At 42.2% G+C, this 121,896-nt stretch overlaps 4 protein-coding genes across 12 annotated transcripts in view; 2 read left to right on the top strand and 2 right to left on the bottom strand.

Annotated features, from left to right (window-relative positions):
• The window catches only part of LOC119032612 (E3 ubiquitin-protein ligase TRIM21-like), a 2,690-nt gene extending 1,053 nt beyond the window's left edge, over positions 1 to 1,637 (top strand). Inside the window, exon 2 of the mRNA XM_037122025.1 lies at positions 1 to 1,637. This exon is cut by the window's left edge and continues 678 nt beyond it. Coding sequence (XP_036977920.1) covers positions 1 to 959 — 959 coding nt within the window. The 3' untranslated portion in view covers positions 960 to 1,637.
• A 10,319-nt stretch (positions 1,638 to 11,956) lies between these two features.
• Positions 11,957 to 25,302, bottom strand: adm2a (adrenomedullin 2a). The gene is made up of 3 exons (XM_037122237.1): positions 24,834 to 25,302; positions 24,187 to 24,479; positions 11,957 to 16,101 (listed from the first exon to the last, which is right to left on the bottom strand). The coding sequence occupies exons 2-3, from the start codon at positions 24,282 to 24,284 to the stop codon at positions 15,693 to 15,695; spliced, it is 507 nt and encodes a 168-aa protein (XP_036978132.1). The 5' UTR covers positions 24,285 to 24,479; positions 24,834 to 25,302; the 3' UTR covers positions 11,957 to 15,692.
• Positions 25,303 to 40,022: 14,720 nt separating this feature from the next.
• sbf1 (SET binding factor 1) lies at positions 40,023 to 102,817 on the top strand. 3 transcript variants are annotated; one of them, XM_037122365.1, is made up of 43 exons: positions 40,023 to 40,242; positions 63,106 to 63,191; positions 65,284 to 65,421; positions 65,774 to 65,902; positions 66,258 to 66,368; positions 67,477 to 67,548; positions 71,363 to 71,392; positions 73,718 to 73,823; positions 74,733 to 74,865; positions 75,038 to 75,146; positions 76,656 to 76,769; positions 81,575 to 81,652; positions 82,228 to 82,341; positions 82,484 to 82,612; positions 83,488 to 83,586; positions 83,837 to 84,044; positions 84,339 to 84,451; positions 84,668 to 84,817; positions 85,169 to 85,237; positions 85,837 to 85,998; positions 86,217 to 86,482; positions 87,583 to 87,755; positions 87,853 to 87,926; positions 89,199 to 89,391; positions 89,481 to 89,608; positions 89,704 to 89,879; positions 91,809 to 91,945; positions 92,117 to 92,324; positions 92,427 to 92,623; positions 92,882 to 93,019; positions 93,102 to 93,197; positions 93,454 to 93,528; positions 94,165 to 94,337; positions 94,473 to 94,649; positions 94,751 to 94,852; positions 94,959 to 95,144; positions 96,607 to 96,733; positions 96,858 to 96,988; positions 97,080 to 97,424; positions 97,745 to 97,950; positions 98,115 to 98,202; positions 98,308 to 98,439; positions 99,223 to 102,817. In XM_037122365.1, the coding sequence occupies exons 1-43, from the start codon at positions 40,188 to 40,190 to the stop codon at positions 99,319 to 99,321; spliced, it is 5,832 nt and encodes a 1,943-aa protein (XP_036978260.1). In that variant the 5' UTR covers positions 40,023 to 40,187; the 3' UTR covers positions 99,322 to 102,817. The 3 variants fall into 3 exon arrangements, with proteins under 3 accessions (XP_036978260.1, XP_036978261.1, XP_036978262.1); XM_037122366.1 differs by lacking the exon at positions 93,454 to 93,528 and having other exon boundaries at positions 40,024 to 40,242; XM_037122367.1 differs by lacking the exons at positions 67,477 to 67,548; positions 71,363 to 71,392 and having other exon boundaries at positions 40,025 to 40,242.
• Positions 102,818 to 104,997: 2,180 nt separating this feature from the next.
• On the bottom strand, positions 104,998 to 121,587 carry ppp6r2a (protein phosphatase 6, regulatory subunit 2a). Of its 7 annotated transcripts, none has more exons than XM_037122370.1 (25): positions 121,445 to 121,554; positions 121,108 to 121,150; positions 117,541 to 117,710; positions 116,591 to 116,845; positions 115,353 to 115,539; positions 114,989 to 115,126; positions 114,821 to 114,886; positions 114,596 to 114,708; positions 114,046 to 114,159; positions 113,473 to 113,599; positions 113,124 to 113,276; positions 112,361 to 112,585; positions 112,187 to 112,251; positions 111,757 to 111,872; positions 111,583 to 111,668; positions 110,005 to 110,085; positions 109,753 to 109,850; positions 109,482 to 109,539; positions 109,242 to 109,369; positions 109,007 to 109,131; positions 108,745 to 108,889; positions 107,510 to 107,598; positions 107,177 to 107,360; positions 106,463 to 106,570; positions 104,998 to 106,240 (listed from the first exon to the last, which is right to left on the bottom strand). In XM_037122370.1, exons 4-25 carry the CDS (start codon positions 116,815 to 116,817, stop codon positions 106,192 to 106,194), a joined length of 2,682 nt encoding a protein of 893 aa, XP_036978265.1. In that variant the 5' UTR covers positions 116,818 to 116,845; positions 117,541 to 117,710; positions 121,108 to 121,150; positions 121,445 to 121,554; the 3' UTR covers positions 104,998 to 106,191. The 7 variants fall into 7 exon arrangements, with proteins under 7 accessions (XP_036978265.1, XP_036978266.1, XP_036978267.1 ...); XM_037122371.1 differs by having other exon boundaries at positions 121,449 to 121,547; XM_037122372.1 differs by lacking the exon at positions 121,108 to 121,150 and having other exon boundaries at positions 121,445 to 121,587.
• Positions 121,588 to 121,896: the final 309 nt, after the last annotated feature.

The raw sequence follows: 121,896 nt of genomic DNA on the forward strand, positions 1-121,896 counted from the left end.
TCAGCAGGGAAGATGCGGATAGACGGACAGCGGAGAGTGTTCAGGTCTTCACTGCTCTGATCCAGTCTGTTCAGAGGAGTCTGGCTGAGCGCATTGACACGATTCAAGAGGAGCAGAAAACTACAGAAGCGCAGGCTGAAGGCTTCGTCAGAGAGCTGGAAGAGGAAATCCTGAAGCTGACGAAGAGAAGCGCCGAGCTGCAGCAGCTCTCACGCAGCGGAGACCACCTCCAGTTCCTCCGAAGCTTCCCATCCTTGAACCCTGCTCCACCCACCAAGGACTGGACTGAGGTCAGAGTTCACCCATCACCTGAAAGACCTATAAGGAGAGCACTGGCTCAGCTGGAGGAGACACTCAGTAAAGAGACTGAGAGGCTGTGTGTTCACGCTGAGCTGAAGAGAGCCCAGCAGTACGCCGTGGATGTGACCCTGGATCCAGAAACGGCAAATCCCCATCTCATCCTGTCTGATGATGGGAAGCAAGTCAGTCACGGGGACGTGAGACGGAATCTCCCAGACAGCGAAACGAGATTCTCATGTTTGTCTGTTCTAGGAAAGCAGAGTTTCTCCTCAGGACGGTTTTACTATGAAGTTCAGGTTACAGGGAAGACTAACTGGATTTTAGGAGTGGCCAGGGAGTCTATCAGCAGAGCGGGCAACATCACATGGACCCCTGCCAATGGCTTCTGGTGTGTACGCCTGATGAATGAAACAGGGTATGAAGTTGCTGGATCGTCGGCTCACCTCTCTTTGAAGTCGAAGCCTCAGAAGGTGGGGGTGTTTGTGGATTACGAGGAGGGTCTGGTCTCGTTTTATGAAACAGATGCCTCGGCTCTCATCCACTCCTTCACTGGCTGTAACTTCACCGAGAAACTCTACCCATATTTCAGTCCCTGCCATAACTGCGATGGTAAAAACTCAAGCCCCCTCATCATTTGCTCCCTCGGTAACACCGAATAGGCTTTTTCGTGAAAAGAGTCACCGACATCTGACGTCACGAGGGCACGCAACGCTTTCCCAGCCAATCACGGCTGACCGGAACAGGTCAACGCCTTTCCGAGAAACACACAAGCGCTCACTGGCTGCACCTGATTGGACCCACGGGACATGTGCTCTGGGATTCGAAGAGCGAAATGTGTTTCTGAAGACATTTCAACTTACCGTGTAGGCGTGTGCAGTTAGTTCGAACTTCAACCTCACCGCTAGACACCACTAAAACCCTAAAACACTGGTCGTTTAACTTACGCCATGTCCCATTTTATTCAGATTCCGAAGAAAATCTGCAATAGGCTTCTCCACGTGACTGTTATTTCAGTGGGTTTTCCAACCTGCAAAAAATATAAGACCTGTAAAGGTGTTCTTGAAATGCATTTTGGAATGTAACGCCTTTCGATCCATTTCAGAATAGTGCACTGCTGGGCGTGCTCCACTGGGAGGCGCCAGAGAAGCAGTCAGCATCCTTCAGTGCAGCTTGTGTGGTTTCAGTGGTGCAGCGTTCAGGAGCTGCAGAACAACTGATGCTCTGATGAAACTTGTTTCCACTAAATTGCATGACATTTAAATAGTAGACAGTTTGTGAATGAAAAACACAGAAACCGTGACATAGAATAGAATAGAATTGACTGTAAAAAAAAAAAAGTATTACTGAAATATAATTCTATCAGTCTTACTATAAAGTTATTGACTGATTTTTTTAAAAATGTATTTTGATGAAATATGAGGGGGGCATGGCAAAATGTCATGAATACAGGAAAACAAATTGATTGATAGCTTTCCACAATAAAACTCGATTAACTTAAGTAATTCCATGATTATATATTGATACATTTTTATTATACTCATTTATTATAATTTACATGTTTTATTATTTATGATTATACGTTTTTTGGGTGTTTTTTACGCCACACTGGATTTGGGGAATTCACGTTCTTGAATTTTTTTTAAAAGCAGCCATGTTGCGTTTTACTTTTATATGTTATTTATTTATTTATCTATTTATTTGCTCGAAAAGCTGAATTGTTTTAACTGCTGACTGAATAAAGCCGACCGTTACTACCATTATTGGGGCCTGTTTTATGGTGATGTGACATTTTTCAGCAGGTAGTGTTTTTTCAAAGGTGCCGTTTGTAAGAAAAGTTTATTTTTTTCTCATTACCAACTTGTCAAAAAAGAAAAAAAAAAAAAAAACGGCGCTCTAGGATTGTAAGATGTGTCGGCGGCGGAGGTGTTTCGTGGGTGAGGGCAGCTAGTACAGCTAGCTCCTGCGAACACTGTGGGAGTCTGTACATTGAGCCTGCTACTTTCTTTCAGTTCAAGAAATTCCTTGCCTGTGACGTCACAGATAATGGTCTTAAATCTCAGCCTTGGATTTATTTTAATGTTTTGCTTCTATGCTTGAGAAGACAATCAAGTCACCTATATAAATTCTCTGTGTACGTTCACAAATTGTACATACAGTTTAATAGGGAAATACTGCAGCACTCCTAATCATAAAATGTAATATATTACTGCATTTACATTATAGTAGTCGACACTATCTTTTATGATGATTCCAGTTTCAGAAAAGTTGTTGTTTATAGTGCTGTGTCATACGTAAACTGGTTTAAGCAACCAGCTATCTGGGTTTAAGGTCATAGGTACTTAGCTGTGTGTGTGTGTGTGTGTGTGTGTGTGTGTGTGCACATGCACATGTGCAGAGAGAAAGGGAGTTTCAAGTATTGCTCCTCTTGATGACTCTTTGACGTTGATAAAGGGTTGTTTTTTTTTTTGCCGTGAGGAGCTGGCACTGAATGTATCAGAGCTAGTGGTGTGCGACGATTCACGTCATCACGATGTCAGAGTCCAAGTACAGGCTGTTGTGGAGTCGCTGAAAACTCACACACCACTCTGGCAGTATGTTACAGTCTGAAAGTCATGAAAGTTTCGTAGCAGAGAACTGGCGGGGCACAACATCTGCACTCGGAATGAAGATTGTACATCTAAAAAAAGGGATTTAGGAGAACTTTGACTGCCTCCCAGCACAAAGTGACCGGGCTATTATCTGCCGATGACCTGATCAATACAACTGATTCCATGTTTACTTCACCGGCACCTGACATTTTCAGGGCGGTACCCTATGTGTACTCAGGTCAAGGCAAACTTTAGTACATGGTGGCAATCGAATGACATTCAGCTGGTCCAGCACCATCAGGAAATGATGGATTCATGAATTACGGTGTTTATGTGACCGACTATGGAAATGTCCCAGCAATGCAGCTTTGTATGGGATCTAGAAGCACCATGGATATGAACAAAAATGGTTAAACTGAAGTTTCTTTGCCAAATTTAAAAAGACAAGAAGTCTTATCTTTTCAAATTGGGATTCGGTGACAATGATTGATTTATTCAGGTTAATCTGAGGGAGAATGAGATCACAGCAGAACAGTGTATGCAGGTTAGACACAACATTATCAGTCACATGAAAAACACCTAGAAATAAAGGCCAACATCCAGTAGAGTCAGATCCACTTACAGCTTTAAGATTTTAGTATCTACGATTTTATGGTTTTACTACTATTACCCTCCATGAATGACTTTCTCTTTGTTTTGTTTTTTTTTTTGGGGGGGGGGGGGGTTGTTACGTGCGGCATGCCTTATTGAATTATTTTTTTGATAAGCTTTATGATCTTCACTATATGAGCAGCATGACTCTATCTTGTGACTGTGCTTGGCACCATCAATGGGGGATGTTCGGAAATGTGTGCCACTGCACGTTTAACCACACCTAACAGCAATATCACGCCGTATTGAATGGCACTGTACTTCGCTGCTATGAGTACTGCAGGGTTCGGGTAAAAAAAAATAAATAAAAAGTAAGAAAAGAGAGAAAGAGAGAAATTTGAAAGGAAAGAAAGTAAAGGAGGAAAATATTCTAAATGCAGGGAACGTTGCACTTTGAACTTTTTCATTAATAATAAAGGATCTGATCTGAATTTTTACTTCACCGATGACATGAAATATTAAAACTTTACACGTCGCCATAGAGACATAGCAGTCCAGTCACCCAGGTCTAGTGTTACAGTAATAACTGGTGTGAGAAAAGGGCTGTGCCATGACAGGAGACTATGTGTGAAACTGCACGTATGCTGTGCACAGCTGGCAGACAGTGCAGGAGGAGGAGAGGCTCAGTCTATGTGTGTGTGTGTGTGTGTGTGTGTGTGTGTGTGTGTGTGTGTGTGTGTGTGTGTGTGTGTGTGTGTGGATGGATGGGTGGGCGCGTGTAAAAGAAAGAAAGACTGAGTGAAGGTGATACAACATTGTGTGCTGAAGGTTAGAGATAATTTCTACGTTTTAAGGGATCCTGTCAGAGTCCTAACACAGAAATGTGCAAGTCTGTCTGTCTGCGTGTGTGTGCGCGTTGTAGTGTGAGTGTATGCAGCTCAGGATATGGGTGTGTGTGCGTGTGTGTGGAGCATGGTGGGGAGTCACGTTTACCTTTGCTTTATGGAGACTGCAGATTGCGTGATGTCACTGCCCGCCGGACGGTTTTTCCACAGCCCAGTTGCGTCTGCTCTTTCGTTCAGACGTTTTAAAAGGACACGGTTTTGCTTCCATCAGCAATCCAGATCCAATTAAAAACCCCAAACCCATAATGACTGTGCTCTACTTTCAAGTGTTAAAATTAATTTCCTGCACAGTATTTAAATGCAGTCTGGTGATATTCTGCTTTTTTCTTTTTCACACCCCATGTGTAGATCTGGAGGTATGACGGCGGCCGATGCTTCTGTATCTTTTGCCAGATGGTGACAGGGTGGAAGAAATGTACTATAATTACATTATGTATGCTGTTCAAGTCCAACTAGGGATGAGAGTTGAAACTTAACTTGCAGCACATCGGCTGCATACTCTGTATTGGACCTGTATTAAACGGCATCATTCCTATTAAGTAAAACGTCAAATAAGTCTTCGCAAAACCATCTCGTCCTGCATATTTAATTTCTTCAACAGACTTGGTACGCAGCATATTTGGATGAGCCAAAAACAAAAAACAAAAAAAGTCATTTTTTGACGCAGCATACTGATGACCTGTCGTGAAAGTCTTGTGGGTATGGCCCACTTGACCTTGTATAACTCTTTCTTGCTAGTTAAAATTCAATTATTTATATTCGCACATACATACTTTTGCAGTTTGTTTAAATTTCATCCATCGCTGACACCGCAGTAAAACTCAACATTAAATGGCCATAATGCTTCTTCTTGTTCCCACATCGATTTACCTCAAACATTGCGCAGATCATTCTTGGTCAACACTGTTATCACATCATGTGCGTAGTTTCCAAGAATCATCTGCACTACGTCTGTCAACATTGTATCGTTTTGAATAAATATCTGTTGTGTCGATTCAAAAACGTTGCTAAGTATGATTCATACAAGAGTTTCGAAAATACCAGAATCTCTTTTTCAAAATCTTGTCTTTGTACTTTATTCGGTTGCGTATCGGATGAAAATGCTTTGCGGGTAGTTTCCCAGGGAAACACACTGGCCTCTTCGAAAACCAAAAATGTTTTTTTTAAAAGTATTGTCTCTCATGGTCATGCAATACCATTTCAAGCGGCCGATGTAGTAAATCGCGGCCTCAGCCTATAGTTTTTTCCTCTTTTCTCGGGTAAATGTGTCCAAAGTAATGCACAAGACAGCTGTTACGCAATCGTCACGTTGCTAATCCACTGGAATGCTAAAGTAGGCATAGCTGTGGATAATAATGTCCCCAGTTTGCTTATCAGTGCCAAAACTAATAAACAAAATGAGACTTTATATTCTTGACCCATCTTTTGAGATCTATTGCCTGAGAAGGAACCCGTGGGTGCCACAACCAGGGTTGGAAAGTCAGACAGTGATGCCTTACATACCATAGCTTCCATATTATGTGTTATGTAAAAAGCTATTATGGCGGCCTGTAACACACAAACCTTTAGAACGCTGTGATCCCTCTGACCCTGAAAACCTGTGAACCTGCAGAATGTCTAAATTTACACCATGCTATTACAGTCAATCACAGTACAGCTGCAGGAGACGTGGGGCAAGGCAGTGACCTCCCCCATCCCCGCCGAACATGCTGACTGTGTTTGACAGAACATGCGACTGCAGCGTCCTATCTAGTTTTCTCCAACATGAGCCGTCTCAAGTGTTCCACCAGTGGGGATCTGTGGCCAGCGTCCACCGACGTGTGCAAGTTTAAAACTGCGATCTCTGGAGGTAAACGATGCTTCGCCAACAGCTTGGCGCAGCAAAAATTGCATCTGACAAGCACATTCTGTTCTCCCTCTGTATCCGTTCAGAATAACTGAATCTGACAGCGAAGCGTGTGTGTTGCAGTCACCTTCCTACATTCCTTTTTTTAAATTTTTTTTTTATTTGAAGTTTTGAATCTGACGCACCGCGTAGGTGTGTGAGGGCTTTGCGTGGATCAGTGTAATTGCGCTGTGGTTTCCCGCAGACACTAGCCTCATTCTCTTTTTCAAATCCCTGCCCTGGCTCCTCTGCTTAGACACAGCAACATGCTCTTGCTCAACCTCAGTGAATCACTGCCGTTTTCTCGTTCCAGTAAATCACCAGGTAACTAAACAAGTGAAAGCAGATAGCGTCGTTCCACTTGGCCAGCGGGCAAAACACTCATGATAACTCTTAACTGTTGAACGCTGCTGTTAATGTTAGTTCATTTTTTTTTTTTTTTTTTAAACTTCAAATTCCTGTCATATCTTCCAAGTTGGCTGTTCAATGTAACATAGACTGGAAACAGAGGGAAACGCTTGCCTGGCTTAACATGAAATAGATTTTTTAATTTTTTTTAAATAATCCACTAAACAGCAATTCTAAAGTATATTCATATTACACATTTTACTGTGGGCACCGGCAATGTATCCTTTAGGTCTGTGGACTGATTACTGGGCAGACCAAGAGCCATCACGCTGAAATATTTCCCAAAGTACCGCAATGGTGTCAGATAGCAGAACTTTGTTAATGTAAACAGTCGGAGTTTTGGTCTCACTGGACGCTGACGCTGACACATCCACTGCAGAATACACAGATTGCTACATGCACAGTGGCAGAACTAAAACGGACCAGAATGTGATTACAGCCACAGTTGTTTCACCACCCTTTTTGTTGCTGCTCTTTTCAAAGTCTTACTAACGTGAAACACCGAAGCGTCTAAAAGTCACAAATAACTTTATTTGTAGCTCGGTGCTCCGTGGGGGAATTCTTTATGCGCTGCAGTATAAGCAGTGCTGAGCGGAGGCTCTATATCCAGCTTATTGTACACCCATGAACCCAAAAGCCTTGAAACCGATCTCCAGTTACTTATCTAGTTCTTTGTTATCTTAGTGTTACAGCCCAAACTGTTGTCCGCTGGCAGATAACCACTATGCATGATGTTCTGTGTATCACACCGTCACAAGTCACTGACATTTGGGTCCAGACAACGTATCAAACCATACTGTAGCTGACTGACAAGCTACGGTCTTGTGCATTTGAGCCATTGCAATCACGGTTAAACTGTTCACTGGTGGCTGCGCATTAAACTTCTTATCCAGGCCGGCCTGCTGATATGACGAATGTAGAGGTCACACCCTGTACTGCTGACAGACCATAACAACAGCATGCGCTAATGAATTCGCAAGAGCCCCTCACAGACTTCTCAGAAATAGCCGCTGGTCTCACAACAAAAATGTACAGAAGATCGTACTTGACAAAATAGAATAAAGACTGATGAATGGACTGAAAAATGATTGAAATCGTTATTTGAATATTTCATTAAAAATAACTCACTTTCATTGACAGAACAGTCTCATGTCTAGGTCTGTTTGGTCCAGACCAGGAACTGTGTTGTATGGAGGTACCAGTACTTAAGTGCAGCTTTATTGTCCTTTTACTTACTTATTTTCATTATGTTTTTAACTCTTTTTCCAGACATAGCTGATCGTTCATAGCTTTGTTTTTATCTTCAAAACAAATGATTATCCAATGAGTTCTGAGGCACCTTGTCTCATTCAAAGTCTTGAATCAAACCATGTAGGATTTAAAGAACCTCAAACAACAACAACATAGTACCACTTTTATATCAATGCATAAGTAATAATCATCAAATAATATGACGATAACCAAGACCATCCTGCATAATTCGTGGTTTTGATCATTTCATTGCATTTTATTGGTAATACGTCCGCACTTTCACTTCAGCGACATTTTGAATACTGGACCAGTGAGTAACATTCTGTGCTCGTCCTGGATTATTTCTGCACTGTGGCATAAAGGATATGAATACATAAAGGAAAGTAAGGATCAACAGGTGGTGAATTGCGCAGATTCCTCTAATAATTAATCGCTTATGTCTCAAATTAGAGTCTAATTTGAGACATTTGAGATTTTATTCTCTGTGAAAAAGATCAGTAACCATTGTATCTTTAGCACAGAGATGGAGTTGGTTGCAGAGACTGGAGCCCAGCTTTGGAAAATTCCACGCTTCCTTAGTTGGTCCGTTTGCACATGACAGCTGTGACGTTGGCGCATGCTTGGCGTGGCTGACAAAGCAATCTGCTGTTTCGCTTCACTTCTCGAAAATACGAATATCACCTGCATTCCAGCACCGTCAAGTGTATCTACACGTGCACCCGGGTTTCACAGGTATTTCTGTGCAAAGTGTGTGCCTAGGTGTGTGTTTGAGATGGAGCGTTATCGGAACGTAAGTTACCGAAAGGCGGGCCTGAGCCGTGTCGTGTGCTGGAATGCGAATGTTATGACAGTGAAAAGGGGGTCAGCGTGGATCCGGGGGCCTCTGTGGACAGGTGCGTGAGGTGAGGACAGTCTCTGCCTTCTGTCTGTTTATCAAACTCGTGAGTGGACAGCGTCTCATGTGAAACCTGCGCTGTGATGTTTTTCCTTTCCATCGTTAATAGTGCATTAATAAATTCATAGCCGATTAGCCTTTTTAGGAGACAGAGAAGAAGTAGATCTGCCGTGATGGAATGGAATCCGAACACACTGACATCGTGTGGTTTCCACTGAGTCCTCCAAGCATCAGGATGCATGTACGGCAGAAAGATGACATTTTCATCAACCCTCATTTCCAGTTGCAGTAAACAGCTGTTTCCAGCATAAACTGAAGGCACAGTAGCCTGTGGCCACCTCCAAATGACAAAGCCATCTAAGGAACATTGGCATTTAGTTGTTTTAGACCCAAATATGTTTCTCAGAAGTTGGTGAGTACAGAACCAGAGCTGAGAAGAGCCTGAAATTTGGACTTTTTCCGTCTTCACTCCCCGAATGCATTTTTGCAGCATCCATCTGCCCGAAAAATCTCTTGGAGTTGTCGAGACTGCATGTATCAAGATCCCTATGGAAACTGTCCAGAGCCTTACTGTATCCTTGCTAATGATTCAGACTGCGCTGATGGTTAAAGACCTCCCAGCTTGCATTTAGCAGAGCGTGTACTACATTCCCTCTCTGTACGTTTCTGATTTACACTGAGTATATCCTGTGTACACTGGACTGCATTCCACTGAATGCCGTGGCACATTTTATTGCCTATAAGTTAGTGCAGATCCACCGTGCGTAAAATGTTTCCCTCTTTTTTCCGTTCGGCAGCACGAACCAGACCTGGCTTCCCGCGAGTTTCCACTAAGCTGTGTGTCAACTGTCTCCAGTCACTTGACCTAACCGACACTTCAGTTGTGGTTGTTTTAGAGCAGACAGTCAAGATGATTTATCTGCTACTGTATTCCTGTGTTAGTTACTTTGATGATGTCAGTCTTGACTTGACAGACTTAGGTGACAAAGTCAACCAAGAGCCTGAATTGCAGATGTAGGCAGAGGTCGTCCACTGGAATGTGACACAGTTTCTTTTGGCTGACATAAATCAGCTGGAGGCGGGACAATATGACATAATTCATGCTGGTGGACCTTTTGGTATTTGTTATTTAAATAATGATAAAATGTTAGCGTCAACTGATAGCAGAAAGGCAGTAGGGTGAAATATAAACAGGGAGGTTTTGAGAAGGGCCTTATTAAGCCATCTTGAGGGTGCAAGTGGCAACGTTTACTTTCAGATAAAACTCCAGTGATTTAAATGTTGCACTTCCATAAAGTTGGGGGACTCTGATGACACTGATTTAAAATAAAAGGAATGGTCTATATTGATGCAACATGGAGTTCAGGTTTGGGATTCTAGAAAGGGTCAAGCTCCAAAAATGCTACAGCCTAATGTAACTCAGTGACATCAGTTCTCATGTTAAAATCAGTGGATTGTCCCTTTAAGCTTATTGCATGGGCAAAGGTGTCCTGGTAGTTGTTTAAAAGCTCACCATTCTACTCTCTGAGCTCGCCTCCCTTGGCTCCAGATCAGAGCAGGCCACCTCTCTCCTCCAGAACTGGCTGGCTCTGAGTAGCTTTGCCCACCCACTCCACATGGTCCGCTGTACTCAACACTCAGCAGCCATCTTTTATTTTGTTTTAGCAGTAGTAATATATGGACCATTCTCGGCGATAGAATGTGTCCATGCTGGGATGCATTTCATGCCAGCTTCAAACTATACTGAGCCAAAACATCATGGCAAAGTGAAACCCACAGGGTTTTATTTTCAATTTCAGGCAAGATGTGAGGCTGAATTTTGGGGAAAATGTCTCCAAGCTTATCTAGAATTTATTTCATTTGATGCAATAGACCACATGGAGGCCATTGGGAAGCCTGAATGTCGCACTGCTGTTTATAAGGTAATCTGAAAACTCTGTTAAATTTCACCATTTCCTGATTGAGCAGCAACTACAAAGGCAACGGATTGAGAAAATCCAGAGAGACGTCAAGCCATATTTCAAGGTCAAACAGCTTATTTGCTAAAAGCCAGTTAGCTTCCATTAGACGACAGCTAACATTAGCATTCAACCACTTCCCAGCTAACATAACCGGGCAGTAGTGTTACGTGATAAGAACTGGAAAGTAATGAATTTCGTTTTAAAATATCACCCACATCTTGGACACATATATCTAAACCTGGAAGCGGAAGGCATTAGATTTTAAATGGTAATGTAAGCTAGGACGTGGTTGAATGCTAACGGTAGACGATCAAATGTTGTTTTACGTTGAAATATGACTCAATGTTTTTCACTATTAATCATAATTTCAGTTGCTGATCAACCAGGAAGTGGTGAATTTTGTTGGATTCACTATATTTATATGACTTGAAATTTTAATGTAAAACATGAAACACAAAAGAATAGTGGTCTTCCCCCCACGGTTCAAGAGATGCACTGGAGCTGTTCTGGAAGCTCATGGTGGAACAGCACCTTACTAACAGTTTATTTTGTTTTGTCATTACATCTGATGCTCGTCTGTGGCTAATCAGAAGTCCTGGAACAGGCACATCCTTTATGTATTGACGCAGAGCGGGGAAAAAACGAGTCAGCCACTGTGACGACAGAGCCACCTCGGGTAAACTTAAAGGGGAACGAGTGGAACACTTGGGTTCAAATAATTAACTCAACCTTCCGCTCCCACAGCATCTTTGCCACCAAGACGCATGTTCAAAATTCAGTTTGCTATTGGTTTAGATCCCTCTCCTCTCCTTTACTGGAGGAGAGATTAACCAATAGCTTGCCTGCAGCTGATCGAACCCACTGTCACTCATTAACTCTGTCCAGTCATGAGACCTTACCTCACCGGTAACCGTGGCTGCTGTCATGCCCTCATTATGTTTCTCAATGTTTCATTCACACTGCCCTCCGCCCTCCATTAGATTTGTTAGTTCTGTCATGTAATGATTGACTTCTTCGTGGGATATTTGGGTCAGAACACTTTGCTCAAGGGCACAGTTACATGAAAGACAGTGGAACCAATTAGAAAGCCTCATGCTTCTGTCATGTCTTAATGTCCTTAAGAGGTGTACACACATAAACACTCTCAAATCATACTCCATACTCAATCACACTACAGTATAGTTCTTTATTTTACAGAGGGAATGACATTATCAAACAGTAACATTTAATCTACAGTTAAGACCTCCTTTCTGACCTTGAGGTCATGTTGGAGGAACAGTGGAAAAGATGAGATAAATAGTCTTTGGTGACATACAGAAATTAACATACAAAGATAACTTAAATACATAACTTTCTTTAAATAGTTTGGCTAAATATATATATATTTATTCACAGGTGCACACGACGTTCACAGACATCCTGACGCCACATGGAGTGCACTGACATCTTCAAAGACAATCTCAAATGCAACATTTAAAAGACAAACCTCATCTAATTTTTCACAAGTTCATCATAATGAGTGAAATTCACGAAACTATCAATACGTGTGTTTGTGTTAAAGTGCTTTCCGGTGACCCTAAAGGAGATCATGTGACGTTCAAATGGAAAAAAAAAAAAAATCGGCATAAATAAACCTAATGAGATCTACCTGCATCCACTCTATCGTACACAACTAACAGAAACATTTCATACGTTAAGTCTGCTCTCATTCCTCATTGCAAGAGAATGCCATGAAAGCTCTAGATGTTTCTATGGGGAGGTATTAGCGGTCGTGCGCAGTTTGCTCACAGAACTTGACGTGACGCCACGTCTTGACGTCACAAAAACAAACTGCGCAAAAAAAAACAAAAAAAAAAGAGTGGGAGCACAATGGTCCAGACCACAGATCAAACATAGGAGATAAGTGTCCTGTTAGGCTACGCACAGCGGCTCAAACACATACGCACAAACCTTCTGCGTGTGTGGGTGACTTAGTACATTTTATAAAGCAGAGAGATCCACCCGGGTTTCAGAGCGTTTGAAAAGCCTTTTAATGATCCGTCACGAGACACTGATTAGCTCTATTACAGCGGAGAGAATGGCATGTTTCACCTCAGCAAGCCTTTGAACAGATTAGATTCAAGACTAAAGAACCACTGATTATTATCCTTTGACCTCAAGGCCCCCATGATTACAGACAGAAGAGAGAAGAGAGCCAGGATGGGGCTGAAAGTCTGAATATAAAAAGAAACTGTTGATTAGAAACAATAGAGACACAGAGTAAAATCAACACAACACAGACTGAGATATGAAAGGAAACATTATTATATGATGCAGATCACCCTGTAAAGTCATTTGATTTGTCAAGTATTGCCAGGTATTTGGTGAACATAAACTATCAGGCTCATAGGAATACCAAACTTTCATATTTGTAAAATGAAATGCAATATAAGAAAGGCTACAACACTGCTCTGATTGTACAATTCATCTAAATGACTGTGCACATAAAGCAGAAAACTGTATTCCTACTATCACACACACCCACTCTCTGCAAGCTAAGATCAGGCTACCATATAGTAAAGTCTCGAAATAGAAGTGTTGAAGTATGTAAATAATATGTAGTATAATTGTGTTTTATAGCAACAGTTGCATTTTTTTTAGTTTAAGGCTCGTTGAGCAGGACTTGACCTCAGTTATTCTCAGTCCATCATCCGCCCACCATTTCAGGGACAGACATATTTAGAGAGAAGGAAACATCGGGGCATGTATTTTTGATTTGCCACTAAGGCTTCCAGTACATATTTGAATATGGGCACTCTTACACCAAACATTTTGGTCACTGTGGTCTCTCATTAGAAAACCCGCAATGTAACAGTCGAGCTTTAAGCCGTCATCTCAGGACTAACTTAAACCCATTTTAACATACCACATGCGAACAACAAGGGTGCTGCTGCCGGCAACAGAATCATGTTTATGCTATAATGTGTTGGCAAGCATTGCCTACAGAAAATAGTTGACCTGTATTCATTCATTCTTCCTCAAAATTACCGTTCGTCACTTTATCTCAGGTATTTAATAAGCAGATTTTGATTTTTACCGGTGAATTGAGAGCCCCATAATGACCTTCAAACATGTGAAGTATGGGTAAAAAAAAAAAAAAAAACTTTTATTGTTTCTTAATCGTATAAGATGATGCCCCAAAACAAGGGAGCAAGAACACTCCAAGACAATGCTAATTTCTCTATATAAAAGGGCTTTTTTCGAATAGGGCTGCTATTTCCATTATCGATGTATCTGCTGATTATTTTCACAATAAATTGAAATTAAAATGTATCACTCAACTTTACTAGATTAACCCCTTGCTATAAAGCATCAGCAGTGTGATTATTTTGTTTAAAAAAAAAAAAAAAAAAAAAAAAAGCCGATTTGTTTTGTTTCTGGCACAAAACCATTTAAAGGGTTGGTCAAACAAAATTGCATAAGAACCCACCCCATTTCCTGGCTTACCTGAGCAAAGTTGCTTTTGGTTTTATTTGCCCAAGATATGTGTCTGAGATTTCTACAGGAAGGTGAATGGACGTTTGACTGTGCTCCTCACAGAACAAGAAAACTTTTCTTTTTTTTCCCCAAATATGCCGCAGAAATAAGGGTAGATTGTTGGGTTTTTCTTTGTATTTTTGGTGAACCAACCCCTTAATATCAGCAAGACTCCATCTGTGTATATGTGTAGATGCCACATGCCTTGCACTTTATTAGTGTTGAATGTGCAGATCATGGGAGGCTCAGGGCCCCACTCCCCTGCTGAGGCGGGACATATGACTGAAGTGATTAGGTCAGGTTTATTAAACTGCTGTCACCCAGAGTCCTGACTTGCAAGGGGAACTCATGAATCACGTGAAAGGGCTAATATTTCAGACTTGGCCTCCCGTGGGGAAAATGCCAGCAGCAGTGCGCCGGAGCCCTGATTCATGGCTCTAAGGTTCACTTTGCCACCTACTGTCTTGGCCACTATAATGCAACATTGAAACTGATCCTTTGGGAGGTCAGTTTCTGTGTAGATTCCTTCCAAGTCACTGGATGCTGACCCCTCTTCTTTTTCATTTTCAGCGTAGAGTTTATGTAGTAGAGTCCTGACCCAGAGTGTTCTTAAACTCGGGTGTAACCCAAGATGCTGCGGCTGGGTTCTCATGTAAACTGTGGTCCTGAAACACAAAGTCCCGCTGTGTGATGAATTCCCAGTTCAATGGAAAGCTTGTGGACTGCTCCAGGGATGTTTGTATTGAAATTATATGTGCAGTTGTGGAACGACCTGGGAGTTCCAAACTTGACAAAAGGGGGGCAACAAAAAAGAGGTGAAAGGGTTCATTGGGTCGTTTTTCGCTGTCTTTGGGAATACATTGGTTTTGACAGGATTCCGGCTCTGAGTGCACATTGAAATCCACATTAAGGGCTTAAGTGTTTGATCAATGAGCCACGGGATAACCACCTCTGGAGGAGGTGGGGGGGGGTCAGTTGGCTGACGGGGCCAGGCCATTGAATGGTGTTGAGGACAAGCCTTCATTCTTACATTAACAGGATTAGGACGTCAAACTGAGGCCTCTTGGCTTCTTTTGGCATTCAGGAGGGAGAACCAAAAAGACTTTGACGAGACTTGAACTTCCTTCAAAAATGCGTTCTCAGGATGGAGAACTCAAACGAGGGGTACTGAAGAAGATTCAATCAGTTGAAAAATGATTTGAATCCTCAAATCCATCAGTGAGTATAAAGAGACGCACAACAGTCAATTTAAGAGGAGTATAATTGTCATTTTGAGATCGATAACAAATGGACTACATCAACTCTAATGCAACAGCTACCACTAGCACATAAAGAGATAAATAAAAGAATATATAGATAGACTTGCTGTGGGATTTGGGGGTATAAACCGACTCATCCATAACTATGGGGGCTTCTGGGGTTGATGGGGGATGAGTCTTCTCTGCCACTCTGACCAATGAGCTGATAGAGCCGATGGCTGAGGTTCTGCACTTGGCATGTTCCCAAGACGCAGCCCACTCTCATCAGCTGGGCATGGTGGTGGCCACCTCGTGATCCTGAGTGGGCATGGCGACGAGCTCTCAGTGCCCTCTTCTCGATCTGTGAAGCCTCAGCAGGTCGTGCCCATGCCAGGCTTGCCGAGGCTGTCCTCACTCCTGAAGCCGGCTGGTGTCTCATAAAACCAGGCAGCCATTTTGGGGATTGGCTGGGGACTGGCGATGGGACAGTGATGTGGGTCTGGCTTCCTGACGCTGAGGCTCTATCCCCTCTCTGGTCATCAAGATTGTGGAGGAGGTCCAACCTGAGAAGGAAAGACAAATCAGGTGAAAAGCTGTCCAGAAGTTGTATGAGTATTGATCATTTATTTGGATTTAAAGCACATGAGAAATGCACCACTGGAGATAAAAAATGGAGGAGACTGCTTGAGCCTGGACAAATAAGATCAAATCACAGGAGCAGACTTGGCTTTAATGCAGATAAACAGAGCAAAAAAGGCAGAACTGATTGACAATCTCTCCAATTCAGTATGGACCGAAGGTGTGGACTGACATTGCAACATTGCAATTCTTAGTTGGCATGGCTAATTAAACTGTATATTCAGACAGAAATGTCTATATCTCAGTTATTGCTACAACCATGGGTAAAAAGGATAGAAAAGTTTATTAGAGGAAAAAAAAGAAGCACTTTAGTCACACAAACACCTGCCAGCATCGTTACTATAACAACTAATGTTGTAAGGGTACAAGTAATTCTGCAGAAATCCGATTAGCCGTACAAAGCAGCTTTGATAAACAAATCATTTTTGCCTGCTGTCTGGACACAGCGTGGCTCTCTGCACTGACACCCATCCACGTGGACACCATGCCCATCTCTTAATGCACCACATAAAAAGTTAATGGCCTCTCACATGTTGACTCAAACAACATGTGCCCTGAGTCAGCCTTGCTTATGGCATTACACAATCAAGACCCGCACCTCGCTTCATTTTAATGCCAAGCTGGAATTCACTGGTAGCTATGGGAGATTTAGCCTGGCCAGCCATGTCTGAGTGGTGCTGAGGTGCTCAACAAGGGGGAACATTAAATGTCAGCTGAGAGATAAAAACTGTGAATCGAAAAGAAAACCAGACATAAGTGATGTGGGATCATGTTCAACAAACTCTGCGTGACTCAGACAGATAAGTTCACAGATGAGGTAATGTTTTAAAGTTGTGTTCATGTTAAATTTAGTCACGATCGCCAACTTCGTCCCACTCTCTGACTCTCTCCCAGAAGTCATAGTGACAGGCAACCAAATAGAACATGCCATTACCTTGTGTAAAATAGCAGATTTCTCTGGGTTTCAACATTGTCGGCAACATTTGGGATGATGTGACTTACACCGTCACAACTTACCAAATCTATCAAGGCCTGGTCTGTTTTAGACGTTTCAATGCAGAAATGTTACATATTGTAGCTTTAAAAGCTGGCTGAATTGAAATAACTCACAAAAGGCAGGGCTCTGAGAAAGCACATCAGACAAAATGACCTGTTAAGACGTTCAGGCTCTGCAGTGCAGTGGACCAGTGGGTACAGGCCATTCAACAAACAGTGCCGAACAGCTTGCCATCTGTTCATTGTTTGTCAAAGACAGTCACTTCTCGCAACTGGACCCGCAGCTCCTCGCTCAACTGTCACTGCTGTTTGTAGAGCACAGTGCAACTCAAGTCCCTGAGTGTTGACCCATGACCACCACTGAAGGTCGTAGGGAAGTGGAAAGAGCTGTAACCCCTGGCAGCCAGAGAGAAATCGGATATAAATGTAATGAGGTTTAAAAACAGCATCAGGGCAAATATATCTGCCATTTGCTTTTCTGAGTCAAAGGAAAAAAATCTTCCACCGCATCAGATTTGGTAACATTTTCCCAATGTTTTCAGAGGCAGTGGCCACAGCTGATCTAATTATATAAAATGTATTCCGATGTGAAACGCTGACTTGTGTCATTTCACCGTGGACACTCATGGTGAGGTTGAGATGGGAGATGGTGCTGTAGTGGGTGTGGGAGCTCTCAGTTAAATGTGAAGCTTTTGGTTTCTTCGGCCGGTTCAGCTGCCTGCTCACTGCTGACAAGACTGGTAGCTTGTAGGAGACCTGCTGTCTGACAGTGGCAGTGGCTGAATAAATAGCTGAGTAATGCCAGGCCACAGACAGAGACAAGCACTATTTCCAAGACAGACTTGGTGTGCCGTGGTGCCACATCACCAAGTTACACCCACCTGATCTGCAGATTGAAAGTTGCATTTGACTGCACTGGAAAGCTGTTCACGTGTGGTCACGTGTCAGCAGTGGTGGCCCTGCATTTTGTTGTGTATCTCTGAATGTATTTTTTTTTCTACCTGCATTGTGCTTTCACTGTTTTTTAAAAGGATTAAGGGGTGGATTCAAAGTTTACAAGATTCCTACCTGAGTACCTTTATGTGGTGCACGTCACTAAGCATCTTAAACTAGCAGAGAAGTGACATAGAAAGAGGTCTGCATTTTGTTCTCGACCAGGTCAACCTAACAACTCGCATAAGATCGAACACAAACCTTCCAAACCTCATTGAGGATTGGACTTTGCATGTCTGCATCTAAATCTCGAATTGGCTGGAAACCAAGTGGCTAATCAGGGCATCTGTGTCAGCTTGTAGATGGCCACAAGGACCCCATAACTGTGCTGCAACAACAATCACAGAGAATACTCATTGGAAGTGTTAGGATAAAAAGGGCAGATAATGTTTGCAAAGTAATTTTCTACAGTGAAATTGATGTAAATGTAAAGTATGTGTAATGGAGGGAAAAGCCAAACCCTTAGTCAGCCTGCCTGGAGTCAGCTCCAGTTACATCCTCCTTAAAAAGACTTGCAGTAGAGAACTCTTTTACATTTCATTTCACAAGACAGGCTAATTTGGCTCCTAAGAGCTTAATCCCACTACTCGAAATTAATAGAGATCTCCATGATTGGCAAACGATCAAAGATATCCAAGATACTTTGTCTTTAATTGTTCAGCCTGCTATGGTTTTTAACACCTAGTGTGGTCTTGGTTAAAGGGCTTCGGGCTAAAAATTTCTTTTGACTAAAGATGATTTCAAAGGTTTTACAGTTCAACAAAAGGCCAAGCTGATCTCTTTGTCCTGCCTTGTTTGGCTTTTCTTTTGTATTAACCACACAACATTGCTGCCTTTAAGCCAACCGGAAGTAGAGTCTCCCCATGTGTGAGATGTCATTGTCTGTCACGATGTTTCACTGTGGGCAACGTCATACACCAATTGGGAAGGCATTGACCAACCCTGATACATGTGCCCTTAAAATAAAAAACAACCCTAACTCTGGTACCATGCTGCTGATACACTACAGGCTGAAGCTTACCCAGGGCAGCCTTAATCAGCAGTAAATATGGCACATTCATTGGTAATCTCCCAGTAGGTAACAGTAGGGAGACTGTTGTTAGCAGGAAGCAGGACAAAAATAAAGGAAAGGTGATTTATGTCACATGAAACACTGGTCCAACTTGATCGGGAACAGTTCTGCTTTCGTAACCTCCTCAAAGGGTTGTGTCCAGCAAAACTGGACTTAGTATACCTAGCAAATGACACTGAGAGACCGTATGCCGATTTAAAAAAAATATATAGTTGCTGTTAAAACTGAATTATTGCAATGCGAATAGACAAAACACGTGCAATCACATCATCAGAAAACACCAAGTTTTGTCTCCTCTTAGAAACCGTCTTTGTTTTCCCGTAAGCCTTTTGATCCACTCCCCAACTACAAGCTACCTCTTACATATATATACAGTATACATGTGCATTCATGCCTCCTTAGAGCAGTGGCTTTCTGTTGGAGTGGAAACCTGCTCTTTACGGATATGGAGGGCGGAATTTAGGTCTTAACCATTAATCCACAGTGGAATTCTCTGCCTGCTTGGTTGCAGCTTCTCCTCAAACCTCCTCAACTTCAGTCTGGGTTTGGTCAGGTTGACTCCCATGGAGCCATACAACTGTTTATATCATACATATATATGTCTGAGCAGCACAAGCCAAAATTCCTGTTTAGAACACACAAGCAATTACAGAAGACATATGAGAAGAGGCCTCTCTTAAGATGATTCACAGCGGAGGCAGCCGTGGTTTCAATCATTCTGGGAGCATAAAAGTGCTTCTCCAAGATGTATATTTCTGATCTATACTTCCTAGGTAAGGTGTAAACATTTCAGAACATAGATAGCAAATCAAGAGGATGGATCCAAAGCTGGCTGAATGCACAGAGTGGCTCGACACACATCAACAGGGCAGGAAGCCATCCCATGTGAGATGAATTCAGTCTGTTTCTCAGGTAAATATTATGTTAAGAGTATCTACATTGGACGTCTGAACTCCACGCTGTTCAAATCCACGCCTACAAGAGTGGGTTAATGATTTAACGAGCAGTTTGGGGAAAAACATGACTTTATTTGGCCTTGAAAAAGTTCCAACAAACTTGCATCCACAACATATACACAGACTGACTTGTCATGTCATTGTACCGTGGTCCAGACGAATCACAGGCAGAGTAAAGAAAGCTTGACCGCAAATCAGCTTTACATGTCCTCCGTCTCGAAGCAATGAGCCACTTCCCAGTTCTGGAATCTGTATTGTAAAGCGGCTTCGCCTGCTAAAGCCATATTTAACTTATTGCTTGGCTGCGGCCCCCGGCTATTTTCCTTTACAAAAAAAGCCCACAAGATGTTATGTAAAACGACAATGAAGGGTATGCCTTGCGTGTGATCCCATGAACATGCAATTTTTTTCTTGTTCTGAAAGCAAGCGTCACGCATTGTTTCCTATGCAGAGTCTGGTCGTTTCCTTATCAGGACACATCGGGATGACATGGACACCACAGAGCAGGGATGGAATGAAAGACATCTGAGCTCAGACACACTCTGCATCCAACAGGAGAGAGAAATGTTGAGAAGTTGTGTCTGTTATTATCATGTGGTCAGTATCTGACAGTTACAGAACAGGATGTGCTTTATGTAGTTAAGAGAAAAGAGAGAATTTACTGTCCTAATGAAAGCAAGACAGGACATTTATGAGAGATGTGCAAAGTGAGAACTGTGAAGCAGTAAAAGTGATGGGGGAGGAGACCTCTCGCTGTGTTGTCGAAGACATTTGTATAGACTACGCCCAAACCAGACAGCCTCCGTGAGTAACATGTTCAACCAGAAAGGCAGTCTTAGAGCCCATATCTCTTCATTTTTTTAACCAATTTTTCATCAAAATGCAATATTATATAATATTCCAAAATATTAACGAAAATGTTGAAAAACACCTTATGTCGAAATGTAAAAGAAAAATGACAGATTATTCCTGGATCTGTCCCTTTTTCCGGACCAAACATTGAAAGGTTCTGTTCTTTTCTGAGGCCCATCCTCCATTCAAGTTTGAAGGAGATCTGTTCAGAAGTTTTTGTGAAATTTCCGGCTGACAAACCAACCAACAAACAAACAGACACGGGTAAAAACAAAAACATAACCTTGGCGGTTACAAACCGCGGCTGGTGGTTACAATACTGTAATCATGATTCAATCTCCAGCTACGCTGCTTTTAACTTGGATGAGTGCAATTGTGTTTATGCTGGGAAGCCAGTGAGGGATCATATCTTTAGCACTGTATGAATTACTTCTACTGGTTGCTCAAGGTTTAACTGAAGTAACTCTTGGTGAAGCTGTCCTCAGTCAACATGTCTACACTCTCCTCAGAGTCAACAGTCCGAACATGCAGTAGCAGTGAGCAGGTATATGCTACTCAAAAGGTGTGTAAAAACATTACAAATACACTGATGAAGATAAGGAGGTCAAGGTGTTCCTGTTTCTGTCATTTTGAGCTCTGCCTTTTTCTGGTATAACTTGATAGTTTGTAAGAATAAGGGTAGATGTGCAAAAAATAGTGGCTAAAATATTAGAAACAAACATCAACTGCAGCATCAGTCTCTCTCAGACGGAGGGGAGAAACAAACGAAGCAATGACTTATGCTGGTAATGGCCCTGACACTTTCAAACAATGATGGGAATCATGGGGGATTATAGTAAATGGGCAGGTGTAGTGTAGGAGTAACACAAACAGACGGCGGATACAGGAGCGTCTCCCCAGGTTTTTGCAGCAGGTGTTCACCATCTGAACACACACACTTTGACACACACATGCAAGAGATGGCCACCTGGAGGAAAGTTCCACTCCCAGATCTTCTTACACTGATATAATCAGTATTAGATGTCAAGCGCTTTCTTCAAACCTCCTTTACTCGCGCCTACTGTAGCAACCTGCCCATCACTAATGTGGGACCTTTTTGTCAAATTGATCTGCAAGATTATTATTTTTGATTTTCTTTTTGACTTGATATGATTATATTCCTGCCACGTCATATTAAGTCATTTTACTTTCCTGTCCACGTATGGCTCGCAAGTATGGTGTAGCTTTTGATAAGTCTGTAAAAAAAAAAATTAGAGCAAGAGAAATTATCCCATCTTGCAAATCACAGCTCTCATGTAGCAGAGCGGGGTCTCTCTTTCCTATTTCTTGTCAAACTCTCTGGTTTTCAAAAATGCGAAGGCAAAAATAATCGGCAAGAAGAGAAGAGAAAGGAAAAGAAAACAATGTTAATGTTCTTGCTACAACACTGCAGCTGTCCCCAACACCACCAGTGATATCTCAGCAGTATCACAATCAGATGGGATAAGCTGCAGACTCCTTGTCAGCCAAAATGTTATTTGTTCAGTCACATCGTAAAGGTGAAGCATAGACAGGACTGACTCAGAGCAGGCCTTCAAGCTTGTCTCTGTCCAAGGCCCGCACAACCCGACACTGAGTCTCCCTCCCTCCCAGGGCTGACGCCGAGCCAGCGGCTGTGGACCCGCAATCTGCCAGAAGAGGGCGTTCACACACCAACTCATCCACACTCCTCCCTGCTCTTCAACTGTGCAACTCCTCTCTCATGTTGCATCGCTGGCAGGCCTCCCTCATTCATCATCAGTAAACAGTACAGTATGTGTGTTGAACTGTAAGTAATCTAACTGGTTGTTATGCTGTTGCCTAATGTTTTATGCGGTGCTTAAGGGGTGGAAAACTACAGGTGCCACTCGGCTCCTAACAAGGTCCTTGACAATAGCCGTGCTGGTATTTCTGGCCGGGCTATTCATGGAGACCAAATGGTTTTCCCACCTCCGAAATAACAGTTTTCCGTACAGAATCACGGGGAGATTAAACCAAACTAAACCTCTATAAACAGTTGCTCATGTGACAGCTGCTGGGATTGAGAAGTGGAGGGAGAAGAAGCAGAGAAGGGAGAATCATCATCTTGTGAAATGTTCGAAGTGCTTGAATTGCTCACAGAAAATGGATCAGCGATGCCCATGAGAAGATTTGGCATGTAGATCTGCTGTAAAATGTGGAAAGTTAAAACTTCAATTCCGGCTTCACACTCTGACCTGCATAGCCTCATGATCAGTTACTTTATACTTTACTTTAAAAATTGATATCCTATGACTGAAATTAAAGCTACAATAACGTACTACTGCTACAAACATTGTTGGGCTAAGTCACTCGGAAATAAATTTGAAATAAAATCCGATTTTTGTTTGGTTGGGTTTGGTCTAAATGCCCATAATGGTAATTTGAATAAAGTCTAGCTAGCAAAACCTAACACTGTCAGTTCTTCCACAGCAGACTCGTTCTCCAGCAGGGCTTCTCTCCAGGGGAGATAAAGTGATTTCACTGTATCATGGCCGAGCACTTGACCTTGCAGTCTTTTTTTATCTCCCCCGACACAACAACATGGCAATTTTACTTTTACACACAGAGGACGCCGAAGATAGCTTAGGTTACACGGGCTAAATGATTTGGTCCAGCCACACTGACTAACTTAATAAAGTCAACAAAAAATGAACTCAATGAGTTAGAGCAAACAGTGAAAGCTGTGTGAATGCAAATATATCTTAAAGTGTTTAAACAATGCCACGTTCCACTGGCAAAGACTCAAATGCTAATCAATTTGAAGCTAGGAAAATGTCAGCTAGCTTAAAACAAAAACTTTATAACTAACTGATGTATTTACACATGAAAGACTACTGTTACAAGGAAAAAACATGTTCAACACATCGTTATTATCTAATAACGTTAGAGTATTAAATTCATATGCAAAAATAAATATAATATTGCGCTTTAAGCCCCTACCAAGCAGGTTTTGGTGGCCGTTCAGTGCAGAGTCGCGCGGTAACGTTGATGTGAACGGCGGGACCAGGTGCTTTTATCTGTTAATTTTAGGGATCCGATCCAGCCAATCAGAAGCCAGTAGCGCGTCTTAAAGCTAAAACAAAGTTAGCAGCGCGTCCTACCTGTTCCTGTCGGGACGCTCCTCTGCCGGCAGTGCCAGCAGCTGCTGGAGGGAAACCAGGCTGATGCAATACACAGTAAGCGGGAGAAGGGACCGCATCTCCGGGCCAACTTTTTCACTTCGCACCCTCTCTGGAAAAGAGGGGGGGCGACCACACGGACGGGGCGAAGTTGAAATCCCAAGAGTGGGAGAAAAAAAAAATGATAATAATGATAAAGTGGAAGATGATCCAGAAAAGGGTTGATGCTGGGTTTTTTTTTCTTTTATATCCAAACTTGGCAGTGGAGATGAAAGCTGTGGACAAAGCAGAAGAAACAAATGATCAATCAACCTGTTGTTAACATACCACCGGGACAGATAAGAGCCTTTGAACGTGCGCCTCAGGACTTTACTCCACTTTGCATTCATTAATACCCTTCAATGAATGAGCCACTTCTCACTATAGAGGCTGAACTAAAATGCCCAGTGGATTTTTCCTCTGTTCTCAACACTTGTGCTTATACACCAGATCTTTTTCTTTTTTCTGAAAATGTCCCAAAAATGCAACCTCCTCCCAGTATTCAAATACTTTTTTTTTTTTTTTTTTTTTTTTGGTAAAAACTCTTCCATTCTATGAATGCTCACAGCAGAAGTAAAGAGCAGTCTTACCTCCTTGCTAATTTCCCAGCTCAGGATCTGTCTTTAGTTGTAAGCACGGGTTGTTTTTTTCCCTCCCATGGATCCAAACGTGTTGCTGGTCAAGATCAAGTTTTCCAGTGTGAAGCTGAGCGCCTGCTGACATTGTGGATTTAAATAGTGAGTAAGAGTGGGCGGAGTTCCACGGCTGACTCGTGAAGGTGGGCAACTCCGGAGGCAAAGGTGCTGTCACATCACCAGGCTGGGAAACTTACATGCTGATGTGACTGGAAACCATAAAAAGAAAAAAAAATCCTGCAGGAAACACTCTTGCTTGTACGTGCTTTATGGCAACTGAATGACTATTGATTTGGTATTCTTTAGGATATGAATGAACTATAAATTCACATAACAGCTGCAAGCTCCATATCAGGTTACTGATATAAACCCAAGAGGGTGCCAGGTTTACTATAAAATAAGCCTTGAAAGTCTGAGTATTACAGATATATTGCACTGACATCATACAATGTGCGCGTGAAATATTGATAGGTGATGTAAATTCACTTTTAAGCAGCACAGCAGTGTAGGGCTATTTTGAATATCATCTTAAATAATAAATAATAAACTGTAGTGATACAGTATGAGGCATAAATTGACATAAGATACATGAAAGGTCAGTGTGAGGTCACAACCTGGGCACCACAGAAACAGCAGGCTACAAACTCAGGAGGCGAACAATGCCGTAAATGCACCACTGCTCAGTTATCTTGACGTGCCGCGTTCGTTCTCTGGAAATTAACCCGATTTTGGTGAATTTCTCGGGCAGCCCGTCTTTCAGCCGAAGCCCACCTCCCATCTCTTATCGTCGCCGTCAGCCAAGTGTGTCAGGCAGATATGCTGGAGCCCTCGCAGGATTCCCCAGCACCTTTCGTCAAGTCACACCATCAGTTTTCTTGAGCTGAACGTTTCCTTTCACACATTCTTATCGCCACTTAAAAGGAAGTTGCAGTGTTTATCATTCAGAAATAAAGGTATTACCCAACTGTGACTCAGTGACTTTATGTCTTTGAATCGTGTCTCCTCAGTGGAAATGAGGAGGCACAGGTCTGAACGTGTATATTACAACCGTGTTTAGTGACTCAGATGAATCCTATGCAGCGTATTTAATCCCATTAGTGAGGGTTTTTGTACCATGGCCAAGTTCCCTCCTTCCTTTTGTACTTGATTGACTGAAGTAGCGACACGGTCGTAATGCATACACTTTATCCCGGCTCAAACGTGGTTACACAACATTTATTTTCCAGGAAAGCGCGTTGAGCAGGTTGTCAACAGTCGAGTGAACGCCCTCCACGAAACACTGGAAAGTCGCTGCCCGTCCAGCGAGTCAGACCGCGCTCCACGAGGAATGCAGGGATGTAATGTTTGTTATTTTTTTTTCTTCCTTTTTTGCCGATGCAGAAATCATGTCAGGCGTACACATCAATAGGACCGCCACCGAGAACTGTACATGCAGCAGATGCGAAGGCTTGATTTTCAACTTGGAATAAACAGCCCCAAGGTTGTGCCTCTTGTGTACATATTATTATTCCATTAGAGTCGCAGAGCTAAACATCCAGCGCTCCGAAAAATAAACACCACGTGATCTTTAGAAAAAAAAAAAGAAAGAAAAACAGAGGGTCGTTTTGCACCACTTTCTGCAGAATTTAAAAGAAAAAGAAAAAAAAACATGACTGAAAACCTTTGGATGAAAAATATTTTTCATGCACAATCTGTGGAATACAAACAAAGTTGCACATCACATCAGCTGTGACACCTGTTGACGCACACACCAGTGATTACTGCATTATACAATTATAGCGCGCACACACACACACACAGAGCAGATGGACAGACAAGGTGAGAACAGCACCAGATGCACTGGAGTGGATGAGAATGATTGAAACTGGGTCACATTGATACGGAACTTAAAAGGACATAATGCCGAGGGGGAGAGTTGCCTTTTTCCTACTTTCCTCCTACTTCCTCCACCCCCCTTGTATGGCCCTTGCCCACCTTTGAACCCTGGGAAAAGATTACTTTTGTTTTTATTTTTGTTTTGTTTCTCTCAAAAAGTCTTATGCACACTGAGTCGAATGTAACCGTAATACACTGGAAGCGCAACTGGCTCTAAATCCTGCAGTCCTGAAACTTTGCGCTTGCAGCCGAAGCAAAGAGTCCAGTTTCCACATCCGCAGGTTCACTTTCAAGCTAAGAAGGAAGGGCGTCAGAAGTAATTCAACCCGAGAGCGCTGAAGTGAGAAAATGCTGCACGAATCATGAATTTCTCACAATTATGTGTGTTGTACCGTAGGATTATTGCCAACGGCCCTAATGTGCTCCGGCGACGTGATCCTTTCCTGGCGCGCAACGCCAAGTGTTGCGAGAGGGATATTCACTCAGACAGAATCGTCAGTGAGCGTTGCCAACTTCTCGCCCTTGCTGCTATCATCTTGCAGCTCGCCTCTGCGCGGGCCGCTCTTTGATCGTCCGTTGGAGTTTCTCAGTAGTCGTAATACCATCAGAGTTAGTGCCGCAGCATGACCTGCCATCGACACACTAATCCAGGTTTGGTTGTAATGAAAGAGCCCTGCGAGTCTTCGGTTTCCCCTTTGTTTTCACGAGCCTATTCGTGCCATCAATTCATCACCCTCATTTTTGTATCTGTGGAACTCACACATGATGAAACATGGCAAGCAGTGTTGTCAGGTGATGTGGTTTTGCCCTTTGACTTTAGGGATCAGGGTTTGGGTTGATTCATTCACACTGAATATTGCATCTTGCCCTTTGCCGACAGTCCACAGAGGTACATATTGATTTGCCCCGTGATGACACAATGATTCGTGAAAGCATTTCCCAACACGGACAATTGATAGTCACTCATTTACCGCTTAGACGTGGCTGTGGAAACAGGTCACTTCTTCACTCACCCTGACCCGTTTATGTAAGAGTTCTCTGGCATGTGACGGCAGCCGAATCAGTACCCTCTGGACTCTGAGCACAGGCTTCCCGCCGGGTTTGATCTCTCAATTGTGCGCTGGCTTTACTTTTGTTTTAGGCGGCAATTAGCGAACATGCTTTGTGGGGCCGGCCAGCGCGGCACAGGACGTTTTTAGAAGAGCCTTCATTTGTTTTGCTTTGAACCTCGTCCAGGAAGGAAAGATTTGGGGGACGTAGTCAACCGATCAAAGAGCAGAGGGACCCTTGCTTTATTGTGCGGCGTTCTCTGTCTTTGTCTTTGTTAATGTGAATCTTTGAATGGGGCGAGACTGGAACGTAGCCTGCTTTAAAGGTTGTGTAAACAGTTCAAATGAGCAGCGTTGTCTCATTATGTTAAGGGCAAACCATAGAGAAGCAAAGCTGCCTTAAAGTTCGCTTTCAGGCTGCGCTCCAGCGCAAAATCATGCCCACAAGTATTTGCAATACATGCTGAAGATATCTGTCTGCTGTATCTCACTAAAGTCCTTGTGTGTTGATGACAGTGTGTGACTTTCTGCGCTGCGGCCACCAGCCTCACCTTGGTAGCCTCAATCAGAGACCTCAAGCCACATCTACGACACAGCAGGCACCACAAAAAGCCAGACAGCCACGTGCAAACAGCCGTGCTGGCCATGTTTAAAGGAGAAGTCTGGTGTTATTCCGTGTTTTTCTTACCGGCAACAAACAGGCACACGATATGGCTCTTGAAATAAAGCTCCATTTGCAAAAAAGAGGGGGCGGGGAAAGTACGTTGTCCCGAAGCACGCTGTCCATAATGAACATTACTCAAACAGGAAAAAGCATTACTCAGCAGTGGAATAGTCCTCATTTGATAGTGAGTAGTCGGGTCAAAATAAACTACTGTGTGGGTTCATGGAAATGAAGGAACGAGTCACATGGCGTAGAGTTTTTAATAGTTTTTGGATAAGAATTAAGCTCACTGGCACAGAGGAATAACATATATCCGGCTAATGGATCAGTCCATTGTTGGTTTTGGTCTTCTCATCTCTCACAACAATAAGACTTTCATAATCATCACACTATGTTTGCTCTGAAAACAGTTGCTGCACAATGCATGATGGGAAAAGTTGGCCATTTTTGATGACAACAGTCTCAGCAGACTACACATCAAAACTGAGCAAAGAGGAGCGGTGTCAAGTGGTGTTTTCAAAGCTAAGTTGGAAACTAGTTTGTGAAATGCATTGCTAGAAAGTTGCTGAAGACACATTGTTTTTGTTGTGATAATATCACAGTCTTGTGATATTTTAGATTAGCCCCGTAAATCTGTAATTGTACAGACATTATCATATATTTGAAAAACACGGGATTTTTTTTTTTTTTTTAACTAAACAGGACAACCAGATTTTATTTCCACTTTTCTTTTACAGTGTACCTTACAAAAACAAAGGAAAAAAACCTCTTAACTCAAGGTCCATCTTTTCTAGGGCTGAAATCACAGAGACAGATAAAATAAAATCCTGCCCGTGTACCAAAACTGTTAGTGAGTCTTCCTCGTAAACGGCTTCAGCACGTGCACACGTTTGAACAGTGATTTATGTGAAAAAGCAGCTCGATGCTCGAGTGTCCAGGCTCTGATTGGAGATGCGTCACGATGCAAAACAAATCGGTCGTCCCAGCAAAGGCGATGTGATCTGAAGTGGCTGAGCCGAGGGACCTCACACACAAACACAACATCTGCAGGCTTAAGGAGGATTTATGGATCCTGTTGAGAGAATGTCTGGTCTCTCCTGTTTTCGAGGAAACTACCGGCTCGTGTATCTAAATAACTGCTTATCTGAAGTACATGTTTTTCCTCCCTCGCAGCACCTGATCTACGTGTTTCCTGCTCCTGCTGATCGTTGAGCCGCGTTTTACATCAATATTTCTGTCATCCAAGCAACATGTTCTTGTTTGTATTCGTTGGTATAGTGGTGACCCCTGTGTATGACATCACAGCCTCCACTCCCGCCTCCCTCCTTGCTCAAATAAGACATACAGTCAGAGATGATGGACACAGATCACAGCTTGAATATAATGTCTGCCTTCTGCTTTCTGTCATGGGTATTTTCTATTGAATTTGAGCTACTCTTTCTCACTCACCCAGGTTTATTCCATCAGGAGCCACAGTGTGGTAGTCTACTGATTGCTGCCCCCTAGTGAACCTCGCGCTGCATCAACAGACGACAGTGCACAGCCTGCTCCTGCTGAGAGCGAGTCTGCTCCGACGCTTCCCATGAGGAGCAGCCCGGGTTGAACTCCACAAAACAAATATCATTTATCTGCTTATTTTTACAACAAAAACCAACATTATATCAGGGTGTTGCATTTGATTTTGCAGTAATTGCTGCAAAAAGTCATGTTGAGTCCCGATGAAGGATCATTATGGAGGCATTTTCCCACTGCCCTGCTGTTTGCATCCTCTTGGCCAACTTTATTTACACTGCTTGTTTGAGATGGTGTACAACGGGGTCTGTTTGAGCGGCTTGTTGTCCCTGTGCGAGCCCTCTCAGTCAAGTTTGTTTGGCATGGCTGCTCACCAGTGCAGTGGTGTGTGGGAGGAGACCTCAGAGGAGGGAGCTAACAGGACGGTGTCCTGCCAGTTTTGTGGACAAATGAGGGATTAGATTTCAGTGTGGGAAAGATGATGGCGAAGGACAGGAGTGGCTGATAACGACGGAGTGACCCAGAAAACCACAGGGCCTGATGGAGGAAACTGAGATTCCACATTTGTGGCAATAGTTTGGGGGGAGAACCTTTTTTTCTTTTCAGCACGATAATGTCCCTGCACACAAAGGCAGCTCCATAAAGACATGGTTCTCCCTGTTGGTTGGGAAAGACCTTGACTGACCTGCACAGAGCCTTGATCCTATCCAACACCTTTAGGATGAAGGCCTTGTCGCCATGCTTTTGGAATTGAAGGTTTAACAATCACATATGGGTGTAATATTCTAGTGTAGAGCAAAGTGGCACTAGAGCCGTCTGCCATGCGGATGCCTGTCTACATATTGTGACAAAACTCTTGCCGATGGAAAGTCGGGTGAAGTTTCATAGTCCACAAAACAATTCTGGAGCAAAGCAGCATCTCAGCGTTCTGCTGAACAACCGAAGTAGATGGGGACTTGTTTTAAAAAGGAGAAGAAAAAAAAAAAACAACGGAAAAAATAAGTGAAATGGCTCCACATAGCTCATTCATCGCTGTCCAAGTCTCAACAAGCTCCATTGTAAAATACAGTGCTTACAACCTCGATGCGCGGTCAAGCTCGTGCACCCACTTCTGACGGGGTGTGCAGTAACACGTTCAGATCAGTGAGGTTTTTTGCTTAACTACTGTCTTTACGAATCAGTTTGGGATCTCTGGTCCTTTGGAGACTCAGTTTGCTTCTCCTCTTGTGAAGCCCTAGAAATGTTTCACACTTCACACGACCTTCCACCGTCATGGGGGCGAATAGAAAATGGCTGAATCCTTTTTAGTCGTGGGTGAGCTGCTCCTTGATATCAAAATGAGAGAGGTTTCTCACAGTGTGCCTTGCCCGAACCCTGTTGCACACACGCAGGTTTACCAGAATAACTTTCATTTCTAACCGTCACTTCCATCTTTCCTGTCTCTGTGCAGTCTGTGCTGCACAGCCTCCAACAGATCTTACAACGTATAGAAATGAACATCATCCTTATCATTGTGGTTTAAATATCACACTCTGCCTGATGCCTTGAAAAGGCTATAACCCTGCTGTGTCATATACCTGATATAAAAATAACTATATACTATAAATACATTTGATTTATTTATTGGTTGCATCGGGAAGTAAAACTGAAAGTAATTCTAGAAAACATTAGTAAGCTCAAAAATCTCCCAAATGTACAAGATATATAAACAGCTGCAAACTTAGCAACAAGACAGTTAGTTACCATGAAGCAAGATATACCTGTGTTTCACTGTATGACCTAAACTGCCAGGATGCAAGGTTCCAGCTGAGCCAGTTGAGTCAAATACGATCGATTATGTCGAGCTTTTTTCTCGAATCAATGAGATAAGCCACTTTGCACTGTGGTTTTTCCACTGTCAGTACTGTGAGGTGGTCTAAATTCTGCTTGAGAAGGCTCAAAAAACGTTATGTGGAGCAAAGAGATTCTGCGGCTGGTCAAAGATTCCGTAGTGACTGCCGGCTTATAGTTACAAAAAGAGGAACACAGCAAAGATTATCAAATAGTGTTGTACAATCTCGGTGAAGACTGATAAATTAATCAATAAACGAGCCTTGGACCTTAAGAAATGATTATCAAGTACGGAGTACAGTTCCTTAAAATGTTCAGGCAGGAACATTCTCTGCCTGGGGACCTGGTCAACAGATAAATGCCAGTTTAATCTTGTCAAGAAAATTCTTCACTTCACAATTTGCTGCTAATATGTTTTTTTTTATTGATGAATCAAGCAGAGTCGACAAAAGCTAAAAGTGAATAATAAAACATGATAGAATAAAATAGAATGCAGACGAGAACTCAGTTTGTCTCCCTCCTCTTGACTGGGGAGGTTTTGTTCTGGGTTTGAGCCTGGAGCCTGCTCATTGGCTCTCTTCCCCTTCTTGAGGTGAGGGACCTGGGGTCGAGCCGGACCAGCTGAGTTATTCCAGGAAAACAACAAGGTGTTTGATTGTCTAATATGCTGGTACAATATCTCAGCAAAGTATCTTGTGATTCATTATAAGCCGTCATATGATCTTATAAACAGAAGAAAAACAAAAAATGATCCCAAGTTTGTGTTTGTTGCCGCAGATTAGCTTACCCTTGGCGCTGTGCATCAGCTCTTTATTGAGGTTTATGCTCGTCTTTTTCTTTTAGCAGGGGAGTCACCATCTGAGGTTAGGCACGGGTCAGCATCATCCCTCGCTCTTTTGGGTTTCCATGCTGATGACGGTGCTCATGGCGGAAGAAATGCTCCTGGTGGTTTAACCCAGCAGGGTGACCCTTGTCGGAGGTTCCCCCAGATCACAGTCGCCTGAGTCACGTCGTCGCCGTCATCGGAGCTCATGATGCTCATCAGCTCCGTGCTGTTTTTCCACACTTACACAAGCGATCGCCGAGTCCGACAAGTTCACCTCAGTGTCAGTACAGAGATAACATAAACAACATCTGATCACACACCCGGTCACACACAGAAAACAAGGAAATGGTTAGAGTAACAATATTTTCTAGAAGAAACTTCCAACCATTTTTAGTCGATCCAGGCTGATTATTGTGAGTTGTGGTTGCAATACAAACTGCCCACTTCAAATAGTGACTAAAGGGAGGGAAATACTGGAGTCAGCAGGTTTTGTTCCAAGCAGTGCGGCGACAGCGCAAGCAGAAAAAAAGAGCAAAATTGTTGATGTAGTCACAGCTCAATGACGGACAAATCATGTCACCATAAGTCTCGACATGGAAGGTTCATATGCTGCATTTACGGCACAGAAAAAAACTCTTTTGCGTGAAGTCCAGCAGTGAGCAGCTGGTCTGGAGGTTTTCCAGCGGTGTACAAGACAATGCAAAGCTGCAATATTTTCAGCCTTCACCAGAGATTTTTTTTTTCCCAACAGTTAAGGTACCTTCAAGTTAGAAGCATACTGAAATTTTCTACATTTATTTTAGTGACTAAGTGTATCTAGCTTGAAATGGAATGATGATTTCTGTTGTTATTCACAAGAAAATACTAAAAAAATAATAAATAAATAAGTGTCAGTGGAGTAGAATATCCCTGGCTGACTTAAGATGAAAGATTTACGTTTAAGTGTGAAACAAGTTAAAGTGTCATACTGACCATTTCATATTCATCACTGCCGCAATGCAGCCTAGAGACCAAACATCAAGCCTCAGTGAAGGGAGTTGCCAACAGGACCTCTGGAGCTCTGAGACAAGCAAGACATGAAACACTGCTGATTTCTTTTAGTCAGACGTAAGCCTGACTAAAAGAAACACCTGAAGATGCCAGAGTGCGGGATTCTTCCATTTGAACCTTTGCGACACAGCTGTCAGGTATACAGATGATCTGTCAGTTATCCTGCTGTTACATACAGTATCTACATACCTGTGTCAGATGGCCTGAACCGTCGCACCCATCTGGGCCTCAGCCAAAGTTGGCGTCCTTCTCTCTTAATAGCTGGTCCACACGGTCCACCATCATAATATTTCCAGGCTTTCGATCTGCATTACTGATCCCTGTGCTCTCTAGAGCAGTAGCCAACTGAAAGGACAACAGCTAAGACAAACAGGTACCTTAATGAAAACTGTGACAAAATGTATGAACGGTTCATTCAGCAATTACTGCACATGCACAAGCCAGTTACAGGGATATATAAACTCTGTTTCCCTTAGATAGGTCTAGATAGACATATGCACAAGCTGCATTCTAGTTCACAACAGGAATGATGGCTGCCGAGACTTTGAAGGTTAATTGCCTTAATTTGACAGAACATTGTTTGGCCTAAAATACTGCAATTTCTTTTATTTTCAGGGTTCAACTCTTTGAATATCCTGATCAACTTGCATTTCAAAAGGAAATACGTATTATGAGGACACGATGACAAAACTGTATAATTTAGATTGAAAAGATAAAGTCAAGTAAACCCTTCGTTTTAGAACCTAGACTGCAGTTTTTCTAGCAAAATTGTTATCATAAAAACAACCACTCCACAGGTCCCTACTACCCAGGACACCCTGCACCTCGTAGTCAGAGAGGGCAGGAAGATCAGGATCTCCCACGCATGGTGCAGAATGAAATCTGCTGTTGATTTCTCACACTTGAGAGGAGAGAAAAAGTAGGGCAGTAGGCATACAGCAACAAGTCGACATGCAGGGATCTGATTTATCAGAGTTTGAGGATCAATCAGCCATCGACCATTTTAACCTTTAAACCGAGGCTGAAACACAGGCAGCTGAGTTAAAGACCTCGAAATATTGCTTTCTTCCACTAGTGCTATTCCTCAAATAAATATACATGCTAATCGTAAACATTCAAAAATGCACTAATACTTTCTTGTGCTTACATTTAAATAAAATCTGAATTTTTTTTTGTTGTATCCATGCTCACATTGCTGCTCAATAAGTAAACAAACAAAGCTGTATATTATCTGGATATTACTGGTATTCTATTTTCAGAACACTTTAAATATAGATGGAAACTTTCACAGTAATGTGTAAGCGGGGAAAAGTAACCAGTGGGAGATGGGATCCACCAGATATCTCCAAGTATCTGCAAATCAGATTCCTAATATATTGTTGCGACTCATCTACCAGCATCATCTACATCAGCCGTGAAACAAGTGAAGTAGTTTTTTAGTGACATCACAAACCAGATGTTCATAAAAAAACGTGTGTCTCCATGTTGAATTTAATCAAATTACCGGGCAAAAGGCAACTGTCACTTGACAAAATAGTTCAGAACTTCACATACTCAGTGTTTTGTGAATAAATCAATAAGAAATTATATAGAGATGTGCACCTTGCAAAAACATATAGATACATTAGATACTTCATCCATCCGCACTGCGAAAGAACAAAACACAAAGAATGTGTCAGGCACAACTTCTGATACAACAGTACAATAGTATGCCCTTTTAGGCTGTTTGTGCAAAAGTGTGCAAACCGCAGTGAGGTGTGCAAAACAAATGTGCTTGTCCACATAAAAGTTCAATTCGTGAGTCGAGTAAGACCTCAGCAGTCCACCAAAGTCCAAGCTGTGACATAGCAAGGATGAGTTATACAGTTTGATGGCTATGTTAAACATGGTGGGAGGCTTCTCTTTCAAACCAGCCAGGGCCGCCAACATCGTTAAATGAATCCTGCCTTTATATAGGTTATAAAGTTCAGCTGTTGAAATTCAATAGAGAGGTGTTTACTCAACTTTACGATCATTTTGGAGTTTGTGGTGTAGTTAAACCGTCCTGCATCATAAAGCGCGGTGCTTCTGAGGACAGATTTACTGCACATGATCGAAAGGAGGCATCTCGTTTCCATCATCATGATAATGAATTCTGTTAAAACTGATGGATTTCTGCAGGGCAACCTCCACTTCTTGACCACTGAACCCTTGCCCAGGTATTTGTTGGGTGTTCATGCACAAACACAAAGTCTTCCTCTGTTAGGACTAGAGTTTCACAGAAGGAAAACGAATCAATAGTCTTAGCAGTGCATCTTTGTATTAATTTAAAACTAAAACTTAAAAGCAAGCCATGACCTGTTTAACTGATGATAATAAACCTTAGAGACACCATTGTGCTGAACTAAAGTAATGTGATTATGTAGTTGATCTTAGCTATTGCAGTTTAGTAGTTTGTCTTGGTATTTTTTCATAGCCTGAAGCTTTTTGTCCCCTTTTCCTCTCCTCTTTATTGGTCATATTTAATAGTCATGACCCTCTCACTGAAGTTAGGCCCAGCAGTGCAAAAACAGGTGATGGGGGGGCAGAGGCACTTTCACCCAAAATGATTTTTGAAGCTGTCGTCATGATACAATGATACTGATACTGGCACTGTCATTTTTCTCTGCGTGTGGTCATCACCCTTGGGTTTTATGTGTAAAAACAAATCAGTAACAAATCAGGGCCGACAGCTGTTTACTGTACACAGTATTTTCTGTGTATGCAGAAACAGATGGGCTCCAATTACAACTGTGTGATATATGAGACGGGGAAGTCAATGTGTTTGTTTATGGTTTGTCATTCACCACAAGTCCAGTTCAGCTACGTGCAAGGATGTATTTTGGCACTATCAAAATAAAACACCGCTGTGACTCTAACCAGTGCAGTGCCTGCTTGATGATGCATTTACATGCGCTATGCTTCGTCTGAGCTGAAGGGAAGTCGGCTGCTGGAACGGCCCGATAAAGAGCAGTGATGTGCGAGAGGCCTTCAAACCACTTCCTGTCTATTGGTTAGTCTACAGGAAGTCACATGGTTGTTGCATCCTGCACAGAGTGGCTTTGTGCTCTGATTGGGCTGCGTGTGAATAACACAGAATCAGTGACGGGACGAGCGCCGTCGCCTACTTCCCTCTTCTCGATTCCTAGATATAAAAGGTGACAAAAAAAACAAAAAACAAGCACAAGATGATGACAGAATACTAAAATAGGGTCACATTACAAAAGTCTAATGTGAGTATAGCTCTGTCATTGGAAGGTTATCTAACACGCCCTCTTGCCAATGCTGCTTTCAGGCCTGGTGAGGAACTCATAATAACAACATGAGCACACATGCATGATCCAACATTAAATTCAATCTTTGGATCTTTGGATCTCTGGCCCAAATGAAATCGGGCTGGCCTGTGAGCATTTTACTGCCAGTACCGCCACAAAATTATAATTCTGTGTGAAAAGCCTGGATTACAGAGAGCTCAGAATAAAAGAAAAAAAAATATAGACCATGTGCAGTGAACTAGTGATTTGTTTCAGCTTAAGATCCAGAGTTACTTACAAGATGTATTCACACTTTTAACAGTTTTTGCTTTGGGGTTTTGGACTCACAGTCAAATAAAACAAGGAATTTGAATATGCCACCTCGTGCTCGAATAACCATTGTTCCATTTTATTGTGTACAACAACAATAATCAAGCAAACAATAAGCAATCAATAATGACAATAAGCATGTGTTGCAACCCTAAACTAATCTGACACCCATGTGCGTGTTCGTTTTGGACTTTATCCATGCCTTCAGGGTTGAGGAGTGTCTGACAAAGCCAGACTAGCTGTTTCCCAATTTTCCAGACTTGGTGCTGAGCTAAGTTAACCAGTTGACAGCTGTACATCCATCTTTACTGCACAGACATGAGAGTGAGACCATTCTCCCTTTTCCATTATCGTACCATCAGCGTCTGTTTGTCTCTTTTCTTAATATGGCGTCAAACAATATAACATCTTTAATTTCACTGCACAAACTCAAATACTCAAATATCACGACACTGATAAACACTGATAAACATGCATGTCTGAGTCACTGTTGTTCCTGAATCTTCCACCCAAGCTCCATTTTCAGTAACCTAAAGTGCCGTTCACGAGTATGCATTCACTACGCGTCATCCCTTTGCAGACTTGAGGGGAGCAACTACAGGAGAGGCTTCCACCTAAAAATGCACAACATGGTTCGTTAAGCCAAAGGCAACATCATTGCTAACTGTGAACATGGACATAGATCGTTGCAGAGTTCAAGTTTGCAAGGCGAAGACATGCTTGGTTGCTTTGTGTAGGCTATCTCTGTCCTGGGGGGAGAGTCTGGGAGGGACTGACATGATTTTGTCTTTGTCTATCTGGCAGCTTGTCAATGTGGTTCAAGGTTGAGACACAGTCAACGTCAGCTGTAAGAACTCGAAACCACAGCGGTGACCTGAGTGTGATCCCTGAAACTAGTATTCGCACATTATCTCCTGTTAACATAGCTTTGGGCTGTCAGAAGCCGTGTTTATCAAAGAGCAGCGCTGTCCTCTGCTCGCCCGGGCCCGAGGTTCCGATAACTGTGTGAGAAAAATGGGGGGGTGTTACTGAGTGCTCTTCAAGAAAAAAAATGTGACATCTCATGCTCGGGATTGTTTTCAACCAGCGAGTGATAAGCACTTTAGGTCAAAGGTCACCGCGCAGGAAGTGTTGGAATACTCTTGAGACTGTTACAGTGCCGACAGCCAAGGACAGGCCACACGGATGTTGGCAATCAGGCCTGATCCTCACATCCCGCTGACATGGTGTCTGCCTCTCCAACGTGACACTACGGCATCGTGTCAAGGTTTCCCCCAGCTGGACTTGGGATAACTCAAGTGTTTCGTGGCTAATAGTTCAGGACTCTTTTTCTGATAACATATCCCAATTTCCTCAATGAGTTTGTCAGTGGAGGAAAAGATTTCTGGGTTAGAGATGAAATTGGAATTTGGGAAGTCATTAGGCTACAGAAACTTGGATTAATGCCGCCCAAGCAGTTTGGTGAAATCTATCTCATTGACATGTTATGTTTCTCAAAGCTGTAAAAATGATGTTCCATTAACAAAAGTGGTTTGGCACTGTGGCTTAAGACTGAGTACTGTAATTAGTGGTTGAATTTTACTTTCAGCTCCAACTGCGTCTTTGAAGGTCTACATGTTTCCAGCTTATCACTCAGAATACTAATTCCAAAAAAAGTGGGAGTGACGTGGTCCACATTACAGTTGGATCCTGTAATGTCCTGGATACAACACAAACCGAATATATTACAGTTTAACGTTCTATTAAACCCAACCACATCTCTGCCTGGCCGTGTCCAAAACAGATGCACAAATGCACACACACAAATCACTGACTTGGCTACAACCCCTTAAGTGTCATCATTGTTTAGATCTATTACACAGAAAGTTACACTTAAAGAGTTGCAGTATTTCAATATTTTTGGATAGAGCTTGAGAAGAGATCATCTTGATCTGGCTAGATCATGTTTAAAAAATGTGAGTTCTTTAAAGGTGTGATATGTAAGAATTGACCACCTTCATAATCAAAGCAAATTTCACTACCGTCACCACCACTAACTGCTGCTAACTGTAGCGGCAGTTGACTAATTAGCTCAGTTAGCTCGGTTAGCTGTGCAGCTAGCAGTCCTGGCTGGTAGCAATGGTTAACTTTCGGTGTTGATAACACTTGCACAGAATCTTTTGAACGTAGCTTGACGCCCTGAACACCTCATCCCATCCTCCTGTATGTACAGAAAGAAAAGGATCAACTGAACTTCAACAAAGTGCCAAATTCTGTCGGTTACAAATTGTCTGAACTCCAAATTAAAGGTTATTGGTTGACAGAATTCTGACATTAATAATCAATTCATCAGATAAGTGGCAAACCTTTATTCAAAATAACCAGATGTATCTCATTTGACTACCAAATGCTTTGACTTTGACAAGCAATTATCTTTTGCCATAACAGATTCTGTGTTATCTCTATAGAGGACTGTAGCATATGGGGTATTTCTGAACCCACCTGAAGTAATATTTCTCCTGGATGCCTGTTTTAAATTAAACCAGTCTGGACTGGATTTTTTTTTTTTTGTGCGTCTCCAGCTTTGGGCTCCTACAATCGTCGCCACCTTTCACCATTCTCGCGACGGTCCTGTTGGGTTTATTATAGGTTCTGGTCAGACTTTTGGCCCCTGAGATGGTTTGGCTCCTCGCATGGGACATTCCTGCCGAGCAGCCCCTCCCTTGAGTGTCCCTCAGTGCGCAGACTCGCGGCTCTCCGCTGTCAGGGCAAGGCAGACTGACAGTATGGCGGCGGGGTGCAGCTGGAAGGATGCTACTGTCGCCCGTGATGTGTCTATCGCCGGTAGGACGTAAATGGACTATTGACGACAGAAAGAGAAGAGGATTTAGCGAGAAAGGCCTGTCGCCGTGAGCTCCAAAGATGGCCAGGCTCGCCGACTACTTTTTAGTGGTCGGTTACGACCTCGACAAGCGAGGTGGGTGCTTGAGTTAGCCTGCACTGCTAGCTCTGTCGGCGTATTATTAGCTGTGGGTAAACAGAAGGCGGGGAGGGAGGCGGGGACGGGCCGGGTCACCACTCACCGCTGACCGAAGCTAGGTGCTGTCAGACGGCAGTTATCCGTCAACTTTGGGCCGGGGACGCGCAGGCCTCCCGGGATTAGTGTACTTAAATGCGAGCCTGTCAGCTGGTGTCCCGCATTTCTAACGGGGTGACACACTGATTGCTCAACTCCACTGCAGTGCTTAACTTCCAGACATGTTTTAGCTGTAGCAAAATGAACAGTCGCACTCTGTTGACAGTAAACTTGGGCTAACTTTATTTGCTATGAGCTAACGTTAGCCGGGCTAGCTCTGAGGGGGGGCTGGCAGCTTGGTCGACTGTGACCTAGGCGGATTTGTTCAACCGTTTCACAGTTTCACCTGCATCTTCCCCGGTTGTCTCCCATTTACGAATGTCACGCTCGACATTTAAACGTGGCATTCTAAGGCAGAGAACCACACACAGCCTGCTTGGCAGTGAGTTGTCAGTGGCTGATGGGTCCTGAGCAGTTACTTGGGACAGTCAGATCACGAAAACCCCGCTGATTTCTGCTTGGACTTTCATTTCTAATGTTTTATACTGGCAAATCGATGCTTGTTCTCGGCGGAGTTGCAGATTGTTTTCTTTGTGTCTGTGTTTTGTGTGGATTAACCCAGATGGCTTTGCCCCTCCCTGAGCCCCCTCGGACCGGAGCTCTGTTCCCTTGTGTTGTTGGGACGGGGTTTGGACCGTTATCTGAGCCCCCCTCCCTTCAGCCTGAGCCTTGGCCTAGATCTGTGTAGTATAATGGCCCGTTTAATCATGAAATATTTAACCCGCCTATCCGATGGAATCATGCAGCTTGTAACGTGGTACGGTCTTTTATTTAGAGTGGATATTGCGCATTATTTATTCATAAGAGGCAAATTGTAACATCACAAGTCCTCTGCGTCTAAAAGCAGTCGCAGAACTGGCTTTTATTGCTGGAGCAACCTGCAACACTTTTTCTGATTGCATGAACGCACTTAATGCATCTTGCTTTTTTTTTTCAGAGGGGGCTGAATACAGGATGTTATAACGTGGACACTGCAAACGCTGCAGAAAGCCTCCTTCCTGCCTGAATGCAATGTAGAGCAGAGCAAGCCTGTAAAAAGCATCTGGGAACCAGACATTAAAGCCACAATGGCTTTAATGGATCAAGGCTCCCATGCCTCGTAAAACCGAACACTTAAGGGTGATGATGATTGTCGGTGTTGCCCCACTACTGCCTCCTCACTGTTTACTGCAACTTTACTCAATGCTGAAGTTTCTAGGTGGAGGCACATGGTTAAGCAAAACATCTCCACTAGCTGCAGTGAGGTTTTTTTCCCCCATCATCATCACCATCTAACAGCAATAACTAACTTCCTAAGTGCACCCTCTATCAATATGATAATGCAGAGTCTTTGCTTTCAATATTGTCTTGTGCTCTTCTATTAAACTCTTGCTTCCTTGAACATCCGTGCCAGGAGCTGGAAGAAATACTGAAAGTGATTTTGATATTGTCAATGTGGATGCTCACCAATCAATAATCAATGTCGGCTACAGTGTCAGTCTTCGATCTCTGGGGGTGGAGTTGATTTTAGAGTCTGATGCCCCAGATTTCCAAGTAACTGTACATGCAAATTAGGGGTGGGACTCACAGTATGCAGCCCATGATTACGACAGTATCATGATACAATGATTCTGCTGTAATTCTTACCTGGCAAGACAGTTATCTAACCATACATCTTGTTTATGTCTAACTGAAGAAAACAAAACACCCCTGAAAAGGCAAAGTGCAGGAATGATTTTATTCACTGAATTGTGGTGTCAGTTTCACAGAATTTGACATGAACCGAGATGAAACAATGCATAAAACAGTGCATGGAGTGTTATCTTAGCGTCTATTCATCACACACACTGACTGCAACTTGTGTGTCATCAGTCCAGTGTAAAACAGCCACAGTCCTGAAGTTAAAATGTGAAAAGGGAGGACACAACATTGGATGGACAGATTTTCCTGATAATTTGACTTACCAGAGTCATTACTTCATGACTCTGGTAAGTCTGTTTATCAGGAAAATCTGTTTGGGGCACCTGCATGTTTTAATAAAAGTACTGATATTTGGCGCCAGTATATCTATAATCGTATCATAATTGGAAGTATATGATAGATATTGCAGTACGTTATTTGGTCCCACCTCCTGATGTGTATGATAATTTTTCATTGCATTTAATGTCCCCAGCTTTGTTGCTGCTCTCACCAAGTAGCTGTAAAGAAAACAACTGGCTCTGAGTCAAGAATGAACGGTCCTCGATCATAAGAATACCAGGAATTCTGAAGCACAGTAGAGCTTCCTCTTGTGTCTAAATTTTTCATGCATCCTGTCTACGTGTGTGTGTGTGTGTGTGTGTGTGTGCTTGCTGGTTGTTCCTCAGTCAGTGGAATGTTTTCGCGAGCGTGGGCACTGACAGGTTTTCAGGGCTTACATCATCGCTGCTCATCTGTCTGTCAGAGCACCGTCACCAACAGAAACATTGTGGGTGTTTACAAACAGCACATCTGACTAGCAGAATGTTTTTTTTAACCAACTTTTCCTTGTTGACTTTGTACCCACAGACAGTCTAACCTGGGGGCAGAGCCTTGAATCTTCCATTCAGCCTCTCAGTTTGTCTCCAAGGTGTCAGGTTGCTCACATTGTGCTCAGCCTAGATGCTAAGTTATACTATCAGTGGATCTTAGAGCCAAGATGGCTGCTTGTGGGTTGGGAAGAGTCCATAGTTGCCGGGGTGCGGTCCTCCTAGGAAGGGTCTCTTGAGAAACTGTATTGCTTGTCACTGTGTTTTGACAGCGGTTCCTCCGCTAGCAGCTAAATGGATACGCAGCGCAAGGCCCAAACAGGAAACTGGGGAGAGGACCCGAGGGAGACTCGTGTTTAGAGTGAGAATCCAGATTGTCTCCCTGTGTGCATCTGAAAACCAAGAAAGGGGCGTGTGTTTATGTGTGCACGACTTGTGTGAGGCGGTCTCATTCAAGACCGCGAAGAGACACACATGCATTCACACACAGGCGCTAACATACAAGCTCTATTGTGGCTCCATCTGTGTGCCTCTGGCGGTGCAGTTTGAGGGTGTTGGTCACTGCTCTAAACAGAATGCAGGATGGTTGTTTTCCGGCTGGAGTGACAGCCGTGGCGCACAAATCCTCAACTGAAGCCCAGCCTCTTTTACACACACACTCCCACATGCACAAACCACTACAGCTTGCAGTCGAACCATGACCATTGCATTCATAACGTTAAAGGCCAGTGAGATGCACATGTAGCAGACTGAGCATCCATGCAGACTGATGTGTTCACAGATATCAGGTTGTGTATATCACTGTCATACAGTGCTGCCACGATGGTAGACTTGTGACATGGCTGTCAATGTATGAGATTGCAGTGAGCTGTAACTCCTGACTGTGACAGTTTTGTAACAGTGGTTGTGATGTCAGTTGGTTTTCAGTTGGTTGTCAGCTCTGTATGCAAAATAGTTTCATATATCACTTTTGACACTTCAGTCAGTTTAACTTACATTTCAGTTACTGAAAATGTACATCTGACTGACTGATATTTTCAGTTGTGGGGCTGTACTGAACCTCAGCACTTTTAAAGTACTAAAAACGTTTTTTTACGTTATGATTCACACTCACTTTACATACTTTACATAGTCTTCAATCAGAGTGTTCCTGATTTAGATTATGATTTACCCTTTACCTTGTCTTAACACAGCCCTTAGCAATGGAAAACTTCAGATGCGATAGACCAACGATAAGATAGCTGTCAGTGCTGCAAAAAAGTTGCGTTGAAAATTTAATTGATTCATGGATTCAGAAAAATGTAACACCCTTTGAATTGAAAAGTTTGAAAAAAAACAAAAAAACTAGCCCTACGTATTACTTCTTGCACCTTTTCCTGTCCAGCTACTAGATAAATTAATATATCGCTTCTGGCGTGAGATGAGTTTAGGTTGGGGAATATGTTGATAGGCATGTGAGAATGGTCAACCATGAAGATACATGTTTGTGGGATTATGATGCCTGTTTTGGCCATGTTGGTATTCAGTCAGAGTGCTTTGTAGCAGTACTGACAGTCTGGTTATTTTACAACACCATTCTACAAATTGATCTGCGTTGATTAATCGATCAAACAATAAGTTGTTAACTCTTTAAATTAGTTGCCAACTATTTTGATAATTCATTAATAGCTGTAAGCAATTTTTCCAGAAATAGGTCAACATAATCAGATAACAGCCTCTTAAATGTGACCATGAACCTGTGAAATATGCACACTTAAGAATTTTTGCCACACTCACTGTGATAGCTTGATGACAGCACAGTGATGACATGAACAGATGGGAGAAATGGAGATTGAAATGGATTATGCGAGCAACATCAAACCTAGTTTTGATTCGTGGTTGGTGCCTTAAACCTCAAGACAACCATGGTGTCCCGCGAAAAGATACATTTTCAGAAAACTATTGAGTTTTCATTAAGTAACTGATCCAGAGACTCTTGCTGTAGTATTGAAATAGGGATTTCAGTTATTGTATGAAATCTGTGATTAATTAATTTTGGTGCTCACAGGTGCATTGAGCACTGAAATTGTGAATGCAAGCAAAGGTCTAGCTGTGGGTGGATAAAGCTCAGAGGGGAAATAGAAACCTCTCAGATTGAAAGCAAGAAGTGAGTGAGTGGAGGAGAGAGGAGTGTGTGTGATGCTGCCAGCAGTGCCTGCCTGTGGGCAGCCACTTCCTCCATCACCCCAGAGCAGGGCTGCAGCCTTTCAGCAGGCCCTCCAGAAATAGCCTTCACAATCTGCCTTTCATAGGGGGACAGAGTGACGCTGGGTCGTGGCTTTGCTGCGCTGACTCTAGTGTGTGTCTGTGTGTTGGTGTGAGCCGCTCTCCCCTCAGCCATTCAGATGTCTGCCTGAATGTTTGTATCTGTCTCTGTGTGTTTGCTGCATTGCCATGGCAACATGAACCCCCCTGTTGGATGTGGGTTATGGCGAGGGCCTGTCACATATTGACCAGTTTGTGACTAGCAATAATGCTTATTAATAAGATTATTTGAGGTAAAGATATCAATGTCATTACTTTGTGCTGATATGCTGTGTCTTTAGATATAAGCAGACACCAAAACTCACCACTGACATGAAGCTGAGGGAGTTATTTAAGTGTCAGCAGCTCATAAAAGCATGTAGACACCAGCTCTGTTATGGCAGCAAAGCAAAACAAATAGATCATAATTGTGCAATTAAAAGAACATGAACAAATTTGCGGGTTTTACAGATAGCTGTCATTGAGCTGTGGCAAGGGAGTAACCTCCATCATATCACTGGTGTGATGTTACCTTTGTCCTTGTGTGTGTGTGTGTGTGGCTATTACAGCAGTCTGTCTGCTGTGCTGAATACTTGTTATTCATGAGGAAGACTGTGGCCCCAGGGCCCCAACGCTGTCCTCATTCCCTCATTCCTACTATACAGATACAGAGGAGGAGTGTATGTGTTTGTGTGTGTGTGTGTGCGTGTATGCGTGCACTGGGGGTAGGGATGCCGATACATACACACTCTTCTTTACACGCACAGGGACTGCAGACCGCTTCCTTCGGCAGAAACGTTTTCTCTATTTGAAGATTCAATGCAATTAAAGTAATATTTCCTGTTCTTAAGTTGGTCTCTCCAACAAAGGTGCGAACATTTTGGTGTTCACAGCCACACAGGTAATGGAGCAAATTTTATTGCAGTGACACACGTGCCATACACTGACTAAAGGGACTTTGGGATGGAAAAGACAATTTTATAGTAAAGTTACACAAAGGAAAATACACCAGAAATATCTAAATATGCTGATAGTTGTGGTGTGTGAGAGTGTGTGTGGGGGGGTGTTAGGGGGTGTTGGGGATGCCCTCCTACTTGATGCTTTGATAGTTTCCCTGGAATTCAAAGAATTTCTCTGTCCCCTCTCAGGACAAAGGCTGAGTCAGTGCTGCTCACAGTCAATCTGTTGGTGCCCAAGGGAGCAATCGTACAGATCCCTGAGGGGTGATTCCAGCGTGTCCTCGGCAGTTTTGGTTTGAAGATAGGGGGTTGTTGGGATTACTAGAAGTGGTTTGTGTCATTCTGTCTCATGTAGGCATAGGATAAACATGGCAGATGTAACATCATTGACCCTTTTGGCCCTTTGCCCTTATTAAATCAAGATGATATTGCATTTGATATAAAGTTAATTAAAAAACGTGTTTCCTTGTTTAATCAAAAATCATGTTTTCTGTGCACTTTTACGTGACCTTTGTCACCTTGGCACTGGGAAACACTGACCAATGCACTGTCTTGAATCACAAATCACAAATCAGCATCCATTACATCTACAACTACCAGCACAGGAGCATAACTCGAATTCATCCATATCCTTAAAACTGTGGTATGGAGGTTTCACTTTCACTTTGACCATATATTTTTGCAGTCATTTTTGTTTAATAGTGTTAGCTAAATGAATTGATCGGATACACTGGCTGATTGACTGGTGGCAGAGGATTAAGTCTCATCTTTGTTAAGATGGCATCCAGGTCAAATCAGTCTTTCAGGGGAAAAAAAGGAAATCTGCCTCCCAGACACCCACTGTGCTTGCTCTAATCTTATGCGGAGCCTGTGATTGGTTTAGATATACAAATCAAGGGTCGGTTATTGGTCCAGACCTTGTTTGATGTCCTTATCCCTATACTGTATTTATGGCATGTCTTTGCTGACCTCCCTTCCCCCCTAACGGCTCTGTGTTGTTTAAAGGTTATACAGATAATTGTTGATGCCCAGGGCTTTAGATTTTGTTTTACGCTACAGACAGGGAGAAATAACCAGAACATTACATCATGTTATCAGTAAGGCTGCGTAACTGCATAACTTTTTTTTGCCTTAATCTTTTCTTTTGTGACGAACATATTCAGCTTCCACGAAATATAACCAGCAGTGCTTGAAAATTCTGAATTTGTTTGATTCACAATGTACAACTCAACATTGTTACATCACAGAGATGCTTGTAGTCTTGTGAGTCTCACCTGCTCCACTTTATCCCCTTTCAGACATGCACCTGGTTATTAAAAAGGTAGTTTTTCTGGCGTGTGAAAGTAAGCACCGTAGTAAGTTTTACAGAATGTAAACATCACGACTGCAGTCTTGCTAGTTAGGATTTTTTTCTCACTTTCTTTAACATTGCGATATAGGGCGTTTTTCAACATTTTTGCTAATTTCAAATTAACCATAATAATAATTTTACATGGATAATGATGAAAAAAATCGGGAGTATTTTGGTGGCTGGTATCTATGAGTAAGTACAATTTGATGCTGCTCCTAGATCTGGTGATCTAAAATTATGGGTTGTCTAATGTCGCATTTGTTTTTAAAAGTGATTTAGAGACAAGGTGCTGGCATGTTAAACAGTGTCAATCATGCCAGTGTTGTCAGTCCGTTGCCAGTCCTTTGCCAGCACAGGTAGCACACATATGGTGCTTTTAGGTCATAGTTGAATGTTTCACATGTGACCCCTTTACTGCTGAATAGAAATAAAGCATTTATCATTGGAAGCAAAATATGTCAACTACAGATACAGCCAAAACCTAGCTGTCTGCCTCCATTGTTTATTCTCTGGTTACTGTTTGGTTATGAGACATGCACAAGTCTGTTTCTTGGCTACTCGTTGCCGGAGTAACAAGATGTAATTTCCGGGCCATGTGCGTGGGTGAATCATGCTGTGGTAGGAGTTTGGGGCTTAATTTGCAACTGAATCTGGCACTAGAATACAGCAGAATTGATAAAAGGGGTCAGGAAGCGTGTTTGTTTGAAATGATTAGAGGGGTATAATGTACTGCTGAGTACATACACATGTCTGGATGCCAGAGGATAAGTTCTGATTGAGTAGTAGCATTAACAGACATCACAACATGTTTCCTGTTGCAGTACTGTGTGGTAGTGCACGGAAGTCTTGTTTGCATCTTGTTCTTGAGGAGCCACTTGCATTAAGACCATATTTCCTGTATTTCATGTCTTTGGTGAATAACCAGGTTCATTAAAACATATGCATACCTGTTCTTGCATCTTACAAAGTGCAGATAAATGCTGGGTGTATTTTACAAGCAGTGCCCAGGGGGAATTAGTGAAGTCTTCCTGACATTTTAAGCTGTGCAGAGACACAAGACTGAGCTTGATCTGTGACAGCACCTTGTCAGCATGCGGACCATGTGCCTTCCTCATCATGTGACTGTCATCCACTGATGAATACTAGAAGCTACCCCCGATTTACGTCACTCTTGTCTTGTCACTCTTGGCACGTCACACCATCCTCAGTGTATCATTTGGCTACGGATTCTGGCAAACACACAAACCCCACATAAGATGACCTGCAAGATTTTCATGAGCTCTTCTTGACTTGACTTAGATGGGTCTCCAGGCAACACATACTTCAGAAAAAGCTTGATTACAGTCACTTTGAGAGCTGTAGCTCCTTTGTTGCCTTTCACTGTAATACACTTAAACCTGGCTGACATTAATATCTGAACTACTTGACCCAAATTACCCTTTTTATAATCTTGGTGTTATGTTGGTGTTTATGATAGATGAATTGATAGATTTATCTCACTTTTAAATTAATTCTTCTCAGGATGTTAGGGCTCGTAATGCAACAGTGCAGCAGTACTTGAAAGGCTTCAAGAATTCCCCCTCACAGTGACCGTTAGCTTCATGAGATAATAACATTTGAATTTTTTAAACTGTTCTTGTGATGCTCTCTGATAGCTAATCAAATCAATGCAAAACAATGGCTCTCATCATTACAAGCACACAAAACCATAGTGTCAACCACTAGTAAGTGGCACTACAAAACAGACAGTGTTAGCGGCTTGGTGACATGGGGACTCCTGAGGTGCTGGTTGCCGAACTACTGTATGTGTTGGTGCTCAAGTGGGAACGTGCTAATGTTGGTCTGACACTATAGCTCTCTGAGTTTCCTTCTTTTTTCCTCTGCAATGTGCAATTTACCTCCCCCTGGCCTTTTGTTCTGAGGACTGTATATTGATTTTTGCATTAGGGAATAGTGTTGGGCGATCTGGCCAAAACTTATTTCACAGTCTAATTGCAAATAAGATCTATAATCTAAATTGTGTTTTGTTTTCAGTTTTGAATCTAGGCTAGACTATCCTGTGAATGTCTCCATTAGCAACTTTAATACACTACATTTCTGTATATTTTTAAATCATTTATTTTTTGTCACAAGCTCCTCATGCTGCGCTTCTGTTGATAGCTGATGTTGCATTATTTACTATACCTCATCCAAGGAGGAGTCTATAAGATTCTATTTGTATGTACACAAAGTGCAGATGAAATACTTCAAGGTTGTTGAATGAAAGTAAGAGGACACTTCATATTGAGATCCCAATGAGTCGCCTGAAAAGTAGATTGTGTATTACTATGAGATCTATCACAATTCAAAACCATCAGAAAAGACTTATGTCAGATATAGGAAATTGGTGGTGAGTAAGCTTGTTAGCTCAGTTGCTAATGCAACAAAAAGTGGACATGGTTGATTCAAAAGATGTTCCACTGACACCTACCCCATAACTGTCTGTAAACCATTTCTTTTTTGTGGCATCGCTTGTACTTGGACAGTGCGGGTTCAAATAAAAGTGAATGGTGAGAGCTACGATAGCTTCCTATATATTGGATTAACAACTTTATAATGTTCAGTCAATGCTGTGAATTTGTGTGTCGAAGGTCAACAAATTTGGTACAAAAAATGTTTTGATGATTGACTTTGCCATTTGTGCAGATCCAGATGTTGCTGTTGTCGTTATTATGTAGTTATATAGTGTGTTGGCAAGTGTGTTGCAAGTGGTAAAATTCACATTATCATTTTGCCAGATACTTGTCACAGTTATAAATCACAGTTACTGATGGCACCTCTCAGTTTCACTTCAAGTGAACTTTGAAAGTGACATCAAATATTGCACTGTGTTATATTGTATGCATTTAATGGGCTGATATGCCATTGAGGAGAAAGACAAGGATATGAAAGACTAAAGTCTGCTCAGCAAAAGTTGAATCCTGGATGCACTTAAGTCAGAGACTCTGCCCAGAGTGACTGGAAAGTAGATGGCCTGTGTTCTGGGAGCACTGGCAAGTTTCCTCACTCTATTGAGTCTGTTTTGACTGAAGCAGAGCACTCTTGTAGACAGCCACGTGTGATGGTGTAGGCGAAATGACGGGTGGGAAGAAATGAAGCTGATGTTATCAATCATCAGTCTGTGACTTTTTGATTTGAGTTTGATCTGAAACAACTTGCTACCTCAAACTGAAATTTATTAAGGTACACTAGTGGCTTCGTCCCTCGCTGAGGCCATTTCCTCTCCTGGAAAGCCTTTCCTTTTTGTTTTGGTGGTCCTGGTGCTGGAGTGAGAGAGAGAGAGTGAGAGAGAGGAGGGGGCATTAGTTTTGCAGGAAGGATGTGAGTTTGCTGAAGAGCTTTTGCACAAAGAAAATGTCCCACATTGTCTCCAGGGCGACGGCATTGCCAGATGGAGCAGGGTCTTTTTTTTCACCTTCTTATTTGGTTCCTAAATGGCTGCTTCATGAAGACAGTTGGTTTTTAACATGGGCTGACTCATTAATTAATGCAGGATTCTCACCTGACACTAAATCCAGGAAGCGCTTAATGTCAAGTATTACTTATTGATGCACTCGTCCTCTCTGTGGATACCAGCAACATAAAACCATACTGTTTTGCCTCTGACACAATGAGGAGCCTCAGTCTTTAGCTGTTTTTAATCAGAGAGTGACTCACATCTTCATATTAGTCAACAAGACTGACCTGCATGTATGTGTGTGCGTATCAAAAAGTGCACAAGTGAGTGACCGCGCATTCATGTGTGAACAAATGTGTATGTAATAGAAAACTGGGTGGACAGCAAAGAGAGCACTGTCAAAGGGTGTAGTGTAATATAATGATGTCATTGTTTGGAATGTTTTCACCCAAAGACCTCAAATCTATGAATGTTTCTGAAGGTCTTGGCTCAGTCAGATTGCGAGTTTCTATCCCCACCCCTCTATCCTAGCAAGAGTAAGCTGAGTGGTGAGGGCAAGGGGCATGCTGGGATTTGGTTCTTGTCTTACCACACTGCAGATACAGCTAACAGTGATGGCAGCTCTCACCTCATGTACACACTGACCTCACTTAACCTGCAGATTAAACAAAAGATACGTGGATATTTATACTATTAAAGAACGTGCATAATAAATGCATTTTGTATAGCACTTTTCTGTTGTAGCATTGATTTACTGATAAAGGCTTTCATCACAAAAAGAGCTTTTAAACCTAAGTAGTAAAAGGGTAGCGATCACAACGCTCCAGGAAGATGTTGTTTCATTTGTAATAAGCCAACTTCCTCTCTCAGAACCTTATGCAGGAGCAAGCTCGAGACCAAATTGTTTACCTTATTTTGTACATAGTTCTGTGCACTCGAACATGCGTGGAAACACACAAGGCTCAGCTCTCTTTTGTCCCGCCTGCTGCAGTCGCCCTGGAAACCGCCTGATGTCGTGTCACTGTGGTTTGGAAGGCTGCAAACGAGAAGCTGTGGTCTAGTTCAGCACCAATAGCATGACACACATGCACACGCACACACACACACACACACACACACACACACACACACACACAGCTACACACTCATTTCAACTCTGACTGCCATCATTCAGTGATCACATGATCCGGCGGTCTCCTTCCATCCTGTGTCACAGACCATCGCTGCTAGTAGTCATCTGTGTGAGGAGTCGCTGCCAGCTCCAGCACATGCACACAACCTCTATACATGACCCACTTTTCCTCTCCTGCTCCTGCCTCTCCCTTTCCCATTATTTTTTCTTAGTTAACCTTTACTTGACCAGATTACCAAAGGATGTGTGTTAATTGTAAAAAGCCGCCTGCATCAAGATCATGCTGTAATTCTCAGCGGTGTCTCAGTTGGGTTGATCGAGGGCTCTGTTCTGGTTGATTGTGGCTGGCATGAGACTCTGATTGTATCTGCCACTGGTCTTCTGTAAGATTGACTTTTCAAAATAAGATAAGAGTATCCTTTTAGTAGCAAATGTGTCACTACTTACTATCATTAATAATGATTACTGTTTATAGAAGCCCGAGTCTTAAAACATCTGAAAATATCTATAAAAAATAATACTTCCTTTTGCTTTTTACATTTTGGTTTCTTATTCTTGCTCAAACCTTTTAAGTATTGGTCTATTTGGTATTATTCCTTAGTTATTAGTAATTACAGCTAATGATTATTTTCGTTATTGATGAATATGTTGATTATATTCCTAAATTAATCATTTTTAAAGTCTATAAAAATAATTTTAAAAAACTGAAGAATACTCATCACAATTTCCCTGAGCTCAAAGTAACACCTTCAAATAGCTGCTTTTTACAACCAACATTTCAAAACCCACAAGACTCTTTATTTACTATCATGAATGATACAGACATGCAGTAAATCCTCACAATTTAGAAGCTAGGATCAGTAAATGACATTTTTGCTTGACAAATTACTGAAATGATTACTGGAAATGGTATTTGCTTTCTGAATCAGTTGCTGTTCTCTTTAAAGTTGCTTAGTTCAGGCTTACTATATTGTGGCTGAAAGCCCCATTATTGGATGAAAATTATGTCAGAGTGGCAAGATGATGGAAGTTGAGTTACAAGAAAGGAATGGATAATCGATAATGAAGTCATAACATAGTTGCCATTTAGTCAACAAATCAGGCTGTATTTATACACTGTATTTAACATAGACTAAAAAGTAAACAGAAAACTCTTAATTTACCCTAACTGAGTTGAATGCTTCAAATCATCTTCAGTGCCATTTTGAAATAGCCAGACTGAACTATTGTGTATGAAACAAAATGCTTTTGGTTGGCAAAGCAGGAAGCATGAAGTCTAATTTGGCTGTTACGGGCCACTTAGAAAGAGTTCAGCAGTGGTCTGTTCGCATTCTGCACATTAACAGAGTCTTTTTGGCTGCTCAGCACGGTAAGAACTGAATGCACTGATTGTGACTTGCTGATTGTGTTGCTCACTCTGTGAACACACATCTGCTGTTACACTCCTCCCAAGTCATGACGAGGATAACATAACATAAGCACAATATGGTACAGTAGCCTTATAGCAAATACCACTTTGATATTTGAGTGATTTGTTAATGCTTTTTGTCATGAATTTGTTGTCATCACTTTGGAGACATTCACCCTTGCTGTAAATAGGGGGGTGGGATTCAAACTAAGCAAATGATGTTTGCATGAGCTTTTATAATGAGAGAACTGTTCTGTGGGAAAGCATTGGCCAGCCAGGCACAGAAAGGCTATCCAGGAAAAAAAGATTATGCTACATAGATTTATGGAAACCTACATGTAGAGTTCATGGTTATATGCTGAGCTTGAGATTTGAGGCTTTATGCTGAAGGAAGAGACCATCTAAATCAGACGAGAGGCAAAGGCAATCTTGTACTAAATAGACATTGTGCAAAACGTGTGTGCATAAGTTGCAAAATCATAGTGTTTGATGATGATAGAAATTAAACTGATAAATCATTAATTAACTATTGTTACACAACAGCTGATAGCTGCATGACTTGTCCTTGCAAAGCCATTCTACTTGTGTCACATTCCTCTCACACAGCAGACTGATAGTGAGCTTTTGGAAGCCGTCATCTTACTTCAGCAGCAGCTCTGTAATGCACACACACTACTATCTAAATAGCAGCACTCTTTGTGGCGTGCCAACATTTTTCACCTGCTACTTGCCCACACCCAGTGGACGTTTGCCACATCCTTTCGCACATATACCCCTGGGCTGTCTGATTGCGGTTAAAAGGAAATTACAATTAGTTTAGATGGTAAGAGCAACACAAATTCAACATCAGCAGGTGGTCCCAGTGAAGTCTCAAATCATGTTTTTTTATGTGACCTCTTTTGCTCCGTTAAAGTAGTAAATGCTTAATTAAAGATGAGATGCCAGGTTTGGTGAATAAAACATAAGCAAAAATGTCACAACTCTCAAATACCGACCTCCTGAAACTTTGATTGTAGTTTCTATAGGTTTGCGTAAGACGTACATGCGCATATCCGGGGGCCACATATATGAATACGGCAGACAGTTGAGTGGATGAACAGCAAGCGTGTGTCTTGAAGTGTAATCATCCGTGTTAGTGCTAATTTAATCAGCTGTAGCACATACTCAAATATAGTCTGGGACATGCGAAAATGGTGTTTCAACTGTTCATCGTCAAAGTTCTGTAAAACATCTGCCCAGAATATTTAACCTCTCGGCTTCTCCGCTTCCATATGGCCCGTTCGCACTCGATCCAAAATGCTGCAGCTGCTTTGTCTATGGTGGGATCTTTGTGCACTGATTGTAGCTGCCTCGTTGCCACTCTTCCATTGATGTTGCAGATGCGTCCAAATACATGTAACCTAGTATTAATATCAATGCTAAACTGTCATCATTGCGGAGAAGTATGTAGGCCCAGGCACTGCCCCTCCCATAAACCATATGGAGAATTTGTAACATGCATGAACAAGTTTGGCACATGTGCTACATGGGTGAATGAGCACATGTGCACAGTGTCATAATCTGATTCTCTGATTGATGTCCAGTTTTCGCATGTGAAAGGGGCTATATAGTACGACTGGATATGACACTTCTGTGCATCACTGCTGCGTGAGGCGGCTCCTTTGCACAAAGCCTGATGGAGTTTTGCCAAGTCCAGAGTCATTCAGCTGAGTCTGACTGGAAAGCAGTGGGTGTGACATGGAGGAGCCCCATATCAAAAGAGATTTCAGTTTGATTCTGCTGCTGGCATTGTGGATGTGGTGGTGTTACTTTCCAGGGCTGGCTCATTGTCAAATTGAACACCTGGCTGCCCTCTTAGCACTTCATAAATAAATATTTAAGAAAAATAAAAACATGCCATTCAATTTATCAGTGAGGTTATGGACATAAAAAAAAAGTCCAAAGTCACTGTATCTTAAAATAAGAAGCTTTGTGGAAGGCTGTCAGAGCACGCGAGATGGTCATCATCAGGTTTTATACAAACTTGTGGAGTCCATACTAGCTCGAGTGGATACTCATACTCTTGGACCCACTGTATCAGGAAGGGCACAATTGTTGATGGACATTTTTGAGACTTGAGCACGGCAGTGAAGACCAAGTTTGCAGTTGTTGGAATTGCAGGAACAATATAGTGAGGCAGTCCACATCAAATCAGACTTCTCTGACAGAAAAGGGATTCCATGACATTACCAGTGCAATCACAGTATGTCATATTATGTCATTTTATCATTATATGATCCAGTATAATTTTCTCATGCAGATAGCTGAAGGATTTCCCATCACAGCTGACCTGTGACTTCCATTCCTGAGCATAGTGTTGAGAAATTGTGTAATTCTGCGGTATCTCTTTGATTGTAATATTGCAGAATCGATGACACACAATTGCAAGTATTTGTTTAAGCATTTTCATCATCACATTTTTCATTTCATTATTATCAGTTGAGCATTCGTTGTGGTTTCACCCAGCGCCACCTTTGTCTTTCCACCAATGTTGACAAGGGTGTGTTTCTTACATTCTCAAACTGTACCAGATATACAACTGTCACTCTGTTTACAAATTTCACAATTCATTTCATATTCCAGTCAGCCTACAGGTTTTATCATGAATAATTAGATTTCATAGAACATCAGGTTCCTGCCCCTTCTTTTGCAATGCCAGCAGAAAGAGCTGATGTAATTGTTGTAAGTCAAGTTGAGCTCTTGCTTTGCATGAACAAGCACAAAGAAACTGTCAAATTATAGGCCATAAATGCACGTGTATAAGAAATAAATGACAGACAGACAGACAGCAATTTCACTTTTCAAAGATAGTAATCACAGAAAGACTTCTAAAGGACTTTGATTACTTCTCCTTTCTTAAACAGAGAGTTACCTTCTTGAAGTTACTAAGTGTTTGTGCAGTTGTAATAGGGTTTGTTGCAGACCCTGCTGTGTTTGCTAGCGCTCTGTTCTTGCCAACAAATAGCAGATCAGTCCAGTGACACGCAATAGTATTTCTGCAGGAGCTGGAAAAAATTAGATTTAATAACGGGTAGTTTGATCCAAGCAGTCTGAACGGCCAAAGACACATTCCTGCTACAGTAATGAATCCCAAAAAGAATGACAGTCCTGAGTGGTTGAGCTTTTGTGGTAGATACTGCTTTTTTTTTAGTTTGTGTGCACACCAACAGGAACATGTCACACACAATTTACTGTATATATGATTACCGGTTTTGTATAACCCTTTGTAAAGTGTTATCTCACACTTTTATCACTTCATTATCTTTAATAAAGGTATGGGTATGTTAAAAAAATCAAAACCAGCATGTTAGAATGACCACTTGATGTCTTGGCTTTTATCACTACTGAATGTGCACAGCTCCTGCCTTGTGATTCCTTCTCTGTGGTTACACCAAAATCACACTTTAATGACCCATTGTTCTCTGCCTCATTCAGCTCCAATGAATGACTCCATCTCTGTCTGCATGTACAATCAAATACAAGACACATCGACTTGCTGTTTGTTCATCTGATCCCTGCTCAGTTCAACTACTGAATGATCTGTATGGGTGAGAAAGCATTGAGTTGTACTGCTGAGGAAGCAGTGTGAGTTAGAGCCTGTGAAGACAGTAAAACTTTTGTCTCGCTCATCATTAATAAATGATGTTCCACTCATGTGTTTGTGTTAGGTTGTGTATGGTTGTTAGCTTTGCTAGTAAAGCAGTTGTCATAACTCGGGCTGTCATGATATCAGATTTAAAGATGTTAGTGTGACGTTTATAGAATAATAAAACATTTAAAAAAACAGTCAGATTCACTTTTTATGGAAACCAGAAATCTCCCACATTGGAAAGCCATCCTTCATTTGGGGTCGATGGAATGTCTTGCTTTGGTCTGCCATCATGGTACCACACTCTAAGGTAGTAGCTAGCTAGCTAGTTACTATGTAACTAGTTACTGCTTACTATGACTAAGCGGAAACTGAAAGAAAAGGAATTGATTTAAGCCTTGCTGAATTACGTACATGATATTATGTTAATGAAGAAAATTATTTCAACATTTCCTTAAATATTGCATTTATCATCAATAGCGGTATGCTGTGACACCCCTAGTTTTAACTAAACTGCTAGCCTCGAAAACAAAAACAGATTATAGTCACATTGGTGATCTGGCCAGTTGACAGTTGAAGTGTAAACAGCCCATACATCGGATGGTAGCAGATATCACAAAAAAATCCCTGTTTATTAATGGACAGAGTTGAGTGAATAGTAACAATGTGATGGTAGCTTTGGCACTTTGATAACATGAAACCGTGTGTTAAAATGAAACTAACCTTATTTTGTGTCTGTAAGAGCTGAAGAGTAGTTCATTTTTACAAAACCACAAAAACTGAAGCTCAGATTTACCTCTGTGCTCACGGTAATGACCTTTTATTCACTTCACACTCAATCTGTTGGACTGTTTTTTGTTTTTTGTTTTTTTTCTTCATTTGAAGTCCTGACTGGTGTGGTAGCTGTCCATATCTATGGCCAAATCAGATTGTATCCAAACTTGTCTAGCCAGACAGATATGAAACATTATGCAAGCCAGTCTTTTGTATGTCCTGGACAGACTCTCCCAAAGCAGAAATACACACCTGTTCAAAGGGTTAGTGTTCAAAGCAAACATTTACATTAAACGTTGTTAGTTGGGAATCCATGACGGTTTAAATTTCACATCACACCGTATCTGGCATCAAAGCAATGCCAGAAGTAGTTTTTTGTCCTGTTACAGCCAGGCATTATAGAGGTGTAACTGCAGCTCCCTCCCAGACAGACTCATAGCTCACGGTTTCCTCCTTGCCTTACACCCTCAGGCCTGCTGTTGCTCTCGGCTGAAAGTGCCAACTGTAGAGGTTGCTTTCATTTTTTTGTTGCACTGTGGATTAGCCAAGAAAGGCCCTAAATGAGAGGTTACAGACTTGTAATTTTATTTCAGTTTCATGAGCTAGTCCAAGGCGGGCATTGTACTCTGAAATTGCATTAGGGATATTTTCAGACTGCTGTCTGTCGACACTGCTGGCAATCCCAGCAACTCCACGTGTGCTCTGCTAACAGCAAACCACATTAGATCATTGACTGTCTTAGGGTTGGGGGACAACAGTCCAAGAGACATTTATAACCTGCCTAGTAAAGAAAAACTGGCATGTAAAATCATGACTTTGTTGACTGTCTTCAAACATGTTCCTTAGCAATCAATAAATGGTAGATGAAGTTTGGGTAGCCTGCTAATAATCTCATTCAATCAATAAGTCCGTTTATTTGTGTAGTGCAATTAGCAATTAACAAAAGTCATCTCATGACACTTTCCATATTGAGCAGGTCGTGATCATACTCCTTGATTAATGTATTTACAGAGACCCAACATTTCCCCCATGAGCAAGCACATGACTGTGACTGTTGTAAGAGTTGATGGTACAAATAGTACCAATCTTTCAGTCATTTACAACTCAAGAGAAATTGTTGCATCTTTGCTAAAAGATAAATGGCTCCAGTTTTTGCAATTTGCTTGTGGGACTGTCCCAGGCTATAACTGCTTATGACTCTGTGACTAACCCAGATAATCTCTAAAGCACAAATAACATGGCAGAAAATAGCTGTTCTTCGTCAGGTCAGAAAAGAAAAGACAACAGTCAGGACTCTGGCTACAGTGTATTTTGGAGCTTTCACTGAAACAGCAAGTTGAGCAACTTGGTAATGTCATAAAAAGAGACACTGTGGTTTTAACTGCATCATGTGCAAATGCAAACATCTTTGTCGTTTTCTGTAATTTCCTAAAATATTTTGAAAGTTGTGTAGTAGTTGGAATACGAAGTGGTTGTAATTAGTTTTCACCATGGCACAGCCACTATTTCGCTCACTGCCTTTTCATTTCTCTTTGTAATTACTGGTTTTGTAAAGTCTATTGTAAGCCTTTATGTCTTGTTTACATTCTCTGGATTCCATTTGCATACATGCACATATTCTTGAAATCATTGGATTAGTATAAATTAGCCTCTTGTGACAAGGAGACATTTCTTGTATCGTGCAAACAGTACCTGTCAATGAACCAGCCCCGTGCAATGAGTATACTGGGTTAAGTTTGTGTTGAGGGTTTTTTGTAGTTGCAGTGAGTACAGCATGTATTTGTGTGTGTCTGGTGTGTGTGGTTGAAAGGCCTGCCTTTCACTCCCAACACATAATTTTTCTGGCTCATTCATGTACCCCTCCTTTAGCTGCAGGATGGCCTGCATTCACTGTATGTGTGTTTTTTTCTCAATGTGTGTGTGTGTGTTTCTGGCACACCTGAATCTCGCCATCTTTGACAACAAATTGTTACAGAACATAACACGAGGCTGCAGCATGCGACATGTCCGCCGCTTATGAAATCACTGTCTCCAAGTAGGTAGGTCCCAGGTAACATCAAGTCCCAGCATGCATCTGCTCTGGTATTCTACACTAAACGACTCATCTAAGTGTACCATGGAGGGTTGGCAAAGTCACATGCTTGTAGGTGTCACAACAAAGTCTCTCAGTAGACTGTGAAATATTTTCACCTCTATAATGATTCTCACTTGACAGTCTTTTAAGCGTTTTGCAGCTGTTATGTAAAGTGATCTAAATATAGTTTGTTATGTAGACCTTACTGACGTAAAATTAGTATGTGTTTGCACACTTGTTTGCAGTGCATGTGACTATGATTGTACACACACGGTTGTGGTATGTGCATAGTCTCACAGACAGAAACCTTGTGACTATTTTCTTTATCGGTGAGGTTGAAGGTCCATCTTGAGCCCATGGAAAGATGTTGTTTGTCTACAAGGCACTCCGGTCCTGTGAGTATGGATTGGAATCGAAAACTTGTTCCAAATTGTCGATCCATCAGAATCATACGCCTCTTAGCTTATACTAGTTTTATCAGTGCTCTTTTCTGACAGTTGCGCAGATCAAAACAATGACGTCAAACTCACGCGTCTATGCTGTTGGAAACTTGCAATGAGAAAGTGTCATGGCAGAGAGGAAGAAATGGTCCGTAGTGTGATTTCCTGAAGATAGACGATCACAGTACTAATCGTAAAATGATCATTTCAAGTCAGGGGGAAAACACCAGCAATATGCTATAGCATCATTCTACACAACATGGGCCTTAATTCCAAGAATGTCATGTATTTGTATTTGTATTTATATGTTATAATAATATTAACGCCAAGCAGACCGGATTAGCAGGTTTTGTCTTCCACTAAGACAGATCTAAATGAAAATGATTGCTGTATTAATATTATCTCATATCATCCATTTTTGATGATGACAGACTGCCATGCTTTACAGAGAGAGACAGAAATCCTGTGTATGCCTACTTTTTATGCACACAATAAATAGATCAGGAATCAATTAAAATGAGATTTGTGATAAATAATCATCACGTGGATGAATGGGTAAAGGAAAGTATTAGAACAAGTAGAAGAACCTGGTAAGATCAGAGAAAATTACATGACTTTAATGCAGCTTTTAAAACCAGGAAAAGACAACATGTATGACAAATGTAATCACATCATGATGATGTCTAAAATCTAAGATATATAGTCTCATATGGTGATAATGATATACTATTGATAGACTGCACAGCCTTACTAAAATTTAAACTTACCAATTTCCATCCCAATCTTCGATAGCCACTTTTTTGACCCAGGCTTTTGGAATGATAAACTTTGTTTCAGCTGTTTTTGTCAGAAAAACAAGCTACTGAACACCTCCTTCAGATTCGAGTGATTCAAGTTGATGCCAGAAACACTTTAGACGAGGTCAAGGCCAATCATCTCTAAACAAAAAAGAAATTAACCTCCTGTCTTTGATGACTGGACCCCAGAACACCACTCCCCTAAGTGTCCACATGTCCCTAGTTTGCAAGGGAGAAGGGGGTGGCTTAAGCATTTCCCTGTGTGTTTTGGGAGCTGGCCTACTTTCTGTTTGTGTATTGTCTCTGTGTGTCTGCCCTTCTGTTTTAGTTCCCTTGGTAAGGGCCCACAGGCTCTGTTCTCTCTGAGGCAGCATTCAGTCCAGACTCCTCAGGTTTGGTCTAAACACTGGTGAAAAAACCTCCCCTTTATGTAGCATGGGATAGTAATTTTTTTGTGCAGTCTTTGCTAGATTTACATTCTTTGTATTGGGGGGATAAGTGTATTCTCTGTGCAGATGAATGCTGCCATTAAGCAGGGTGCAGGGCTTCAGATAGAACTCAGCTGAAAGACGGGCTTGTGGTGGTTACATAAGTCTGTCTGCGCTGTGTCATCGTGCTGCTCTGATGAGCCAGGCCCTGGCCAACAGTGGAAATGCCCTCAATAACCAGCAGCAAATGAGCATTTTGAACTCATTACATTTACTATGCCTTACACACACATGAATAGCTGTAACTAATATATGTGCCTCATACTTGCATTCAAATCCAAAGCCGGTTCTAGGTGTAGTTAATGTCTATTCATTGTAAAGAAAAAGCAGTTTTTTTTCTCCAATACATACGTAGTTGTCAGATATGTATTCTTCCTCTTTTGATGGAGGATAGTTGTTTTCTACACATTCAGTCTTTGCCCTTAGGGCCCTGACACACCAGGCTGACAGACGGCTGTCGGCCAATATCAGAGCAGTCAGCGAGTGTTTGTGGTGCTAGTTGTTGCGGTGTGTCCTGCACTGTTGACACTAGTTGGCCCTTTTCCGCATCATTTTGGTCAATTGAGTCCAGTTCCCTGCAGGGTAGTAAATTGATATAAATCACTCGGCTGGATTTTGCTGCTCAGTTATGGGAATCGATGCACAAGAAGAGAAACGGAAAGCGAGAACACCTTGTTCTGTTGTTAAAGCATCCAAGATTTCACCCATTTAGTTTGGTTTCTCCCTATTTTTCGCCTCTTCACAAGTGACATTTGATACTTTTCACCAAATGTGTGTATATTTTCAGTTTTCTTTCCTCCACTGTGACAGTAAACTGAATATCATTGGGTTGTGGCCAAAACAAGATATTTGAGAATGTCATCTTGGGCTTTGGGAAACACTGATCAACATTTCTCCCAATTTTTGGACAATTGGTAATAATATTCATTAAGGATTACACATGAAGAAAATAATCATTAATTGCAGCCCTAAATTGATTACTAAGTAACTTGGCAATGACAGTGCTCAAGTTGATCAAAGCCTCAGATGCTGTAGCACTATACTGGCTCTGTATCTCCTACATTAGTCAAAACACACACTTTGAAGTCAGAGATTAAGACGTTCTTTGTGGTCCCATCAGAACAGTGGAGTTTGTGGCAAACTAAACAAACTTTCAGCTTACTGTGTAATTACTGTAATACCCAGATTTGTTATCTCAGAACACTTAGCATGTGTTCAAAATTATATCAGCTCACAGTGGTAATGGATAGCATGTGCTAGTCAGCTACACACCAGTCTCAATTTATTTGTATGCCAACATATACAAGCTAAAACATGCAAAGAAGAAATAAAAAACAACAGTATGTTGATATGGTTAAGAAAAAGCTTATTTAAGGAAACAAACAAGACAACAAACATTGTAAACTACATGGAGTGACCTCTATTTGTCCCTGTGTGTCTCTCTGCAGTGGAGGGGGAAGGTCAAGGTCGCATTCTCCAGCGGTTTCCTGAGAAAGACTGGGAGGACAGCCCGTTCCCACAAGGCATAGAGCTGGTAAGTCAACACTTCCAGACGTGTTCCAGCGTAGCTCAGGGGCAACAGACTCTTAACCCATTCAGGGTTAGGGGTTAAATTCCCTGGGCAGCTCAGTACAACATCTAGGGGTTGATGTATTCATCACGCTCTGAACAGGATGAGAGGCAATTTTATGGTAATTGATAAATGTTAGGGTATCAGTTAGTTTATTGGCTAATATTGGTGTAACACAGATATAGTGGTATCAGCCTGTATGTTGTCCGATATGAAAATTGTTATGTATGAACATATATGTTATTATGATGCAGAAAAAGATGTGTGCGGTAATTTACGATAAAAGATTCCCATTGAGCTTTACTTTAAACTTGTAGATATCCTGCATCCAGAACACATTTTACTCACGTGTTTGATTAACACACTTGCGGGATCACTGCAAGAAATGTCTGTGTAACATGACATGTAATATTTGATTATTATATTGACTGAATTATGTCTCCCTAATGTCAGTATTGGCGTCTATCAAAACATTTTGTCGGGCTTTACCTATTGTGCTCTACTTTTTGTGCCTTTAAACTAACAGGGTCTTGTGGAGTGTTGGCGATTATATAATTATATTATATTATACAAAAGCTAAGAATATATTTCTTACATCAACTAGTGAGCTTGACAACCAGTACGAACCAGTTTACTGACAGGGGTATTTCCAGGTTGCTATTTCATCTCTTCTTTCTCTTTATAATGACTCATAGACCTCAGTACCACTCTGAGGCAAACCTTTGTTTAACCATATTACTTCTAAGGATCTAAAAGTAGCCCAATCAGTATGTTTCTTGTTCTGTCCAACAGTTTGGTGAAGTGTAATTGACATTGTGTCAAGGGCCAACTGTTGGGCTCTATACCTATGTTTTAAAGAATATATGAATATGTAATCAAAAATATTTTTGCTTGGAAGAAACCAAAATAAATGCTATGTCATGGAGAATGAATTTAAGGAGATCTAGGATTTATTATGAATGGCTGTCTATGGGATTTAGTTTTCACATTAGTGTTCAAGAAAAAGGACTGCATGTTCAGAACCTGAGCAGAATTGAGGAGGTGACTTGTTTTACTTTGCCACTTCCTGCAAGTGTTTCACAAATATATATTAATGTCATGGCAGTGGAGGGCCTCTACAGTGAAACTGAAAGTGTCGACAATAAGACATGCGTTCTTTGTTTTGTAGCTTAATCCTGATCCTATATCTTAATAGATATGTAAATGTCTCTGCACAGAGCTCCATCTCTTAATACTGGTGCAGGTTAGTCGTAATAGTGTGCATAGCCATGATAAACGGTGTAGCCAGATCTGTGACCTTTCTCCACAGCACTGTGTCAGTGCAGGAGAAAGATCTTGCTGCACCGTTCATCATTCTGTTACAGGGGAAACACGCCCTGGCTTGTTTGTGTGTTAGGTTGGGGGACTCGAGCTGCCAGTTTGTTTATGTTCGTGTCATTAGCAACCAGGTTAGGGTTAGGGTAACCCGCTTTTTTCAGCTAGTAGGCTGCTAGCGTGGAGATTATTGCTGTTATTTCCTGTAGCAACGGAGACTTTGAAAATGGTAACCCGCAGAAGGGAAGGAAAAAGCTAACTGAAATAGCAGCCAGTTGCAGACTTATACCAACACTGTAAAGTCTGGTGTGTCAGACTGACTCTGCTGAGTGTTCATAGCATCACAGGTAGAGCCGCTAACACCGCTAACATTTCATGTTTTGCAAGTAAATAAGACGTACTCTAACGTCTTTAAAGTAACTACATTGTGATTAGAAATGAGAGCAAAACATACTACCACCTTTTTTCACATGGTTCAGTCTAAACTTTGGTGGTGTCATTGTTCTATAAAAGCAGGCGGAACATTTTCAGAACCTGTTTTGTTGCGTCAATGATAGCCCTGCCCAGGGTGAATCACCCTGTGGTGCTGAAAGAACAGATTACTTTCTCATATGTCACCTAGGTTGGTATGTACACTAACCTTTTTATTATTTTCTTTTTATTCCCTTCTTTCCCATCAACCTATGCCCCCTAAATTTCTTGTCACCTTTCACCACCTTCACTTCTTCTACCTTTTCTCTAGTTCTGTCAGCCCAGCGGTTGGCAGCTGGTTCCCGAGCAACAGCCTGCCTCTTTCTTTGTAGCGGTTTTGACTGACATCAACTCAGAGCGTCACTCCTGTGCCTGCTTTACCTTCTGGGAGGGCCTGGACAGCTCACAGGTGAGACAGATGTCACCTGTTCAATGTCTTGATTGTTGTTGGTGCAACAATGATGACATGATCCCTCACTGGTGTCCGATCTAGACCGCAGGACGGGTGCTATACTGTGTAGCAATTTTGGTCATGTGACATCAAAGAAATTACTTACATTGTAGAAAACATCCTTAGAGACACATATAATAGAAAATTGCCTTTGCCTAAGTATAGTGCATAATACTGTGAGCAGTAAATGTGGAGTAACTTTTTAGGGCATGTGTTTACAACGTCATTTTAATACAGGCGTTAACATCTACAATTTGGAGTGTTTGTCTCCGATGTGACTGTAGTTATATCTTTTCTTCTCTGTGTTCAGCTGCAGAAGGCCAAGCCCAGCGAGGTGGATGAGGTGGATGAGGAGCCTGCTGTCGTCCAATCAGCTCAGGTCTTCGCCCCCAAGAGCTTGGTGCTGGTGTCCCGACTGGACTACACCGAGGTGTTCAGGGTACGTTATTGTTATTCCACATTTTTATTTGTTCCACATTTTTATTTCTACTGTTTCTTTGATATTGCATGTATGTTCAATGTATGTTCAATGTTTGTTATTGCTACTGGATGCTTGAATTTCCTCCGGGATCAATAAAGTATCTATCTATCTATCTATCTATCTATCTATCTATCTATCTATCTATCTATCTATCTATCTATCTATTGTTTTACTTTTAAGATAAACAGGTATTTATTCGAAATAGAATAATGGTAAAAGATATAACCTATAGATATTGTGTTATTACTCTCTCTGTCTGGCCCTGTATCATGTTGACCTTTGACCTCTGTGTCTCTCCCTCTTGACTGAACAGAACTGTCTAGGTCTGATCTACACCGTCCATGTAGATGGCCTGCCTGTCCCTTTGGAAACAGTTATTGGAAATCTCCTCACTTGTGTCATCCCCATTGCTGGAGGGTCCCAGGTAACAGCAGGCTTTCCATCTTTTTTTTTTACGCAGACACCTGCACAAACTACACTGCCCTCCAAAGGCAAAAGTCAAAGATCATGATGTGATGTCACTTCAGTCTTGCTTGTTATGCTCCAGGTCTTTGGCTTTGCTGGGTAGTAACACTCCTTATGTTACCCCACACCTTGTTTAGCAATGTAGCTTATCATGGCAGTAAGCAGTATAGAGAGGTAACGCCTGGCACAGCCTGCATGTAAAGCACATCTAGCTCTGACTGCTGGCATTGCTAAACATGCATCCATGTTAGCCTGGTGCACCAGAGAAAGGTCGTTGGAGAGGTCCTGACCTTGTTTCGTATAATGCGTATGAATTAGAATATGCACATGCATAACGTGACTGCACCTGTTTTGTGCATGCATAATTGAATAATTTATGGATTACTATCTACAGAGAGTCATGAGGTACTAAATGCCACTTATCTTCTTCATGGAGCTGGTTGTACAGCAGATCCCTGTCTCTGGGGGTGGGGGCTCAGCTCATGTAAACACACTTTAGTGTTGATCTTTTAACATCATTTCAGTTCATCTGTATCGTTACGGGCTCACTGTGAGACATCAATTCCAAAGGTTTGCGAAACATAGCCCTCTTTGTGGATGATCAGCGGCACAGATGTAGACTGGATCATTACAATTTGCAAGCAGTGTTGGCCATGGACGAGAACCACAGTGCTTTGATTTAAAGTCAGATGAACAAAACAAACATGTTTGTGATTTCAGATTAATTAAACAGTTAATTTCTCATTTCTTGATTTATGTTGTCTTTTTTCTTTTTCTTTTTTCTTTTTTTACTATGTTCACTCATTATTTTTGATATTTTGTAAGAACCATTTTTTCTTTATCTCACCCCAAGAAAAAATAAGTTTTTCAGTTTTTGTGCGTGTAAAGTTAATAGGTGTAATTTCAATGTTACTACAAGTACTCGTGCACATGGCGCACATTTGGGAGGAAGTGTCTATTTTCTCTAAATGCACATCAGCTGAACCCTCGCTGTGGTTTCCAGATGTTATAATCCATGTGTGTCATTTTTGTGCACTCTACTGTACACTGGTTCCTCTGTGTTACAGATAAATGAGTCCCCAGTTTGTAGTTTAGAAAGGGTTCCACAGGCCTGTGACTGGCTCCTGGCCTGTCTCCAGGTAACTTTACCGTTCTACAAGCTTCACCAATCAACAACCAGCTTGATGTTATTGATTCTGTTAATCAAACAGACCAAAGTTGTTTTCTTTTCTTTAAGGAATGTGTTCTTTCTTGCATCATGTGTGATTGATGGTGCTTGAGCTCTTCTTGATCAGCTTTTTTGTGTGATTTGTGATCAAACAGGATCATGTTAATCATTCAAACATTTCCTTTCTTTTTATCTTCTGTTACGTTTGTCATCAACTTTATTTGTTGCAGCCATTAAGCATTTTGGATACTGATTATTTGTTTCTTCTCAAGCAGCCACACAAACACATCCAAAGCTGTTGCTGTGCAGGTCGTAGTTCAGTTGCTTAGTGACCATATGGGATGGCAGATGGCCTCCTGCCGGGCAGCACAGCGTCTGAATGAGAGAATCAGATCTAATCAGTATTAACACACATGTAGACCCAAACAGCAGAGGCTAATTCTTAGCTCTCGTCACACGATAACACATCTGAAAACAGAAACAATGCTAAACTTAATGCTTAGTTCTTTATCATCCTCTATCATGCTAATGGATTCTGACTAAAATGGTACCAATGGTTTCATTACAGAGCTGGATAATAACCAGAACAGAATGAAAATTAAGACTTAGTAAGACAGACTGTTTGACTCACTCTAACAAACACCCATATACAGTAATGCACACAGCTCCTTGAGGCTCTTACAAATGAGTTTGTACTGCTGCTACCCAGCCAAGCACAAACAGTTCTGTTCTTCCGACTCAAGAGGTAGACAGGCCATTTGGTAAAGAGTAACACACACTTACACACATTCCTAGAACTGGTAAATCACACAGGACTCTTCTATCAGCCGCACTTAATGTCTATCATTACCACAGAGTGTGTCTCCTAAAGTTAGCCTCTGTTCAAACACACACAACAGAACGACTCCAGCAATGTGACACTGGAATCATCCCTGACATTAGAACTATTGTCGTGGCAACACTGTCACACATCAAACAGACAATCGTCTAACCTTGTGCAAAGCTTTCATGGGACGGGTATTTTATATATTTGTAAGTCTGTGTTAATGAAATAGTTAGCATTACCTAATTATACAGGTTAAAGTATCTATAATACTGGCGTCTGTTACGTTGACATTCCATGATTTAGCCACCCAGATTCAAGTAAGTTGCACATTACTAAACATGTTGAAATAATAGCCTATTATGATGTATAAATAAGTGTTGGGCAGTGCTTTCTAAATGATAACACTGGCATTACATGGCAATAAAAGTCATAGCGTCCCTGTTCTGAGATGGATGATCTTGTCGTCTGACAAGACCTGTTCTCGGTCCTCGTCGTCTCCCCAATTGTTGCCTTTTATCGGCTTTATTATCGATAGAACAGCTGGGATAGACAGGAAACAGGATGAGAGAGAGGGGGAGTGACACGCGGCGAAGGGCCCCAGGCCGGGACTTGAGCCCGGGGCCACCGCACCGAGGACAAAGCCTCTGCACATGCGATGGCCACACTAAACGACGCTCCAAATTTATGGACATTTTTTGTTGCTGTTCTTCCTCAGCAAGTTCACTGCACACTGCTGCTAGCTGCTTCTTAAATGCCCCAGTGTTGCATCCCACACATAACATTTTATCAATGCCCGCTCAATCTTTTAACACAGACATTGATTTGATTTTACTCAGAGGCAGAACAATAATGTGCCGTCATTCTGTCTTTGCACCTTTTTTTTTTTTTTACAGATCAGGAAGGCGGAATAACAGTGAAACATTCCTAACTTGCAGATGCTGTATTAAAGGGGCTATTGGTTATTTTTCATCCTACAAGTCCTTTTTCTTTTAACGTGAAATATTTAGATTGTAGACTGCGTTTGTACAGTCAGAGAGTGAAAAGCTTGAAAGGCATAGCAACAGTAACTAAGAGGTTTGTTTCATGCTCTAACAATGGGGTAGGTTATCAGTGACCAAAACAGATCTGAGGTGCTGCCATTTAATGCTGGGCTGCCCTTTTATTTAGAGGGAACACCACATTTATCTTACAACAATTCAATAGTTTCAGTGCACTGCTGTACAGCTTGTGAAATAACAAAACACATTTTACAAGTGAGTGACTGGGACAGGTTGACCTGCAGGACTAAAGTCATTTATCTGAGTACTTTACACAACCCTAATGTAAATGAACTACAGGCTGATGGTCTTAAGTGACAAATGGTGACTTACAGCAGCAGAGCAGTAGGGTGGCCTTGTGGTTGGAAAGACCATCCTTAACACAGAAAAGTGACAAGACTCTGAGTTTTCTTGCATCTTTTCCCGTCAAATCCCCTTGAGCAACATCTCACAATCTGTACACGACTCTGACCTATCACCTGTGTGTGTATTTGGTTGTGTCCAATTTCCCCCGTGGTGGGGGATGACTCGTATTTAGTATGGATGAGAGTCAAGTGCTCATCTTACCACCCATTAGTGATTGAGCTGTTACAGGAACATGTTTTAATCTGTCTCTATTATGAACTCATTTGACAGAGGTAATTCCGGTCCATGTTTCTGGAAACTGTCCGTCACCCTGCCAAGTGCTGCTGTCAGTATTTGTTTTAGCAGCAAAAAATCCAAAATTAAAGGCATAACTGAATAAAAAAAAAAACTGAAAGTTGCACAAGTTGCTGGAGGTCATGGCCACGCTCTGCTAGTTATGACACTTTTGTTCTCACGTAGCCCCTGAACTTGAGTTTTTCCCTTAGCTCTCCCTCACACACTTTATGCAGTGTGTCAATGTGTTTGAGATTGGAGGGGGATTTGAGAGCAGGATTTCTTCAGTTTCATTTTGAGTACAGGGACATGTGTTGTTCGATAAACCAGAATGCGGGTGGATATTTTCAGTTTTGAAATTAAAGTTGTAATTCAAGTCCAATTTTGAAACCATAGGCAGATGTAAGAGGTCAACCTTGAGTGTGTTAGGACTGCACAATATTGGAAAAATCTGTCATTGCAATATTTTGGTTTTCTGCGATATATATTGCAGTATGAAAAAAATACAGGACTATTCGGCAGATAACTTGAATAGCTCAATAGAGTCTATGCTGGTGATGTCACAGTATTCAGAAATTGACATGGTCACAACCCCTTAGTCTCAGAAAGAGCACTGAATGTCAACATTGTTATTATTTTTTTAAGTGCCGCAATCTTAACTTTCAGCTTATATGCTGCAAAAACACCAGACACACATTTAACGTGTGAAAGAACTGATCTAATTTGCCATATTTGACACTGCACATACTGCGATGAAGCTACTGCACATGTGAGGCCGTGATGTCGATACTAAAACAATTTATTGTGCAGCTCTAGTACGTTTGAGACATACAATGAACTGTGCTGGTAAAGGAAATGCCACCTGCATACTGAATACCATCTACTACTATTTCATATATTCCTGTTATATATGAGGTGTGTTTATTTGGAGTTTGGACCAAAGTGATGCAATGAATCACCTGTTGTGCTGCTGAATGCTAAATGATCGCTTCACTTTGTTTTGCACGTGTCTCTCATATCTAACGTGGCACTCATCTTTTGTTTTTCACAGCAGTCGTCTTGCAGTTCATGTTTATGATGTTATTGTTAGTGCAGCTTAATTGTTTTGTCATGCTGCCATTACTGTCATATTGTTGTCAAGTGTGGGCATTCTGTGCCCTCACTCCTGTTGTTTTTAACCTGTGTCTTATCCTGCGGTGTGTGTGTGTGTGTGTGTGTGTGTGTGTGTGTGTGTGTGTGTTTGCTTGTTTGCGTGTGCGCGTCTTTGCTGCGCGCTTGTGTAGCCGGGCCAAGAGGAGAGAGAGGAGAGTTTGGTACGCCAGCCTGACTTCATTCTCCCCTCACCACCAATCAGCTCTGAGCTTCCTCAGCTGCCTTTTCTCCACCCATTCTTCTCAGCAAATCCACGCACACCTCCTGTGGCAGGAAAACCAATCAAAATGCTTTGATACAGACTCAGTATGTGACCCACAGCTGATCATTTATGTCATATGAAGTACACATCTGTGACAAGCATCTCAACTTCCAAATACCAAGCATTCGGCCTTAAATTCTGGTGTTTTATCCGTATAACCACCGCAGTTCTGTTGAGGATCTGAAATTGAAACTACAACTGAAGGAACACTTTCAGATCACTGTGAACACATAAGTCAAGATAGATTTGTAGAACTACTGCAGTGTAATGAGGACTAACAAGACAAATACTTTATTTATAATTATAGATTTAGATACATTTTTAAGTAAGATATGTCCCATCGACCCGGAGTCCTTTTTCAGAACTGGCTGGTGCAGTGTGGTCCAACCCGCTGATATTATCTGCCTTCCAAAGACACTGTCCCGACATTTCCTTTGTCCCCTGGTTCAAAGGGTGCATTCCTGTAAAACTCATTATCAAACAATTCATTTGAATCACATGATGATCAGCTGTTGGATCACAGCATTGAATCAGTAACAGCTCGCCTATGGTCGCTGATGCTACTGCTGCTGCTGTAGAGAGCATGAAAAATAATGCTGCACCTTTCCCTCCCAGCTAACCCAGTACACACACAAAGCTTTACTGACTGGGTACATTTGAAACACTGACAGTTGCTGAATCAAACTGGTTTATGAAGCTTTGAGGCCCTCTGGCAAGATTAAATACACCTTGGATGCCTGCTGTTACATCACAGTCCGGGGGTTGATACAAGTGCTTTCATGTCATTTTGTTTCACCAAAAGATCACAGCATTTTGATTATGTGAGAAAGTAACTGGATTTTCAACTTGGCCATATTTGTGTAGCCCAACGGAACATGGTCAGTGGGATGTTGGTTTTTTAAAGTCATAGAGGGCTTAACTTTAAAAACTAAGCTTTAAATGTCTTTCAGTAGTCGTTTGATCTCGCCTGAAATGCTGTAACTGCATTGATTTATCTTTTTGCAGTCTAAATCAGACCTCTTTCCACTCCCGAATACGCTTGTTATCCAAACCACACATAAATCAATATTTATTGACTCTGTCTGGAGTAAATTTGATTTACAAATTAAATTTGGTTATCTGTAATGGAGGTCTTCGTTATTAGATGCAGTGTAGAGATTATCAGAAAATCTTGAATATCCAGTGAATAACAGTTTCTTTTCTGTTAACATCTTGAATAAAGACACTTTTTAGATATCAGATAAGCTTGTCCACAGTGTCAAATGTTGCAGATGTTAATTTTATCTCGGGATACTTCACGGCCCTGAACTAATGATTCATATATCATGACCAGGGAACCACAACAGTAGTTCGGATTCAAGACACTGAATTGGGCAAGGTAATAGTCTTTACTCAGAAATGGGTTCGGTACACAAGTAGGCAGTCAGCAGGGCAAAGACTTCAGACAGGGAGCAGGCAGTGGCAAGGAGGTCGGTACACGGGTGGTCATTCAGCGAGGGCAGACGAATCAGGCAGAGGCGAAGTCGTAGGAAACACGGCTGAAGTCGGTAACCAGGAAACACTAGAAGATGGGTGGAATCAAAAGCTGGGACGTTTCTGCGCGGGGACAAGAAGATGAACCAACAGGGGAAACACATGGACTATATATACACACACACTAACACTAGGTGAAACAGATCAGGGCAGAGACAGACAATCAGGGAAGAGGGCGAAACCAAACAAGCAGGGAACAGGGTTCTGGAATGGGAGGAAAGGGAAATACACAAGCCAAAAACAAGGAAGATAAGATAAGATCTAGACCGAGTCATAACATCATAAAGATTCACCCGATCAGTCTCCTTTCCCTTGTGCTCACATTAGTCTGCAGTGGAAAACTCGCCTGCGCATGACACCTGCCATGTGTGCTGGGAATTCTCTCTCCCACAAAGGCTCATTGACATGATGATGCCGGTGTTGTTTTGCAGTAAGGTCGTTGGCATGGAGTCCTGCCCAGCTCCATTCACGTCCTGATCAGCTGGAATGGCTTGTGTTCTATTTGTGATGTACCTGCTAAGCTTCTGGGATTCTCCATCTCTCTGTGGCTGACTCACGCTGCTCTGTGGACACTGATTAAGCCACGCTGTCAAGGCCTGATTTTCTGAGAAACTGCATTGGTTCTTTGTTTTGTTTTTTTCACCTCCCTCTTCCATCCTTCTTTTCTCTCCCTCTGTCTCTTAATCTGTAGAGGACTATAACGTTAGGTGCTGGCGACCGGCAAGTTATCCAAACCCCCATCGATGACTCGCTTCCTATCAGTGGCAGCAGTGTGGCTCAGCTCTTCAGACAGCTTGGTATGGCCCGTCACTCTACGGAGCTCATTCTACACCTGTCCAATTTCCAAAAAGCATTTTTTGTGATTTTAACTCATGGTTGCTAAATGTTGATAAATGCAATGAAACTGTGAAAGTTAGTCAAATATATTCTATAGCTGAAGATTTTTACACCTAAGATCAGTTTTGTCATTCTTGAGCTAAAGTAAAGATATTGTGTAAAATATCACTTTGGTGTGAAAGTCCCCCATATGAATAGTAATTGAGTAAATGTCCTAGAGTATCTAATATAAAATGTATCAAACGTACAAATCAAAGTAAATTATACATGCATTTACATATAGATGTATGTACTGATTATTTGATCTGATATTCAGCATATCAGAAAAAAAATTCAAAGCACGCTACTTTGGCTGTGATGCAGCTTGCAGTTTGCAGTCTAACTAGTAAAGTTATCAGATGAATGCAGTGAAGTAAAATTAAAATGTTTGCCTCAAGTATTTGGTAGGAAGATATATAAATACTCCAAGTACATATACCTCAAAATTGTACTTAAAAGTATAGGACTCGTTAGAGTAAATGTACTTCACGTTTCATCACTGTGTAAGATAAATCGGATGTTAACATGATATGACTGTACAATATGTGTTATTGTGTGATTATCTAGTGCTATACTTTAGTTTCTTTACCAGCCAGTCAGAAGTGCATAGAAAGCCTGATATTTGCCCTGTCATTATTAGAGGAATTGAAACCTGTAGCAAAACCTCCAAATGTCTTGTTTCAGTGTTTGGTCACAGCAATTTTTTTTTTTTAGATCATTAGTTGAACTGATAACTAATTTAATTTTCTTGTGGCAGAACATATGGTTATGAATTTGATCCCTGACTTGGACTCTGTGTGATGCCTCGTCTGTGCTCTGTTCTCCCCCAGGTATAGTGAACGTGTTGTATCTGTTCTGTGCCGCCCTGACGGAACATAAGATCCTGTTCCTGTCCAGCAGCTACCAGAGACTAACAGATGCCTGCCGAGGGCTGCTGGCCATCATGTTCCCCCTCAAATACAGGTGTGACTTATCACCTTGGTCTTCCCATACTGTCATTTTAGAACTTTCTCTGGGTATTCACTTTTTTGACAGATTACGTTTGACTGATATTGAATGGGTAAAGCAAAGTAAATTATGGGTTTATTTCTAACAGCAGATGCATTAAATCTCTTCCTGTGTTTGTCCCTTTCAGCTTCACCTTCGTTCCCATCCTGCCAGGGAAACTATTAGAGGTCCTCAGCACCCCCACACCCTTCATCATTGGTGTCAATTCATTCTTTCGATCAGAGACACAAGAATTGGTGAGTTCTTGTCACTACAATACAACAGAACGATGCCACTGTATACACAAAAGATGCCAGAGACAATCGAATATTTACACATAAAGCTGAAATGACGCAGTGAGTTTGTTGTCTCTCATGAGCCCGAAGCTTGAGTTTATCCTCTTTTTGTATAGTCATGGTACCCCATTAAAGTTATATCAGTGCATTTTTGCAGAGGGCAGGGAGTTTGCTGCAAAGAAAAAAGGACTGTGCTTCACAATCCCCATTCATACACAGTAAAAACAAGGCAGCGAGGGAGTTTTTTCACTGTCAGTATGGACAGGAAGGGCATCCAGCTACTTGTGAAAATGTTCGGATGAGCCTATAAATACTGTTTTAAGACAGAAATGAAAAAATGTGACCTTAACTTTAAGTTTATATGTATAAACTAAGTGTAAAAGTGAAGACAATCGATCCAACGACAGTACTTCGGTGCTCTATACAAAGAATTTAGAATTTATTTAAAGAATGTTGAAGTTTCCTGACCAAGGCCCACCTTGTCCCTCACTAGCCACCATTGTGTTTTATGGGAGTTTGCTGGTAGTGCCTTCTGAAAGAGGAAATAAAAACGCTTTTGAACAGAAAACAACAGAGGATGCTGTCTGAAGCAGCAGAAAATATTGGCACCACACAGCCAGCTGGAGGGCAAAATGCCTACTAGACACAGCCCACTCCGTCAATGATAAACAAACAAACCAGTATCATTAAAAAAACACAGCAGGCACCGTGTGGAAGATGAGACCTAGCAGGAACACCTGCTGTCAGTTTCCAGCTGTGGGAGGGAAACGTGATAGAAGAAAAGCAACCTTAGTGATAAAAAATTAAATGTGGTATTCCTTAGTTTAATAAACCTGTTTCCAAAATGGACCAGAGGGTGAACCCCCACTGTATATTTATAAACCCCCTCACCTACTTTGACATGGCGTTTTGATTCTGAGAATGTTTAATGTAAACTCTCACTGACCCAATAAGAAACGGTTCATCCGTCTTTTAATAAACCGCCAGCTGGTTACTTACTACCTGCATACCTGTGTAGGTGCTAATACAATAGTCTTCACAAACCTCGCCAAGACTTGTTCCAATACAGATGACAATAATTACAGCATAGATGTCATGATCGAAGGAAATAATTAGCTGCTGCCTTATTAAAGCCTGATGAGTGTGTAATAAACGCTCCTGTCGGACATGTCTGTCCATATGCTGCTCCATGCACCGCCCCGATGGAGCCATTGTGTTGCATCACAACGGGGCACTGTGTTTGGTACAGTAGTCATATGCCCATTATCAGTGTGAGAGTAGTGGTCAGGGTCAGAGGTTATCGCTTGGGTCTCCTGCTGTCTGTAGTGAAATGTGAACATGTGTTCGGTTGTTTGATATTGTGCTTCCTGTAATGAGCAGCTGTTGACGGAGTCGACTGTCTGTCTCTGCTGTACTTTTATCAACCGTGTCAGAGGCAGACATGAAAGCATGTTTTATGTGTATTTCCAGTTGGACGTCATCATCGCCGACCTGGATGGAGGCACGGTGACCATCCCAGAGTGCGTCCACATCTCCCTCCTGCCTGAACCGCTCCTTCAGCAGACCCAGACTGCTCTGTCCATGGTAAGAGCTGCAGCCCAAACCCTGAGCACACCCTATTACACACCACTACTGATGGCTAGGGAATCTCATTAACATCTAGTGGGTGGTTTCTACCAAGCAATAAATTCCCCACTGATGCTTTATGGGCTAAGATGCCAGGAAGCTCTTTAAGGTTTGTTTTCTTCCTGTTACTTTGGCATACTCCTGAAGTTTTGTTTTTATTCTGGTGAAGTATTTTTTTTTAAATGTTTTCATTTAAATGTTGGTTTTACTTTTGTTTTAGCTTTCACTGATATTTTTTAACACACACCAAGAGAAGTTGAGTGCAGTGTAGCAGATGTAAAATAAAAAAAAAAAACATGTTTGTTTTGTTACATTGAGTCCTTCTAACAATGTATTGCAATTTTTAAGATTGCCCTTCATTGTCCTTTAAGTTTCAGTTAAGTTGGTTGTGTTTTTTAGAGTCAAGTTTTATTTAAGTTGGAGTTTGGTGTCGTGATGCTGTCAACTCTGATGTAATTCTAACCATATCACCCTCACAAACATAATGCATGTCCTGTCAGGTGCTATGGCAGCACTCCACTATTGTGTTCATATCAAGCACTTCAAATAATGCCATCTCACATTAAGCACTTGAGTCTCTTCCAGTACTCCAAAGCCAGCTCCTTCTGAGAAATGATTTTTATCTCTCTAGGTGTGTAAACAAATGATTTCCCAGTTTCCTTATTCTCTTACTGACATTTGCAGAATGAATGAATTTTTTTTTTCCTGCTTCCCAGTAATGATTTTATTGAACGTTTCAGGAATGTGAATCACAATGAAACTGTTGCAGTAACTTTTGTTTTGATTGCTGGCACGTGGGAAACGTAATGAGGAATTGTGGTTTAACAGAATATGTTTTTCCAGGCTTGTTTGGTTTAAAGTCTCAAATGCATGCCTGACCCATGCTCAGTTTCAGTGATTAAATTATTTTGACTCTGAGTCGGTCTGATCTGACAGATCACGTGCTGCAGAGTCATAAATTACAACTGAAGTGTTTTATACCACCCAAGTGTTTATTTTACTGAATTATACAGAGGTCCTAAAGAGTATTTATTCACTGTAACTTCTTCAGGTTTTATTGTTTTACTCTGTTGAATAGCAGTGGATGTCATTTGGATTTATTACACTTGCAACCGAAAAACAAGACCAGTAGTCTATAGCCATGCAGCCGACTCTGTGTGTAAGTTACTAAAATACATGACATTGTGAACTACTCCTAGATGTTTTGGCTTGTGTGCCCTTATAAGTAAGCAGTGTTTAGTTGGGGCCCCTCTTCATCTTTCATGAATGTCTGTTGTCCTTTGCAGACACGACCGAATAGACATTTCCCCTTTTGAAACTAATCACATGGTTTCATTTCAAGAATTTTTCTGTGACCCAAAGAGGTCAAATGATTCTCTAGTTCTTTATAAAGCAAGGATTAGAGAAATCTCCCAAATGTTTAGTTTTGTTGCAGGTTGTTATCCTTTGGAATCTCAAGCTGCATCATCAAAATGGACCATTGTGTTATGTTAAATATTATAATACGGCAGTCAAGAGCATTTTTCTGCAGAACCAGTACTTTTGCTTAAAGTTCTCTTAAGTACATTCAGGATTTTACAAAGAAAAGTGAGATTTTAAATGCAGTATTTTCACATGGGTGAATATCTGAGTACTTCTTCCACCGCTGTTGCTCCTCAACAGGCTTGTGAAATGACACATAAGCCTTTTCACAAGCCTGATAAAGAGCAATGTATTTTGAATCTTAAAATTAAGATTTAATGACAAACATGGTTAATCCATCTCTATGACGTGGATTCATCTAGTTCGCTTGATTACAGCGAGTCAGTGGTGGGAAAATCCTCCTGATGTACAATGATGCCAAGTCATCCTGGATGGTCTGTTTACTGCTGTGATTGCAGTCACGTATCAGACATGGTGATGAATTTATTAGATTGTTGTCTCTGATGAGTTTCTAGTAAATTATTCGTAGTCTTGCCATAAACCAGAGGATGGTTTTCCCTCTGCTAGCTGCGCAGAGTTTTTGAAGATGTGATGTCACTGAGGCCGAGGGCAGGATGTGTTTATTTGGTAGAGGCTGGAGCTGATGTTTCTCAACGCAGATGTGCCAAGTTTGTATTTGGATGCTGTGAGGAGCCTGAATTTTGGGAATCAATCATGCTCTTCCCACGGACTCTCACTGTATTTGAAATATTTGTAATATAAGAAATGTGTTACCAAAATAGAAGCTGAAGTTACAGTCTCCCTCTGCAGACGTCAAGTAAAATAGATATAATAAACTTTGCAGTTGGATCGTATTCTGCATCGTCTGCAGAAACACTTACAGCATCCATACAATTACGGAATTACGATGTTTGGGAATTTTCTTTTTGGGGAGATTTTATTACGGCGCATTAAAACAAGGGTTGGTAAGTGATTCTAGAAGCTTTTTTTTCTGACAAAAGAAAAAAAATCCTTAAATATGTTTTACACTGTTTTTACCAACCTCTTTAACCAGGCTCTGAAAAATGTGTCACACAATCTTTAAGAAACGGGGGTCGAGCTTTGAATGATAGTTGTATAGTTCCCGATGACTGTCAAATAGCTTTGTCTTTTTTTTTTTTTTTCTTGCAATGCTCATCCAAACTGTTTATGTACGTACGTGCCTGCCTGCACTCTGCTCAATGGCTGTGCACCCATTGCACATAAAGTGAGTCTTCCACGGGTCTAGGCGGATGTATTGCATAAGCTATTAGCCAGCTAATGGCACAAGAATGGCAACGAGAGTGCGTCCACATTTTCCCAACACTAACATAACAGCCTGACAGCAGTGAGTACTAGCAAGGACATGATAATGTTAGATGTTTTCTTGCATGTGAGTGAGATATGAGGTACTTGGATGCAGTTAGCGATGACAGCGATGTGCTGCGCTCACAGCACTCAGCCGTTGAGCCTGTCATTCAGCAGCTAACTCAGTAGCTCAAAGCAAGCAGCCAGTGAGCCAAAGAACTGAGCTGCTGTGGCATGAACAGTCTCGTTCAGTGGCTAACCAGTTTGCACAAAGCAGACACCAACAGCATTTTATTCTTGTATTTATTGGACCGAAAAGACAGAGTTGAGCGAGTTGGATACTTTCAAAGTTTAGTTTGCTCTTTCTGGTTTCTGCAATCTAACCAACCCAACACGCTCGCTCCGAAAAAAGGGAAATTAAAAAGATATTAAATTCTAACTTGTGGATACATTTGACAAGGCTTCAGTTATTCTCCTCAGCTTTGTCTCTCCATCCACAGGAAGCCAGTGAAAGATTCAGCATGGATACATTTAAAGATTTAATTCCTCAAACCCAAACAACATCATCTTCATTTTACCATCTGTCATCATCTTCTGTTATGCTGGATCAACAGTTTATGTTCTGAGAATCCTTCAGACGGCAATCTGCTTTATTGTATGAGTCACTATTGCTGTCTCTACCTCTGCCTTCCTGCAGTCACTCGCTCTGCCCTCTTATCTAACACAGGCACACACAAGATGAAGTCGTAACATTTACTGCACACCCTCGTGATGTGCTTCTTTTATCTTGACTATATTCTTTTAATTGTTTTGTTATCTTTAGTTTTATCTATGCTGATGTCCTTTTTTTCTTGCAACAAACAAGAAGCTAACTGACTTAGTGCACAGACCCATTTGATGTAATTTTGTTCCATGGATCTGATAAGAAAGTTGTTGTTTTGTGGTGTTTGTAATTGCTTCATGTTAAGACAGATGGAAGTGGTCAGATTGAACCTTGTCTTACAGAATACCCCAAATGAATCCTGTTCCTACCAACATCTTTGTATCAAAGTGTCCCTGAGGAATACGCTGACCCTAGACCCACTGACTGGGTGGCTGCTAAATGCCTGAGATGACAAGGCTCAAAATAAACTGAGCAAATAAAAAAAAATGAAAGTGTTTTTATGGTGTCATCCCACATGTTTTTGTGTTTTTGTCTGCTCTGTGTGCTTTATGGCTTATAACCTGGAGACTGTTGTATATCATGGTCTTTGCTACCAAACAGTCATAAGAAGTTCACTGGGTTATGGGCCTGAGTCCTCAGCCAGCCGAGCTGTGTGTGCAGACACTGATTTTTGCTTCAGTTAAGCCGGTTCTGGCCTTGTCAGAGAACTAACCACCCAGACAGACCCCAGGGTGTATTAGCTGCTCCGATCAGCTCACATAGGCAGGACTGACCTCCTTCATTGACCCAAGGACAAATAACTGCAGGGCTGGAAAACTGATCCGGTGGTTTAATGTAGCAGGTCTGTGTTTTCATTAATTTGAATTGTCAGATATTTTCCCAGAGAAAGAAAGAAGCAGCTTTGAGTGAAGGTTGCAGGAGCGATGATGGTGTAGATTGTTGGGCAGCAACGTGAAGCGGGGCTTAGCTGCTATGCTCTCCTTACAGTTAGCTGGATGAACTTTTATGAAATGGCCTTATTCCGAGGGCTATTTCCAAGGAAGTATGTGTTGATGGTCATTTGGGCTCTGGAAACTGAATGTTGCTGCTGCTTCTGTTTGTTTCCACACTGTAAAACAAAGAGTTTATAAATTATTTTATGTCCTTAAAGCTGCACTAAAACAAATGCATAATTTCCAGTTTCCACTTTTTTTTTTTTACGAACTGTTGACCAAAGAGTGACTGTTGTTCTGTTATTCAAGATTTGTCTCAGGGCTTGACTCAGTTACCCAGAATTCCACAGCAGAAACAGGCCTGTAGGAGGTATGTAGTAGGGACGTAGTGATTAACGGTGGCTTCGTGTTTGTTATAGGTTTTGGATCCAGAGCTGGAAATCGCCGATCATGCCTTCCCTCCTCTCTCCGTGCAACCCTCTGCACTCAAAATCCAGGTAAGAGAAACACAGCTGAGTTCTGAGAAGTCTCCAAATTGCATTGATAGACAGTTGATAGTGTTTGCGTCTCTTGACTATATTGGCTGTGAACATTAACCAAATGAAAAAGTTTTTTACTTTGTACAGCACTTTTCCTAAATGTAGCCTGTAAAATCAACACAATGACACATTCTGGGCGCAGCATTAAGCTCAAGAGGCTTTTTGAAAGAGAGCTGAATTAATCACTGCACTCACCAATGTCACCAAAGTAGGCTGTTGGTACAGCCAAATTGCTCATACCCTCAACCAAAAATTACGTCTAAAATGGTCAGATAGAATCTAAAGCCTGTATACTCTGCTGCTCCGATAGGCCTCATGTCTTACAATAATGTAGTAGTTTTAAAAAGCTAGAAATGTAGCTAGATTAAATCTGCAGTCTATCTCCATGATAACTGAAGTTCTCCAGACTCTGTGTCCAGTTCAGTTCCTCATTCCATTAGTCCTTCAGTTCTGTTGTTGTGTGTGAGCTGTGTGTGTGTGCGCGCGTGCGTGTGTGTGTGTTGGCTTTAACTTTACTGCTCTGTGTGTTTCAGGATAAGGAGATCCGGGCAGTCTTCCTGTGGCTGTTTGCTCGGCTCTTCCAGGGCTATCGCTGGTGTTTACACATCATCCGCATTCACCCGGAGCCAGTGATCCGCTTCCACAAGGTGTGTGAACAATACTGCCCATGATTAAAACTCTGACCAATCATCTGTGTGTTCTAAAGGGAACCCCGGGGTAGCGGCAATCAATGTATAATGCTGAGTTTCCTGAAAGAGGATCAGATTAGTGTAACATGTGTTTCCACAGGCTGCCTTCCTGGGTCAGAGGGCGCTGACAGAGGACGACTTCCTCATGAAGGTGTTGGATGGCATGGCGTTTGCAGGCTTCGTGTCAGAGAGGGGGCCTCCTTACAGAGCCACTGACCTGTTTGATGATGTGAGTCTCTCACCGCACTTTACCGCTAAACGTTTCGGGATAGTGTTCTTTTTTTTTAAATTTACGTATCCGAACTGTGCCCCAAACGTTATTGTCCAAATTTTGAATTTCTGCTCCAGTCCAGTGATGTAAATGAAAAAGTGAGTCAGAATGACTCAAAATGACGATGACGTGTGTCTAAAATCTCCATTTACTGTGTGTGCATTATATATAGTGTGTATTGTTATACAAGGCAGTGGTCCTCAAAATATTTCACATCAAGCTTCTAAATTGATGCAGATTAGAGCACGACCCCAATCTGATAAGAATTTAGCTTTTTTTTTTTTTTTTTTTATGACAGGAAATGTATTAAAGCCAGAATAGTCATACAATCTGTCATGAAAATGAGTTGTTTCTATTTCTTCTGGGACCCAAAGAACCCTCTCAAGCTTTTAGACTTGCCGCAATTGAGGCCCATAACTTAAATTGACCAGAAATGGCTGAGTTGGCCTATGAAGACCGGTTTCCACATTTGACTATGACTCTGTTGCCAAGGGCTGGTGACGCTATCTGAAAATAAATACATCTTTACATATCTATTTTTTTGTTTTGTGTAGATGGGATCCAGTGCAATCTGCAAAAATAACAAGTAGATTTGAAAGGGGGCCCTGTGGAATTTACAGTGAGAGTTTCTCACCGAAAGACGCGTGTTTCCTTCAGTACATTTCCTTTCTCATTAAACATCTGTCAAGCTGTCTTTTCTTTTCATTGTGCTGATTTCTGCAACACATGTTCATGAAAGATCAATTGTCCCGGTTAACTCCGGGTAATTGTTAAAATCGAAAGGACAGCGTGGAAATTTAAGGTGAGCATGCGTCTTTGTCCTGTGTCTGCAGCTGGTGGCCAATCACGTTGAGCGGATACGACAAGAGGAGGCCTGTCCGCAGAAAGTCATGAACCATGTCAAGGAGCTGGCGGAGAAACTCTTCAAAAATGTACGTTTTCTAATGAAACTGACAAGGATACCTCTTAGCCAAGCTGCATTCTGCCTTTGTTCCTGTCACTCCTGTTATGTCCTCTTTGTTCCTCAAGTTTTCTCTTGTGAGATTCTGTGCACCTTCGCTTTTTTGGCCTAGTGTATGTCTTATGTCTCTCTTACAGCTTAGTCTTTGTTCAGTTGCTTCTTTATTATCCTTCTCTCACCGATTTTCCTTTTGTCCCCTCTTTACTCTTCCCTTCCTCTAGGAGAACCCTTACCCTGCTGTGGCGATGCACAAAGTCACACGACCGTCAGAAAACAGCCAGAACAATGCACATAATCAGAAGCCTTTCCCTGGGCTGGATGACGTCGCGGTTCAGCTCTTCATCGACCATGCTGCCGCCAAGCTCAAGACTGCACCTCCTGTAGTCAAGGCGGAGCTCAAGAGCATGGTGCCATCTGGGCCCCCGCTGGGTGAGCTGAGGGGAGGACTAAGGGGCTGAAATTGTGTTTACGTAAATTGGTAATGTGGTAAATAACAGGTCTTAAGAATGGTTGGAGCCGATTAATTACATCTGAGATCAATTTATGTATAGCAGTACTAGAAAAGGAAAGGTGTGAACACTTGACTAAAGTTCAGCCACTTGCACCCCAAACTTCTTCTGTGAACTTTAACAGACAGCCTGTCTCACAGTGTGTGCTTAATGAGATTGAGTTTGGTGCTGCAGTGATGAATGAGCATCTGATCACTGCTCCCCACCTCCACAGGAGACACCGTGGACAGGAATGGCAACGTGATGGCTAACAGCGCCCGCAGGCTGGAGGTGGTCAGGAACTGCATCACGTACATCTTTGAGAACAAGATGCTGGAGGCCAAGAAGGTGAGAATGATCGATTTCTGCATGAGCAGACTGACTGAGGAGAGCGAATTCCATCACACAACACTGGAAACCAACTAGCAGAAACAAGAACCTGCTTCATTGATCCTATTTTTTTTTTTCAGATGTGTTACTTGCAGTATTTTTTAGTTGTTGGTCTAGTGTTTATGAAGCAATTGTGTTTGGGACTCAGCTGTTGTTTTCACCTTCTCTCTCCAGTTAATGCCAGCTGTATTGAGGGCATTGAAGGGTCGGGCAGCCCGGATTTGTCTGACCCAGGAGCTCAATCAACACGTCCTGCAGAACCGGGCAGTGCTGGACGACCAGCAGTTTGACTACATTGTCCGAATGATGAACTGCACCCTCCAGGTGAGCCTGCAAATACAGGAATATCACTATAATCAATATTATAGCTTGAGATATTTCAGTGAAAGACCAACCAACATTGTCATCCTTTACGTCACACCGCTAGCATGGCTGAAAAAGAAATATTGCAAATTATTTGACTTGTTTTTTGACTGCAAACATCAATCACTTCTACTAATTCAGTTCAACTTAGATGTCTCTGAAGTGGAAATGATTTTATGATCCAACATGCTTGTTACAGTTTTGCAAATATGGGCTGTTTAAAGCATTAACCCCCTGGATTATATCTTTTGAATACAGATTTTCATGGTTTCCATTTGTCACATCATTCATTGCTTATCTGTTCTTGTTTAGGACTGCTCCCATATAGATGAACACGGTATTGCAGCTGCGCTCCTTCCATTGGTCACAGCCTTCTGCAGAGTAAGTTTATAACCAGCATCACCAGAGTCACTCCACCTTGGCTATATTAAGCCTTAGTAAGAACCAATTTAAAGGTCCCATACCTCCAAGACCACCTGTTTGCTCTCATTGGTCAGTTCTTACAGGCCGTGCTAGCTCCATCTCTGCCAAGCTGGGGGCATAGCAGGGACTCTACTGTTTTAAAATCACAACCTTATGAAAGTCCTGATGCCTCATTTAAATGTACGGCATGTACAAATTTCAGTCCAAAGCTGATTAACTGAAGAAAAATTACAGTTTTGATGTTATGTTATGGTGCCAATCCCTGCCAGCAACCTGTGCTAGCAGAACAAACAGAGTACAGTTCTTTCTTATAACTTTTAAAGGCTCAGTTTCAGCATACAGGCTGCATACATATCTATGTTAACTGAGCGTTTTCATACATTCACAGTATTTATGTAGCCTCTAGACCTGCTTTATATATGAGACATTTAAATCACAGAAAATCCACTTGTCCCTCAGGCTTTTACCATTGAAGAACATGTTGTTCTCCAGTATGCTCAGACATTTCAAGTGTCTTTTCTGCCTCACACAAGTCTCTTTCTGTGTTTGTCTGACAGAAACTGGGGGCAGGCATCACTCAGTTTGCCTACAGCTGCGTACAGGAGCATATGGTGTGGACCACTATGCAGTTCTGGGAGTCCATGTTCTACAGCGACGTCCAGAGCCACATCAGAGCTCTCTATCTGGAGACAGAGGAGGGAGGGCAGCAGAACAACTCTGTGAGTACCTAACTGGCACTCAATATGAAACCAGAGTGAACAAAGAAAGGATGATAGATAGCGTTGTACATTGTAAAAAGTTATCTGAATTTTGGGAGGAAAGAAACGTCCACCACAGGTGGTAGGCTAATGAGTCAATTTCCCAACCTGCTGAGCCTTGTGCCATTTTTATCTGGAGATGATTAATCATTAATGAACCACCTTTGATGTCTTGTCAGGAGCAGCAGGACGGGTCAGGCAGTGGGAGGGAAATCAGCGCCTTGGATCTGGCTTCGGAGCAGAACCGGCTGTGGCCCACGCTCAGCAAGGAAATGCAGGCGGAGCGCGTGCAGAAGGAGGAGAGCACGGTGTTCAGCCAGGCCATCCACTACGCCAACAGGATGAGTTACCTGCTGCTGCCACTGGACACCAGCAAGAACCGCCTACTGAGGAGCTCCGGCCTCGGAGACGTGGAGAGTGTCAGCAACAGCTACGTCACAAACAGGTACCAACAGCTGTCAGAGCAGAATGTCAAAATAAAAGTAATCAGGTTGGCCTGTAAAGCACAAGTCTTTTGCACATTAACAAATTGGATTCTTGTCTTCCCGTGGTCCTAATTAACTTAACAACCATAAAAAGTACAAATTAAAATTGTGCAGTATCAATCAATGAAATAAGTCTATTTGCATCAACAAAATTGAATACCTGTGCACAAACAACAAAAATCCATAATGGAAACTATGAGATAATGTCAGAAACACACAGCAGAAATGATAAAGAATGCTCTGTGTTTGTCTGTTACTGTTTACGTTGTGAAAAGTGTCATAATGTGGCAAATATAAGATTGATATTCAGACAGTTATGAATTACATCAGAAAGAGCTGTTGAACTCATCTTGTTACTCATCAAGTTTATTAGTTGAATATTTTGGTGAGAATCATTCATTCGGACAAAAAAAGTTTTGTTAACAGTGTTGATATCTGCGTAATTCATACAATTCCACTTTAAGTTTTTAAATGCTATTATTGAACTTTGGCCAGGCCCAAAATAATGTCCTGTTTTATGATGTATGTAAAGTAAACTTATCTCATGCTTGTGAGTGAAGATTTCAAAATATTTCCTGCCTGAATCTAATAGTGTAGTATTTAACATATATTTGGTGGGAAAGAGCATGACCCAACACAAACCTCGGACGTTGCGTACACAGTATGTGATGCTGACATTTCTCTAGAATAAAGCAGAAGGAGGAAGTAATTTTATAGTGTCATGGCCAAGACTTAACTGTAAATACCAAACAGTAACGCTTGTAATACTGATAACACTGAGGAGATAATGAGGAAGTCTGGTGATTTAATTAAATGATTAGAGATCCATAAACAAGTTGTCACATGTTAAGACATAAAAACCAAAGATTTACAAATTCCAAGAGGTGTACTTCACTTAAGACAAAAACACATACTCAGAACAATATACAAATATGTGTGTAGCTTATTTCCAATATGACTCAACTCAGATGCAGTTTTGTTTTGTCCTTTTCTCAAGCTGGAAGTGTTTAGATGGATTTAGAAACAAAAAATGTTGAAAGCAGTTTTTCTTGTCTTGCAGTATCGCAGGCAGCATGGCGGAAAGCTACGACACAGAGAGCGGCTTTGAAGACGCTGAGAGCTCTGATGTGGCCAACTCTGTTGTGCGCTTCATCAACCGCTTCGTAGATAAAGTGTGTAATGAGAGCGGCGTGACCAACGAACACCTAAAGGCTCTCCACACCATGATACCAGGTACGAAAGCACCACACCCCCTGATCTCTCCTCGAACCACAGAGTGTGAAACCAAACCTAACGACAAAATCCGTCACTTCTGTCTGTTCCCTCACAGATATTGTTCAGATGCACATCGAGACGTTAGACGCAGTCCACAGGGAGAGTAAGAGGCTGCCTCCGATCCAAAAGGTAACCAATTCCTATTTTTACATTCCACTGGACACAGGCCTCGCAGTACCCCAGCCAGCCCCGCCCACTCCCCTGTCCACCAATCCCTACAGCTCACAGTGTCACAGCAGGTACGCCAGAGACAGAACCGTGTGACTCACAGCACGCCTGAGCAGTGCATGCTGGGTGATTGCTCGCCCTTGTCGTGCCGTTTGGTCTCGGTGGAGCTCAGCCTGGCTGTTGCAGCTCCCTGAGGTCCTGCGGAGTGCCTTCAGTCCGAAGGGTGCTGTTAGTGGTGCGTGCAGTGTGTTGGAGAGGGCCAGTGGCTTTGTGCAGCCTCATATAACATGTTTTGTCCTTTCACCAAGGACTTGAGAGTGGAACATGTAACTGCCCAGCCCCCTGTTGAGGTCCTCCTCCATCATCTTCCTGCCTCTGCCCTCACTATGTCCTATCAGCGTTTTCTTTTGTTGCTCGTAAGCTCATGTCCGAGTGGATATGAGACTGTGGGCTGAGCTAAATAACAAAAACCATTGTGTGAAGTTTACAGCCATCGAGGCTTCAGGAGTTAAATGGCAACAGAGGAAACTCGGCCCTTTTCCCACTGTGTGAATGCATCTGGAGTGTGTGGCATTAAGTGTTGTGCAACAGATTATGAAACAGGTTAGCAGAGTTAGAATTCTTTTCCTACTGGAAGTGGAGTTCATTAGGAAGTCCAGGCCTGACTGGAGGACAGGAAGTGATGTAGGAGGCTAGAAGACAAAGCCAGCATCATATTTCATACTGTTGGTATTCAGAACAGCTCCGCAGCGTCCAGAGGCCTGTAATCAACCTTTGGATCCTCGGGGACTCTCCAAAACACGACAGTCCTTGTCTTTTTTTAAAATATGAAATAAACACACCCAGATGAATATTATTATGCATTTGTTTTTGTGTATTTATCTTTTTGTTTGTAACGTCATCTCTGCCAAGATCCCACCGCTCCAGATCAACTACATATGTGTTATGCAACTTTAATACATTTATTTCAACATTAGCCTGTCTAATCTTTCCAAACAGTGCAGGTCATCCAGCCTGTAACCTCAGCATGGTTGTGGAAGCATGAGTCTGTGAAGAGTGGAGTGTTTGTTTGGTCTTGTTTTGTATATACTCCAAACTGTGCAGGAACGCACTTTACGCTGCAATTTTGTCACAAAAAGTAGTGGCATTTTACTCTTTTTCATACCTTGACTTGGTTTATTCACGCCTTCATCATTCTTCCTCCTCTCCATCCCTCTTCCTGTCTTTGTGCAGCCCAAGCTGCTGAGGCCAACACTATTACCCGGTGAGGAGCTGGTGATGGATGCCATGCGAGTCCACCTGATCCCCGACGGTCGCGAAGAAGCCACAGGGCTGATGGGAGGTCCGCCTCTGGTGCCTGCTGAGGGCGCCATCTTCCTCACAACCTACCGGCTCATCTTCAAGGGCACGCCCACCGACCCACTGGGTGAGGGATGATACATGTTGAAAGGCCTGAGCTTATCCCTGTTTCTGTGTCTAAACCCTGCTCCTTGTCTGTGGCTCTTCCTCCTGCAGTGGGCGAACAGGTGGTGACTCGCTCGTTCCCCATCGCCTCTTTGACCAAGGAGAAGAGGATCTCAGTCACTTTACCCATGGACCAGTTTGTCCAGGAGGGGCTCCAGCTCCGCTCCAGCACCTTCCAGGTACTCTTAGATTCTCAACTCACCTCACAAAGACCCACTCTCTCTTAGCTTGCAGGTCTTTTCTCTGATTTCATTGTTTTTCTGCCCACCTGTAGCTGATGAAGATCGCATTTGATGAGGAGGTTGCATCAGACCTGGCCGAGGTTTTCAGGAAGCACATGCACAAGCTGCGCTATCCTCAACACGTCCAGGGCACCTTCGCCTTCACTGTGGGTCAGTGTGGGAAGATGGTGGTGGAGCACAAGACCAAGGACAAGAACCAGTCGCTCAAGTAAGGACAAGAAGCAGCAAGAAGAAACTGAACTACTTTCAGTTTTGCTCCAAGTAACCATTAATCAGAAACACAAGCATGATGTCTCTCAAGTACCAGACAAGCTGTTAAGATACTCCTAACCTTGGGCTCTGTCTCGCCCTGTGGGTCAAACACAGTGTCCATTACAGAGTAGTAACTCACCTGGTGACACAGATGAGGCCGCACATCTGTAACAGCTCAATTTAGAACTGTTCCAGCTGTCGATCTCATGTTTGCCCCATTTACCAAGATATTCATTCACACCTGCAGCGCAAGAATTTTTCTCCCATATTTCACCAGGCTAAAGGTCACGAGCTGTTGTAGTGTATTGTGTAACCAAGGTAGTAAAACCAATGGGTGTTTTGATGGGTTCAGAAGAATTTAGTCAGTAATATGTTAGACAAATGTTATCTGGTCTTGTTCTCTTTTGCTGGTTGTGTAATGGGAGCAGCGTTACCTTTGCCACAAGTGGAGCTGATGCTATGTAGGTTGCAATCTTGAGGCAGTGAGTTTCCTCTTTTTTAGTCATGTGAAACTCTAGTTGTTCCTCACTTTGGCCAGTGGAAAGGTGCTCCCTGGTGGCTAGTTAAAATAAAACAACAAGTGAAGTCATGGCCTTCTGAAAATTGGATTGTGAAAAATTCCCATCAAAGTTCTTCCCAGAACCCAAAGTGATATCTTCAAACTGCTTGCTTTATCCAGCCAGCAGTCAAAAACCCAGCTAAACCAGCGTATCTCAACTTTCTGACATGCCAAGTCTGTCCCTAACTTGTTGCTGGAGGCCGAAAAAGGTTGGGGACTAGTCAGCACGATAGCATGAGTAGACACTTGTTTGTTTTAGCACAAATTATATTCATTCAACTTTGTTTCTCTCCATATATTTACCCTGTTCAATATACTGAATAAGTTTTTCCTGCTGCAGTAACTGCACCTTGAGAAACAGCATTAGGACCTGCCTTCATTTAAAGTGCTGCGTGTAAGGCATTTAATCTGCATGCATATATACTCCCCTCTGTCATGAGGCGTGCATTGAGCTGCAGTGCGAGTACATGCTCTCAGGTCAGGTGTCCCAGTCAGCTTTTGTTGCACCAGGAGAACTGTTTGGAGCCCTCAGATCATCAGTTCATGAATATGATGCATTTAGAAAAGATTGCTGTAATCTTTTGCTTTTGGTTTTGAAATATCATTCCAGTCAAATTGACTGCAGGAGTGATGTTTTAGTGACTTTTAGTCACCTCACATTAGTGTGTTTATAATATTGTTGGTAAATGCTGCAGTGTGGCCACTATTTCTCCTCATTCTTCTAAGTCTCAGCAGCCAACCCCTCAGTCCCTTCCCAACCCTCTGACCACACACACATGCGCACGCACATGCACGCATACACACACACACACACACACACACACACACACACACACACACACACACACACACACACACACACACACACAAAGACAGAGTTCTCCCCTCTTTCTTTTCTGGAGAATGAATGGAGCACGAGAGAAGCCTTTTGAATAATTCATTAGTGGAAAATGTGTCAGCCGTTTTATCGGCCCTGTTGTTTCCATCGCTGCACTGTGTGTGTGTGTGTGTGTGTGTGTGTGTGTGTGTGTGTTAAACTCCATTCAGACACATTAAGTCAGACTCAGGCTGTGTGGCATGCTAAACCAGCAACACACCAGTGAATTCATGGCTGTCGATTATGCACTTAGTTTGAACATTGGATCAAACCAGCTCATTGTCACCCGGAGTTGGGACACTGCTTCAAGTCTAAAGGCACATTTGTGTGCTGAAAGAACCAACAGGAAGTGGAGACCAAGTGACTTTGGATGGTGCAGAATCAGCCCAGTGATATATTTTAAAATACTCAACTTTGTCTTTTCTTCCCCCCCTTCTTGTCTTTGTCAGGACGCTCTCCAAAAACTTAGTGAAGAGTGCAAAGAAGACCATCGGTCGGCAGTATGTGACCAGAAAGAAGTACTCTCCCCCCACCTGGGAGAACAGGAGCAGCTTGCAGTCAGAGCTGGATGAGGATGAGATCTCAGGTAATCAGAGTTTTATTTATTTACCTCTCACATTTTAACATTGTTGTATATCACCAAGATGTTTTTTTTTTTTTTTTTTTGCGTGTGTTATTTTTCACATTGTTCCCAGCTTGTCACAGTCAGGTTAGTTCTCGAAGTGAAACTCCTTGTTTTGAACGTTTTCCTTCACAGTTTCAGAGGAAGTGGACCAGAGCTCCCTCACCCTTTCCTCCACCATTCGCTCATCTGACAGACAGACCATGAGCAACGTCGTGGAGCGGGCCTGTTGCCGTGACTACCAGCGCCTGGGTCTGGGCACGCTCAGTAACAGCCTGACTCGTTCAAAGAATGAGCCTTTCAGGATTTCGACTGTCAACCGCATGTACACTGTCTGCAGGAGGTGAGAGGACACAGAGAAATGAGGGATGAGAGGTTGAAGTGATATACAGACAGCATCTCCACAGTGCTTAATACATTATGTGTGCATGTGTGTTTGCCACAGCTACCCTGGCCTGCTGATCGTGCCTCAGAGCATCCCAGACACGACCATCCACAGAATATGCCGCTGCTACCGGCAAAATCGCTTCCCCGTGGTTTGCTGGAGGAATTCACGAACCAAGGCCGTCCTGCTGCGATCTGCAGGCCTCCACGCCAAGGGGGTGGTGGGCTTCTTCAAGTCTCCCAATGCCCCTACTGCAGGTATATAACACAAATCTCATTTAGGCATCCAGCTGATCATTTACATAACATACCAAGGTCAGAGGTCACGGTAACCAAGTGTTGTTCTGACCTGAGTGATCAGGATATTACATGTAAACCGTATAAGAGATTAAGGGATAAGAGCTTAGAAGAGCTGTTATCTAGCACAGCTCGTATGCCAGTAGACTGTACCTGTAAGGAATAAGTATCCCTTACCTGAAACCTAAAGGTCTGTTCATGTGTTTTCTCTCTGTGCAGTGCCCTCCCAGGCAGACTCCACCAGTCTGGAGCAGGAGAAATACCTGCAGGCCATCATCAGCTCCATGCCTTCCTACAGTGAGAACAGCGGCAGGAACACCCTCAGCGGCTTCACCTCCACACACATGAGCACCTCTGGTGGGTGGACTAGCATGCAGTGTCACGACACACTACTGTCAGAAGAGCCTCATTGATCACTAATGCTTTCCTCTGTCCACAGACTCCTCAGACAAACTGAGGCAGCCCAAGATTGGTGCTCTGATGAAGCAGGTGATGGGCACCAAGGAGGATGTTCCAGGAACCTTCAGTAGAGGAGGTGAGACACGTTTGTGTCTGCGCGTCCCCATGCCGTTGTTTCTCTGTTAGCTTTCTCACAGTCCTGGTTTCAAAACAAAATGTTTGAATTGTGTTTGAAGTCTTAAATCTGTTACTGAAACTGGGACTGGACCAGGAGGATGATGACTGAGTTGATGCATCCATTGTAGCTCATGTTTAGGGTGTGTGAGTGTGTGCAACCATCCTCCACTGTGTGGTGTTGTTGTTAATGGGCCGTCTTTGTCGTTTGACCTCAGCTCTGGGTCAAAGGGCGAAAGTCATCTCCCTCTCTCAGCCCAAAGTGTCTGGCAAGGCCAGGAACCCTCCTAGAGGTACAGTAGGCCCCGCCCCCTCCCCTCTTTCCACTCCTGTCTAACCAATCAGATCTCTTTCCCTGTAGCGTCAGTGTGTTTGCGGTGATTCCTGATAGAGTGCTGTCTCTGCGGACTAATGGTCTGTTGTTCCTGCTTGTGTTTCTCAGATAGCCCCTGTGTGTGTGTGTGTGTGTGTGTGTGTGTGTGTGTGTGTGTGTGTGTGTGTATGTGTGTGTGCGTGTGCGAGAGAGAGAGAGAGCGCACGCGCACGTGTGTACGTGCATTCTGCTGCTGCAGCTCTACCCTCTGACGTCATGTTTGTTGTTTCCTGTTTGATTCTTCTTCTCTTTTGAATGTCAGCAGCAATCAGAGTCATCTCATCATCATGTAGCTGTCATTGAGTCAGAACTAGTAAACTGGACTGAGTAGTTCTCAATCGTTCTTGCTTGTTTACCAGCATGGCTGTAGCTGTGGACCTTCCACACACCAGTGTGTTTTAAAGGATCATTCCGGTTTATTCGACTCGTGATAAACCGATCTGATCCTTTAATGGCTGTTTAACATGAGAACGGTTTCGACAAGATATTTGGTGATTCAGCATTCCTGTCATGATCCCTTTGAAGACTCTACCTTGTCTGTTTGTGTTACTCACAGGTAAATGGGGCAGTATCAGGGGCAGCGGGCGTCTAAGTGCCTACAACCCAGACGTGGGGACGCGTCTGGCAGGGAAAGAGTCACCGCAGCCCAATGGAGGGCCGAGCGAGGCGCTGTTTCTCCGCCAACAGAAGGCTTACCTTTACATCATCGGAGACAAGGCCCAGCTCAAGGTAAACAGTGAGACACTCATTAAGGTGATGTGTGGAATGTTAGAATTAAGACAAACATAAAAAAGGTTGGCAGAGAAAGAAGAGTTTCTTGGTTGTGTTTGGAAGTTATCAGTTCTAACTTGTTGCTGTGTTCAGGGAGGGAAGCAGGACTCGTTCCAGCAGTGGGAGGTGGTCCCCATCGAGGTGTGTGACGTCCGGCAGGTGAAGAACAGCTTCAAGAAGCTGATGAAGGCCTGCGTGCCGAGCTCCCCGACCTCTGATCCCAACATGAGCTTCCAGCGCTGCCTGGAGGACTCGGAGTGGATGGCTCTGGTTAGTGCTCTCAGTGGAACATCTGCTGTCCGGTTGCCTTTTGTGACCCTCAGCGATCTTTTTAACTCACCCTGTGTGTGCGTTTGTATTCGTGTGTCCAGCTACACAGGGTGCTGCAGGTGTCCGTCCTGGTAGTGGAGCTTCTGGACACAGGCTCGTCGGTCATGGTCAGCCTGGAGGACGGCTGGGACGTCACCACGCAGGTTTGACCGACACCTAGAGGCTTTATCGCTGGAAGCTGTTCTTCGACTGAGGCATAGCGTTGACGTGCCGTGTTTTGTGTTTGGGTGTGTGTGTGTGTGTGTGCAGGTGGTGTCACTGGTGCAGCTGCTGTCGGATCCATACTACAGAACCTTTGACGGCTTCAGGCTGCTGGTGGAGAAGGAGTGGCTGTCGTTCGGCCACAGATTCAGCCACCGCGGGGCACAGACGCTGGGCAGCCAGAGCAGCGGCTTCACCCCCGTCTTCCTGCAGTTCCTGGACTGCGTACACCAGGTGTGTCTGCGTGTATATTCACAGAGAATCAGCAGAAATACAGTATTGAAAGGATGCTTTTTTGTTTTTAAACTCTGTTTTATCTGTCCATGCACAAGCACAGAAGATTAGTAACAGCCGAGACGAGAAGCGGTGTATAATCATATGCATGTCTCAGCCTTTGGTTCTCTTTCCTCTTTCTATATAAACTGTCTATGATACTCTGTGACTGCATTTCCTGTTTTGCTCGTCGGTGACGTATGTCCTGTTCTCTTATCATATGCAGGATGTGTGGTTTAGATTTAGCATCAGTGGCCCATAGTTCTGACCTCACCCTCCTGTCTGTGACACTTAACATATTCTGCCGTCCGACGCATCAGAGGTTGATTAACGATGACCATGTTCTATTATTTCCCTGTTCACACTCTGTGCTGTATGAAAAGCTAAAGAAAGAACAGGAAGGGACAAAGTGTACCTAAATGTATATACATCTATGAGTTGACAGCATGACATACAGTACAATGTAAACAAGAGAACACGATTGTGTGCAAGCTTCAGCAGTGATGCACTGCAGTCGATGCTCCTTTGAAAACACAACTTTTCTCCTCAGACGTTAACAGACAGACTGAGGGTACATTTATCTGACTTCAAGCTAAAGTAGGAGACTGAACCCATCTGTTTCCCAGCCAACCGTGTCTTCATAAGTGGATAAAAAGTTAATTATCATCTAACAACCCCCTCATAGCTTCCAGCGTGTTTTTAGACCAACGTAAAATAGTAGGTGCTATCAAACTTGCAAGAAACCTCCCTCTTGAAGGGATAGTTCAGGTTTTTTGAGGTGGGATGTATGAGGTATCTCACCGTAGCCAGTGTATAACTAAAGTTGTTGGCAGTCAGCACAGCTCCAGTCTGGAGACGCAGCAGGAGTGCTGGTGTTTAAAGCTAAGCTAAATATCAACATCCGTTTGAAATGTATGCGATCCCTCCAACGTTTTCACCACTTTACCAACACGTAGCTGTCAAATGAAGCTGTTACATCACGCTCCCACGTCACCAGACTCCTTCGACAAAAACAGTAATTTTACCTCCCAGAACGTAGGAGTTACTGATGTACCGCTGACTCGATCGGTTCGTTTGTTTGTGTTATTATGCGACTTTGGTGAATCTGAACTAACCCTTTAAAACACCGCCATCTACTGTAGGTAATACACTGATAATGGAGAAGGACCTCATCCAACCCCATTTCAGATAATCCTAGCTATCCCTCTAAAGCTAATTTATATTGTCAATGAAGGTCTGCGTGACGTACATTAGGGTCCACATGGATCATCTTTAATGACTGCCACTTAATCCATGTATGCAGACACGCTATGTAATATAAACAGAGCCATGTGCACGCTCGGCTGTCAGCATCCCTTCGTGGACCATATCCTCCCCTCTAAACTGTCACCCTGACCCTTCGTCTCTCTCCCTCCACCCTCAGATACACCTCCAGTTCCCCATGGAGTTTGAGTTCAGTCAGTACTACCTGAAGTTCCTGGCCTACCACTACGTCTCCAACCGCTTCCGCACCTTCCTGCTCGACTCGGACTACGAGCGCATAGAGCTGGGTAAGAACATGTCGGAGTCTACAGGGTGTCGTGTCGTAATGGATGTTCCCTACTTGTAGCCATATATGCTGAGTGTGTGTGTGTGTGTGTGTGTGTGTTCCTGACGAGTCCTCTATGTGTGCAGGAGTGCTGTATGAAGAGAAAGGGGACAGGAAAACCCCCCAGGTGTGTAAGTCTGTGTGGGACTACATCGACAGACTCAACAAGAAGACGCCCATCTTCTACAATTACATGTTCTCTCCTGAAGACGAGGAGGTGCGACCACTGAGACATTTACCTTCCAATATTCAATATATTTAAAATTACATGCTGAACGTTGAAATGACAGAGTTATTGTGTGTCACAGGTACTGCGGCCATACACCTTCATCTCCAACCTGAAGGTGTGGGACTTCTACATGGAGGAGACGCTTTCAGAGGGGCCCTCCTACGACTGGGAGCTTAGGGGCCGGCAGGAGCGCGTGGCGGAGGAGACCCCCGAGAAACCCGACACCAGCGGGCCCAAGTCGCAGCGGCGCATCGTGTGGCCGTGCTACGACAGCCTGAGCAAGGCGGTGCCCGACGCCATCACCAAGCTGCTGCAGGACCTGCAGAGTCTGGAGGCGGAGCTCGGCCAGACGTCGGAGAAGTGGAAGGACACGTGGGATAAAATCAAGACCACGCAGAGAACTGAAACCAAACTGGAAAGCAAGGTGAGGCCGGCGGGTTTCTCTATCACCACCCAACAGATCCCTTGTTGTCACGTGCAACTTCTGAAACAAACGCTATTGTATGATTAACTTGTGAATGCAGCACAGTTTTGCTGTAGTCCAGGATTTGAGAGCAGTTAAATTCTCCACGGGAAAGACTGTGTACGCTGTGTTCCTCTGACATCTGCTGGTGAAACAGCAGAATGCAGCATATGGAAGTTTTTAGATCTCTTAATGAGCAAAGCGATCACTTTTAAAGATGATTTAAGTCGGTTTTAAACTTCGAAGACTGTCACCTGAAGCTTTTCCTCCTCCCTCCCCAGCCGTCGTTCTCCAGCTCCTTGCTGATGTCGTCCAACCTGAGCCACCAGCGCCGCTCTCAGGGCGTCTACCTGCAGGAGAGCGGCGTGGGCTCCTCCATCAACCTGGCTCTGGACTGCGAGGCCAGCGCCACCTCCACGCCTGTGGCTGGTCGGACCAGCACCAGTACGCTCTACAGCCAGTTCCAGAGCACGGAGAGCGAGAACAGGTCTGAACCGTCACTCTGTATACTGAGCATTCCCATAATGCCTCACGCTGTCTGAGATGTCAGGCAGTGAGAGCCCAGCAGTTGAACTATTTTTCACCGGTGGCTAAATGTGAATAGTCGTTGAATGTCTCGTAATTTGAACACTTTTGTCCCTCTACTATCAGGAGTTTTGAAGGCATCCTGTTTAAGAAAGGGGCATTGTTGAAACCATGGAAACCACGGTGGTTTGTGCTGGACAAGACCAAACATCAGGTGAGAACGAGGGGCGCTGGAAATGAAGAATTCCGTGCAACAAAACAACATATTTACGGTGTTGGCTTAAACTGTTCAGTCTCTAACAGTCGTCCCTGTCCCTAGCTGAGATACTACGAGACCAGGCAGGACAAGGAGTGTAAAGGTGTGATTGAGCTGGCCGATGTAGAGTCCGTCATTCCAGGAACACCTACCATGGGAGCGCCGAAAAACATCGACGAGAAAGCCTTCTTTGATGTAAGTTCACCTGCACCGGCTAACCTGTTGATAACATTCTATTCCCACCACCAGATAAACAGACACAAAACTGTAATTACAGTTCCACATATAGCAGCTAACAAGTGAGACCAGATACCAACAAACATACTCTCTTTAACGAGTCAGTTGTAGTGCAAGTGTAATTGCCAGCTTACGGCCATTTTGTCTGTTTTGTTGACACCTCTGCAGATCTTTTCATGGAGCAGATATTCCTAATTGATTATCATCACAGGGAACATTTTCTGTGGCAAATTTGTTTGAGCAATCCTCACAATTAAATGTTAAATTTAATGTAGCTGACACTACCTGAAACATTAGCAGCCCATCACACTGAGATACAAAACCATTGTTTTCCTACAGTGTGATGTGCCTAGTGTGTTGCGCTGTGTTACATTTCTTGAGCCGTTTTAGTAAAAAGGTAAAATGCTCCTAACTTTTCAGTGCAAGTGACAGAGTCCAACTCTTTTTTCACTAATTACATGACCAGTAACACACAGCACCCCACTCCAAAGGCCCACCACACTGTTTTGCCTGACAACAGAGGCGTTTTTTTAAACAGCCACACATGTAGAGATGAATCTTAATGACCAAGAATGTGTAGAAGAACTCAGAGTCCATGTGAATGCACATGAGCTGAAAAATGAGGTAAAGATGCTTCACAGTTTAGGATGCTTCAACTTGAATCACACATTCTGCATGTTCAGTTTGAACACAAACATAATGTCACCAGCTGGGATGAATTTCTCCTCTGTCGCCTTTCAGCTCAAGACGACCAAACGAGTGTACAACTTCTGTGCCCAGGACAGCCTGAACGCACAGCTGTGGATGGACAGTGTCCAGAGCTGCCTGTCAGACGCCTAAAGAGGAGGCGGGACTCTTTAAGGAGCAATGCAACTGGGAAACGAATGAGCTGTGCCGCGGCACCTGACGGACATCTCTCTGCCGACCGATCCCAACGAAACAGGGAGGGGAAGGGGCCTTTCACCACTTAAGCTCTGTTCTGTTTGCTAGTGTTGAACTAATAACCTCGCGTCACAACGTTTCAGTGTTTTTGTTATAAAAATGAGAAAAAGAGAAAAAAAAAAATATAAGTCCCCGAAGAACCACTCGCTGTCGTCTCACCAAGTAGCCGCAGCCTCCCTCCCTCCCTCCCTCCCTCCCTCCGACGGTCTGACCACTATGTGCGCTGGATGTGTGTGCGTGCACTAAAACAATGCATATTATAAGCATGTTGTCGCATTTCTGTGAGGCGTCCTGCAGCTCGGACCAGCATGAAGATCTTTCCAGACCCTCCACCTGTAAACCAGAACACCCCTCCCCCGCTCTCCCTCCTACTAACCCCGCTCGCCCTTTGAGACACTCCGGGGGAGGAATGACGGAGGAGCTGCAGTCGGCCAAGCACAGGACTCGTTGAGACTGCTCTGGAGAGGGATCGGAAAAGATGGGACTGGTGGGTTTGATGGACCAAAACAACCCCCCCCCCAGAGGAACACAACAGGCTGACAGTTAACCGCTCTCCCCCCTCCGGTCCTCAGTCCTCTCTTTGCCTCTCACTGCCTGATGTAGCCCATTCGCATCAATATTCAGACGAAATTTTAATGGAAGTCAAATGTGTCACTGCGAGGGAATGTGGGTGGGCGAGGGGGGGCTTCTCCTCAACGGTTCATGAAGGATTTCCACTTCTTTTCTTTCTTTTTTTTTTTTGTTGTTTTCCAAAATCTAAATTTGCTCATCACCTTCAGGTCAGCAGGCGACGCTGACGCTGATATACTGTGAAAGCCATGAATCAGTCGTAGAGATCAAACCAGGAGAGCCAGTCGGAGATGGGAGTCTGTCAGGTATTGAGTGTGTCGGTGAACTTTCACTGAGAGTGTTTACAACATAGATTTAAAAGAAAAAAGAAAAAAAAATGAGAAAAAAAAAAGAACCTCCCTCACTAAGCTAAACTCTGCTCTTCACCAGTGTGTTTTTAATCCATGCAACCACTAGTCACATTCAGATTTTTTTTTTTTTTTTTTTTTTTTTTTAAGGGATGCTGAAGGAAAAAGGAGGGATTTATTTTCTTGTGATGTCTTAAATACAATCTACAGAAGGAGATCTGGAAGGTAGGAGATTAAGGAGGGATACTAATGAACAGAGTGATATTATGGGATGCGTTGGAGAGAATACAGTTTTCAGAGGGATGGGATATCGACTCGCCGCAGTGCTCACAAAGTGTCGGAAACTGGATGTTTGTTAAAGGAAAATTCAGGTGTTTTTCTACCTAGATCTCATAAAGGTGTCCATTCTGATGATGCTGACGTTTGTACTCACCACCTGTGATGTTTACTGGAGCTACGTTTCATGACTCCCGCAAACCACTTGATAATACATACGTATATTTATTGGAATTATTTCAAATGCTCGCCTCAAGTCTAATTGAAAGTAAACATAAATTGGCCTCTACATTAGCGATTGTAGCTAATTGCAAGCCAGTTTGGTAAGCGAACTAGCATACTTGCCGTTCATCTGCAGAAATACTGATCTTTCACTGCTGCTTATTGGTTCATAAAGCAAGATTCTACTAAAAACAGGTAACTGGGTGCTTAAGATTATTCTTAAAAATGGAATTTCCTTCGATCCAGCCAGCTCGAAGTAGATCTTCATGCAGGTATCTACAAATGCTAATCCAGAGGGCTACTTTCTGTGTTTATTTTGCCTGGACACTTAAAAATATGGCTGATGCTGCTTAATGAGATTTATAGTTGCTGTCACAGAAAAATCCCAAATCTCCAACACGTTAACCTTTCACTAAGCTAAGCTAAATGACCTTGTTTTCAGCTACATGACAATGAATTCTTATGAACGTGTTATTTAGCTTAAAATGTAAGAGAATTGCCTCCAACAAGGAAACACAAGATCATTTTGTTTTTTAAGGAAATTTCATAGAAAACAAAATTCAGATGTCTTTGCTGGAGTCGTTTTTCTCATATATTTCTTTTTTACAAATGGAGGTGGTGGGTGCAAGTCATCCATCACTCACAGAGGCCACAACTATGGAGAGAAGAAAAAACATCTGAATGTTCCTTTAATGATGCTGGGACAGTGGTCGTGATGCTGTCAAGACTCACTGCACCCCCCCCAGTGTTAAACTGTACATGGACGAGCCTACATCTGTCAGAGTCACAGAGAAGCCGTACGTTTAGCTGGAAGGTTTAAAACATCAAGTCACTATTTGTTTTTAATGTCGATGGTTTGTCTGACCGCCCCGACCCCTCTAACCCCCCCCACCCCTCTCCTCCACACACACACACAAACCACTCTGACCCACACGTGTTAACACAAACCCTGCTATGTAAAATACAGTTCTACTGCTGTCTTTGTTGAACATAAAATTTGAAATTGTAGATTTTTTTTTTTGTGTCTAATAACTCCTTTGTATATACTACTCCAGATTTGTATGTAACGTTTATGGTAGTAATTTATTTAACTTGTCTCCTCAGTAAGAAAGTTCCTCAAGCACCACTTTATTTTTAAATTAGGAATTCAATGTGCCATTTTGTTTATTTCTGTATTAATGTGACTAATGCTTTTTTTTTTTTTTTTTAAATGTTCAAGTAAAACCCTCAATGTCTTTTTTTTTTTTGTAAACATGGTTGTCCTTACTCAATACCAACCGTTATTGAAAGAGTGGACATGGTGTGTTAGTGGAAGAGGAAGCCTCTGGGCTGGTGTTTTGTTTTTTTTTTTAAAGGCTGGTTGGATTTTACTGTGTTGCTCACCCACAGTGGTGGGATGTTCTGGACGAAAGGTTACAGTCACAATAAATTTCACACGTATGAAGTTTTCCTGGTGCTGGGGTTCCGCTTGGCTGGCCTGCTGCTGGCTTAATGGACTGCTTTTGTGGTCATTAAATAGTCAGTGACAAGGCGGGTGCCTAAGTGTGCTGGATGTCAGAAGTCTCCATATTTAACTCAAGGACTCGGGCATGACCAGTTAAAATGCACGGTGCAGAAGATTAGGATATGAAACATAGATGCAAAACATTATTTACATGCTAAGCTCACCCATTTTCCATCAAATCTTCTCATCCACAAGCTGAAGACTGATTTTCAATCAGTGCGTCGGTGAGTAGATACAAGCAATTTAAATTTTTTTACTGAACTAATCCTTTAATACGGTAATATTATCACATTTTGTAAGTTTGGGGGGAAAATGATGTGCTCCTCAGCCTCACAGATTAACTTAAAACCAACTTACAACGCTCAAGTACTGCACCTGTAACCACAACTAACTGCTGTCATGGTGTTCAGAGCATTTTAATTAACAGTAAATCTGAATTTAACAGTACAGTAACAATATTCAGTTCACATTTGAGTAGAATTTTAAGAATGATTCGAAATGATTGTCAGGAAGTGTTCAGCTGCTCTATGAGCACAGGATGTATTTAAAATATTATCATGATCTCTCAAAATATTTAATGACACCCAGTTTACCATGAAACGAAGACTGATGTGATTCCCTGATTGAAGGTGTCTCGTCTCATGCACTAGTAAGCATGATTAAAAAAGAAGTTAACAGGCCCTAGAAGCTGAAGTTTCTGTAGCCTCCTGTGGTGGTTTAACTAGATCTAACTAAAGCTGCAGCACCCATTCAGTCTCGCATCCCGATCTTACAGTGTTGAGTTCGAGGTGCCCTTGCGCGTCTTTAAATAATCTCCCCGTCCCGCGGAGCAGATGGACCACAGTGGCAGCAGGAACCCGCCCGTGGGAAGACTCGGCGTGTCCTTGTGTTGTGACTGCGGCCTTCATCCAGTCAGCCCCAGCTCATCTTTTCACTCTAGTTTACTCATCTCTCTGTGGTAACGCTCTACAACAAACAGCTGTATTAACCACAACAGCATGACATAATCTTTTTTTTTTTTTTTTTTTAATTTATTTTTGTTCTTTTATTTTTATTTTTTTTTTATATTAGAGATGACTTTTCTGAGCCGGGTTATGTTGTCAATCATGTCGATATAGTTTTTAGAATCCAAATAAAAACTGTGGGTTTAAATGTTCACCTGTGTTTTGTGTGTGCACTGACTCGTTTAACCAGGTTTGACCTCAGATATCGAAGCACATACTCCTTCCATAGACACTGTGAAGTGGAATCCAAACAATTACAAGTATTTTTCAGTGGAGGCGCGCTTCTTACTTGGGCGACATCGCCATGGTAACGTACGCTGCACACCTAACCTGCTGCTCAGGATCAGGTTGTATTTGAGAGAACGGATCAACTCATATGAAAGCCCCGCCTTCTGACCAATCCATCATTCACAGAAGATCCTGTGATTGGATCGTGACAGGTGTTACTCCCACGTAGGATGGCCCCCTCCTGTCCTCGTCATTTTCTCCTTGTTTGCTGCAAATGATGCCAAAGCCTTTCTGTTATGCTTTTTTTAATACTAATGTCTTCTTACAACAGGGACAAGACTGAAGCACTGCAGCCTCGTATCAGCTGTAAGACAGCTGTAACCGCTCTGAGTGTTTTGATATTTATTTTCTGTTTGTGGTTTGAAACCACGATGGTTGCAGGTGAGAATAGTGATAAAACTGCCACACAACACAGGAATAACCCACACATTAACATAATGGAATACACAAATGTAACTGCTAAGATCTACTTGTCATGCCCCAATAATGGGTCAATGACATTTCAAGACTTCTGGCTTGATGTGGAAGACTCGGGTTGACCTACGAAGTGTGACCACTCAGAAACATGAAACATGTCCTGATAATGCAGGCAGTTGTCGTACAGGCCTCTGGTTGTGTACAATGTACTGTGTTTATCTGAGCATGTCTGATGACAACAGCTTCCCGCTGGTGCTAGAAATGATGAGTGGTGACACTGAACCAAAGCAGTAAAGCTGCAGGCTGTAAAATAACCAAAACAATAAGCTGAAAGATGCTGCGACAATAGATGGTGATGTGGGAAACTGATGGTTTATCCACCACTGTTAATACTTGTTGCCTTTGGGTTTTTGAGCAAAAAGTTTGAGCTGCTGCCTTGAATTAAAAAGTGTATAAAAACTAGAGATCTTGTAGTAACATTCGTTCAACAAATGTCAGTGAGTTTGTATGATAAAAGACCTGACAGTCGTATGTTGTTCGGCAGGTGGGAGAAAAGACACCTACAAGTTCTCATGTGGAGTCCAGTGAAGTAATGGAGCGCAGGTCTGACCCCTCAAATGAACAGCTGGATAGACAACAACCAGACGGTGGGAGCCAAGCTTTTGGTATTAATGTGGTCAACCAGACACTTTTAATTTTCAAATTTCTTTTAACAATGATCGTAAAACCTGATCGCTGTCAAATGATTTAAGTAAGTACACCAAAGAGGCCTGGAGCTCTGCAGAACCCAGACCTGCCCTATTTCCAATCCTGCTGCTCAGAGAGAAATAAAATTAAACTTTAAAAAAGAAAAAACAAAAAGGAAAAAAAAAACAAAAACATACAGCGTCACTCCAGATGCCACTCTCGTCCTGTGAGTAAGTGCTTGGTGGAGAGAGAGAGAGAGAAAAAAAAAGGAACAGACAACAATAGTAATCTCAAGGTTTCTTGTAAAATTACTTTTTAAATGTAGATAATATTTGTATATAGGTAGATAATGTTTGGTTGATTTAAGGGGAATAGCAATAAGAACTTAAAAGTCAATACAATCAGAAGGTCTTAGCTCACTAGCTAGGTCAACAGAGAACCGGTTAAACATGCACTAAAAAAAAATTTTTTAAAAAAAGAGAGAAAAAATAAAAATTTTAAAATCTGAAAGATCAAGTAAAGATTATATCCAAATTTGCTTGCCCAAACCTACACCAAATGAGTCTAGATTGATTCTTTTTAAAAAGAGATAATGTTGAATTTCTTTTTTCTTTTTTAAATAAAATGGCTAATTGACATTATTGCACATGAGCAAACGACAGTAATACTATTAGAGCTCTGTTCATCGACCTCCTCTTCCTCCTCCTCCTCCTCGACGGACCTTCCTGAAGCACTTTAAAACATTCAGAAAACCTGGTGATGTACGACAACAAGAGATGTTTCATCAACAGCAACCAAAGAGAAAAAAAAAAAAAAAACAACGGATAAAAACGTTGATCTGGGTGAGAGGACAGAGAAGACAGCCAGCAGAGATGAGGGTAGAACACTTACATTGTGCTATAATGTACAGTAAATGGCTGCATAAGTGCTTTTTCTTAAGCTTGAAGAAAAAAAAAATGTTTTCAAAAAAAGGTATTTATTGTTGAGGCATCGTTAAAAGTTAGCCTGTGCTATCCATTCAGGGGTGACCATGTAAAATCCCTAACAACGGGACTCCAACAGCTTTGACCAGGTAGGAGACAAATCTTTAAAAAAATAACGATGATGATGTTACCCCTCGGATTCTGTCATTTCAAAGATCGCTGCTACATTAAAACCGCACGTAATTATGTGCAACATCAGAAAAAAGGCTTTGAAGATGATTCCTCTACACTCCGTTCTGTCTGTTGGATTTGTTGTTTCTTTTTAGTTATTTTTCTGTTTTTTTTTTTGTTTTGTTTTTTACATGTTCCGCCGCCTCATTATTGGTGTTGATTGGCAGTGTCCAGGTCCAATAACATGGCAGAGTGATTCAGTAAAAACACCGTAGTTGCAGTGAGGTTATTTGGGGGAGTCACTCTGGAGGAGGCTGACAGTCAGCGGCGCCGTCACCGATGGATTCAGCTCGCCGCGCTCACACCGGCCCGTTGACCGACACTTCCTGGGGTGGAGGGGTTTCCTCTCTGCGAGGGTCACAGAGAAAACGGTCACACACACACACAAACTGAGAGGATGAGCAGGTACTCTGGGTTTAGGATTTGGTTTTTCATTTTGTCACGCATTGCTAACATTTAAAGTGCTGTAGAGGAGATTTCAAAACATTGAGATATATAGTATTTATACAATATATCTTCATCAGTGTGTCCAACAAACAGTCTACACAGAGTGAGAAGGCGCCCACTTACTTCCTGTCAGTGTGTGTGGTTACAGGTGAATCCCCAGCAGGGTGCAGCTCTGACACTTTCGGAGGATCTGACAGAGAGAGTTTCTCCAGAGACACTGGACTCTCCTCACTGCAGGACAGACACACACACACACACACACACACACACACACACACACACACACATCCTCAGTGACAGTGCAGGTACAACATTTATAACTCAGAAGTTGGTGCAAGATAACTTAGGAGGAACATCAGAGGAACTAAAAAGTGCTACTATTTCTGTTAAAGTGAGTGTGTGTGTGAGTGTGTGCATGTTGACCTTTGTTGACCTCATTATTAAGGTGGGGGTGATAAAAATGACTGAAGAGCAACAATGTCATTTTTGGTAACTACATTACAGTAACGTAACTGAGACGGTCATCCTGTAGACTCCTGGAAAAAAAATCAGAGCACTGTATTTGCTACGCAGTAATTGCTCAACCTTTCTGAACTAAAAGATCTCACTGTTAGTGTGTGCAGAGTACCAGAGAAGCTCCCAGGATATACTTTACTTAGAAATGCAATACTGAATGAATCCAGTAATTTCCTATCCCAGTCCAGTCTATAATTACCTCAATGTGGTGATTATGTTTCAAATATAGATGTCTATACACACAAGGACCAGCCTTTTGTGTATGGCTGCAGAGTGGACTGGTCAACAGGGGAAAAGAGCTCTCAGCTTCAAGATTCAAACCTTTTGAGGTCAGCTGTCTTGTTGCCGGGGACACTGGGTGCATTGGTGGCAGCAGGAGGGGCACCGGCGTTTTTGTCATCCTCCTCGCTGTCGGATCCACCGGAGGAGCTGCTGTCTGAGGCCACGAGAGGAGCCTTCCTCCCTTCTCCTGCCTGCCTAGCACCAGAGGAGGCACTAACATCTGCTGATGTAAACAAAAGACAGATGAATTGAGTGTGTCGCGTTTGTCAAGCCAGTTAAAGCATGTGTTGGCGAGTACATTCTAACAGACACAGGTCGTTGGGTTGCATTCAGTGAGTCAGCTGAGCTGTAAGGAGGCAGGGAAAGGCTCACCACTCTTGTCGTGGTTTTGTTTGGCTTGTTTATCTGCATCACTGCTGCTTGAGTCTGCAGGAGAGCTGCACCTGGGCTCAGTCTCTGTACTGTGGAGAATCAACAAGGAAACAGAAAACCGCATTAAGAAGTTGTGAATAATGACAGTTGTTGTCACAGAATATCCCATTGTGTGACTGCATTTCTTGTCATTCAGAAGGATGGTCTGAGTTCAGTTTGTTAAAACACAGCTGTGTAATAATAAACATCATTTTTCTTCCAGTATTGAAACTAAAACCATTTATAGCAGCCTTTGTGTTGCCACAGAACCCATACACCGATCCTCTCTAACAGACTAATGTTCTGTTGGTTTTTATGCTTCTTTTTTGTCATTTCATAACTTTCAGAACCAAAACTTCTCAGTTGCCCTTTTGCAAAAGTTATGAGGTGTGTCAGAAGATTCTCAAACAAACAATGTGAAAAGGTGCTGGTCACTTTAAGAAGAACGTTAACTTTAGGAAGAATGTAATACAAATAAATAAAACAAAGTTTTGATCCTGCGAGAACCTTCCTCAGGTCTACTGGCTAATTCAATAACTACTGTAATTAACCACTTTTCAAACACACTTTGAGGAACTACAGAACCTATTAAACTAGGAACTGGAGTCCCTTCATGTTTTGGCATTTCTGTTTCCACTGTATCTGAAGAATGGTAGAATAGGGCAAATTTTAAAAACGTAAGAAAAAAGGGCAACTGCTTTTAAACTCAGTTTTCACAGGATAAGGAAACATCACAATGTCATCCAGATATTTTTTGTATTTACTGTTACACGACTGATGTTCGATGTCAATGTTTATCTGATTCAGCTTTAGAACATCAACATGAAACTTTATCTGTCATTCCTGCTCCCAGTCTATCGCTCCTTCGTACTGACTCATACTGTCAGTTTTCTCTTTCTCTGTCCATCTCTTTTTTTTCTTTTCTTACAATTTGAGAGGACAAAATACGTACTACAGCAGTTGGGACTTCATTGCCGACCAGAACTATTGTGCAAGAAGTTACTTTAGTCCCTGTTTCCTCTGGTCAAAAGCAGGTTTGTTTCCTGAGTTCATCAAAAGGTTCTTCGTCCTGCAGTGCAAGTGTACTTACATTGATGCCTGCTGCATCAATTAAACCCATAAACTATTGCGCCAAGAAAATTCAATTTTTGTCCAATTCATCCTTTCTTATTGGGGTCAACAGATGTTCTCCTCACCCGGAGAAAGGCTGGAACTCAGTGAAGTTGGCCCAGCCAGTTCCCTGCGTCTCTGCTCCTCCCCCAGCTGAGCTATCCCACCCTGCTGGGGTTTGGGATGCTGCAGTCCCTCTGGAGTCCCTGAAATTTGCCGTCCAGCCTGGACCTAGAAACAAGACAGAGGAAAAAAAAAAGGACCCTTTCAGACCAAAACAAAAGACGATTCTGAAAGGCTGTACGTGGGTTTACATGACATCTGATTGAGTCATGTCTCCTCATGTACCTGAATCTGATGTGTTCTGCTCATCAGATTCGTCCTCGTCAGATTCAGATCCGCGGTCTCGCTCCCTGCCTCCGTTCTCCATGCTGCTCCTGGAGCTCCCCTCTGAGGTTTGAGAGACACCGAACCTGGGAACAAATGGCAACAGATACAAGTTGAGGAAAGATGGAAGGATTTACAGAACACAGAAGTTCTTGCAGTAAGGAAAACAAAAACTAGAAATCACTGTGAGGTTTACCTTGTTCTGGATTTAGCTTGTGTTGCATAGTTCATCTCCTTCTCCTCCCAAATGTCCTCTTCTTCTTCAGCATCATCAAATTGGCGTATCCTCTCTTTACAGCAGGCCTCAAAAGCAGCCGCATTGGCCTGTGTACAAACAGACACACGGATAAGGGCATATTTCTTTCTGAAGCATCTTTTTGAAGTAGCTATGATTTTTTAATTCACACAATGACACAGACACATGCAAAACACTTACACTATTATCATCAGCATCTAGATTGAAGTTTATTTCTGCAATTCTGTCAAATGTGGCACTGTGGAAAGAGAACAAGAAACATGTTAAACAATTAGCCGACATCCTGTAGGTGAAGGTAATAGCTCTGTCACTAGTCAAGCTTAGACTGAGCTATTCAAATAACTGAAGTAGTGGAACTAAAAATCAATGAAAATGTCTTTGAGTCGTAGGACATTTTTGCTCTGTTGTCTGGGGAAGGGATGCAGAAATGTGTTACACTTGAACTTCTTACTTGATATTTTCATCATGCTCGCTGAACTCTTCATCATTGAACCCAAACTGATCCACAAAGTTGGCGGTCATCTGTTGGATCTGATAGTCGGAGAAGGCCTAAGGGGGGGGGGGGTCAAAGGAAACTTTTTCAGGTGATATCATTATGGACAGAAGTGGCTAATAGACATGGATGCTGATATGTCTTTATTAATATGAGCATTGCTGGTGTGAGGTGTCATTTTGTTTCCATGGTCATGTCCGTCTGTCCTACCTGCTGGAGAGACAGGTCGTTGGGGAAGGGGCTCTCCATGTCGTCGTCCTCACTGGATGAGTGCATGTTGTGGGTGCTTACCTGCAGGACACAGCGCAGAAGTTCCATTTACTTTTCACAGTTCAAATGCATGTTAAAATTGTCAACATCATGTTGCAATTTAATGAAAGATGCTTGACAATTCTTAGTAACTGTGCTTGTCAAAATACAGGATATTAGACTATATATTGTCTAAGGTTTGGGATATCTTGATGTGACATACATTTTGTTCTGACTGGCTGTACACCAGGCAAGTTAAGTAATTTTTTAATTCTGAACCTACAGACTGCTTGACTTGTTTTAAATGCCACTACATCTTTACACCAAGTCATTATATACACATTAGTGATATTTATTTAGTAAAAATCTCATCATGTAAATATTTAATGAAAGTAACTATAATCCTCCTAACAGTATTGTCGCCGTATAAAAAGAGGTATTTGGTCAAAAATATTTTGATATTTGATTTTGTCCACTTGTCCTTGTATTTTAAGTGCTTTTGATGAGATTTCCTAATATCGAGATGTGCATCATGCCTAAATAGTGTAATTTTATTCTAAGGCCACATCACCTAATAAACAAATGTTGCACTGAGTTATACTATGTGGGTTTTACCTAAGGTGCACATTGACTTTAATATATTTAAGCACTAATGGGGGTACGGATGAAGACTACAAAGCAAAAACTGGAAAATCCAGAGAAGCATTTAACATCTTACAGAACATATGGAAGGCCAGGGACATAATATTGACTAATTGTAAATCTTTAACACCAATGTCGTAACTGCTTTGCTTTATGGATGTGAAACTCTGTGCACTACAAAGACCATGTCAAGGAAAAGTCCTAGTGTTAATCAACAAATGCCTAAGAAGCATCCTGAGAATTTGGTAGCTGTTACCATCAGGAATGAGGACCTATAGAAAAGTTCTATATCAGCAGAAGAAAATGGTCATGAATCGGTCACACTCGAAGAAATCTGAAGGACAATATCACCGGCACTGACATGGAATCTATCAGAAAAACGCAGTTGTGGAAGAACATGGCATACGTGGATGAGAGAACTGGCGGCAGATATGAGGGAAGGTAACACCTGGAACAGACTCAATGAAATAGCCCATAGAAATGAGCAACTGGTGGCCTACGCTCCACCTCGAAGTGAAAGAGTGAGTGAGTAAATACAGACTTCTTGAATGCTAGTGTATACAGTGTAGCAAATGCATTTTCTTGCAGTGTAAATGGGAGTGTGCAGTGTGACCTCACCGAGTACCTGCTGTCACACTTTAAGTCTATCATCTGGGCCTCCAGTTTTGTGAATTGATACAAACAACATTTCTGACTCATGTTTATGCTTATATATCTACATTTATTCAATTAAATTCTTAAAGAAAAGACCCATTTGCTGGCTGCTCTGAGACTGAGATGGGCCGCTTTGCAATTCTGGGCACCCTCCTGGGCTTAACTGGGAAAGAGGAAATAAGTGGAAGTTAAAAGCAAGCTATTGATGCAGAGGAACCAGACTGTTACTGAAGGATATCTCACCAGTTCTACCGTGTTCCTCCTGTTAGTCTCTCTCAGGGTCTCATCCACAAAGCTCTCCCAGCGACCCCTACAGTCTTCTGGAAGCTCTGCCAAAGCAGAGGTATTAATTAACACTGATCTTTCAGTTGAAATTGTAACTTATATGGCATCAGGATTAATGAAATATGTGATTACCTTTGATGAGGTCAGTGATCTGGGCCTGTACAGGTCCTTTCTCCAGGTTCTGGACCACCATGTTGGAAATTCTGGTCAGATGACCCATGTTGCCTCTCCTGGTGCCACCCTCAGCCCTGAGATTGGTCAGGACACACTTGTTATTACCTTCAATTTGCAAAGTAATTTCAACGCACCAGCACAACTACAATTGTCAAAAGCAATCAGAAATGCATTAACGTTATAGCATCAGAAACCGTTACCAATTTCCACACTGCAGCATATATATCTTTAATTGCAGACATAAATAAAACTAAAATACAGAAACATTTTGTTTTATCAAGCAAGATAATACACTTCAATAATACATGATATACATAATGCAGAAAAGTTAAGCTGCAGAAGTATTACAATGCACATAGCTATGATGTGGATATAATGACATTCTTACTGTATTTTATCATTCTCCTCCCAGGCGTCAAGGATCTTCTGTACCAGTTGACACTTCTGGAAGAGCTGAGGGTGAAACACAGAATGAAGCCGAGTGATGAATTCATTGAGAAAGACCATCAAAACCCTGCAAACAAAACTGTAGAGACACTCAAGTTCTGCCGAAGCCACCTACATGTGCCACAAGGGCATTGTGGATGGAGGTCTGTGGGTCACTGGTCCTGCCTGTCTCCACTGCCTCCCCCTGCGCCTCTGGGTTGGATGCTGCAGGCTTCCCATCGTGGTTCTGCAGGCCAGGACTGGGCCTCTCCTCTGAGGAAGGATGGTTCAGGATAGCTGCCACACACAGCTCCACTTGGAAGTGCAAAAAGTTGTTCCAAGAGTATTTGAAGAAGAGATCCTTTTCAGAGAGATGGAGAGCAAAGTTACTGACATGCTGGAAAAGACTGTAAGAAAACATAGTGCACCTGAACAGCATGCACTTGTTAAGACGTACCAGTAACACCTTTTAGTTTGTAGGCATGTTAACCAAAGACCATGTGCCTTCTTAAAACGGATCTCAAAAAGTCACAGTGGTACCAACTGAATCTCCAGTGCCCCCCGTATTGTGTAACCAGGGTGACAATGGGGGGGCCTAAATCCCCTGTGTGCTGAACTACACTCAAATGTTCATGGTCTTATATGAACCAGGTCCAAACAAGCCACACCCACTGCCCTTTGGTCAGGTCGTGTGATATGGTAATCAGTGTTCCCAGCCTTATGACCAACCTTGTGTAAACCTGATGAAACTTTTTGCAGATATCACAGACAAACACAAACAGGAAAGAGCATCTTTCTAAAGACATACCACATCTCAAATCACATATCAACTTAATATGTGCGCAATTAGGAGCCAAAGAGTTTCAATATCCAGAGTCAAGCCAGGCTGAGTAGCCTACCAGTAGTAAGTTAATGGTGGAAAGACTGCAGAGCTCCTGGCAGATACTGGGGGAATTGGTCTGCAGCAGGGCGGCCACAAGCCGGGCCACGTGAAGGCGGGCGTTCCCCAGTGGCTGCTCTAGAACGCCAACGGTCGTCAATATTGCACTTTTCTACAGACGGAATGAGAAAAGGTTATCATATAGTATTATAGTAATATAGTCACAAATACACCAGCAAACAAGATCCCTGAGTTTCAGTGCTAGTACTGCAGCACAGAGGAAAAACAAGGTTGTACAACAGCAACAATTAATGCTAATCACATATGCATTACATTTTGCTTCACTTGGCACTGCTCTATGGCTTTACCTTGGGGGGATCCAGAAGAATCTGCTGGAAGTCCTTTAAATGGGGCTCAATGGCATTTAAAATACTGCTGTTGACAGTGTAAGACCTTTCATAACCCTGAGAATACAGATCCATCAGCCCTTCCAACCTGGGAGACATAAGCAGAAGAAACTATTAGCACATTACAAATGAAGTCTAGTCAAGTCCCACCAGAGTTGCCTTTGGGATATTTTCTACTGTGTCAGCAATGTTTTGAAATATAAGCAGAAGGAAGCATTTTCTTTACTTTTCTGAAGCCTTGTAGTAGTAAATACAATAGGCTTGTGCCGATTGACAACTGGATCATGTATCTACAATCAAAGGGGTTGTCTCTTATCTCTTGCACATTTAGAGAGGATATCTGGTGGGCCCACGTGTAATCACCCTATCCCCTCCCAGCACCATGTATCAGCAATCTCCTTTAACCACAACATGTCAAATTTCCCAACTCGTAAATGCAATAAAAATATACCATTGGGATGACTGAGATCCAGAGGAACCAAAACCTTCTATGCTCTTAACGATAAAAACTTGACAGGAAACACTTAGACTCACCCAGACCTCCTGGTCTCCAGTAAGGTAAGTAGCACTTGAGTTCCGTTAACGATGGAGGCCTCACTCCTCTCACCCTCAAACATGTTCTTGAGGAGCCCTGCTACACTCTCCTGCCTGACAAAGGTTCACAAAGTGGCAAATTAATCAAACAAAACAGATGACGATGACATGCTTATGAGAGAATGTGTTAACCAAACGTTTGTCCAGTTTGTCTGCTATTGTTGTGGAAAATGGCGATACATAACGTTTTAGTGCATTCAGAATGCCTGCTTGTGTGGACATTTACAACCAAACATTTCATAGTTTTTTTTACCAAGATTGACCTCAAACTGATTCGAAGGAGAGAAATGCCAAAAAAGAACTTGTAGAAATAATTTGACACCCTTAACAAACAGTAGATGGGTAAAGGTTTGACAAACCAGCTATCAAACAAAGCCAATCCAGTGGCCAGATAAATGCTAGTTTTTTAAATACACATTCCCACTTAATACCACAAAAAACTGGGCACAGGTGATATTTACTTTTCCTCCAACAACTTGAATCAACTTACGACTCAAGTACAGCCAATAGTGGGTCGGCCTCCATATTCTCCTGCATCTGATTGGCCTGGTCTCGACTAAGGCGGATGATGTCACAAAGCGTTTGGGATGCATTTGATTGTCTCTGAAAAGTAAATCATTGAATTACAAACTCTAAATGAACAAGTGAACCCCTCAAGCTGACTGTACTTATCTGACAAAGTGACAAGTCAACTTCCAGCAGGGCAGACACTAACCTCCTCATCTTTGCCAGTATGGATGAGCTCTGTGAGTCTTTGTACCAACTTCTCCTCATTCAGCCACTTGGGGGAAAAAATGGAAGGTGTTAGTTACTTTTAAGGCTTCTAAATGCTGTGGTTTACTTTTGGAAAGTCCACAAAAAAATATGTATTTAGAGAGCTTACATGAAGGACCTCCTGCCTCAAGGGGGCAGGCTCCACACAACTGATGAGGCGAAGCAGCAGGTCCATCATGGCAGAGGCGTCAATGTGTTTCAGCACCAGACCAATAAAGCCTTCCTTTTTCTTTAGAAAAGTAATCACCTGGAAAACAAAACTAGGTACTCAGTACTTTTGGTTCCAAAGAGTAGACTGAAGCAGGGTGAGTGTTTGGTATTTAACAACTTTGGTTTCCAAGATACCAAACCTCTGTCTTGCAATGTATGTCACTTTTATCTATACAGTAACATTGGTCAAAAGTTCTATTCATTGCTTATGTGCATGCTCTACCCAAGAAATTGTTGGTCAACAATGATCTTTTTCAGAGTACCTGTTCGGTTTTCCTGGCAATCAGATTGCCAATGGTTTTGCTGAAGAAGCTGGCCAGTAGCGGGTTGAGGGGTGGGTCCTGCTCCAGGAAGTTATACAGCATCTCAAGGAGAGACTCTTCCCCCCCCAGCTTATCATTTATAATGGACACATCAGATGTCAGGAGTTCACAAGCAATATTAGGAAACCTAAAAAAACAAAACAGAATGTCGATGAAAAGGAGTCTTTGCAACTGACATTCAAGATGGATTTCTTTTTTTTTTCTGATGATTTCAGAGGGTCAAAGCAAATGAATAAATTCAACAAATCCTGTGGGGACTGAGAGCATAAATATATCAGAATTTATCAAATTGGAACAGAAAGAACTAAACTAATAAAAAAATAAAAAAATAATAATAAATGCAGAGTGACAATACATTTACATTTAAGGCATTTAGCAGACACTTTTGTCCAAAGTGACTTACAGCAATTCAGCAGTTTGGGGTTCAGTATCTTGCCTAAGGACACTTCAACATACAGACCAGTGGGATCAAACCAGTGACCTTCTGATAGCAAGATGCTGGCTCTACCCCTCCCTACATAATTTCAATTCATGTTAATCCAAATAAATTATACTAGGTGTGACAATACTGTAGACACAAAGAACAGTATGTTTAGTAGGGAATTATCCATTTATTCAATTTACTTTAATCATTTGAAAGCAATATTTTCTATATTCAGTAATTATCTTTAGCATCTCTTTGGTTACCTGACACTAGAACTGAACTTAGAACTAAAATAACAACTGTGCAAGAACTGAGCTAAGTACATACTGTGCCTTGATGCTTCAGTCTAATAAAATCATGGAGAAAATTTACATTCAAAAAAGTTGGTCCATCGCTTAACTAAAATAGTGAAAAGTCCTGTGTTTTTAGTAGTTGCTACTCTGAGGGAAACAAAACAGGTGGGGGGAGTAGTCTGTTTCCACACTGCAGAATTCACTCAAGACATCTAGCTTATGTTTTATCAGAAACTGTTATAGGTAACAATTTTCTTCACTTTTATTTATATAAATAGTTATACAATATTACGTATTGATTTTATATAATCTAGTGTATTTATTGCACGTGGCGTCTTTTCAGTACAATAAATTGTACCTTGTAATTTTAGTGGTTTATGATGTTTGTACTGACTACACCCATATGCTGTGCAGCATCCTGAAACCCATCACTATTCCCTATTACCACTGTGAAGACTCACTTAAAGCGGCTCCTCTCCTCCAGGTCGGCGGGTGGCTCTGTGGTGATGAGGCTGACCAGCTCCTGCATGCAGTGGTCCTGGGAGAGGAAGAGGAGTAGCCGACGGTTTTGGGCCTTGCACTCCTGCAGGACATCATCCTCCTCCATCAGCTCTCTCAGCGTCACGTCCTCCCTGTCCAGCAGCTGGTCGATGTGGGAGGTGGTGTGCAAGTCAAACTTCCAAAACATGGTGGCCGCTGGGACAGGGGACACAGCCCTAGGCCATTGGGAAGAAGAGTGACAAGGAGGGAAAGTAAAGGAAGAGAAACACAGAGGTGGAGTAGGAAGAAGGGACACAGAGGCCCAGCAGTGACCAGAACAATGAAAGAAAGGGACAGGAAGGGGAAGAGTGGATGCGTAGGTGGGGAAGGAAGCAGGGGAGAGAACTGATGTAAACAAAGATGTAAACTAGAGGATTAAACCAATAATAGCAGGGACAACAACACAGCACTATCACTCCCAGTATATCTTTACAGGAAGCACAATGTTCTTGTATTAACTTGAAAAATGATCTTGTAAACAGTATTTTCTGATTACATTAATTAAAAAAAAAATCACATTACACAGAGTATTCCAGTTTATGCTGCATTAATGTGGGGCCTTTTGGTCATGAATAGCTTTGATGAAACTTGGTTGCAGTGAATCTTGCAGTAGGAACAACAGACGCTCTTCTGCTGGAATGTTTCATGTAAAGCCATTAAAGAGAATGTTGATACCCACAAAAGGTGGGCATAAACAATCTGACAATGACAGTAAGGTTGAGTCTTAGGTTAAATACTGGATGGTTGTGACAAAATGTGAAGGTGATCACTTCAGCAGGGAGTACTGTGGTAGAGTTAAACTCAGCCATACTTCACACATTAAATAACAAAAAGACAGAAATGCCACAAAAACACAGCTGCGCACACGTACCAGTGGATGAAATGTGGATATCTTTAATCAGACCTCCCCCACGGGCAGGCAGGCATTTGTGTTTGTGCAGACGACAGAGAGTGTGGTGAGGCCTGGCATTTATCAGCATGGGTCTCCTCTTAAAACACAGGCCTCTTTAGGAGATGAGACACTGAGAGGCTCACCATAACCTGCACAACACACAAAAAAGCAGGGATTATTCATCAACTGTGCCAGAAGATTTTTGAAGATTTGACATTGTGTTAACATACCATTGAGGAATACTTCTATATCTGCACAAATACCGTATGTGAATGTATACATGATGAGTAATGTGTTCAACTCTGATTTCACTGAGGCCACTGAAGTCAGTCAGTCTTTTTACAGTTTAATTTGTAAGTAGATGTGCAGTTGAATCCAGTAAATTAGTGAGCACATGATAACGAGCATGAGGGGTAAGCGAGCCAAATTTTTAATTTGGGTGTTTTGTGAAGCAATGGCTTCTACATCTGTTCAGCGGTGTGTGCGTGTGGATGAGGAGTCATAGTCAGGAGAAGTAGGATTGTGACCTGAGTGGCTTCACAAACTGCCCACACAGAGTTGTGACAACTGTCAATCCAGAGTCACACAGAAGTCACAACAATTGCAATACAAGTTTTTAGACTGATGTCGCATGGGAAAAATCTGACCTGTATCTGATAAGTACCATGACAGTGGCCCAAAACAGAACTGAAAAGATCAAATTTCCATGTGATTTGTGCCATTTACACTGTCGTGGGGAAAGAAAGTCTGGACCACTGCAGACATTTGTGGTATTTATTTTCATTTTCGTATTTATCCTTATTGGAATTATGCCAGTATTTGAGGCCCATTAGTCTTACAGCAAGAACACATATTTTACATATTTTTGTTTTCCCTGCTGTGACGGAAAATTACCCAACCTGTGATCCTAAAACAGATGTACATACTGAACGTGGCTTCACAGTGATGAAGTGAACTTCCCACTGAGGTCAGGACAGGTCGGCCTAATTATATACAGATATATCCGTATCGGTGTACATGTTGACTGATGTGTGCCAATATTAAACTTGTTTAGAGTTTATAAAGCAGAAAAGGATGTCTGGGGTAATACATAATAATTAAATTCCCAGTGAACTTTACTGTTTCAGTGCACTGATGTCAATTTGACAAAAAAGTTTATTGTTTTACTGGAAAACATTCCTCCTCTGTTACTTATTTTTTGCCACAAATTAGGCAAAAATTATCAGTGGCCATATTGATATTGGAATTCTATACACCCAAATATTGCCATCAGCCCCCCCAAAAAATGAGTATTGGTCGGGCTTTACTTACAAAAACACCCTGAAGAGCTCAAACCAACAAATGTAATTATGATGTGCACACCTGCAACAATGAAGCATTGACTAAACACAAAGGAAATATCCAAAAGCAATTAAGAAGGCTAAAATAGCACTCCATGTACCACCTTTTCTGTGCACTTCTTCTACTTTGTTTTACACAGTCACTTTGTTCATGCTCATTACTCTATACTTGAAAACATCTAGTCACCATCTACTTTGGAACCTCAACAGAGGATTTTTAATGCCCACTATCAGAGGAGGTAAATGGAGAATGCATACTAAATGAGGGAGAGCAAGTATTTGATGCTTTTGTGGCTACCCAAGTATGTTTGGTTTGTTTTTCCCTCATGCGGTTACTGTGGCAGCTAATCTGGTCAACCTTAGACCCCATAAGTGACAGAAAACAATTACAGCCAGAAGCTACGTCAAGGCTTATGCGTGTCTCTGAGCAACTGCTGGTCATGGAAGTAAAACTGGAGGAGGAAATCAAAGTGCTTCCTCCTTTTTCTTTTCCTTTTTTCCTGGGGAGGACCCTACCCTGCACATGCAGCAGCAGCAGCAGCAGTGTCCATCTGGCATACATTTACAGAGTACACAAGTGCAATAATAACCCGCTGAATGCTCCCTGTGGACACTGAGCAGGAAAGCAAATGCTTGACTTTACATCCAAAATAGAACCCACCAGAGGCAACCTCAACAAAAACAGTCTACTGGCACATATAACACACGATGAAAAGAGGAACAATAGCACACATAAAGGGCATACGTGTGGATGTTGTGAGCCAACAATACTCTGTAATTAGGCAAGTTAAATAGCAGTGAAATCAAGTAAAAGGAAATTCAACCGGCACTTTTGCGCGAATTCTGCTTATTTACTGAACATAGGTAAAGATGCGACTGTTAGTGATTGGATGTTTATCATGTTGTACTGGACACTTTGTCCAACATGCACTACAAATGATCAACCCATCTGCAACAGTGCACTTCAGAGGACAAACAAAAGCTGCAGTTTGACTCAGCCTGCTTACTTACACTTAGATGCGCTGAAGTTGTGAAATGAGATGAATAGGCCTGCATTTCATGTTTGATACACAGATGATGGGCCCAAAATATTGATAGATTTCATTGTGAGAATAAAGGCCACTTACTCAGCGGGCGCTTCATAATACATACTCCTTTACAAATGTACAGAGTCCATGGTGCTTTTTCAATTCACATTATTGATTACCTTTTGTTCGTTGGCTGTCAAACAAAATAAGCCACTGCTTTAGACTTTGACTTGGGTCATGTATTTCAAAATAACAGAACGACCAACAACAGAAACGAAACATTTGTTTCCCTGGGTTGTAATGTTTTGTTAGGTCCCCATCTGTTGAGACTGTCCAACAATGACAAACACGCTGGCGTGAAGCTAAAGAAATGTAGACTGAGCTGCTATAGACTTGGCATGAAGTGCACATCAACTGACTTGCGGTAGGAGCTCAGATTTCTGTTTACTTCAACTCCGGTGGAGGCACCACCACCAAATAACACAGGATTTTAAATAAACATGGAGTTATTTTGCAAAAATTAGTCGTCGCGGTTGGTCACATTGCGTCGTCGTCCACCGGTTATTTATGTAACTTACTATTGACCGTAAACGGTGTGTTACGTTACTTGATTTGAGTAACTCGGCGAGGCTTCTTGTTGTTGGCCTTTCAGCCAACCCCGAATGGCTGCATCAAAGAACACAACTCAGATTAACGCTAAGTCTTTCGTTAAGTGCTAGACGGTATCAATCAATTTTTAGGAAATGCAATAACATAAGGAACACATTAGCCGGTAAATAATAAGGTAAATTAAATAAGTTCCGTTAATCTCGATGGCACCCGCATATAAATGTTAAATTTACCTAAGCGACTGTGTGACGTTAAGTAGCGTTAACAGTTAAGTGATCTATTTGACAAAGTTAGCCGATTAGCCAACGTTAATGTCTTCATCGACGTTAACTGGCCACTGTAGACACCAAGTTATCAAGTTAGCATTCAGTTTGGCTAACGTTTACGTTAGTTCCTCCTTTCCTCTGATTAGCAAGTAAGCTAATTAGCTACTAACAGTTAACGTGTACTGAGCTGAGTTAGCCAACTTAAATAGCTCTCCAACTTAGGTTCAACTTTGTCTATGCAGCAGCAGAGTTAATGTTAGCTAGTTTTACAAACTCACGACGATCTTTCCGTCCGAAACTTACCTTTGATTGAAAGTCCGCTGCTAGTCCTTCCGTCTGTTTTAGGCTGTTGGTGGAGTTTTTCGTCAAGCAGAAAGCCACTAAGTCACTAGCTATCCAGCTAACTACTAGCTAGCTGTGTTAGCTAACATACATTAGCCTGTGAGCGAATAGTGATTTGTTTTGAAGAAGGGTCAGTCTGCGACAGCACAGGCTACTGTTAGCTAGCTGAACTTAGCTAACGTTAGTCAAATGTGCCCTCAAACTCTTATCAAATGAAGAGTTCCCCGACATTAATGGTTACTTGACATTAATAGCAATACACATTATTACAGATAGAGAGTGTATGATTCGTACTCACGCACAAAGTAATTCAAACGCGGGGCTAAGTTTAGCATGCAAAGCAGGAAAAACTCAGTCATATTTTTCGAATCAAAATGGCGACATGGTTACGATGGTTACGAGAGCGCGCATTAGACCCACACGGGGACGCGCATTGACTCCGGGCTGTGCACTGAGCTCAGGAAAGCATTTTGGAGTGCTGACTGATGCGACAGTGCGACATGGGCGTATAAAAACATTATATACAATTATCCATAGTCAGATTTTAATGCATTTATGGGGTCTGCCTATTTGTGTTACTATAAAGAGCGACTATGTGTTTTCTGTAAATAGACAACTATTTTGTGTGCACATTTTGCTTAATGTCATTGTTAGAATAGAATAGATTTTTATTGTCATTGTTTCAGAAAAAAAAACTACGGCTCACAGATAGCTCTTTGTTTGACAAATAAATATAAAATATGGACAAGT

Source organism: Acanthopagrus latus, chromosome 14, assembly GCF_904848185.1.
Source record: "Acanthopagrus latus isolate v.2019 chromosome 14, fAcaLat1.1, whole genome shotgun sequence".
NCBI classification, from domain to species: Eukaryota; Metazoa; Chordata; class Actinopteri; order Spariformes; family Sparidae; genus Acanthopagrus; species Acanthopagrus latus.

Excerpts from the sequence above, each read along its gene's own strand:
- sbf1 (XM_037122365.1), top strand. The coding sequence starts at position 40,188 with ATGGCCAGGCTCGCCGACTACTTTTTAGTGGTCGGTTACGACCTCGAC. Across the intron at positions 40,243-63,105 it reads TTACGACCTCGACAAGCGAG|TGGAGGGGGAAGGTCAAGGT; the intron begins GTGGGTGCTTGA and ends GTCTCTCTGCAG. Across the intron at positions 65,422-65,773 it reads AGGGCCTGGACAGCTCACAG|CTGCAGAAGGCCAAGCCCAG; the intron begins GTGAGACAGATG and ends CTCTGTGTTCAG.
- ppp6r2a (XM_037122372.1), bottom strand. The coding sequence starts at position 116,817 with ATGTTTTGGAAGTTTGACTTGCACACCACCTCCCACATCGACCAGCTG. Across the intron at positions 113,277-113,472 it reads TTCTTCTGGATCCCCCCAAG|AAAAGTGCAATATTGACGAC; the intron begins GTAAAGCCATAG and ends TTCCGTCTGTAG. Across the intron at positions 111,873-112,186 it reads GAGGAGAATGATAAAATACA|GGCTGAGGGTGGCACCAGGA; the intron begins GTAAGAATGTCA and ends GACCAATCTCAG.
- adm2a (XM_037122237.1), bottom strand. The coding sequence starts at position 24,284 with ATGCGGTCCCTTCTCCCGCTTACTGTGTATTGCATCAGCCTGGTTTCC. Across the intron at positions 16,102-24,186 it reads GAGCGTCCCGACAGGAACAG|GTTGGACCTCCTCCACAATC; the intron begins GTAGGACGCGCT and ends TTTCCTTCTCAG.